At 41.5% G+C, this 102,416-nt stretch overlaps 1 protein-coding gene across 1 annotated transcript; it reads left to right on the top strand.

The window, feature by feature from the left end:
* Positions 1–7,159: 7,159 nt before the first annotated feature.
* Positions 7,160–80,993, top strand: LRRC9 (leucine rich repeat containing 9). Its single transcript, XM_040975721.1, has 31 exons — positions 7,160–7,207; positions 7,473–7,691; positions 8,849–8,989; positions 9,470–9,533; positions 9,855–9,925; positions 11,571–11,753; positions 14,466–14,621; positions 18,096–18,292; positions 18,977–19,108; positions 24,462–24,638; positions 24,942–25,059; positions 33,191–33,323; positions 35,434–35,556; positions 36,158–36,273; positions 38,833–39,045; positions 45,177–45,296; positions 50,237–50,428; positions 51,629–51,754; positions 53,799–53,933; positions 55,293–55,470; positions 58,394–58,614; positions 60,253–60,375; positions 60,839–60,969; positions 64,086–64,194; positions 64,838–64,977; positions 66,781–66,917; positions 72,272–72,489; positions 76,415–76,483; positions 77,165–77,305; positions 79,361–79,505; positions 80,836–80,993. Exons 1-31 carry the CDS (start codon positions 7,160–7,162, stop codon positions 80,991–80,993), a joined length of 4,434 nt encoding a protein of 1,477 aa, XP_040831655.1.
* The last annotated feature ends 21,423 nt before the right edge of the window (positions 80,994–102,416 follow it).

The following is a 102,416-nucleotide window of genomic DNA, read 5'->3' as shown; positions in this document are numbered from 1 at the left end:
GCTAGCTCTTTCCCAGTCTTTACTAGTTACAAAGATCCTAGCATATTTCTACTAGCGTAATTTGCCAATTTCTATTTTGCGAACAGCAAAAGCAGCCACAACCCCAAAAAGTAATTTGAGGTAGGTAAGTTGCAAGTAACCAACTAGTTTACCTAGAAGCTTACAAACCTAGCCTGTTATTATTTTCTAATCAAAAAATTTTCCCAAAGACAGGCCATCCTGAATTCAACCATATTTTCAGAGAAGATACCAGTAAAAGTCAAAATATGAATTTTTTTTTTCTGGTACTAATTCAAACCCATGAAGCCACAAATATTTTAAACAGCTTATCTTAGCCCATTGATAACAAGTGGGAAAATCTGTGAATTCAACACCTAGCAAAGAAATTAGTCTACCCTTTTCTGGATGATTACGTATGCCAACAAAGAAATTTACAGAAGATAAAATAGGTGGCATTGACGGCCATCAGGCAAACGGAAAATTTTCTAAAATCTGACCCGTTCTGTAAGCGGTTTATCACGACGACGGAGGCAGGTGGCCACCTGGTGCTGGCAAAGGGCAATACAGACTGTCCGGCTTCAACTCCGCATGGCCAATGCTGTACCTGACCAAAGGAAATCTAAACGTCTCCATAACAGAAACTACACTTTTAATAATTATAACCGTGCATATCAAACTCCTTCCTTCCACGTGTAACTGATTTTAAAAATTCCGCCTAATAATTAATTCTCTTTTTTGGATGGACTTGGGACTGTTGCGCTACACCACTGTAATAGCACAGAGTGTGGGGGAGGAATGGGAAGGCTGGAAGAGGAAATCCCTTCAGCGAGGGCAGTGTATCATTAAAAACAAAACAACAAAAACCCAGCTCCGGTTCCTCACACCAAGCCTCCGAACGAGGCTGTCTCCACTGGCACTGCCAACCAGAGCCTGCAGGGCACGCGGCCCGGCGCTCGGCTGACCGCGGCCAGCGGCTCCGAGTGGCCCCGATCCTGGAGTGGCCAGCGGCTCCGAGTGGCCCCGATCCCGGAGTGGCCAGCGGCTCCGAGTGGCCCCGATCCCGGAGTGGCCAGCGGCTCCGAGTGGCCCCGATCCCGGAGTGGCCAGCGGCTCCGAGTGGCCCCGATCCGGCGACGCCGAGGGCCGCGGGCCTCGGAGGAGGGACCACCTTGTGACCTCACAGCTTTGGGGGCCAGGGCCAGCGAGGCTTGGGCTTCCACACACACACAGCTTCGCAGAGTCACAGACTGTCCGTGTGACATGACGACACTGCCAGAAGAAACCACCACGAACGCCCACCGCCTGTCCCACAACCCGCTGCTTCCGGCCGCGTCCTCCCGGAGCGCGAGCGCAGGAGCGAAGGTTCGCGGAGGCTCCAGAACCCCGTCGTTTCCCACGGGAGTACCGGTGGGGGACTTCCGGGTGCGGACCTCTGCCTCTGCCGATTGGTTGGAGGGTGCCGTCACGTGATGCAGACACCAGGGGTTGGCCACTCCGTGCCCCGCCCCTCGGCCCTGCCCCGCCCCTCGGCCCTGCCCCAGCCGGGAGCGGGTTTCCCAGGCAACCGCAGCAAGCGGCGTGTCCACGGCCGGCGTGGGGCTCGAGCGGGTGTCGTGTCCGCCGCCAAGACAGGGCCAGGCGGGTCAGAGTGGAGTTGCCCCGTCTTGGATTGCCCCGGAACTCATCCTTCCTCTGGAATAAGGTGAATGTCCGGAGGCCGAAGGCCGGGGAGGGGCTTGCAGAAGGCGTTCGCGCCCCCTCAGCCCTCCTCTGCCGCTCCCCGAGGAAGGGCAGGCGAAGCCCCGCTCGGGTCCGGGGAGCTGGGTGAGGGTGCGGTGGACGGGGCGGCAGTGATGAGGCGGAGGCCGTGGACACGGGGCTCCAGGCGCCTGTGCGGCCCCGCAGCCGGCCGGCCGTTAGGCGCTGGGCAGGGAGGACCACCGAGTGCGCGAAGTCCATCGGGGCCATGGGGGGGACTGATGGGTCCTGAGTTCTTTCTACCCAAGCCTTGCACGCTGTCCAGGCCTTCTGCTTGATTTTCTCCGAATGACATCGCCTCCCCTTCCTCTTCATGGCGGCAGACGCAGCTATGCCGGTATTCTCAGTTAGGTTCTAGTTTGTCAAGTAGGACAACCGTTCATGTAAGTTCTGCCTCATAGGAGTCTGGTGTGACTGACTGCAGCCACTCAGCAACCTTCTGAAACGGTTGGAAAGTGCCAGGCACTGCCCTAGGTCCCTGCTTCCTGCCCTCTAGCAGGGCAGACCAGATCTGTAAACATCACAATACCGCGGGCAGTCACATGGAGGCAGTGCTTACAACGCCACCGGGGCGGATTTAGTCTCCAAGAGCCTGTCAAGGGGGAAAGACCTTTTGGGAAAACAGAATATGGCCGAGCACAGGAACATTGGGAGGACTGGAGTTGTGGCCAGAGCCTGCGGTGCTCTGAGGAGGCTGTGGCCGAGGAGGAGCCCAAGGCGCGGGCAGCAGAAGAGAGGGGAGCACTTCCTGCGGGAATAACAGAGATTCCCTCTCAGGGAGGCCACTGTGACGTCAGTGCAGACGACAGGATGGAGGGAAGTCAGGTCATGGCGAGAGCGTCCAGTTAAGGGCAGGTGATGAAGGCGTGAAGTAAGACAGAGGCAACTGGAAGGGAGAGGTTAAAAATAATAATAATAATAATCAAGATGATAGGCGTTTAAGGGGCATGCTTCCCAGATCTGTATCTCTCTCATCCTACTCTCCAAAAAAAATAAAGGAAGTTGATGAGGAATGTACAAAAGATTGATGAAGATCAGACTGAAACTAGAATCCTGTCCATTTGTAGTGACCTCAACTCTATACTGGGGTTTTTTTTTTTCATACTGGAAATTTCCAGCAGCAAATAAGGTGAAGAGGTGGGGAGACCTAAGCAGACCCTGGAAAGAACTTTCCCAGAGGGCAGGAGTGTACGTAGACGCTGGCCACAGGACATTCGCCTCCTGACACAATCCCAAGTTTCCTGCTGTAGGCTTCAGCCATTTGTGACTTACGAACACGAGACTCATCAGTACCAGTAGGATCCAGAGCCGTCGGAATTCAAGGGAGGCAAAGCATAGGGTTTGGGGTTTCCATAATTAACTGCTGGGTTACAATGGGACAAGAACATTGATGAGAATATCAAATATAGAACTTGATATTCCGAATGTGCAGTTCTGTCTACCAAGAAAAGGTAGTGCCCTCGATCAGTGAACAATGATGCCTTGTTCTTGCAGGAGACTCCATACTGTAAAGATAAATTTCTCCCTCAGTCTTTGCTACACAATCTCAACCCAAACCTTAACTGATCATTTTAAAACTAAATGCAAGAGAGCCATAAATCTTGTTTGAAAAAAAAAATATGAAAGAATAGGTTGGAATTTTCCCTCCAAAATACCCTGGGGATTTACAGTATAGATCACAGTCATCGCAGTGGGATGACAGGTGCAGGAATAGATGGAGCTAAAGGGAGCGCAGATTAGAGTCCAAATTGAAGTGCGAGTGTGTATGACCAAGCAGTACATGACAAAGGCACGAGCCTAACTCCTTGTGCCGGAGACATCTTGGGCTCAGATTACCTGGCACACCGCCTGGTGGCTCTGCAGGTGCTAAGTGCAGCTTTTGCCCCTTGCTACTGGCATGCGAGGTGGCCAGGCTTTCTTTTGGAGCTCGCAGACATTAAGCCAGGATATGGCGACAACTTTTTCTTCCCCCCCGAATTGAAAGGCTGCAGACCCTCCTTTACTTGGTACAGCATCCGAATAAACCTGAGGAGGGAAGACTGGCCTGCCTTGACAAGGTCACTTCTACATGTTTGTGGAAACCAGAATTAATTAAAATGGTTTGGATACATTTCTTGAGATCCACCCTTTTCTTTCACACACTGTCCCTGAGTTTTTATGAATTTTAGGAAGCACCTTGTATACAGGGGCCTGTGGGGGAGCATCTGGTGTCCCGTCGCCTGGTCGCTGCTGCTGCTGCCACCCGTGCTGTTCTGTCTCTGGGTCTTCCACGGATGGGGCAGAGGTGGGGGCAGGGCAGGAATGAGTAGCATCTCCTTCAGCGCAGATCCATCGTGTTAACCACTGTCACCATCTGCACTACCACTGCCCTGCACCTACGCCAGCCCCTGCCTCTCTCTCTCCTTACTGCAACTGCCCCTTACCCAGCTTCCGTGCTTTTGCCTTGGACCTCCGGAGTCTGTTTTCAATAGGGTAGCAAAAGTGATCTTGTTCCGTACTTAACTCTTTTTTATTGTTTTATCAAAATCCTAGTATAATTTTTAACCTCATTCATAATAAAATTCAAAATGCTACAAGGGCCTGCAAGATGCCCAGCGACTGGGCCCCATCACACACTCTAACTTCACATCCTGCCTCTGTTTGCCTTACTAGTCTAGACGTGCCAACACGCTGGCACCACGTTACTGTGTCTTGGTTGTCCCCTCCACTGGGGTACTCTTCCCCAGATCCCTCAGGGCCCACACTGCCCACTTCCTTCCGTCTTTGTCCTTTACACGTGCAGTAAGATAACTGACATGGTGATGCTCGCTGGCTTCCTGCCCCTCCCGCTGAGTGTGTTAGTCGGCTGCGTGCTGCAGTAACATGGGTACTTTCAAGACACCGGAAATGTAATTCTCATGATTTCCGGAGGCAGGGATGTCCCAGTCAAAGGCCTGTGGAGGGTTACCCTGTGAGAACAGAGGTCCCAGAGGCCTAAGCTTACCTTTCAAGCCTCTAGGCTGGAATGCAAGCATGGACCGTGTGTTGTCTTGTGCCACAGACCTCCGAGTCCATGTTGGATGGCTCCTGATGGCCCTGAAGGGCCGGGCCACCCTTGGCCCAGCTTCTGCTTCTCTGCCAGGAAGGATTTTTGGGTCCTGAATTTTTATCCAGTTCGTACTAATGGGCTTTTCTCGCAGTGTGACCCCATCAGTGTCAGTTTGTTTGACACTGCCTTTGTATTTTTATTTATTTGAGAGAAGAGACCGAGAAAGGGATGGAGAGAGATGCGTTATGCACTGATCGACTCCCGAAATGTCCACAACAGCTGGATCTGGGCTAGGTCAGTCAGGAACCCCCAAATCCCTCTGGTCCTCCCACACAGGTGGCAGGGACCCAAATCCTTGGCAAATCACCTGTTGCCTCTGGGAGTTGTGCATTGCAAGGAGCCAACGTGGAGGGGACTGTACCCGTGCGCTCGGGTACGACACGCAACTGCCCCAAGTGATGTTCCTTTCGTGGCACCAAAATACCCATCTCCCTCGGCGTCATTTTAAAAAAGCCTTTCTGGTAATCTCTGCTCATCTCTCCTTGCTACCCACTTCTTTCTAATTTCCAGAAATCCCTCATCATCCTAATTTATTCATTCCAATGGGATATCGGGAGAGAAGACGGGCAACACTTGGGCTAAAGTAAACCTCTTTTCTCTTGAGATTCCATCTTATGTATAGACCTTCGTATGTTATATAATCTTGGGTAATTAAGTAAACTTGAACGTAGAAATGCTTTTGAAGAAAAGGCTTAGGTAGAATTTTATTGACATATCCACATAGAGAAATCACATAAATGATAGCAATATGATTCTGTTTTCTTACAGTGGACATATCCTTCTAAGCAGCACAAAATATGTGTATCTTTTCCAGCGCTACGAAGCCCGTTTTTTGCTGCCCCCCTCGTTACTCACTCCCCTTGCTTCTGATACCGTAGATTGGGGTTTTGTCAAGCTTTGCGTGAGTGAAAGCATCCAGTATGTATCACTGTACGCGTGTCTGCTGCTGTCCTTCTGTTTTGTGACAATCTCTTGAATTGTATAATAATTGCAGTTCTATCCACTCCGACTTTTGTCTCTCTTTCCCTTCCTATTTATAAATCCAAAGGACAGATGTTGCTATGGCCAGCAGGAAAAAAACATTTAGCGAATCAGTGTTCAGCCCCAGCCGGAACTAGTACTCAAGGCAGTGTAAGTAAGTATATAGTTACACTTTCATATGCTACTGTACCGCATGTGTGGTTTCTGGAAAAGCTGTAGCTACTTTATCCCCTTACGGTTTTTATGTAGGTCTGTCCTCATCCAGCTTTTCATTCCTGTTTAACCAAACCAGCTTTCTCCTGCCTCCTGGGTAACTTATTAACAACTTAGTAGCTGTGTTTTCATATTTTCTCCTTATGTCATCATGCACATGCATATGGGTACACACACACACTTCTATGAAGAATGTTATTGGCTTTATTCCCCACATGGCCAAAGCCAAGAGTCCAGGATCCTATCATGGTATCCTCGTGGGTGTCAGGAGCTCAAATCCTTCAAACGCCTGCTGTCCTACCAGGAACATTAGCAGGAAGCTGGACTGGAAGCAGAGCAGCGGGTACTCTGACCCGGGCTACTGGCACGGCAAAGCAAGTGGCACTTAACCCAGTGAACTACAATGCTGGCTCCTCAGACATATTTGCACCAAAATTAGTCTATATTCTAATTTCTTCCATTTTCGATGCATTTGTAAAGCACCTTGTATAGATTTTAATTGAAGCTATGTAGGAATCAATCGGTTTGTAGCATCCAGACTGAAGGAGACATTGGCTGATTCTTTTCATAAACATTTATCACTAGGCTGGATATGTTACTAGGCCTCACAGAGCTCCCCTTTGCGATATGAGTACACTTGGAGAACTGTACTGGTTTGGATTCCACAGTCTAATGTGGATTACTGAACCTTTCAAAAGAGAGAACGGGAGTCTAGGAAGAGGACTCAGAGACCGGAGAAGGAGTGAAGTCAGGGTGCGGATGTAAGCGACTGCTTTCCCTGAGCGTTGGAGGTTCACTCTGCAAGAAAACTCACTTCTTGAAATTAGAACCCAGAAGGTAGGAGGATGAGAAAAAGGAAGATTCATGGAGAGACATAATTAAAGCCAGAATAAACAATCAACTTTCTACCAGAAACCTTCAGAAATAGGATAAAATGTCTTGGGGTTCAGACAGACACTTGGAAGTGTGCCATGAAGGTTTCAAACCAGGAGCCGGTGACTCAGCCTCAACCACTTCAAGGTCCCTTTCCGCCCGGACTGCTGTGACTGCCCTGTTGAGTTCAATCTTTCATTTTTCTTACTAGACAGATCTTATTATGACCATCATTGTTCATGGAAGATGATTGAAAGTGAAACCCTAAACCAAGAAGAAATAATTAAAGAACTGGTGAGTCCAAGTCAGATTTCTTTTTAACATTTGTAACCCTCTTTGGGGAAGGTCTTTTTTCATCCTCCTCTATGGAGCTGGGGGGGGGGAGGTAACCAATGATTTCATCTACAACTTTTGGAAGTAGAGAAAAAACTCGTGTGTGTGCTGTGACTGTCTGCCTTGTCGGGAGTACGCAGCGACATCAGTGCACTTGGTACTTTATAATGTCTGTTGGCCAAGGTCGGTTTAAACTATTTAGCCCCATGTCTTTCTTTCAAAACAGTGTCTGTGCAATGGTTTATCATATGAGGTGGTTGGAAAACAAGGATCAGATACTTCGAAACTGGAGATGTTTTTTTCAGGGTATCCCCGAATAGTCGGATTATCATTATTTTCTGATTTAACAAGTCTTACGATTGTCGCCCAAGATATAAAAGAAATCTCAGGTTTGGAGACTTGCTTTCACCTTAAGGAAGTCTGGATTGCTGAGTGCTTCATAGAGGTAAGTTGTGAGATACAACACACAGGAATTTTGTATCCTGAATTTTGGGATTTGGAAAAGTAATTCGTTTTAATACATATGTGAAATATATGTGTGGGTCAAGATAGATAACAGCTGATCTCTACCAAAAAACATAAATAAGAAATCAAAACACACACATAGGCTATTCCTCAGTTACCGAATCATGGTATTGGTTCGTAGAAAAACTTGTTCACTTAGATGCTACTAGTTACATTGAAGTTCCAGCATCTACTTTGAAAAGCCTTCTTGCAAAATAATTCAGAAGTCACAGAAATATTTAGACATTTTGATTCAAAAAAATTCCTATTCTAAGATTTTGTCCCATGGAATTAATTCAACAGCAAAAATCAACTTGTATGTATGCAGCTGTTGATTACAGTATTATTTGTAATAACTAAAAATTGGAAACAAGCATATACCACATAGGGTAATTTGAAGAAATGAATGTAAACAGGGCCTGGCGCGATAACCTAGTGGCTAAAGTCCTCACCTTGCACACGCTGGGGTCCAATATAGGCACCGGTTCTAATCCAGGCTGCCCCACTTCGCATCCAGCTCCCTGCTTGTGGCTTGGGAAAGCAGTCGAGGATGATCCAAAACCTTGGGACCCTGTACAAATAAATATAGGAGACCCAGAAGAGGCCCTGGGCTCCTGGCTTCGGATTGACCCAGCTCCAGCCATTGTGGCCACTTAGGGAGTGACTCATTGGATGGAAGATCTTCCTTTTTCCTCCTCTCTGTATATCTGACTTTCCAATAAAAATAAATAAATCTTTAAAAAAATTAATGTAAACATAAAATACTTTTAAATTATCAGAGATTATAACCTTAAAACCATAAAACATTTTAGGTAGACTGGGAGTGGAAAACAAAAACAAACATATTAGCGTTATGATTGCAACCATATAAAATATTTGTAATTAAAATAAAAGGAAACATGCAAAATTGAAAATAGCTGTATTTATATGGCAAGATTATATGTTTTTTTCTTTTCAAGATTTTAGTTTATTTTTTCAGGATATTGATTTTGTAATAAAATGTGTTCACATGAAAATATGCTTAGAAACATACTTTATTAGAAGAATTAAAGATGAAATCTAAACTAACAGTATTCAATCTCCTTTTTTTTTTAACAGAAAATTGGAGGTCTTCAGAAATGTAGCAAATTGGAAAAATTGTATTTATATTATAATAAAATTTCCAAAATAGAAAATTTAGAGAAATTAACCAGATTGGAAGTTCTTTGGCTGAACAACAATGCAATTAAAACTATTGAGGTAAAACCATCCCTGTGCTTTGTGTAGGAGGCAAGCTATTATTGCAGTGTTTAAATCATACTTTCCAAGATCATGTGTGACTAAGGGTCAGAATATTCACAACCAGCGAAATTACTGTTAAAATAACAAACCTTTTGTGTCACTTGGAAGAGGATCCATAGGCTTCAATGTCTCTACCCTTTACAAATGCCAAGGAATTTACTGTCCCTTAAGAGTGAAACGGGAAGTTTGGAGAAGTGACGTTGTAAACCCACTCTGCGTGTTCCTTCTCTTCCCTCTCTGCTCCTGCCCTGGTTCCCTCCCCCACTGATTCTAAAGTCAGCAAGCCGGTCTGATGGAGACAGCACCTTCCCTTGGCACCCAGCCAGCACCCAGCACCCAGTCCTGACAGCACAGGAGAACTAACCAGAGTGATTAGCCATGATTTGTAAATGTGAGTTTTAATGATATTTTCACAATCATTTGTTGTATAAATTTTAGGGCTTGCAGACTTTGAAGAATTTAAATGATCTTAACCTTGCTGGCAATCTAATAAGCAGCATAGGTACGTAAACTTTCTTTTTGTAATCTGACATGATGCTATTATTTATAATTTCCCGTCAGTACAAAATAATTTGATTTCTTTTAGACTTATACATAATGTCTTTGCATAGCGTTATAAAGTCTGTGATTATATGCAATATGTAATTAGTAACCATTAACCAGTAATTAGTAACTATTAACCATTAACCGCTGGGTTGCTAACTAATGCAATGCCCTGCTAATATTATTTATATGTAAGAAATGATGGCCATATGCAACACAGTTAATGGCATATATGGAAAAGTAATGTAATTTCTGTTTCATCTTGTTTTTTAAATTAAAGGTAAATGTCTTGACCCTAATGAACGCTTGGAAAGATTAAACCTCTCTGGAAACCAAATATGTTATTTCAAGGTATGTTTTAAATGGAATAATTCATTTTTATTTATTAACCTTGGCTTTGAGTCTTTCTCCTTATAAGGAATAATTTCATTTTTTGGGCTATCTGACACTTATAGGTAATTAGAGCCAACTAACTAAATTATCCTTAATGAAATGATACTATTAAAGTCAAACAAATAACTGGTTATTTGGTTCATAGGATGTCATTTTCTTTAGCTTGCTTTCAGTGTTCCTGTCTGAATCTCCGAAATGAGTTCTTTTTAAATTTTTTTTTTACTTCTTTTTATTATTATGAATCTCCTAAGTGACTTCTTATCCTCTTTTGGCACCTCAGTGATGGATTACACCCTGTCAGTTCTGTGGTCTTTTCTCATTTTTGTCTGCGTTCATTCTCTAAATAACCTTGTGACGCCCTTCTGACCTTACATAGCATCTATCTGCCGATGAAATTAGTGACTCAACTTTCCTTGACTTCTCCTTAGAACTGTAGACATCTACTCCAACTCAAATTGTTTCCACGCCACCACACTCCTACAGGTGCCTCCCTTCCTTCTCAATGGCTTAAGCGCTGGAGCCAGGAACCCGAAACCTAGGGCCAGCAGTCTGGGGTGCAGGTGTTCCCGTCTCTAGGCAGTCACTGACCCCCAACAGGCAGTTGACAAGATTTTTCTGCAAAGGTTTGATTTATTTAGACCCCATGACACATTGCTCTTTATTTTTTTCTCATACTTAAAAAGTGTGAATACTGTTCTTGGTTTGTAAACTGAGGCCAAAACCCATATGAACCCCTGGCTTATAGGCTTCTGAGTGAGCAGCTGGCCACAGGGTTGATACATTCAACAAGTGAGCTCCATGGGGAACGGCTCCTAGGAGGAGCATCGCCTCACCTCTTGAAAAGGAAGCTAGCTCCCAGTTGGCACTGCTACATGAAAAGAATTAGAATACACAATAGGATAACGCTCAGTGTACTGACAGGGGACAGAGTGAGTAAAGGGTAAACATGAGGCAAGGTCTGGTGCATTTCACAGTTTCAAATGATTCAGAGTAACTGAACCATACACTATTAAGTCCAGCCCAGAAAAGAACAGGCTGAAGAGCCAAGGCAGGGCCAGGTGGCAAGTCCAGAAAAGTGTAACCCAGGACAAGCACCAGGAAGTACACTGGTCTTGAAGTACAGTAAGCAAGAACAGGAGCCTCCATGAATAGTGGTGAGAATCAGAAATCCCGTGGTGACTGCTTGTGATGGAATGGGAAGATGATGAGCTGTATTTCTAGGTGGCAACTGTAGAGAATGGGGTGAAGGAACCAGAGAACTGCGGAGGCTCAGGAGCAATTATCAGCAAGAGTGGCCGTGCAAGGGATTATCCTAGCAAAGAAATACCCTCTCATGCTGCTCCAAAGTTCCCGCTGCAACACGGGGGTTAGCGAGTAGCTAACATGCACAATTGTGTGGTCTAACGCTTCATCGCTGTTGAGCTGCTTCTCAAGATTTAGCTTGTTATCCCCTACAGACAAACATTTTAGCCAAGTCATTTTAATATGGTTAAGCACATAATCAGAATGCTTTTTATTAGATTATGGGTACTCTGAAATCAGCCATTGCCGCCTCTAGAAATAACAGCTGCAATTAATTAATTAAAGATTTCTGTTGTTTTAGGATATTACCAATTTAGCCAGGCTGTCTTGCTTAAAGGATTTATGTCTGAATGACCCTCAGTATAAAACCAATCCAGTGTGTCTGCTGTATAATTACTCCACACATGTGTTGTTTCACTTGCCTTTCCTTCAAAGACTTGACACCCTCGATGTATCAGCGAAGCAGATCAAGGAGCTGGCAGACGTAAGTGCATCTCTAACCAGGTATCCGTGACTCAAGTTTGCTAACTAACTGCTTCTTTCTGGTTGTGCTTATAGAGCAGCATGGAAGGTAAGATGATCAGGTTGGTTTTTATTAGCAATTCTACTTCTGTCCAAGTGGGCTGGGTAATCCACATAAAAATATACAAATAACCACATTACTCCTAGAATTTGAATTTTTGATGATAGCACTGGAAATGGAAGTGGTCGAAAGATATTGTAAGCTAAAAATATATATATGAGGAAAGGGAATTTGAAAAAGTACCACCAGTAGGAAAAACATTTGTGCTGTAAATATATAATTATAGATTAACTAAAACCGGAAGTGTAGCCTTTTGTATGTAGTATTATATAACAAAATTACAGCAAAAAAAAAAATGTCCTTAGTTAATGATGGTAAGGCATTGCTAGAGTTTCAACTAATTAAAGCAGGCTGGGGATTCCTGGAAATGGCAGTGAATCTCCATACCCATGACATCTGAAATCCTGAAGACAGTCTGGGTTGCCACAGTGAGCCTCCGATGCGGGGGTCACTTTGATATGCCACTGAGGGATTTCTCACTTCACAAGGAGTTCCTGGGAGTTTCAGTACTTGCTAGTAGTCTTTCCACATTACACTTCTACTGCTCCTTCCAGTGCCGGTTACCTTTGCTCAGTTTGTTCATCCGACTAATCATCCAGTCATTGTTTTGAGCAGCTAGGTGCATCAAGTTCATGGATGCTCCCACACAAGACCCTCTTGTTTTTCCTTGTGGGTCATGCATCATCTCAACATAGGTAGGAAATGTCTTTTTGAAAGATCGTATTTAGCTTTTGCTGCTATCCTTGAAGGTTCATTCTCATATCCTAGTCTTATTTTTTTCCCCGTTCAGACTGAGATGCTTTCTTTTCCATGCTCAATCCAAGAAACAGAGTAGATAGCATTGCTGAGCGAAATGCTAGCATTCCTGTCTACATGTTTGGAGGACCAGGGAGGAACAACTCCAAATAACACATCAAAGCAGGTGGGGAGTTTGGCATATCTGTTACGGCAGTGCTTGGGGTGCACAAATTCCATCTTGGGATGCTTTGGTTCAGGTCCCAGTGGAGTTTCCGATGGCCGTTTGCTGCTGGTGTACTCCCCGGGCGGCAGCCGGTGATGGCTCAAACGCTGGGTTCCTCTGCCCTTTGTGAGACACCTGGCTCGAGTTCCCAGGCCCAGTGGGTAGGAGGTTCTGTGCCCTGCCTTTCATGTCACTGGGATCTTGATTGCTTACACTAAATGCATCACAAAGGAGTTTACATCTATAGAAAACTGCACAGACCCTCCAGCTTACCCGGGAGAAGAGATATCCTGGTTAAAAGAGTGCCTTGGGGGTGCGTGCTTCATTGGCACAGCACGGAAAATGCTGTTTGGTGTCCGTGTCCCCTGCCAGACACAGCCCTTGAGGCTACCTGGCAGCTTTGTCTTCGGGGGTACCCTGGAAGGCGCAGGTGATAACGGCCAACGCGGAAGGCATGGCTTGCACTCCAGGCTCCTGGCTCTGACTTGGTCCAGCCTCAGCTCTTGTAAGCATTTTCAGAGTGAACCACAGAGCTCTTGTCCCACCTTCTCCTCACCCCTGCTGGTTCTCTTTTTGTTTCCCTTTCAAGTAAATACATATAGCTTTGAATTTTAAAACTTTTGAAAAAGAGAAATACCTTCATTATTTTATATGCATTAAATCTGTGTCATTTTGGATAGTTTACGTGATTTATGTTTTCCTCGGTTCTTTTTGACTAATATTATTCTTAAAAACCACTTAGCTGATATGTCTCTATTGCTGAGTCTGAAACAGTTTATCACACTGAACTTAGTTATAGCTAAAGGATGAACTGTTGGTTTTGAGGAGTTCGAGATCATTAGGTTAGATTGACAATGTAATTTCATCAGTCGAAAACCAGTTCACTTAAAACATCATTTAGATTTGAAAACAAACAAAAAATCTTAAAACTTATTTCTTAGCCACACTTTAAAAAACGTCAATTTGGGCCTGGCGCAGTAGCCTAGTGGCTAAAGTCCACGCCTTGAATGTGCCAGGATCCCATATGAGTACTGGTTTGTATCCCGGCTAATCCACTTTCCTTCCGGCTCCCTGCTTGTGTCTTGGGAAAGCAGTAGAGGATGGCCCAAAGTCCTGGGACCCTGCACCCATGTGGGAGACCCAGAAGTCCTGGCTCCTGGCTTCGGATTGGCTCAGCTCCGGCCGTTGTACCACTTGTGGAGTGAACCAGTGGATGGAAGATCTTTCTGTCTCTCCTCTCCTCTGTAAAATCTCACTTTCCAATAAAAATAAAGAAATCTGAAGAAATATACATTTTCTAATGTCATAGCTGCTGCTCCTTCTTCTTAATGTTTAGTGAATTAACAGGAACACTGTGTCACCCATTGCTTTAGTCATACCACCCCATTAGCTAAATGAGATCAATTCTTTCTGTAGTCCTTGGATGTTCTCAGCCCAAAGCTACTGTGTCTGATCCTCTCACTTCAACATTCTCCACCAACAAAATCTCTGGAATTTTCTGTTTGCTTAGTAAGTGTGGAGTATAGAACTCTGTGTGGCCATGGTCAACTCACCAACGAGATGAGCACGCCAGACTTTCCCGCCGTTGTGTTTTCACCAATAATTCATCAGTAATCGTTTTAGCTAATCTCTCGTTGCTTGCTTTCTTTCAGACCACAGCAATGAAAAAAATAATGTATTACAATATGCGTATCAAAACTATTCAGAGACATCTTAATGAAGATATTGAGAAACTAAATGAGAGAAAATGTAAATTACAAAAGTTGCCCGAAGAACGGATAAAATTATTTAGCTTTGTGGAAAAAAATGTAAGATTAAATAATGTAAAATATCAATGACAATGTCTTAAGAAGATGGCCAGATCGGAAAAACCTTTGAATTTTCATTATGTGTGTGACTAATACTGCAATTCGAGTCAAGTTTGACTCTAAATCTTTGGCGCCAGGCTTACTGTACTCTGCTCGCAGAAACCTGTCATTTAAAAAATAGATAGTTGAATTGTGAGATTTTAAAAAGTTGCATCTTTTAACATGATTCAGAGGTTGAGATCTGTTAGACTGATTTCAGCTGCATTTTTGTGAAACACCAGCAGGCTGTGCTCAAAATTAATTTTTTGTTTAAAGTACAAATATTCAGTCACTAACACCACTAAATTATATGGTAAATAAAACTATCTCTAGTAGTATATTAAGCATACTCTTAAATTTGGAATAAATGGGATTTCTTTTTTAACAGTAGACTGAAACATTAAGGATTATTTATCTCCAAATAGAACCTGTAGAAATATAATTTAGTTTGTTCTGTAAAGTTTGAGGAAATAATGGATGATCCAATAAATTACGTTAGAAAAATGAAATATTGGGAATAAAACAGTTGGATCTTCAGTTTATACTTTCCCCCAAAAAAATACCAGTGGGAAGAAAAGATGTAATTGTAGAAGTAAAAACATAAAAGCTTCAAGAATAAATATGTAGGGGAGTATGTTTAATTTCAACCTGCGAAATAAAACACGAGAAAGTACAGGGAGTGAATGTTGACTTAATCATATTCATCACAATCAAATGTGATTGTACCAAAAAGTGCCATTAATAAAAGCGGAAACCAATGACTATTGGAGAAAATGTTCAACAAATACGATGGATAAAGTGGGAAAGCAAGTTGAAAGTACATTTTTCTTGCTTTATCTTTTAAAAAATATCACCTGGCTCCTGGCTCCTGGCTTCCGATCAGCTCAGCTCTAGCCATTGTGGCCATTTGGGGAGCAAGCTAGTGGATTGAGGATCTCTCTTTCTTGTCTTTCTCTCCGTGTCTCTCTCTCTCTCTCTTTCACTTCTCCTCTCTGTAACTTTCCCTTTCAAGTAAAAAGAATGTAATTTTTTTTTAAATAAGAAAACTTTTTTTTGGGTAAAGTGCTTGTGAGTAAAACCAGATAAAAATAAATATTCAAATAGAGAAGAGGAAAGTGCATAAACTAGGATTATGCAAAGGAATAAATAAAGATAATGATAATCATTGGAAAGAAGAGGTTGGTCTGATTATTAGTCAAGAAACTGCACATGTAAGCGTGTCAGAGCTGGCATCTGACACACCTGGTGTGCGGTGAAGGGAAGGTGGAGCGCTGTGCCAGCTGTGCCACCCGAGGGGAGCACAGCTGGTGATACGTGAGAGCTGCCCGGGAGGATTGGCAGCCCAGTAAATCTACTTCTGGCACTCTATTTTTACACACGCCCACATGTGTCAGTATTCATCACTGTGCTATTCAAAACAGCAAAATGTTGGGAAGTGTGAATGTTTAACAAGCGAAGTAGAGTTACTCATTCTTAAGATGCAATAGTATATCGCCATTAAAAAAAAAAAACAACAAGGCTTTAAAAAAAACACATTAAGTTTTGTTCTAGAATAAGCAGGGTTTAATTATTACAATGTGGGCTTTTTTCCAATAAAGTAAGAATTTACCGAAATTTAAAGTATTTATTTGAATAAAAATCTCAAGAGACCACTCTACAGAAATCATTTTATTTTTTTCCATTTTAATATACAAATGGATGTAGTAAGTAAAACCTGCAAGCATGAAAAATAATAGCAATAGTTATATAAACTATAGATAGGCATAAAGTTTAAATTTGTTCTACGGCAGATTTATTTGATTATGGAGAGAGTATTAAGAATATCTATTTACATCTAGTTCCCTCTAATTTATCTTGAAATGCTCAAGACTTGGATTAAAATTATGCAAATGAGCTTTTCACAGTGGACTCAACATTTAAGAATCTCAGTAATTAAGATAAATAATATTCTAATTAAGTATTTACTAATAATATTTAATTAAAATAAATATTTAATTAAGTATCTTTAAAAATCCAAAATAATGCAAGTCCATTATTAACAAAAATTCCAAAACTTAAAATTAAAATCAATGCTATTTTGAGCTATGTAGGAGAATGAATTAGAAGGAAAAATGTGCACCAGATATTTATATTTTTGGTTAACTTTTCCCAGAACACCAAAGCATTGGGGCAAAAAATGAAAAGTAAAAAAATCAGCATGCTAAAAAAAAATCACATGATTTGAAATTTAAGCATTTATTATCAAAGCAAGCTCTTATTATAATTGTGCGTTTGGTTTTAGTAGAAGCAAACATCAAGGATACTTAAAACATATTGCCTTTTTTTTCAATTGAGAAACTTCCATGTTTGAAGCATTTAAGGCTCTCTCTTGCCTGAAGTTGAAGTCATGATTTTGAAAGACTCTTAGGAAGCTTGTGTTAATCACCTAGATTTCTTCTTTGTGCACTTGAATTAACTATGCGCTAGAGCTACCGCCTGATCCAGCTATTTCACTACTGAGTGTAGCCAAGAGAAATACAACATGTGAAAGGGACGTCGGCACCCCATGTTTATTGCAGCACTGTTCATAGTAGTCCAGACAGGATGTAAGAAAAACGTGGCGTATACCAGTGGAATGCCATTCACCCGTAAACAGGACAGAATCTTGTTGTTTGCAGCATCATCGGTGGAACTGGGGGTCATTAGGTTAGGTGAAATAAGCTGAGCACAGAAAGACAAGTACCACATGGTCTCACTCGTATTTGGAATCCAGAAGAGTTGAGCACGTTGACATTGGGAATAGCATGGAGGCAACCGTCGGAGAAGGCGGTAGGAAAGATTTGGAAAATGGAATTTCATGGGTACGAAATTAAAGGTAAGTGGGAATAAAAAGTGCTAGCGTGTTTTCAGAGTAGGGTAACTATAAATACTGTATTACGTAGGTAATTTATTTTGAGAAGCAGAGAGAGCGACAGCAGTCCCTTCTCCTGGTTCTTTCCTCCAAATGCATGCAGTGAGCGGTGCCAGGCCAGTGCCAAAAAGTCAGCAGTGGCAAGGCCATCTGGGTTTCCCACGTAGGTGACAGGAACCTAATCACGCGAGTGTCCAACGTTTATGTTAGCAGGAAGCTAGGATGGGGAGCCGGAGCTGGGAATTGAACCCACTCGCCCCCGTATTGTATATTTTTAAAAGAAAGGATTTTGAATGTTTTCACCATAAAGAAATGGTGAACATTCGGATAGATATGTGTACCCTTATTGGAAGCTACACATTGTATGCACTGTAGAACCATATAATATGTACAATTTCTAGGTGTCACTTCAAAATTTTAAAAATTATTAGAAAAAAAAATAACATTTGCTTAATAGAACTCACGTGAAAATGATTTATGGACTCAGATTTTGCCTTTGTCGTGTTTTATCTCGTTTTTGCTGTCTGGCTCCTTGTTTTCAAAAGTTGGAACGGGAACTAGCCGAACTAAAAGGATCTTGCAAAGGGCACAGTGATCGATCCATTAACAATAAATTAAATGAACTTGAGAAATCAAAGAATTCAGAAACTATTACAGAAGAGCCAACTCTTCAACAGAAGATACTGACCAAACTCAATGCCTTGAATGAAAGGGTCACATTCTGGAACAAAAGGATTGATGAGTATGTTTAATGAGTTATCTTATTCAGATCTGAAACATGAGTAAACATATTTTGGGTCACCCTTGGAGCTCAGTTCCCTTCCTCAGCAATGAAAAAAAAAATGACAGTCTGGAAAAAAAAAAATGTTCTTAGTTTATGCACCTCTCATTGGTGCCAAGCTGACCAACAGTTTTTTGTAGAGGTGGAGTAGTGAGCCTCCTGTAACGGACATCCTGCCGGGGTGACTGTAAGCCAAAAATCGGAGAGCTGCGTGTACCGGGGCTGAGACCCTGCAGAGGAGGAACGTAGCCACCTGGAATTGTGTATAAACAAGTTCAGGTTTAATTGTCAAGCAAATATATACAGAAAGCAAGAAGAGTTAGCAGAGTGTGTGAATTATTTTATCTACTAAGATATCAAGTTGATTAAATAATTTAAGATCTGAGAGTCACAAATGATAGAACCAAGATAGTCTTCTAACCTTCACAGATTCTGAGCTTAACAACCACCTGAAGTAATTTTATTTGCCAAATATCAAGTGTCTTTTTGCCTGATTGGTTTAGATGTCAACAGCAAGATTTCCACATTTTTAAGAGAAGTCCTAAAATTTTTGTATCAGTTTTAAAAGATTACCTTGTTTTTACATATTATAATTTCTAGGTGATTCTAATACCTATATATATATATATTTTTTTTCTTCGATAGAATTGAAGCGACATATCGTGCTGAGGTAAAACAAAAGAAGAAAAGCCATGGCTTGCTGATCCCCTTTTTGTTAACTGAGCTGGAGACTGTGGGGAACATCCACTTCGAGGAAGGCTCGGAATCGGACGACTGGTAATCTATTTGTTAGGGATAACTTTATTTTTTTTGAATTTTACTTCCTTTTATTATTATTATTTTATGATACAGTTCCATAGGCCCTGGGATTTCCCTTATCCCCCGCAATTCCCTCCCTCCTCACTGAGTCCCCCTGTATCATTACTACAGTAGAATTCTTCATACACAGTCATATGTCCATCATTGTGGGCATGGACAATGGCAGAGAGCCCAGCATCCTATTGTCATGATATATTGAACAATTTCATTGGGAGTCCATCTTTGTCTGGAGGTAGAGATGCATACTGCATTGTATCCTCACATCTGGATATGATAGTCTCCATTACGCAGTTACTATACATCCCCTTAAATGAAAAGCCACAAAACAAACAGCAGGAAAAAAAAAAAGAAATTAACAACACCATGAAGTTAAATAACATGCTACTGAATAACTAATGTGTCACTGAAGAAATGAAAAAGAAAATCAAGAACCTTCTTTAAGAAAATGATGCTACTGTATGATGCATGAGTCAGTGATGAATTTAATGAGAAGAAAGTGTTTTGAAGAAATGATACTAAAAAAAGAAGGTCGAAATCCATGAGATACAGTTTCTGCTGATCTTTGTTGGTGAGATATGTCTCCGGTAGGCAACAAATAGATGGGTTTTGTTTCTTAATCCAGCCTACTAATCTATGATGTTTGATTGAGGAGTTAAAGCCATTTACATTCAGGGTTAATACAAATAGGTGGTAATTTGGTCCTGTTGTTTTAGCAATGAGTTGTTCATTGATTAAATCTTCTGTTATTTTATTGGGATATTCTTCACATTTGCCTTTGTTATTGGTGGGTGCTATTCCTCTTCTCTGTCAAGAGAACATCTTGAAGTATCATTTGTAGGGCAGGTTTGGAAGAGGCATATTCTTTTAACTTTTCTTTACTGTGGAAGAATTTTATTTCATTTTCAAAGACAAAGGAAAGCTTTGCTGGGTACAATATCCTAGACCGACAATTTTTTTTTTTTCTTTTAGAATCTGGAACATGTCGCTGCATTCTCTTCTTGCCTGTAGAGTTTCCTGTGAGAGATCTCCTGTGAGTTTAATTGGCATTCCTTTGTATGTCAGTTGATTTTTTTTCATGGGCACATCTAAGGATCTTAATGTTCGGTTGACAAGAGCTTGATTATCATGTGTCGTGGTGAAGATCACTTTTGGTCATCCCTGCTTGGAGTTCTGAGCCCCTTCTGTATTCTGTTTTCTGATTCTTTCTCTAGATCAGTGACATTTTCCTTTATTATTTCATTAAATACATTTTTTAAACCCAGCTTCTCTTTCTGCAACTTCTGGGACTCCAATAACTCTTAATTTTGATCTTTTGATAGTGTCTTTCAATTCTTGAATACTTTTTTTTGCCTGATCCAGCTCTGCTTCCAGCTTTTTCATTGTTTTCCCCTGGTGCCAGGAAATATCTTCTAATTTTGAGATTCTTTCTTCTGCTTCCTTCCTTCTATTTTAGAGACTCCCCACTGTACTTTTAATGTGCTCCACTGTATTCTTCATTTCTGATACATCAGCTTTCGTTTGATTCATTTCCTGTGTGACATATTCCTTAAATTCCTTGAGTGCCTGCTTTACGTGCTTCTTGTTGTTGAAAAGAAGTTTTATAAGAAGTGTTTTGAAATCTGTATCCCCCATTTTCTCAATGCATTCTTGAGTTAACTCTGAGGTTGGCAAATACTTTTGCTCCTTTGCAGGGGAGTCTTCAGTAATCTTCATTGTGTCTCTGTCTCTCTTTTGCTCTTGGTCATTGTGCTTCTGGTTATCAGATTCTTCTTGGGGCATGTTTCTAAGCTGTGTCATCCACAGGTCTACAGTTCAATTTTACTTATTGCAGGGAAAAGGGGTGGACGATGAGAAGAGAGAGGTCACCCATGCAGCCCATCCAGCTGTGGTCCATAGCAGAAGAGAATGTCTTTCAGTTGTTGACTTATTTTATGTGGTAAGAGATGTGTGATAGTCGCTGAGAATTTTATGATCCCCCAGAGATTCCATCTGGAGCACTAGTAGAAATTTGTTGTTAAAGATTTACTTTTATTGGAAAGGCAGATCAGATTTATGGAGAGAAGGAGAGACAGAGAGAAAGGTCTTTCATCCTCTGGTTTATCCCCCCCCCGCCAAGTGGCCGCATCAGCCAGAGCTGAGCCAACCGGAAGCCAGGAGCCAGGAGCTTCTTCAAGGTCTCCCACGTGGAATGTGGGCCGTCCTCGACTGCTTTCCCAGGCCACCAGCAGGGAGCTGGATGGGAAGTGGAGTAGCCACGACACAAAACGGCACCCGTATAGGATCCTGGCACTTGCAAGGTGAGGATTAAACCACTGAACCATCATGCCAGGCCTAAGTGAATGTATTTTTATGACATCCCCCTGTATTAACCCAGATGAAGCAGGTGTTAACTAGGGAAATGGTGTTTTGACTGACATGTGGAAGGATGGCATGACAATGGCGGGTCTACAGAAATGTTCTGCTCACACAGACCTACCTAACTGCCTGCCTGTTCATCCCACATTATTTCCTTGGTTGTCCAGGATCAACAAAAACAAGTTACTCTTGAGTCCGTTCTCTCCTTCACTATCCACATCCAATCAGGAGCCAAGACCCGTAGGGTCATCTACATAATGTCATTCCTGTCCTTTGTGATCAGACAGGTCTCTGTAAGGTCCCACCACTGCTACAGTGCCTGTACGTGCGGTAGGCACCCATTGTTAATAAGTAGGCGAAGATGTGTAGATGGTCTCAGGGTCCCTTCGGGCATACTGCTTGCACAGAAGACACTCTGTGAAGAGCAAATCCCAACAACAAACCTTTATACCCATGCAGTTCCTTCTGAATTACTTCCATCCTTCCGCCCCGTGATGATTCAGTGTCCTCCACTGTAAGCTGTATACAGCCATAACTCTTTTTCAAATCTGTCAGAACTGAACTGTGTGTGTTACTGTTCTGGGGAATACCCGCTACTCCACCTGCCACCTGGTTTTATTTGCTAGCATCCGTCATCCAGGACACCTCAGCATCCTTTACTTCTTTCTTACTCGGTTGCTGCACTGCAGGTAGGGAGGTAGTTCTGTAAAGGGATCTTCATTCAGGGCATTTCTTGTGACCATTGCAGTTTCCTGCATTTCTGTGGGCCCGACTAGAAACTCAGCAGGGTTTGTTTGTTTGAGACTCCTGGAACCCTACAGAGGTATCTACTGTATAACAAAAACCTTGTCTAAAATGCCTTCATCTGCAGTTTTAAGGCAGTAATAATGAAAGTTTTGGTCTTTCCAGGACATGTTATTTAGAGGAGAGTTTATTTATTAATTTAGGCCCAGCATAATATCCCAATGTGGAGATGCAATAGGTTTCCCAATACCCACCCACCACACACACCCTCTCGGGCAGGCGGTAATGTAGCCGTTCAACAAGATCCTGAATTGATCAGCAGGATGCAGGGTGCTTGTAATACTAAGCAAATGTTTGCAGCTCCTCTGGAAATACTTTGCTTTCACAAACAAGCTTTTCAACTTCAAGGGAGGAGCGATTGACTAGATTCTGGCTCTACTCATTTTCCTAGTGAGAAAGGCAGACACTCTAAATTTGGAGTTTAAATATCACACTGAGGGAGAGACTTCTTGCCAGGAAGTTAACCCCGTAATCTTCGCTCACCTCTTGTTTGGGCTCAGGTGGGATTATCTAGGTATGGCATCAAAAGCCAATTAGAATCACTTCCTTCATTCTAACATTAGGACAGGTTGGAATTAGGACAGGTTGGAATTTTCTAAGTGTGGCCAGGTGGGAGCAGCAGAGAGCTACAAAACCCATCAGTCTGGCTTGGTTCTCTCCACTTGTTTTCCCCTTGGCCTTCAGTTCTCTGATCAGATACCCTCTTAGAAAAGTCTTCCCCAAACCCCCACCCAAGTAGCCCTCGCTCCACATTCCTGTCACAAGCCTCTCTTTGAAGCCCTTATGATTTTAGAAATCTGTTATATCTCTGCTTCTTTGATTTGTGCCGCTACCACCACCACCAGCACGCCAGGCAGGCTGCACGAGAGCAGAGATGTGCCGCTGCCTGCGTAGCCTCAGTTAGGAAGTTATTGGAGTATTCCAACCGATGCTGGCTCTTTGCACAGATGATGGCAGTGATCATGATAAAGCATGGCCACCTTAGGTTATATTTTAGCCATAGAGCCCAACAGACATGCTGAAGTCATAGATACTGGTGAGGAAGTAAGAGGGGAGTTGTTCCTGCAGTTTAACCTAGACTGTCACAGTCGGACAGTGGTGCCATGTAACGACGAAGAATGTCCAAGAGGAGGAAGTTGGGAGCAAGTCTTAAGTTCAAGAGGCCTATTACGTGTGCAGGTGAACACAACAAGCAGATAACTCAACCTTTAAGTCTGGGCATATCCAGTTAAGCTGGGTGGAGGTAAAGGTTATAAGTAAATTGCCACGTGTCCACGTCTACACATGAAACCAAGGAGCCAGAGGAATCAACTTTAGAGAGCATTCATGGAAAACAGACAAGGGACAGACTGACGCCTGGAGAAATCCAACATTTAGAGGGCTGTCGGAAGTCGATGAAGAAACCTGGGAAGGAGCCATCTGGAAAAGGAAAGCCAGAACTCTGTAACTTACTGAGATGAACAAAGTCTTTCAGAGCAGAAGAATTGCTCAATCCACATATCCTTTGGACAGAAGAAATATGTATTAAACAGTTAATGAAAAAGATAAAAGTTTGTGGAAAACATGTTTTAAAAATCTGTGTATGAATATCAGTTTTTTTTTTACATCAAAAGAAACTCATTCCCTTCCCCCTCCCCCAATTTTTTTTCAGCAAATTTTTGTATTTCAAAATTTAGCCCTTCTTGTATTTATTTCATATTTATGACTGGGTATCTTTAGAAAAGATACCCAACATATGAGTTCTAAATTTTAGCATATGTAGTTTTGTATCCTAAACATTTTTAAAAATTTATATGTTTTTGAAAGTTAGAGTTACAAAGAGATATATATAGAGAGAAGTGTACCATCTGCTGTTTCACTCCTCAAATGGCCACACTGGCCAATACTGGGCCAAGCCAAAACCAGGAGCCGGAAGCTTCTTCCAGGTCTCCCACTTGGTGTAGGGGCCCAAGAACCCAGACTGTCTTCTGTTGTTTTCTTAGACACATTAGCAGAGAGCTGCATTAGAAGTGGAGCAGCCAGGATTTAAGTGGTGCCCCATATGGGATGCCAGCTTTACAGGTGGTGGCTGAACTCAGCTAACACCAGCCTCCTTATTCTTGAACATTGTAATAAAAATCTTACTTTAAGTATACTCTGTTTTCTCATATAGGTTTACTTCATGCTACGAATTAATACAGTCACGCTTTTGTTCCCGAGACTTCAGGGCATATGGCATTACAGGATTAAAAGTAAAACGTGTTATTAAAGTTAACAACCGTATTCTGAGACTAAAATTTGAAGAAAAGTTTCAGAAGTTTATGGATTGTGAAGATACGCACGGTTCAGAGTAAGAAGTTGAATTGTCTAGTGAATACTTTTATGAAAAATGTATTTTGTGAGATATCTTTCTAGTCAAAAAGTAAACTGTGTTGAAAATATCCCATGATTCCTTTCCTGCATCCTCCGTGGCTAGGGTGGTCTCAGAATTCACATTGGGTAGAAAGGGGGTGCTTGTGGAGGTATTTTGAATAACCATGGAGCATCCGATGTAAGCAGGAACTATCCGTGGCAGAATGTAGGTTTATTGGAGCTCCTGCTGAGCTTCTGTGAAACCAGTTCTCAACCTCTCTCTGTTTCACTTGTTCCTCAGGGACCATCGGAAAATGATGGAATGCCTTTTTTACATGTTTGATCCTGAAGTGACCGTGAAGAAAAAGCAGCTGCTGCAGATACTTGAAAAAGGATTCCAAGGCAGTGAGGCAAGCAAGGTAGCATCCAGTGTCACTTAGAGTAACGCTTTCTTCCTGGTGACTGGGTTCTGCCACTGGTAAAGCACAAATTCTCATTCTTTTGTTCCACATTTACCATAGAGAAAATAGTTTCCCTTTCTCTGGTTTATACCACATCAAGTTCATTCATCGCTGTCTCTGCCTGACTCGATTTACTCCATCCAGACGTTTTAGTTGTATTTCGGGATCCTGTAATGGATGGTATTAAAGTCTTCTTTAATTGTGTTTGAATCTACAAACGTGTTTGAATCTCTCTGATACATTTTCTGGGCTCTTCTGTTGAAAATCTCCCTCTGCTTAACTCTGTTGTACTACACGGTGACTGTCGCCATATCTTTATGCCTCACTTTGTTGCTGGTGTCATTTTATCGCTAGTCCAAAATACCCAGCCACCCTTTCCCAGTGCTCACCTCACCCCACCCAGCCCCGCTTGATGACTGGGTGTTATGCCAGCACCCTGCCTCCAGGTAGTGGTTCTGTATCCTTTCCATGTCCTGGCATGCATCACACACTACTGCAGTTGAGTCCTGACTTCCTCTCGCTGCCTGTGTGACATCCCCCTGCTGTGGCTGTTTGCTACCGTCTAGAAAACGAAAATAGCAACTGTGGCTACTTGGCAGAGTAGTTAGGATTTACTGAGATAATGCAATACCGTTTTTTAGATTTCTTAGGTATTGTACACCCGTGTTCATGGTATCACTCTTCAAATACCCAAAAAGTGGAAATAACCCAAATGTTCATTGACAGATGACTTCATAAACAATTATGGCATATGTATACAATGGAATATCATTCAGCCATGAAAAAAATAATACTCTAAGATGTGTTACAGCAAGCAGAGAGTGGTGAACATACACTAAATGATTCAGGCCAGACACAGATGGCAAAAATAATATGTGGTGCTATATGATCAAGCTTTGAAGCTGCCGATGCTATTTTGTTAGCTATTTCATAGCTGCATATATATTTTAGTATGTGTTCTCTGATATGTGCTTAAACTAGTGGGTAAGGAGGTTTTTGTGGATATATTCTTGCATATAATTAAAGTCTGCATGTGTGTGCATATGTGTTTATATGTATACATGCATGTGCACACATGTTTATGTCCATCAAACAGGTCAGTAGCACAAAGCATGATAACTATGAGGTTGATGAATCTTCAGTTACAATTCAGCTGCAGTCAAGTCACAGGGTCAATATCCTTGACAGCCATGTTGGATCATAGCCACCCCCAAAATTACAAAACAGCAAATGTGCGATACCACAATGTGATTTTTACACAGTGATGTGTGATCATGGGTTTATTGGTCATTAGTCTATGCGTTATCTGAGGGGACTGTGTGGGTGATTTTTAGTTTCCATGGCTCTGAACCAGATGGCAGTTACTGTTGAGTTGTAGGGTCATGGACTTGGAGATTGAAGGGGAGTGCTTCCTGAGTAGTTTGATGAGTTAACAGAGGATGGTAGATTATGAAACCACCACTGGAAAGCGACAACCTTGTTGACTGGGACTGATTCGTCTTAATGGCCTCTGTTCGAATATTGTGTGTGTACCTTGTATCAACTTAATCATAGTTTAAGTTGTACTTGTCAGTACTCATGTTGTAGATGATTGAATTTTGATTTGGGTTTAATGTCTTATGTACCATTATGGAGTTTTTATTTATATAGATGAACAATTTCCACATTTTGCAATACAGATTCAGGAGCGAAGTGACACTCCAGCTCACCCTCTCTCTGGCCTGCGCCCCCACCCACCTGTTCCTTCCCTCCTTGTGTTTTTGGTTTACAGTGCATACTTTCATTTTGTTTTGCAGCCACATGCTTAACACTCTATTAAGTAAAAATAGCAACACATAGCAGGTAGAAATTTCTTTTAAAAAGTTAGTATTTCTCGGGCCCGGCGCAGTGGCGCAAGTGGTTAAGGTCCTCACCTTGCACACCCGGGATCCCATATGGGCGCCGGTTCTATCCCAGCGGCCCCACTTCCCTCCAGCTCCCTTCCTGTGGCCCGGGAAAGCAGTTGAGGACGGCCCAAAGCTTTGGGATCCTGCACCCACGTGGGAGACGTGGAAGAAGCTCCTGGCTTTGGATCAGCTCAGCTCCAGCCTTTGTGGCCAGTTAGGGAATGAACCAGCAAATGGAAAATCTTTCTCTCTGTCTCTTCTTCTCTCTGTAAATCTTTCCAATGAAAATAAATAAATCTTATTTTTTAAAAAAATCACTGCTAAATCAAAGCCATAATGGGAAAGGACAAGACAATGCATCAACCTCACCAACAATTAGACATGTCGATTAGGGCAAGTCCACCACTACTGGCCAGCTGATCTATGAATGTGGTGAAGTCAACCAAAAAAAAAAAAAAAAGAAAAGCAATTGAAAAAATTTGATCAGGAGGCTGCTGAGATGGGAAGGGGTTTCTTCAGGTATGCCTGGGTCGGGTCTAGGATAAACTGAAAGCTGAGCTTGAGTGTGGCATTGCCATCAGCAGCTCTCTGGAAATTTGAGACCAGTAAGTATTATGGGACTAACACTGAAAGAAAGATTTTCCTTCTGCTGGTTCACTCTCCGAGTGGTCACAACAGCTGCTGAGCTGATCTGAAGCCAGGAATTTCTTCCAGGTCTCCTGCGTGGGTGCAGGATCCCAAGGCTTTGGGCCATTCTCGGCTGCCTTCCCAGGCTGTAGGCAGAAAGCTGGAAGGGAAATGGAGCAGCCAGGATACGAACACACAGCCATATGGGACCCTGCCACATGCAAGGCAGCCCGGTGCCGTTGATTTAGCCACTGAGCCATTGTGCTGGACGTGCATCCCCAGTCTTAATCAGCAGTGGAAAAGACTGAATAATGATGCAATGCTTCATAAAACCTTCAGAAAATAAATTAATTAGAGTTTCAAGTTGTAGGTTAAAATACTCATTTGGTAAGAAAGACATTGTAAAATATAAGGTATATTTACAACAACAACAAAAAAGTCTCCTGAGGGAAAGGAGAATGTTTTGTGGACCATTTGGGGGTTTTTGGTGGCAGTTTTAAGTTTTCAAGATCAGTGTTTTTTAATGGAAACTACTTGACCAAAACTCTGTGACAGCATCTTGAGACTCACTAAAACAAGGGAGAGAAAGAGAGAGAGAGAAAGAGAGAGAGAGAGAGAGATTGGAGGGACTAATGGCAGCAAAGTGCCACACCGTGGGCAAGTCAGCGACGGTGGTGGCCCTGGCAGCGTGGTGGTAGTGAGAGTGCCTTCCTCGTGCGTTCTGGAAGACCAACAGGAAGGAGGTGAGGTCTGAGGGGTTTTGAACGCTGAGTAAAGTGTTCACATTCATTTCAGACTACTATGATCTATCAGGAAAGGGAAGGGGCTTCCATTCTTGTGGGTTTTGTTTGCCTAGCAGACTGTCTGCTGGGTGCCTCCTCTCTTGTGTCTTCTGGAAGAAACAATCTCCTTTAGTCTTCCCAACAGCTCTCTGGATCCTGTCCACTAGGATAGCCAGCACCCACCTGTGGCTGCTGAGCACTCAAAGTGCGTCCAACCCAAATTGAGCGCGCTGGAAATTTACTGGAAAAAAAAAATTGTTCGTTTTTTAAGATTTATTTACTTACTTGTAGTCATTGCACACGGAGAGACAGAGACATCTTCTGTCTGCTAGTTCCAGGAATTCCACTCGAAGGTCTCCCACGTGGGTGGAGGAGCCATCATCCGCTGCCTTCCCAGGTACATCAGCAGAGATGCTCAACAGGAAGCAGCTGAGACTCCAGGCAGCACCCTGATGTGGTGCTGATGTGACTCCAAGCAGTTCAGCCTGCTGCGCTGTGACACTGGTGTCAGAAAAACCAGTTCCTAAAGACTTACTATTGGAAAAAATAGTGACATCACTTATATTGATTATATCTTTAAATGACAAGGTTTTGGATTATTAGATTAAAAATGCTTTGTTAATATCTACAAAAACGTTCTTGGACCAGTGCCTAATACTCAGTTTTCTGTTTGCTAGTAATAATGTGCCATTATTGTCTGAAACATTTGATGTTATTCATTGCTTTCTGCTTGTAGAAACTCTTTCCATGCTCCTTTGGCGTCATGGAGATCATGCTATTATTTTCTTCTAATTCTTCATATTGTCCTGTTTTCCTTTTGCTCCCCTTCTTGCCTCTAAACGTGAGGATAGCATAAAATTGAAGTTTACTTCTTTCTCCATATGCAGTCAAAGACTGTCATTGTTAAGGTCCAAGAACTCAGTCCAGGCCTTCCCAGAGGGTACCACCAGTTCAGGAACTTAACTGAGCCGTCTCTGCTGCCTCCTCGATACTTCCTAAGTATCTGTATTGTGCATTGTAAATGGATGGCCTATAATTTTGAACACAGCTGTGTAAATGGTTTAGAAGTTAGGCTTACGTTGGCAATGTGTTTGTAAGGCAGAGGACTGACTGAAGTAGGGAAAAGGAGATTAAATTTCGACCAGCCCATCGTTACCAAATGTCTCATATGAAGTGTGCCCCGTACTTGTGATTCTCCTAAACAATGCAATGCCGCGTCTCCCTTTGGTAAAATGTTGTGTTCTCTTTTTCTCTGTGCCAAACTTGCTTGTACTTTCTTCAAAAGGAATTATTTGCTTAGTCATTTGTTTTATTTGACGGTACAGCGACGGAGAGAGTGCTTCCATCATCCTGTTTGCTCTCAGAATGCCCACAGCAGCTGGGGCTGGGCCAGGGGGAGCTCGTTCAGGTCTCCCATGTGGCTGAAGGACTCAAGTCCTTGGGCCGTCCTCCCTGCCCTGCTGGGTGCGGTAGCAGGAAGCCGGGTGGAAGCAGAGCAATCAGGAGGAGGAATGTGTCCCTAACCCTGTGCCACAAGGCCCGCCCAAAACACACTCCTTCCTCAAGTCTCAGCTCAAGGGCTTCCTCCTCTGAGAAGCCTTTCCTGGATTCTCAAACTGTAGGAACCTTCTTATCTGGTTTGAAAGTTCATTTGAAAAGATCAGTTAGAGATCGGCAAATTATTAATATCCTTCATTATAGCTCAAAGCATGAACTTCTAATTCATTTGTCATGTTTTTACAGAGAGCCAAAGTCTAGGAAAGTGGCATGATTGATTTAGCCACATGTTTAGTAACTTTATTTCCTTGTTAAGCACTCACAAAAGAATTAATTTTTGTTTTGTTTTTAAAGATTTATTTTATTGTTATTGGAAAGTCAGATATACAGAGAGGAGGAGAGACAGAGAGGAAGATTGTCCATCTGTTGGTTCACTCCCCAAGCGGCTGTAACAACCTGAGCTGTGCCGATCCAAAGGCAGGAGCCTGGAGCCTCATGGGTCTCCCACGCATGGTTGCAGGGTCCCAAGGCTTTGGACCATCCTCAGTTGCCTTCCCAAGCCATAAGCAGGGAGCTGGATGGGAAGCGGAGACACTGTAATTAGATCCGATGCCCATATGGGATCCTGGTGCATGCAAGGCGAGCATTTTAGCCAATAGGCTACCACGCCAGGCCCTTACAGGGCACTTTAATGCAAAATGTGCTAGTACATATGATTCCCCCGTGTTACCACTGGACTAGCGCATTTGTCTTGCTTACATGTATTTTGGCAGAAGTTTTTTTTTTTTTTAAGTCTTATATGTACTTTATTTGCATACCTTATTTTTTAAATTTCATTTTATGACACAGTTTCATAGGCTCTGGGATTCCACCAACCCCTGCAAAAAGCCCTCCCCCCATATTGACTTCCTTCATATTGTTACAGTAGTACAGTTCATATCCAGTCATGATTCCTTCATTAAGGGCATGGACCATGCAGAAGTTTTTAATGATTGGCTTCTATTGAATTCCTCCCACTTTTCCACTAGTTTTCAAAGAAGCAATTCGTCTTTGTTTCTCTGTCTTGTATAATGTGCATGATTTCTGTAACAAGTGCCATATTCAAGTTTGAAAAGAGAGTTCAGTGACTCTTGGTGAGAGTACAGCATGATTGGATAGAAATACAGGAGTATTCTAGAAGCTGTTGTTCCGAGTTTACACCGTCACTAAGCTGAGGGTTGTAGAGACCACGGGGAGGACAGGTTAGTCCTGCAAATTGGTAAAATGTTAGTTGGTTAAGATGAAATCAGTTGAGAACTTTTATTGTTGCACACTTATTATACTGAAATATAATCCATTTTGTGCGTTTCTGTACTAGTTCTTAAAGGGCAAGAACTTTATTGAGACGGTTACTAGCAAGAATCTTAATGATTTCTATTTTCCATTTTACAGTTATTTTTCTTTTTAATTTTAATTTTATTTTTGATGACATTTACATAGTAGAGAAGGACGCTTGCCCATGTGGACCACTGGTTAGGCTGGAAAAGCTGGAGAGGAACAGGGGAAAGTGAATGAGACAATTGTTTCCAATTTTCTTTTTTGTTTTGCTTTGTTTTGTTTTTCCTTCCCGTATCTGTGGAAAGGAGCGGAGTGATGGGGACAAGGCTGCACTCAGCCAAGTTTTTTTTAATATAAATTTGTATTGTTTTCATGATACAGTTCCTTGGGCTTGGGAGTATGCCCTCCCACCCTCCCCATTGCCTTTCCCCCACTCTGTCCTCCCACATTGTAACAATAGTGTAGTCCTGCAACAACAGTCCAGATGCCATCGTTCTTCTGTTTACCTGTATCCTGACCTTGCAAGTATGGACCATGGCCGAGAATGCAGCAACCTATTGTCAAGATGTATTGAGGAGTTTCATTAGGAGTCCATCTTTGCTTTGAAAGTGGAGATGCCACTCCAGTGTGCCTCCGCAGTGTTGCAGGTCTATCCCTGCAGAAGGCTTTCCCCTTTCCCTCTTATTTCTCCCTTCCCTCTCTCCCCTCGCCACTGTCCCCTGTGTTTTACAATAATATAGTCCTTCAGCTACCGTTTCGACTCCAGTGTTCTAGAAGCAATCTTGTAAAGCAGCAGGTAGATAATTGGGTAGATGGGTGCGTGGCAATCACCGCTGTTTCTACTACATCTCTTGAGAATAATTCTTTGTAAATGTTGATTTTTCAAAATTGTATCTGACTTTCAAGGCTTAGCTCTAATTCCATTCCCTTTTCCTAATCGTTTAAGCTCTTAATCATGTCAATGAAGAAGGATATCTTTTTTGACACATTTTGGAATGTCTTGTATTTTTTTAAATTACTAAATATGGTTGATATCTTCTCTCCTCTTAATTCTGAGCCATGCCCATGCTATGGCCTCACAACGCCACACATACAGACTGTGTCTAATGAATTTTTAGTGATGGTCATTGGAAGTCTGAGATTGAACTAGACTGAAATTTTCAGGCATGTGTGCTACATTTAAGTATGTGTGTTTTGAGAACCACCTTGGGCTTCAATAAAGATGAAAGAAAATGCAACATTTATAGGACAAAAATAATTCTCAATAGTGTGCCTATCAGTATTCAACTAGTGGTGATTACAGAACTCTGAGATTGCCACAAGCACGAGGAGACCTGTTTGCAAACCCTGACTTTGCCAACCTGTCATTTTCTCCTCGGGCATGTGACAGACTGTTTCTTAGCTCTTGTTTTCTTACTACTGAATACATTTTTGTTTGCTTTTTAGAGCTGTTTTCAGAGCAATTCGTGTTATTAGTATAACTGTCCAGAAATAAGGATGGACACAACAGAAACTGCAATTTCCACGCACCAGCATGTAGTAAGAAGCGTCTGGGTTTTGGAAAACAATGTAGATTATATGACCAAAAAAGTCATGAAGAGGAAGCCTCACCGATGTCATATCCCACCCCAACAGGATTTTCTTTTTGGAGTTGGCAAGCTTACTGGTGGAGCACTTACTGGTGGAGCACTTGCTGAGAGCCTAGCTCCTGCACCATGCAGTGCTGTCAAGCTCAACTCCGACTTTTTTTTTAGACACAATTAATAAACTTGTTATAAACCAACCTAATGCATGTGAGGTTAAAGTACGAGTATGTAAATGGCTTTGCAGGATGAAATCACATCTGGGGATTAGCTACCTCCTCTCAGTGAGTTTGGCCTGCAGATTTCTTGGCCCAAACGTAAACTCACAAAATAATAAGCCATCTGGATTGAAGTGCTGTCCGTTATGTGCAAACACTCCGCCCGTCTTTCTTTGCAGCTGCCCCTCAGGACAGAAGCTGTCATTCTTTCCAACAGCCTCAGTATGTGCGAGGGTCCCAGAATCGATTTCCTGAAGCAGAAGTACCAGGACAAGAAGCAAGCCACTGCCGAGGGTGAACTCTTCAGACACGGTAACACGCACGCGCAGCCTTGGCTGCTCCAAACCCTCAGCCTCCAGATTCGTTGGTTATCTCTGTGCCATTTCTGATACTTGGTTTTAGCAACATGGAAGATTTTTTTATTTCCTATTTATGCATGTAGTAATGCATGTTTTTCTCATCTGCCAATTTGGCCCTACTGCCAATAAATAAAGATCATTATATGAACACTAATAGGAGGAAACTCCTTTTGTTAGTCATGTATTTAATCATATGTACAATACACTTTTCGCAGCCTGTTTTCAGTATTTTATGTCACAAAAATAAACTTCTGTGGCATGCGTTCTGGTACAGTGGGTTAAGCCACAGCAGATCCAGCCACCTCTTAATGTGTCCATGTCCAATCTCCGAGTTCCTGGTTTGTGTACTGACCGCTCCACTTGTGCTGCAGCTTCCTATCAGTGTGGTCCCTGGAGGCAGCAGGTGCTTGAGTTGCTGCCACCCGAGTGAGAGACCTGGTTCCTGGCTTTGGCCTGGCCCGCCTGCAGTTGTCGCAGGCATCTGGGAAGTGGACTGGCAAATGGAAGATCTCGCTCTTGTCCTCTCCCACCCTGTGTCTCTCACTGTATGACTCTGCCTTTCAGAAAATTTAAATCCATGTATATCCACACACATACATATATATAAGTAAACATAAAAGTAAACACACACATTATTGCAGAAACCTTAAATTCACATGAAAGAGAAACAAGTACCTGTACTATTATGCGAGATAATTACACAATGTGCTCTGGAAAGAAAGCAAACCTTATTTTGTGCTTAATCATAATGTCAGGTGATAGGAAAACCCAGTTACACTTTAAAATTAGCTAAAGACTAGTTATAAAGTACACGAACTGCCTTATAAATTGTTATCGGAGGCGGTTTTGATATTTTAACTCATAATTGTCACTATGTAAGTACCTGAACCGACTTGTAGGCCGACTGTAGGAGAGTCCATGGTTGAGGGAAAAGACCAGCTCGTGTCTTGTTCTGCATGATTCTCTTCCCTTGCTTGTCCTTAATAGTGCAAGGATTTTTTTGAATGCTAATTATGTGTTAGACACCTATAGATGACAAAGATACAACATATGCGGTCTAGACAATTTCTCCTTAGTGGTGCTTAAAATACTAATAGTCATGTAAATGTATATAAAACCCTTAGCATTGCAAGGGTCATAAATGTGAAGTATTAGAATGTATAATTGGAAGAGTGTAACTGATCAAAGAATAAGGGACACCTATTCTTTGATCTTAAGCATCCAGTTAGCCAGGGATTGAATAATCAGGAATTTGGTTAATTCTGTAAGAATGGCATTGTAGTTTCCAGACTAATGATGTTCTTATGTGATGATTCATACCGAACTTTCATTTAGTGAACAGCAATCAGAAATTAAACCTCAACTGATTAAGATCACTGGATCTTAGAAAATCTCCTTACTTGTAAATAATCATTTTCTTGTCTTTAATAACTCTCCCTGTTTCCCCTTTTAATAAGTACCTTATATTGTTTTGTGAGATCCTTCTGGAATGTGCCTTGAAGAGAAATTAGTTTTTTCCAACTTACATTTTCTATTTTATACATCAAGAAAACAACAATCAAAAAAAAAAAACCTACACAGATCATTTGAATATTTTATGCATGGCAATTAGAATTCATTTCTTTGATTCATTGGTGTCTAGGGACCCTCATGCTGGAGTGAATGTCAGTGATCCAATTGTTCATTCATTCACTGGACTTTGTAGAGAGCATCCAGCAACCTGAGCTGTTGAGGCTTAGATGCTGCCAACATAACAGCAAGCTGGTACCCAACCGTTAAAAACACTGACAACAGCAATGGCAATGTTTTCTTATTTTAAGCTACTTGATTTAAAAAGTTTGATATAATTACAGGACTTATCATTGCTAATCAATGAACTTATCTAACAAATAATCATTGAACTCCTGCTTTGCATCATGCAAGGGCTGTGTGCTACCCAGTGGTATACAATCCAGCCAGAATCTTTGCCATGATTTATCAAGCCCAGGGACAATAAAGGAGGTTATTTGGTGAGATCTTAAATGAGTAATCACTAACACTGCTTTCTGTTTTTCTGTGTGCAGGCATCCTCCTGCTTACGAAGGTTTTTCTTGGCCACAGCGTTCAGGCTCCTGAACAAGAATCCGTCAGTCAAGCCAACTATCCAATGGCCAATTCAGTGTTTATTCCTCAGAAACATTTCCTAAGTATGTCTGCCAGAAAGAGAAATGGGCTTTCGTCTCTCTGAACACAAAATGTTTGTATTTCATACAGATACTTACAGTTCACTCTCTATGTAGCAAAGTTTGTATGTTTTTCTACAGAAACCTGTAACTGACTGCCAATTTTTTTTCTGTTTTTATCCCAATGACATTAGTATTTATGCAATTCATTCTTCAAATTTGATTACCTATTTACTTATGAATGTAAATACAGACACACGTGTGTGTATGGATATTCAAAAAAATGTTTAAAACACCAAACCTTTACCAGCAGATGTTTTAGAGTTCAGGTTCCTAAACGTGCATTGTTAGACTGTTAACATCGACTTATCAGAGACACTGGATAGGACAAGCAAGAAAGATGAAAAGGAGACTGAATAAAATTAAACTCCACTAGTCTATATATTTAAAGTTTGATTAGTATTTCCAGGACTAAGAAGCTATTAGAGAAAGGAGTATAAAAGAAAAAGTAACCCTCAGCAATAGAACTGTTGGACGTTATTGAGTTTATTTGTTAATCTATGTAAGGTTGAAAAAAATACGTTTCATTCTGAAGAATGCTGTGCCTGTTTTGCTTTTGCTCTAGATTCTATCATGGAACCGAGGAACTGTGACTGTGGCTTCCGCCAGTGCAAGTGGTTTGTCTTTGATCATGACCTTGTTTTGCCAGAATATGTTGTTGAATTTGAATTTATTACAGTGGTATGAATTTTTACTTCATAAGTGGGAGTTTCTTAAATAGGAAAATAGCTGTTTTAAGTCTGATCGCATTGTGCCATGTATATACGCTTCTGCACACACACATGTATGTAGAGATGGCTCGCTGTGTGAACTCACGCAATGGCGCTTCTGTGACTTAATTTTCAAAACAAGCCATGATGACATCTCAGTATTTTTATTATGCCACTGTGTTACAGGAGTAACATGATTGTAGTCTCACTGGAAAAGCTGTATTGTTGAACTGAAGGCTATAGCATAAATATGTCTGTTTTCATTTAGCATTCGGTGATCTGTCTAGGCACCTGCTGTTTAGTGTTGTGGGTTTACTCCCAATCCTTTATCATTTTACAGAGTGCCATAACATGTTAGTGCTCTGTGACCTCTTCATGTTTCAGCTCTTCATAATGTGTTGGACACTCTCGCACTGAAGTCCATGTGGGTGAATGCTTCGTACTTCTGTTGGCTGTGTATTATTCAGTGTTACTCTGATAAGACCAGCCCCTTATTCGATTCCCTGTCTGATACTTAAAGATATTATGACACAGCAAATCAATGAAAAGGGAAAAAAAATAAAATTATGCATATTAAATGTGAACTAAAATAAATTGGAAATATTACTGTTACTCAGGAATGTAGACACTTGCTGTACACAGCAGTTAATTCCCAGTATGCTAATCAGGGACTTTTTTTTTGCACTCTGGGTATTAATTGTTATACATCACAGAGAACATATGATATTTATCTTTTTGGAAATGGCTTATTTCATTAAGCATAATGATTTCCATTTGGGTCCATTTTGCTGCAAACAATAAGATCTCTCTCTCTTTTTTTTTTTAATGGCTGAGTAGCATGGTGGGATTTATCCCTGAATGTGATATGCCACATTAACAAGCTGAAAAACAAAGGCCATATAGTTACCTTAACAGATGCAGAGAGATTGATTGAAAAAATACAACAACATTCTTTCATGTTAAAAACCTTAAGCAAATTGAGTATTGAAGGGCTGTTCCTCCAGACCATCAGGGCATAAATGAAAAACTCAATGTCAGCATCATATTGAACAGGGTCAAGTTGGAGGCATTTCCACTAATATCTGGAATCAAAGATGCACACCCTTGCCACTGCTGCTCAGTATAGTCCTGGAAGTTTTAATCAGAGTCATTAGTCAAGACAGAGACACCAAAGGGATATAAATTGAAAAGAAGGAAGTCAAGCTATCCCTGTTTGCCGATGACATGAGACAGGAAAACCAAAGGCTCTACTGAGAGACTATTGGAACTCATAGGAGAGCTTGACAGGGTTGCAAGACACAAAATCAACACACAAAAATCAATACCTTTTGCATATGCAAATAATTCCATGGCTGAAAAGAGCCTGTAAGATCAGTTCGATTCACAGTAGCAGCAAGGAAACTCAGATACCTTGTAATAAATGTCTTGACTATTCTTGAACATTTTTCATTCCAAACAAAATTTAGAATCAGCTTATTCTATTAAAAATATTACTCAGATTTGGGACAGAACTGTGTTAGACAGCAGTGCTTTTAGCAAAGACATAAATTCAAAATGTGTACAAACACCTGTTTATTTCACTTGCATCCAAGGAAGCTGAGAGGTGGGCAGCTGTGCTGTCAGTGAAGCCCTTAGCCCCATGCTCCCCTGCTGGCCCTTCACGGGCTTGCTGCACTCGGATGAGTCAGTTCTGGCTTTACTCTGGGAAGGTTTCTTAGTTCCTTAATTATTCTCTTTCTTCCATTTGCTGCTAAGCCCTTTGGAGTCTCTATTAGGTCAGATGTCAGATATTCCGAATTGTTTTCCCACGCCTTCTGATATTTTGGGGGTCATATTTTCATCTTATTTTCCGAACATTTTTGTTCATAGAGCTTTCCTCAGGTCTTGATCTGCTGCAGATCTGTTTGGCTTCTCAGAGCGCTGATTAGATACTACTTTCATTTTTTTTTTTTTTAGATTGGCTTTGAAGTTTCTATCCTCTTTCCTATAGCAGCTTATTCTTTCATTACACTCATAGCTCATTTACTCTCCTACATTTAAAAAGTCTCTGGTTAAGTACTTTGGTTTCTTCTGGAGCCATTTCTGTTTGTGCGTGTAACTGTTGATCACTAATTCACATTTCCTGGCTGTGGTCCTTTAATCCCGCGTCTCTTCAAGATGAATATCACGTTTTTGTAGATCTTCAAGTGCTGAGCTTTGTTGTATGTTCTGACTAGCAAACACCTTTCTACTACTATTTGCAAGTTCATCCTCTTCTATGTGTTATCTTTAGTCATCTTTTCTTGGTAATTTCATTAGTGTTATGCAATATTTGAAAAATTGCCTTTGCCACGTTCAAGATCTTGTCATTGGCTAAAAATAGACCATACCGAGTTCACAATCTTAGGATACTCTCATAAGTTTCCTGTTACTCTCTCTTCATCGTAGATATTGCTACGTAGCTGGAAAAAGTCAGTTCATCTTTTTCTGTAAAGCTTATTTGTTTTTCAAAGAAGCAACTGAATTTTCAATACTTTTCATAAATTTTCAGGTCATGCCTCACTCTTTATTTTCTTCGGTCAACAATGTCATTCTAGAAGAAAGCAAAAGAATTTCAGAAGGATCATTATTGTCCCTGGATTTAAAATCCGATGATGAAGTTATGAACATGGAACCCAAGATCAAGCCACGACCAAAACTCATTAGTTTGGATAGCAAGACAATATTCTCCCTTGCCAAGACTAACATTTATGGTCACATTGTGGTAAGTAGTATGACAAATCAAATTTGGGGTCAGGAATCTTGAATTCGGGATCATCACCTGGCATGCAAAGTTTATCTGATGATAAGTCATACCGCCTGTGCTGCTCAGGGAGCAAATCGCATGCACTGAATTTGTGTAATTTTAAGTTTTTCAGTGACTACATGGAAAAAGAAGTGTTTTAAGTGTCATAATGATTTTTAAGATTGTATTTTATTTCTCCCAGTGAATCCAAGCTATGATATCAGCGTGCAGTCAATATCTCACAGTGTGGTTTCGTGTTAAGTCTTTGTACTCTGAATCTATTTTGCACCCAAAGCTCATCCCAATTCATTGTAGCCACATTTCAAGTGTTCAGAGGCTGCGTAAGATGGCTTCCTACTTAGCAAATGATTGTACTCCTGAATAAATAATGTTATCTTAAAATGATTAAAATGAAGACGCATAACTTCCAATTGGTTTCTAGAATCAATCAACCTAGCACATGGAAGCTCTTTACAAAAATTGATAAGAATTTGAGCTCCTAAAAGCAGCTTGCTTTACAGTATGGTAATTCTGTTGAGATGTTAAATCTACACTTACCTCTGGCTTTCAAATCTATAAATTTCAAATCTGTGTCGTCAGTGGATCCATACTAACATTCTCTCATACCACAGCGATAGCTCTCTAACTGGCTCTCTTGTATTCTGCCATTGCAATATTGGACAACACAAGGAAGCTGGCAGCATTCATATCTGTTGCTGTGCCTTTTGGATGCCATTCACTAGGTACCAAGATAAAAACAAGGTGGGGGGTGGATATGCTTCCCAAAGCTGACAGAGCCCCTGACCAGTTTCTGCTTTGAGCTCATAATTCATTCTCCACATTGAAACTTCTATAATCTTTTCAAAATGCAAACCTGGTAACATTATCTCACTTACCCTTCAGTCCTTCGACATAACACCATCCAATTGTTTTCCATTCTTTGAAATGAACCCAAAGTTTTAAATATGCTTTCTGAGATTTGTGGTGATATGAGCCTTGTCCTGCCTTTGCAGGTACTTTCACATGGCCATTCCTTTAGCGCACGCTCTCTGATATTTTCCACAATAAAATCTTATAGATGTAAAGGTTCTCCCTTCCTCATTTTCCCCTTCCAACAATTTCCCTGAGTTATCATGGTAGTACAGAACCTTAGCATCAGTTGCAAGTTTAACTTCCTGCTGTTTAAATGTATTATGACATGGTAGCTATTGAAAAGAGTCAAAAATCTAGTGTTGTGCTGTAAAGGTACGTTTACATGTTTTGTTGGGACAGTCTGTGTGTGAGGATAAAAATGCGATATAGATAACAATTTAGAAATCCTTGAAAGTCAATTAGCAAACATGTTTTGCCATGCCTTATCACTTCTAGTGATATTATAAACCAAAAAGAGAATGCAAAAATACTTTTTGAAATGAGTAAGGCTAGCAGCTAGTAGAGTAAGAGAACAAGACATTAAAATACTTTGGCCTGTTTAGAAATCTTACTTGACTATATTAATTCAGTCAAGTCATAACTGATGCATAAAGACTTTTTCATTATGAATTTGCTGTTACTGAAAAATCAGTGACATTTCAAGGGCTGCTAGTAAACATATACAATATCACAACAAAAATGTTTAAACACTCCCTTTGTGCTTTTATTGTCAGAGAGATCAAACACACATTATTTTTATTTTCTTTTCTGTCTTTCCACTAAATTGAATTTTTTAAGACTTCTATACAGAAAAATAAAATATATAAAAACAAAATATAAAAATCTCTAGATAATGTAACATTTTTAAGCCTGTATTTTATAATTATTTATTTATGTAGAATTTATTGAAAATTTGCAATGTCTTAGGCAATGAGGTATTAAGAGTTCAAAAAGAGGGAGAATCAAGATGGCAGAGTAGGTTAAGAACTTATTTAAACAGATGGAGAAACATTAGCCAGGGTGAAGCAGAGAGGACACATCCCAGGAAACAGGAGAGGACAGAATGGAGCCAGAGGGGCACAGGACACTGACAGACATGGGAAAGCAGCGGACACAACAGTGTGGTGTTGCAGTGACCAGACATCCCAGAGTCATTCTGCCAGCAGCAATCTGAAATGCACCATCGGCCAGAACTCCATCAGCAACCAGGTGGGAAGGGGCGTTCACCAGGAGCTCAGGAGGTGAAACCAAAGAACATTCTGCTGCTTTGTTTGATTTGAGACAGAGCAACAGATTCCAAAGAGGTGGTGAGGGAACAGGGTGGATTTCACAGCCTAGATACCCACCAAAGCTGCTTGGGCAAAGTCTGTGGGACAGGTTGCATATGCACTAAGCTGGGAGCAAACTCATTTATGGCTCAATGTATTGCAATGATGTGGCATCTTACTGGTTCCACCTAAAATAGGTCTCGGTGGCCCTCAGACCTAATGGCCAGCAGATCAAAAACTCCACAAGTGACACGTCAGGAGCCATTTTATACAGTGTGGCGAGCGCTTTGAGACTGCAGGGACAACACTGAGCTGCACCTGCACTAAGCTGGGAGCAAACTCACTGAGTTCAGTGCATTGTACTGGTCGCCACTCACTGGAGAGAGTGGCACAAGTGACTGCAAACAACTGTGTACCAACCACAATAAGTCAAATCAAACTAGACCTGTGGGTGACACAGCTTAGAAACATGCCCCAAGAAGAATCTGATAAACAGAAGTACAATGACCAAGAGCTAAAGAAGAGGAAAAGGCACAATGAATATTACTGAAGACTTCCCTGCAGTGGATCAAAAGCCTTTGCTAACCTGAGAGTTAACTGAGGAATACATCAAGAAAATGGAGGATAAAAAAATTTTTTTTTTAAACTTGTAATTCTTATCAACAATGAGAAGTACATAAACCAGGAGTCAAAGAAATTTAAGGAATATGTCAAACAGGAAATAGCAACACCGAAACAAAATCAAGCAGAATCATTAGAAACGAAGGACACAATGGTACAAAATAATTCAGTAGAAAATGTCAATAATAGAATGAATGAGGAAAAGAAGAATCTCAGAATTGGAAGACGTTTCTTGTCACAATGGGGAAGCAATCAGAAAGCTGGAAACAGAGCTGGGTCAAGCTAAAAATGTATTCAAGAACTAAGAGACACTAAAAAGGCCAGATATAAGAGTTATGGGAGTTCCAGAAGATGCAGAAAGACAAGCTGGGTGTAAAAATGTATTCAATGAAATAATAAAGGAAAATTTCCCAAAAACGGAGAAAGAATTAGGAAACAAAATACAAGAAGGGCACAGAATTCCCAACAAGGTTGACCAAAAGTGATCTTCACCACAACACAAGATAATTGAGCTTTCTTCAGTCAAAATAAGGAAAAGATCCTTAAATGTGTTCATGAAAAAAATCAGCTGACATATAGAAGAATGGCAATTAAATTCACAGCTGATCTCTCAGAGGAAACTCTACAGGCCAGAAGGAAATGGAATGACATATTTCAAATTCTAAAAGCAAAAATTGTCAGCCCAAGAAAGCGTACGCAGCACTTTCCCTTTGTCTTTGAAAGTGAAATAAAATTCTTCCACAGTAAAGAAAGGTTAAAAGAATATGCCTCTTCCAAACTATAAGTAACAAATGATAATTAAAGATGTTCTTTTGAATTAGAAAAGGAATAGTGCCCATCAAAACCAAAGGCAAATGTGAACAACATGCCGGTAAAATAACAACAGTAGACTAAATCAATGAATAACCCATTTTAAAATGACAAGACTGAATTACCACCCATTCATATTAACCCTGAATGTAAATGGCTTAAACTTATCAATCAACAGTCGTAGATTAACAGACTGGATTTAAACAACAAAGCCTATTTGTTGCCTGCAGGAGACACAACTCATCAACAAAGAGCAGTGGAAACTATACCATGGATTTTGCTATTTTTGTTTTTAGTTTCATTTCTTCAAAACTGTTTTTTTTCTCATATTAAGTTTTTCACTGACTCATAGATTATACAGTAGCATCCTCTTCTTCGAGAAGGTTGTTGATTTTGTTTTTCATTTCTTCAAGGAGACATTAATCATTCAGTAGCATATTATTTAACTTCGTGGCATTGTAGATTTTCTTTCTTCCTGTTGTTGATTTTGTATTGTGGCTTCTCATTTAAGGGAATGCACAATACCTGTGTAATTGAAACTATCATATCCAGATGTGAGGACACAATGCAGTATGCATCTCTACTTCCAGATCAAAGATGAACTCCCAATAAAACTGTTAAATATATCTTTTTAAAAAACAGATTTATTTATTTTTATTGGAAAGGCAGATGCACAGAGAGGAAAAGAGAGAGGAAGGTCTTCCCTCTGATGGTTCACTCCCTAAGTGGCTGCAACAGCTGGATCTGAGCCAGTCCAAAGCCAGGAGCCAGGAGCTTCCTCCAGATCTCCCATACGGGTACAGGGTCCCAAAGCTTTGGACCGTCCTTGACTGCTTTCCCAGGCCATAAGCAGGGACCTGGATGGGAAGCTGGGCAGCCAGGATTAGACCCGTTGCTCATATGGGATCCTGGCGCGTTCAAGGTGAGGACTTTAACCGCCGTGCTATCGTGCCGGGCCCCAAATGTATCTTGATAATGGAATGTGGAACTTTCTGCCATTGTCCATGCCCACAATGATGGACATATGACTGTTATGAAGAACAATCAGTAGGGCGGGGGCAAAGAAATTGAACAGGAGAAAAGGAAATCCCAGGGCCTATGGAACTGTATCATAAAATGATAATAAAAATTGTTTAAATTTCAAAAATAATTATTTTCCTTAGCAACAGTATGAATTTATTAGAAAAGATAGGTATATAATATGTGTAGAACTCTTGAAAGGAGCTTCTCAGCTATGGGAGATTAGTGGTGGTCACGTCTTGCAGGTGAGAAAAATCCCCTGTCTGTAGGGACATGGTTTTGAAAGATGGACCATTTTGAGTGAAAATCAGTGTAATTGGGACATAAGGATGCTTGGGAAGGAGAAGAAGCATAGCTTAGAATTCAAGGAAGGAAACCAAGGAGGGTTTTGGTTGGGTTTTAGGCAGCAAATCTGTGTGTGCTCCTTGACTGAGGAGCAGACTTTTGTTAAAGGCCCTGCAGAAAAACATTGCTATGGTACAAAGGAGAGGCAGTCTTCCGCCGTGGGAGATTGCGAATCGTGTCACAGTGGAGCAGCGGTCTCGAGGGACAGTGCTGGGGTCATATGTCCATGGGAAAGAGGGAAATGGGGTGACCAACAGATGTTAGACAGTGGGAACATGTCACGTCCAGCGTAAGGCATCTGCAGAATCTATCACAGGTGTGACTTGGAAAATGGCCTATCTACATAAACCAATGTTTTAAAGCAATGTTTAGATAATTTCGATAGCAGCTAGAACCTTGTTTTTCCATTGCAAGTTTTGGTTGTGTCCCCAGTGTGATGTATAAAGATGGTGGTGGGGAGTGAAAGAGACTGAGATAGACACCTGATTTTATTATAATAATTCTCCTTGGTTGTCAATGCTATACTCAATGTTTTAATACATTATCATGCTGTAGGTTATATACAAATACTCTTGGCTTAATACCATTTACAGCAGTGGTCTAAAGACAGAATAATTATGTGTACAACAGGACTACAGGATTACCCCTAAATATAAAAATACTTATATTTTTATGTAGTCTGGGCTGCGAGGGAAAGGGAGAATCATTTCTCAGTTTCTTCTGATCAAGGAACACCCTTCAGTCTCTCTCCCACCGGGTACCCCACTTGATACCTAAAGGGTTTAGGGCCTTCTTTATTCATTTGCTGGCCTGAAAAAAACACTTATTCTAATAAATGCCTAAAGACATATACTTAACTATTTTCTAAGAAGAATTTCATGCCAATTTCTGAATAAACTTAGATCAAGTGAGAAATATTAAGAACCAGACCTAGTTATAAACTATGTTTGCCTTTTAGCATCCTACGTGAGATTTATTTTCTTTTTGGCGTTGTGAATGTTACCTAAATAATTGCTTTCTTAGTTTGTATTATACTGGCTCAAGTAATCATTCTAAATGTTTTAGATATCAAAGCTTCAGAAGAATATAGGATGTAATCTGTGTTGTCTTTAATTTTTATTTTATTTACTACAGAATCTGAATTTACATGGAAACAGCTTGACCAAATTGAGAGATCTCTCCAAGTTGACAGGACTCCGAAGGCTGAATATTAGCTTTAATGAGTTTACTTGTTTAGATGACATATACCATTTGGTAAGACTGTTTGAAATCTTAAAGACGAGCTCTTAGAAACTAAGGGTACGATGGTGGCCGCCGAGCTTAATGGGGTGGGGAGATGGTGGCAGTGTGGCCAAAGGGCACAGGCTTTAGTTAGAAGATAAATAGACGTGCAGCATAGCATAAGTAGTGGTTTATGTCTTAATTAAATTGATTGCTGTCATCATTATAATGTGTTTGAAATCATGACAGCCTGTATCTTGACTGTATTCAATCTGTCAATGTATCTTGAAAAACTTTGGTGCAGCAAAAACAAAGGGAGACCCAAGGATAAATGCTAAATTGGAATAGTTGAGAAAAAAAACTTTTGAAAGCTTTAAAAAATATTTAAATGATATAATTAACTGATGAAAAATCACTGTTATGCTTACTGCTTCATATCTACAATGTGTAAGATTATACATCCTAAATCAGGAATAAAACATACGTACATGCACTATTTAATGCTATTAACAGGCTTTAGCTTCAGATTTCATTTGCAGATCAAGTAATAAGTATAATCACATTTTATTTCCACCCATTCCAAAATAATTCCCAGACTTATTTTAAACTGTCCTTTCATAAGTGTATTTTCTCACAATAGTATTTTTCTTCATTTTCTAACTTACCACTTTATATTCAACATTGAATTAACATTAATTAGTCCTAGTTCTCATCATCCAAGTTGGCATGTATCTTTCTTTGATTTATATTTTCTTTTTTTAATGTGCTGATTTTTAAAATACATTTTTAATTGTTTTATGATACTGTTGCATAGGCTCTGGGGTTTCCATTACTCCCTCCACAAATCCCCTCTGCCGCTCTGATCCCCCCAGGTATTTAGACGTAGACAGTGGCAAAGAGTCTAGCATCCTGTGTTGACACACATTTAACAGTTTCACAGGGAGTCCATCTTTGATCTGGAAGTAGAGATGCATACTGCATTGTGTCCTCACATCTGGATATGATAGTTTTAATTACACAGGTACTGTGCATCCCCTTAAGTGAAAAGCCACAATACAAAATCAACAACAGGAAGAAAGAAAATTTGTAATGCATAAAGTTAAGAAACATGCTACTGAATGATTAATGTGTCCTTGAAGAAATGCAAAAGAAAGTCAATAACCTTCTTGAAGAAAAATGATGCTACTATACAATCTATGACTCAGTGAAGAATTTAATATGAGAAAAAAACACTTTTGAAGAAATGAAAACAAAAATAGCAAAGCCTGTGAGATGTAGCAAAAAACAGTATTGAAAGAGCTACTCATCTTGCATTTTGCAAGCAGGCTGCCTTATATCAAAGATAACATATTTGTCATTTATATTTGTCATTTCACTGAGCATGATGGTCTCTCATTAGGACCATTGCTTTCCAAATGGTGGAATTCCACTCTTTTTTAAAAATGGCTGAGTAATATTCCGTGCAGTAGCTGTACCACAGTTTATCCATCCATCTGTGGACGGACATCTGAGTTGTTTCCATGTGTATGCTATTATTGACTGTGCTGCTGTAAGTATAGGGTTGCAGGTCACTCTCTCATATTGCAGATTTCACTTCCTGTGGATGTATTCCCAGCAGTAACATAACTGGGTCATATGATAGGTCGATTTTCTGAACATTTCCCGTACTGACTCCAGAGTGGCTGCACTAACCTAACTTCTCACCAGCAGTGGAGCAGGGTACCTTTTCCCCCATATCCATACCAGCAGGTGTTAGTAGATTTTGAAATGTAGCCCATTTCTTCATTTAGGTCATATTTTTTAAATTGCCCCCTTTATTTGCATATTCCTTTCAAGCACTCTTGTGCAGCTCATGCACTCATCTGGCATTAAAGAGAGCAAAACTCCTCCCCGTTGCACCTGCTGTGCTGAAGTTGCTCCTCAGACACACCAGTGAATGTTGGCTGGCTGGGGCTCTCCTCACCTGTTCTCAGGTTGGTTAGGTGATGCTCCAGTGCCCCCTTTTCTGCCCCATTTCAACATGGAGACCAAGTAGGGTTTATAATCGATGACAGTTTGTCTCGACCAACTTTTTATTTTATATTTTAGCAACATTTTATAAATTAACAAAATTTTAACATGTTAAAATGATTTAATATATTTTCTACATATAATTCTAAAATAATCGTAGTTCTCTTCCTCTTCCACTTTTTCCTTTAACTTTTGTAATAACACAACTTCAGTTTACTTTATAAGCTCAGGTATAGTGCATCTCTAACCATAATGTTCATCAAGTACAAGGAAAAAAGACCATTGTCCCACAGTAGGATAGACAAGGGCTAAAATTAATCACCAAATCACAAAATGTCATCTCATTGTTATACTGTCTTGTGTGTTTTGTACTGTCTGCCACATATCAGAGAAAATACGGCATTTGTCTTTGGGGACCAGTGTATTTCATTAACATAATGGTCTCCAGGTACATACATTTTGTTGCAAAAAGAGGGCTTCATTTTTTTATGGTTAGTATTTCATTTTGCATATATACCATATTTTATTATTTGAAATTTATTTGTAATTCATAATAAGGGGTGGAGAGGAGCAGAGGGAGGAGGGACAGATCTTTGATCCACCAGTTTACTCTCTCCAGTGGCAGCAGCAGCTGGAGCTGGGTCTGGAGCCAGGAGTTTCATCCAGGTCTCCCACGAGGATGCAGGGCCTCAGGCACTTGGTCTGTCTGCTGCTTCTTTCCGGAACACGTTAGCAGGAGCTGCATCAGAAGCAGAGCAGCCAGGACTTGAGCCGGCATCCATACGGGATGCTGTCTTTGCACGCACTAGTTTCATCTAATACACCACAGTGCCAGCTCCCCAACTTTCTTTATCTTTGTCTCTATCTGTATATAATTTACTCCTCAGTTGATGGACATAGCAGTTGATTCCATTTTTTAGTTATTGTGAGCTAAACTACTATAAATGTAAGGGTGCAGATAACTCCTGTATATCCAAATTTCATTTCTTTTGGGTGAACTTGCAGGAGGGGGATGCATGGGTCATGGATCTAGTTTCAGATTCTGGAGAAATTTCCAGACTTTCTTCCATATTGATTATGCTAGCTTACATTTCTACCTACTAAGGCACCTATTAAGTATCTAAAAAGTGCCTATTAAGTATCTTTTTAATCACATGCTCACCAGTAACAGCCATTCTAAGTGGGATGAGGTGAAACCTCACTTTGGCTGTTATTGGCATTTGTTTGATGGTTAGCACTTTTTCATAGTCTGTCCGTCATTTGTATTCACCCTTTGAAAAGTGCCTGTTCATATTCTTTACCCGTTTCTTAAGGAGCTTGTTTTAAATTTCTAGAGCTCTTCTTAGATCCTGGATATTAAATCTGTATCACTTCGCAAATATTTTCTCCTGTTGCTTCAGTTGCCTTTTAACTTTGTTGAGTGTTTCCTACTAACTTCTTTTGGAGTTCCTGGGGATCCCCTGGTCATGCAGTTTTATTATATAGTTTGTTGTGGATTTCTGTCTTATCTGTTCTGTTTTATATGAGAGCCTCTGCTGCCACTGACGTTGGCTTTGTATGTGTACTTAATGTTAATTGTGTCTATCCCAATATTATAAAAGATAACATCCCAATAGAATCACTCATTTGTAACTTCTAATTTTTTTGTTTGCGATTTGCCATAGAGTCTCATTTTCCTTAAGTGTGTACCTAACATGGACAGTTTGCATGCTTCTCATACAAGTTTGAAGCTGGTTCTGCTAGGTTGCAGAAAGTAGCCATATTGTGCTAACCGTGTTCTTCATCCTGGTCTGGCCTGCGTGTGGGTATATCCAACCCAAGCTTTGAATGTCTGTCATTCACTCACCTGAACTATAGGGAAATGTTTCTAATATAGCTGATTTTTTTTTTCCTCTGGAAATAAATCTACAATAGTCTGAATTGACAATGGAAAGACAAATATGTATGGCTATCTGCAAACCTAATCTAGATTACAACTCTAATGTTTTTTATTGAATCAATGCAGTCTTACCTTTTCAAATGTGAAACTTGTTTTTAAGGTGGTTTTGGTGTCTGGAGACAGCCAGTCAGTGTTTAGAGAACGAAAAAGTATTTCTAAAAAAAATTAAAATATGTGGTGTGGGCATTCATCATTGTAATTTGGAGTGTACTATATTGTAATTTAAATACATTTTTTTATTGAAACACAAAAAATGTTAGATTAGAAACCCCATGCAAAACTAAAAGCTGTTCCATGTTTACTGAGTACCTAGAGTCCATTTTATATCCCAAAGATAAAAATGAAAGTGTCTTCCATGTTTTCAAGGGGAAAAGGAAGTTATCTGCGGTGTGTACTTGCTAATATCGGTTCAGGCAGGTGCCACAGCGTGGGGTAAATGTCCATCATTTTATGATGAGAACTGCATGGGGTTGGGTGGACAGAGGTAAGTGTTCACAAACCTAATCGATTTCACATAGAAGAATATACCTTTCAGGCTTACTGTCTTCATACTGTTTTTACCGCCTGATATCGCTTTCCTTAAGATATCTTGAGGACAATAAGTGACAGTTTATGTTTTGTTTCACCCTACTTAATTAGGAGAATAAAATGTCAATCAACATATTTGGTTTCCAGAAATATTTTCTAAGTTTTGATCACCCCTGCTTTCAACTCTTAAAATCTGATCCATTATAATTAATGCTATTCCAACAGTACATACCTTGCATTATACATAAGTTGCTAATTCCATGCTGAACTCAGAGGTTTTTTTTTTTTTTCAATTAGCCTGTGGAGATGCCAAGTTCAGTTTTCATCTATAACAGTATTGTTTATATTTTTTAAATGCTTTACAAAAAATGTCTTAGAGTTATCACTGTCTCTTCCTTGGTCTGAATCTGACTAGCATGGAAGGTATTTAAGGAACCATAATAGAGAAAAGAACTTGTGGTTGCCTTAGCGTCACTTGTATTTGTGTGTTTTGCAGTACAACCTTGAGTACTTGGATGCAAGCCATAACCACGTGATAACCCTGGAGGGATTTAGAGGTCTGATGAAACTGAAGCACTTAGACTTGAGCTGGAACCAACTGAAAAAATCAGGGGATGAAATAAATATGTTATGTAAACACACCACAAGCCTTCTCACTCTTAATATTCAACATAACCCATGGCAAAAGGTATGCAACTGGCACGTTGATGCAGAAGCAAGCATTTCTATTTTAGAATCCTTTTCTGACTGCTTTCCAATTCTTATGCTCTCTCTGGACTCCTTAACACTATTGAAAGTTGAATTTTTGTCGTCATCGCAGGAACCCAATGTTTCTGTGAGAGAAGATAATCATTTCATGTTGTTTTATAAACAACTTATAATAGTTCAAGAGCTTAGTAAGGCTTACTAAAGCTCTTAAGCAATAGTTTTTAAGGGGGGATTGATGTCATTGTTCATTTACAAGCCTGCAAGATCTTACTGTTCTGAGGTGCAGGAACAAGAATGCTATAATATGGTGAGTGAAGCATGCTGGCAGGAAGGAACACAACTTACATACATCCGCATCCGTGGATGAAAACTGTGTCTCACAGTTACGCTTTACATTGTTTATTATTTGCATTATTGTACATGGTAAATTAAAAAATCATGTCTCCCAGATCCTGCTTTATAAAATCTTACAATCTGTTAGGAAAGGAAATGTGGTGAAATGTTTTTAGCACAAATATATAATTCATGCTAAGTTATCTTAATATTCAGTTAATGTGATTTTCTGCAAATATTTAAATTAAGCCCCAAATTTCATCATTTCAAGTATCTTGCTTATTTTGTTAAAGGTATATAATGCTGTGGTCAATATTTTAAGAGTCCAAAGAATGACTATTTTGCATTACAGTGACCACATCACTAAAATTATATGTTGCATTCCTCTTCTTTTGTTCAGTAAAATTGAAGAACGCTTTCCTTTGCCAAAGCAGACTTTCTGGGTGATCCCAGTACAACTGTATCCCTGTTGCCAACCTGGACACTAAAGGCTAAAGAGCTGTGTTGGATCCATTTGGGGTCTACTGGCTTCCTGCTGATCTAGATAAACAGGATTGCTGTAGCTGGTGTCCTAACACTTCTCACCACCATCGCTTGTCAACAGCTCATGGGATTATTTGCCCCTCTCTTAAGGGTGGAATCATCCCCCTGCAAACAAAACAACTCTTCCACATAATTTTATTTCAGCTGTGATTTCAAGAATTAAGTCAAACCTCTTTAGATCCATATCGCAAGCTGGGAGATACATGATGTTGAATCTTATGGAAAGGAACAAATAAGCACTCCTGTCTATGCCACAATATACAGAATATTCTGCAGAAATTAACATTTCACTATTTTTCCCAAGCGAAACACATTGAGACTGAGTGTTATTGGCAGATTGAAGACTCTTACGCATTTAGATGGAGTCCTCATCACTCAAGAAGAAGCCAGAGCTGCTATGAGGTTTATTGCCAGAACCAAGATTACTCAGGTTGGATTTTCCTGTTTCGTATTTATTCAGCTATTTAGACATACAGACAATACTTCTTATATTCATTTTCTATATCCTTAAAGTTTTTATTCCCTCTTAGGATGTTAATAAAAATTAAATGATAGCAGTGATTCCATGCGGTGTTCTCTTCTGTTTAGCTATAGCCCTTTAGTGTATGAATTCCCTTGATAGATTCTTGAACACTATGCCAAAACTACCTCCAAGGTAACTTTTTTGCTTAGTCACCCAAACTCACCAGAAGCCCAGATGAAAATAAATAGCTTTCTGAGGCAAAGGTAAGCTTTAAGGCTATGAGAAATCATTTAGTGAATTATTAACTTAGTGTTAACATTATGTGTCTAATTGAAAGGAACAAATATTAAGACTAGGTGAAGAAAATGCCTGTGTTATCTAAGTGGGAAATACCACACTATGTTCAAAGTAGCTTCAACATCCTAAACATCACCATTCGGGCTATTTAGTTACCACTTTTTGGTAGGATTTTTGAGTATTGATTCCTTAAAGGATGTATTATTTGAATTTGGATCTATTTAAACTGAAGACAAGTAAACTTTGTTGATGAAATTGTAGCATTTTCCAAAAAAAAAAAAAAACCCAACAAAAACAGGATTTTATCCTGCCAGAAATCAAAGTCTGCTAAAATCCTTATAGTCATAGTAATAATGAAAAAAAAGTGAAAAGATGGGGCCAGTGTTGCAGCTTAGTAGACTAAGCCCCTAGAATCCCGTATGAGCACTGGTTTGAGTCCTGGCTGCTCCATTTCTGATCTAACTTGTTGCTAATGCACTGGAAAAGCAGCAGAAGAGGACCTGAATGCGTGGGGTCCTACCACCCATGGGGGAGATGTGGATGGAGTTCCAGGCTCCTACTGTCCACTTGACTCATCCCTGGCCATTGTGGACATTGAAGAAATGAATCAACATATAGAATATTATCTCTCTCTCTCTCTCTTTCTTTGGAAAAGAAAAAATTTAAAAGGTATGTGTTGAAAAGGGAAATTTTCAGGCAGACAAAAAATACATGTTATATATCAAGAATGTATAAGAAATAGGGCCGCTGGCCCAGAATGATGGCCTAATGATTAAATGCTCACAACCGCCAGGATCCACATGGGCACTAGTTCGTGTCCTGGATGCTCCACTTCCCATCCAGCTCCCTGCTTGTCGCCTGGGAAAGCAGTCAAGGATGACCCAAAGCCTTGGGACCCTGCCCTGTGTAGGAAACCCAGAGGAGGCTCCCGGCTCTTGGCTTTGGATTGACTCAGCAGCAGCCATTGTGACCACTTGGGGAGTGAACCAGCAGATGGAAGATCTTTCTTTATCTCTTTCTCTAAATCTGTCTTCCGAATAAAAAATGAATAAATCTTTCAAAAAAAATAGAAGAAATAAAGCCACCAATCCGTCAGAAAAACAAGGAAAAGATTTTGAAGAAATCAAGTCCCTTAACTTAGGAAAAGATACTTTGCCACTTTAGTATTCAAGAAAATGAACATTAATAGTGACAGTGACATATGAATTTTTGACAGTTTTATGGATTTGAAAACACTTTCTTGCCTGTCATTGAATAGAAAAATGTGTACAGATTATTCAATGTGTGTAAAGTCCACGCAGGCAACAGTGTGACACGTTGTTTATGCGTGCAATGTCAGACTATGAGGAAAGCATGCTCACTTCCAAAGGGAAAGGAGATGAAAAGGCCCCCAGAGAGCTTGGAGGGTGTTACTGATATTCCGGCCTCTTAGCTGGTTTCATGAGTGTATTATATAGGTGTTTGTGTTATAGCCTTACAAACATTTTCTAGTAATGGTTCAGTATTTGCTAAAAACAAAACAAAACAAAACAAAAAGAATAATTAAAGCTATATTCAGATATTATAGATAGAAGATAAAGGATATACTAAATACTAAGATAATTTGTTGGGTCAGTCATCTCCCCTAGGAAACAATACCTTCTAACTATATATATAAAATAAATCTCTGAATGCAATTTCATTTACTCGTCCTGTCTTTTTCAAATTTTATTAGTTATCTATTTTGCGACATTGTAGTACTAAAGAAGAGAGACCACGAGTACTTACCATATGGCCTTTTGCAAAAATTCTGACACAAATTTCCAAGCTGGGACCCCACGCACATCTGAGTGGAAACTGGTACCTAAAGGTAAAGGCTAATTCCTAAACCTAATACAAAAATTTAAGTGCAATTGATTTCTCAAGTCCCCCTCCCTCTGTATATCATGAAGTATAAATGGAAGAAACCTGAAATAGGTTCAAATAAAAGGAGGAGACAACAAAGATCTGCCATCGTAGCAAGTAGTGGAAGCTTTAGTTATGATGTTGGGCATTAGATGTCCGGGACTTATCTGCAAGACTGGAACTTCACGCCCCTTGGCCAACAGCTCCCCGTTTCTCCCTATTCCTAACCAATGGAAAAGCACCAGTCTACTTTTTGCTTCTGTAAGTTTGTTTTAAATTCCACATAGACTTAAGACCATGCAGTAGTTGATTAACAGTGTATGCTTGTATGTGTGTGTGTTTATATATGTGGGTATATACCTTAAATATGAGCAATTTAAGAGTGTCAATCATTCCTTAGTAAATTTGGGAAAAGAAATGATAGTGTCATTATTAGAAAAATTGTGATAAATTGATCACATTCCAAACAATAAAAATCAAGTAGTAAGGTCAAGTTATGGATAGGTATGTGGTGAGAATTAAGCCTCAGTTTAGATTTAGAATAAAGGCACAATTGTAAGCTGAAGAGCAGATTCTGATGCTAGATCACCGGTGCAAACAAACAGTAAAGAATTAGAAACAAAACATGGATGATAAGGAGTAAGAAAGCTTGGCAAGGAATAGAGCAAGAGGTAATTTAGTCAACGAAGAAAGCCACCCAGTACCAGCAACTCCCTGCTGCCAAGGTTGCCTTCCACATCTTGCCAGAGATAGAAAGTAGACTGAGAGGAGAGTCCTTGAAGGTGGACGATATTAGAGGCATTATGTTTACTATGGAATATATTGCTGTTCACTGTGCTGAAGTTCCAGTAACAGCCTTGGATGAACTCACAGGGAGCTCCAGAATTAGAATGGCCCTATAAACTTGCTCCAAATTGGGCCTTAGATTCTATCTCTCCATCACTGGCTGTTGGCCAAGCTTGGAAGGAGTGTGACCTTGATCGAAGCAGCTCTCTGCAGCCGAGGCCATCCCCAAAGGGGCTGACAGCTGACAGATTACTGCTAAGCAGCCTCAGCAGCTGGGACAAGCACTTTGCTACAGTGGAATCTGCTTGGCACATCACGGGAGTCTGTAACGCCATAAACCCCCTCTTGGAATTACAGCCTGATCAAATTTTTACTTTTTTTATAAACGAAGAGCTATGTGATAACTTTAATGCCTCAAGGAATTCTTTGATATTTACTTGCCACATTTGAATTCTCACTAGCCTTTTTTTTAAAAAAAATCTCATAACACTGAATTTACAGGATTTAGAAGTAACACAGAATGTAAATTATTCTTTAGATAACTGCCTTAAACTTAGATGGACAGCATCTGTTTGAAATCACAAATTTAGAAAAATTAGAGAATTTGAAGTGGGCATCATTCAGCAACAATAATCTCACTAAAATGGAGGGACTGGAGTCCTGTATTAACCTGGAAGAGCTTATATTAGATGGAAACTGCATCTCTAAAATAGAAGGTAAGATACTAAAGATTTGTCAAGTCTCAAAATATGCATGTCTACACAAGAAAAGCATTAACTTATAACACTGAGGACATAAGGTTTCCTCATGTATTTGAGTGAGGTAAGGGAGAGTTCACACCTGCTGGTGCACCCCTCAGATGCCTGCTGTAGCTGCCTTGCCCCAACCCAGGGTCGGAGACAGGAACTCAATCTAGATACCCCACTGTCTAGATTGCAGGAACACAAGTATTCGGTCACGTACCACTGTCCCAACAGGATCTGCATATAGGCAGAAAGTTAGAACCAGGAGCAGCTGCCATGAGCTGTGCAACGTGGGCCTCTTAAAACCAATTGGCAGGTGTCCACCTTGAGAACAGCAGAGAACAATGTCCAGAGAAGGTAAAAAAAAAAAAAAAAAGTTTGGAGCAGAATATTCTATTCTAATTACCCATTATTGAAACCCAGCAAGCCTTCTCTCTTCTCTATGCTGGTGTCTCCCATCTGTTACCAAGCCAGAACATACAAACTCGTGTCTGTAAAGTTTAATACAGGAATGAATGCGATATTCTTTTGCTAAAGCTTATTTTTGATATTAATTGGTGCTCAAATAACTGTAACTATCAGGAATAGGTGAAGGCTGGCAGCAGGAGCTGAGCTGGGAGCCTGATCCAGGCCCTTTGCATCGGTTTTAGGAACCCAGTTACTTGAGTCATCACCACTGCTTCCTGTAATCTGTACTTTAGGAAGCTAGAGACAGGAACTAGAGCTGGGAGTCGAGCCCAGGTGCTTCCAAGTGGGACAGGGGTGTCCAACAGCTAGGCTGACTGCCTGCTCGTGGGACATGCTTTCAGAAAATGGTAAAGCAGCCCAATTCATTGGCCAACACAGAATTAGGATTATATTTGAAAATCTGAATACTTTACCAGTAAGTCATATTCCTTGGAGTTTGGAAAGCAAACGTGCCATATGTAGTTACAGTTTCAGCTGTCTCGTGTCTATTTTAATTTTTGTATTTAGCAGTTTATAGTACTGAAGCATGATTTTTACTGAATTTGGCGAATTTAGGATAGTCCAAACTGGCTTATAACTCTAACAAGGCATTTGTTAACAATTGAGGAACAGAACAGTTTTAGGAGGGGTGTGCAGAGAAATCTTCAATACCTTAGAGAGGAGTAACTAATCTTTGTGTCCTACCTTGTAAGGTATATGTGAGTCCAAGCTGACTGTTTCCTATCTGTTCTAAGCTTCCCTTATTGGTCTCTGTCTATCTAATTTAATTTGGGGCGGGGCGTGGTCTCCGGAGCGACCCTGATGGTCATTGCAGGAGAGGGTGAGGATCCGAGGTAGGAACTAAGTAAGGATCAGAGAAAGCTCCTCTCCCAAGTCCCGAAGGAAGTTTACTATTCTGTTTTTTGAGAGCCTCTCAGGGCTCCCAGCTGTTGTTCTGATGACATTAGATTCTGTGAGGAAGTATCTTGGGCTTCTTCCATCCCTTGTGGGAGTTCTGAAAGGGAGTGGATGACCTCAGAGTTCTTGACCTACGGGGACAGGAGGCTTGTACCCAACCCTAGAGACTCCTGGATCCTCACCTGGGACTATCAGCACGGCACCAAGGGCTATATCCCAACTGCCAAGGAGACTACTGGGAAATGGAATGCCCTTGTAGGCCAAGTTAAATGCTTTCTAACTCATTCTCAGCTGTACTACGTTCTTGCTGTCCCCTCAGTTAAGGCTTTGAACCTGAAAGAAATTGAAAGAAACCTTCCATGATTTACCAGCAACTTCCTCTGTTCTCTATTTCCATCTATTCACAGGAATAAATACTCCTGCAAATAATTAAAAAAAAGAATATCCACAAGTGTGCCCCACTTAAAAAGGATTAACAGACTGATGAACTTAATGACTGTTTATGAAGGACTATACTATTGTAATAATATGGGGAAAATAAGTCAGGGAGTGGAAATTTAGGGAGGGGGGTAGGGAGATCCCAAGCCCTATGGAGTTGTACCATAAAATTCAAAATGTAAAAATATAAATAAAGAAAACATTGATCTCAATGCAAAAACTACCAATGTTTTGGATAGGAGCTATTATAAAACTATTAGAAATTCAATCATCAAAATATAACACAACATTGAGACCACTAAAATCAGGTTCAAAATTTCCAGGAAAAACAAAGTTATTTTGTAATTTTGTAGAATATAGTTACTGCAACATAACACCAAAAATTGTCACGCAATCAACTGGGTTGTTGATATCTTACTCCGTAAGGTTAGAACTTCAAATTTTTAAGGCTTTGCTTTCTCAAAATTACTTGCTTTAAGGATGTTGCTACACTAATTCAATTTGGTCAGTATTGTCTGGTTCCTTTATTCAGAGCACTGGAAACTAGAACATTTAATAAAATATCTGTCCAAAGCAAGGATTTATTTGTTATTTATTTGAAAGGCAGAATTAAAGACAGAATGAGAAAAAGAGATCTTCCGTCTACTGGTTCACTCCCTTAAATGGCCACAAAGACTAGAAATGGGCCAGGCTGAAACCAGAGAATCTGAACCTCCATCCAATCTCCCATGTGGGTTGCAGGAGCCCAAGTCCTCTGCCGTCCTCTGCTGCCTTCCCAGGCACATTAGCAGGGAGCCGGATCAGCAGTGGAGCAGACAAGTGTTGGACCAGACTTCCTGTGGAATGATGTGCGTACAGGAGGCAGCTTAACCACTGTGCCACAAGACAACCCTTAGTGTGCACCATTTAATTGGTAAGAGGGCTATGTATGTGTTCCTAAAACAAAAGGAAAAGCAGTGATGTCTAGTATTCTAGAATCCCTACAGGCAGTTGATCCTAGAGAAAGAGTAATTATGAAATGTTCAGCGAGCTATTTTTAAACTAACTTTTCAGTACTTTTTGAATCTTTTCCTGAATTTGCTTGTTTTTCTAGGCATTTCCAAGCTGACTAAATTAACCCGCCTCAGCATAAACAATAATCTCCTGACATGTTTGGAAAAGCATGCTTTCGATAACATGCTCCATCTTCACTCCCTCTCTCTTGAGAACAACAGAATCACATCTCTGAGTGGCTTACAAAAAACTTACACTCTGATTGAATTATATATCAGCAATAACTATATTGCTCTCAATCATGAAATCCACAATTTAAAGGTGATTGGGGTGGTAACGTCTTCATTTTATCATTTTTATTGTTTATAAGGTGCGAAGAATACATGCTCAGCGTACGGAATTTGGACAACGTAGCGTAGGAAAACATAAAGAAGATTAAAATAAGACCAAGGGTTGTTACAGTGCGTTTTAATTTGTATATGTCTGCAGCCATATGTATGTGTAATCGTGTTACTCTCAATAGGAAGGCCCCTTAGAGAGGCATTTTAATACTCAGCCTAAACCCATTCCTCCTGACTAGGGTCTACTTCAGCATTGCCAGGCATTCACCAGCCCAGTTACGGGGTGGAATTCTTTAAATTTCTCCTGTTATCAGTACCATACTTGATTACCTCTCAGTGTTTGACCGGTGCCTCCCCGCCTTTCTTGCTACTCTTGCTTGCATTTTGTCTCTTTAACTCCCCAAGGAAACCTCTGCCTCAAGGCTGCGGTGCAGTACACTTTTACTAAAGGTCTGAACACAGTGGAGACTTTCTGGAGCACAGACTAGGAGCTTACTTCAGATGTCATGTGTGACTTCATGGTTTCTGAAGTTAGGTGGCCACTTGCTAATGCTGTCTCTCTTACACTGGCCCTTTTTTTTCTTCTTTTTGCTGATTCAGTATTGTTAGGATGATCTACACACACACAGAGACTTTTTAAAAAAGAAGGAAGAGAGATAGGAAAAAATGTCCCGTCCAGCAGGACAGTCAACGGGGGTCGCAACCACCTAGGAGAGAATGAAGGGGACAAGAGACACGAAGAATGGACAGCAAGACAGGATGTCTGATCAAGCTGTCAGTTTATTGATTTTAATTGAGGGTTTTTATATTCTTCAGTAACCAAGGCTCAGGGAGGAAAGGAGAAACTGGGACACAAGCCATGGTCTCCAGACCGATTGTTCTTGAGCAGCTACCATATCCACAATAGTAACCACCATATCAACAATAGCATAGGTAATCAGCAACAAGATGTCGGCAGGTACAGCATAAATCACATTCTGAAACAGTTGCTACAAACGATTGAAGCTAAGCGTGTGATTAGTTTCATAACATCTTTCCCAAGCACCTAGCCAGCCGGGGATTTTCCACTGGCCCATAGTTCTATATTCGAAATGGTTGATTTCCCAAACAGGGTTACTGCTTCTAAAGCCACAGAGACGTTTCACGCTCAGTTATCTAATTCTGTCTAGAATTTCCTTCAAAACAGATACACCACAGTGTTTGGTTTTAAGAAGAAAGCACATATTCTATTAACACAGGTTCAGCTCCCTTGCTAGAAGGCAAAGTGAGCACTTGAGTTTGACGCCTTTTCTAATGGCGGTGTCCCTCATTGCTGTTGCATGCGTGTACATATGTATGTACTGTTGCTAAGCCCTTATCCCGCAATCAAGGCAGATTGTGTACACCAGATCGAAGTTCCCAGTAAGACTTCACTGCTGGTGCCCGTCCACTGGGGTGTTCCGTCTGAATGTGTCATCTGAAAGGACAGCCCTTGTAGCTAAGACTGAGCGTTACCACACTCAGATCCTGTGACACGATAGATAAATATTACAGCCTAAGGTGTTTACCTCTTACGGGAAAGGAAAGCTTGCTGGAGTGTGATAGATGTGTAAATTACAGTATGAATTGTGTTACGTAGGGTTTATACAACTTGGTCATTCTGGACATATACGGAAACATTATTGTATGGAGTCAGGAAAACTACCGGTTGTTTGTAGTGTTTCACCTTCCGGAGCTGAAAGCCTTGGACGGAATCTCAATCGTGAGTTATTTTATGCCCTCGTAGCATTCAGTCTTGGTTGCATTGCGGAGTATTGCTTTATCATTTACCGATGGCCACACTTGCTGTTATTCATGCGCGTTTTAGATCTTGCCTGGCCAAGTTTTACTGGTCTCAATTGAGATGTAATGAGAAAGAGGGAAGGTGTGCCTTACTTCTGTACCCACTGAATCCAGTGTCTAGCCAGTGAAGAGCATCAGCAGCCAGCTGGACTAGAAGTAGAACAACCAGAACTAAGGTTAAATATAAATATAGTGTTTGTGTGTATATGAGAGAGAGAGAGAGAGACAGAGAGAGAGAGAAAGAGTGTGTGTATAGCAAGAGGTTAAGCTGTACTTGGGAGAATTAACTAGAGAGAAATGAGTCCACTCCATTTTTATGGAGCAGTTAACGTGATTCTGTCGTCTTTAAGAAAGGACGTCACTTATTAACTCTCATCATATAGGATCAACTAGAGACCGAGTGTGCGAAAGATTTGTTTGGTGGCAGACTGACTTCTGACATGATTTCAGAAAGACAAGGACATTCCAACTTCGTCCAAATGCAAGAATTAAACTGGACTTCCTCATCCATCAGGTACAATAATTCTGTTCTCATTTATTTTCCATGTTTTAAACTAACGTATCGATGGTACGTATTTTATGAGGTTCCATGTAATTTTTCCATACATGTATAAGTTGTATAATATTCAAATTAAGGTAAGCATATCTCAAACACAATCATGTTATGTGCTTTTAACATTATAATTAAATATGTAATTATGGTTGTCTTTCTGAAGTTTCTACATTTGGACATCCTTTTTTAAAACTTATTTTATTTGAAAGACAAACACATGGTGATCTCCCACCCACCTGTTCATTCCACAGTAGTCAAGTCTGAACTGGACTAGAAGCAGAGAATTCCATTGGGGGCTTCCCCATGGGTGGCAGGGATCCAAGGACTCGAACCATCTCCCGCTGCTCCTTAGGGTAGCCATAAGCAGAGAGTCTCAAGCAGGAGCCGAGCTGGGATACAGCACGCGGCATCAGGCACAGTGCCGGACACCTGTCGCCACCTAAATATAACAACTTACAATACAATCCAAGATCTTGTGATATCGCTAACATAATTTGAAATGCAGTAATAATTCTTATTGTCAGAGAGTCATTTAAAATGTCAGGAAGTATGCATTTATCCTTGCTCTTCATTTGCTCACAGCTCATGTTGGAGTGCCTGTGCTTGATTTTAAACCCTGGGTCCTGACTCACACCTCCCACTAGGCAGATCCTGGGAGGCAATAATGATGGCCTCCTGCCATGTGTGTGAAAGCCTTGGGTGCTGTCCCCAGACCTTTGCTTTGTACCTGGCCTGGCACTGCCCAGCTCTGGCCTTCACGGGCAGCTGGGGGGTGAACCAGCCAACAGCTCTGCCTGTATGTGCGTCTCTGTATTTTTCTGCTTCTCAGGCAATAGATACTTTGTGTAATTATCAACTTATTTCTCAGATTCTGTGTTTCTCTTTTACTTTACAATCAAATGTTTAACGTCAGAACATACTTGGTGGCTCTTCCTATGCTACCACAGAAATCCAGCCAATGCTATCTTATTTCACGGCTGCTGTCACTTCGCCTCCTGGTCAATTTCTGAGGATCCTGTTTAGTTCTGGGACTTGTCCTCTCTGACACATATGAAAATGTTGACTTCCCTTTTCATGTACTTCTGGTCTCCACCCGTACCCCAGCCCCCCCGTACTTTCATATTACTGATTTTTCTATGAACTTGTCATGCTTCTTTTGAGTTCTTACTTTGTGAGTTTTAGCCTGTCCTCTCCTCTTCTTTTCCCCTTCTCTGCTGTTCTCTTATAATTCCTTCCCCATGTCTCTCATGTTATTAAAATTCAATACTCTTTGTGGATAGCCCTACCTTTAATTTATGTCCATCTCCGTATTCATCATTTTTAGCCTTCCTCTAAATTGTTCTCTGGGAGGTAACACCTACCTGGAGTTGCCCAAGCTAACAATCTAAGGAAAATCTGAATGATTGCTCTCTAACCTTTGTCCTTCATTTTCAATTCATCATCGAGTTCTGTAGACTATATGGTGGCGTATGTCTCACAATTCCTTTATCTTTTCACTGTCACTGCTGTTGGCTTAGGTTCGGCAGTGAGTCCATTTTAGAAACTCTGTTAGTGGTCTGTTGGTTGTTTATCTTATAAAAGCCTCTAAAAATGTGATTAGACTCATACTGCTCTATAAAATGCAAGTTTCATCCAATTACTTACTTCTCAACATTGTCCGGTGGCTTTCCATTGTCTACAACAGAATAAAATTTACAACTCCTCTCTGTGGCCTAGAGTAATTTCCACTTGATAAAACCCTGGCCTTACTGCCCATGAGTCATCATAACTTAGAAATTCCAAAATACCTTAGTTCCTGAATTTCAGTATAAAATAAAGTTTCACCTCAAGTTCTTTCTCCTCTGTGATGTCATCCTCTACCAAATCAATTTCTTCAAATGTGGGAATGTTTTCTTTCCCTAAAATGCCATTACACCTAGCTATAATCACAACTCCCCTTCTTATTTTAATCTTCGGAGCTCCGACTTGAAATTCCTAAAAACAAATTTCTCCCTTCTTTGTTATAATTTTTTTGAAAGATTTATTTATTTTTATTGGAAAGGCAGATATACAGAGAGGAGGAGAAACAGAGAGGAAGATCTTCCGTCCACTGGTTTACTCCCCAAGTGAGCACAACGGCCGGTGCTATGCTGATCCAAAGCCAGGAGCCAGGAACTTCCTCCAGGTCTCCCACACGCGGGTGCAGGGTCCCAAGGTTTTGGCCATCCTCCACTGCTTTCCCAGGCCACAAGCAGGGAGCTGGATGGGAAGCGGAGCTGCCGGGATTAGAACCAGCACCCATATGGGATCCTGGCACGTTTAAGGCGAGGACTTTAGCCGCTAGGCCACGCCACCAGGGCCCTGTTATAATTTTTCTAAACATACCATCTGCACTTAGAAAATACATAATGGAATGGTTATTTTCAATATCTTCATAAAATCATGTCCTCATGTAAACTTCAGGTTCAGGAGTTGTTTTAAGAAACAATTCAAGAGAAATTATTTAGCTGTCTGATCCTCTTTTCAAGGCAAGATGAAGGCAAAACAGTTGGAATCCAACATTCTGTTTAATTATTGAAACATCGTACAAATGGAATGCCATTGACTTTCCGGGTCATCCCCCAGAGAAGTCAGTTTTTAAAGAGACTAGCTGCTTCTCCTTGTCTTTTCCCATTCCCAATTTCTGGCATTTTAGAAATCACAGACTTCACATTTATCCTCTGGAATTTATCGTCTCAATTTATGACTTACCACATCAACGTCACAATAATTTCATGAACTTGTATGTGGATTTATATTAAAAAGGATGTTTGTTTTTGTAAATTTCTCTTATAATAGTGTCATGTTTGTGCGGTAATAATATTTTTTTGAAGGCAATGAAAGTCATTCCTTTTCTTAAACATGAGCCCAACAAAAATATGGACTTGCCTCATCACCTGACACACGTTTTACACTGAGGGGTATAGTGCTTCCCATATTTGTCACGTGAGATTCTTAAAGCGTGCCTTTGGAGATTCTTCACGGAGAAACTCAATGTTTTTATACTTGCATGGCCTATGTTATTTTCAATATCTAATATTTGCTTTGTCTGAATTCAGGACCGTGGATTTAATTCCCATTGACCAGTTTAGGAATGTGTGTACCGTGAATCTACAGAACAACAATCTGACATCCTTCAGCGGATTGATCTATCTGCCCAACGTGAAGGTGAGTCATTCCGGAATTTCACTTTGGGTTGAATATGCATTTTCATACGATTAAAGTCGGTAAGTACAGGTTTTGATTCGAGTTGGTTTCTGTGGAGTAGGAGATGGGCTAGAAGGGAAGGAAGAGGGGGACTGATTCCGGAAGCAGCCTCATTGTCTCCCTTTGTGCTGCCTACACTCGACCGTCACCTAAGGCTTTTTCAACACAGGAAAGCAGCCATACCTAAGGAGTTATAAATGTATTAAAAACTAAATCCAAAGGCGGGCACTTGGCACAGTGGTTAAGACACCTGTTGGCATGCCAGCATAACCATGTGCCAGTTGCAGCTTATGCTTCTGGTTCCATCCTAACGTGTGTAATTGGAGACTGCAATGATAACTCAGGGAACTGAGTCCTTGCCACCCACGTGGGTAAAGCAGATCAAGTGCCCAGCACTAGCTCAGTGGTTGCAGGCATTCATGAACAAGCAGAAGGGAGATGTCTTGTTTCTTTTCTTTCTCTTTCACATAAATAAAAATTACAACAATACAAATAACTTGTGATATGAAATTTTATCATTTCTAGTACTAGTGCGCATGTTTAAGTTTTATCCACTCCATTTTAGGTATTTCCTATGATGTCTGATTAAGATTTTTTCCTAAAGGTTTTATGCCTCAACTATAATCATATTGAATCAATCATGCCCAGACTCAAGCCTCCGACTCACTTAAGCAGTAGACAACTACTCCACCAGAAAGTGGCTTCAAGTGGCTATGGGCAGCACGGAACTTCTAAAATCAACAGGTACTTTTTTGTTTTAACTATAAACAACTTTAGTTGGGAATTTAAACAATTAGCCCTATTAATAAGAGTAGTGACACATAGCGAACACAGCTTCTTAAATGATTATTGCATAGTTACATGTCAGAAACTAAGCTTCATAAATCAACCCAAAATATTTCCTTGTCATTGTTTTTCCATATCTTCTATTTCATAGCTATATTGTAAGTAGGGAAAGAAGTAAAAATATAAAAATTCTTGTATGTTTATGACCCTGTGTTTCTTTTTAAGACAGGTATATAATTCACATGCCGTGGGTACCATTTAATGAATTTTAGTGTATTTACAAAATTGCACAGCCATTACTACTGTATAATTGCAGAACATGTTCGTCAACTCACAGAGGAGTCCTCTACTTTGGCTTCTTTCAGCATTTATTTCTTTTTTTTTTATTATTATTATTATTTATTGGAAAGGCGGATATACAGAGAGGAGAGACAGAGAGGAAGATCTTCCGTCCGATGATTCACTCCCCAAGTGAGCGCAACGGGCCGATACTATGCCGATCCGAAGCCAGGAGCCTCTTCCGGGTCTCCCACGCGGGTGCAGGTTCCCAAAGCTTTGGGCTGTCCTCGACTGCTTTCCCAGGCCACAGGCAGGGAGCTGGAAAGGAAGCGGGGCTGCCGGGATTAGAACCGGCGCCCATATGGGATCCCGGGCGTGCAAGGCGAGGACCTTTAACCACTTGCGCCACCGCGCCGGGCCCTCAGCATTTATTTCTAAATGACTTGTTTGGTCACTTGAAGTCATAGCACCAATAGAAATTATTTTTTTTAAAGATTTATTTATTTTTATTGGAAAGACGGATATACAGAGAGGAGAGACAGAGAGGAAGATCTTCCGTCCGATGATTCACTCCCCAAGTGAGCGCAACAGCCGATGCTATGCCGATCCAAAGCCAGGAGCCTCTTCTGAGTCTCCCACGCGGGTGCAGGGTCCCAAAGCATTGGGCCATCCTCCACTGCTTTCCCGGGCCACAGGCAGGGAGCTGGATGGGAAGCAGGACCACCGGGATTAGAACCAGTACCCATATGGGATCCTGGGCGTTCAAGGCAAGGACTTTAACCACTGCACCATTGCGCCGGGCCCTAGAAATGATTTTTTAAAAATCAAATGACAAAAACAAAAAGAGAGAGCAAGAAAGAAGTGCCTGTTTGTGTCAGTACTGTTGGAAATACATCTCTATCAAGCTTTGTTTTGTATCTTTGTGAAGTCAGTGGTTGAGACTGCTGTAGTACTAGAGTTTTAATAATCTGCTATTATTTGAAGATTCACTATATATGGCTGAAAAGGTCACTTTCCAATTGATTATTGTTTATAGCTCTTGTGTATGTTACAGCTGAATTAAGACCTCTTTGCTTTTTACCTACTGGTCTCTTTATTTAATAAACCATAAACTCTTGACTGTAATGTTCCATTATCTCAAAAACTAAAAAGGAAGGAAGGAAAGAGATAGAGGGAAAAAAATGAAAGAAAAAAACGGAGGAAAGGGGTGGGAGTGAAAGCAGACACTACTACATTCTCAGACTTGCACCTGTGAACTACACTGAATCTGTTTTCTCTGTATTAATATCACATTAGCATGAAAAAAATAAATTATCAGAGAAAGGAAAAAGATTTATTTCTAAGGAGGAGATGAGAACACCCCCCCCCATCTCTCTCTATGCATTTCCTTTATCTTTATTGTTCTTGGAATGACTGGGAGTAGGCCAGGTTGTACATCACATACGAAGACTGCTACTCCCCAAACTTATCTCTGTGTTTCAGAGACGCAGTAGGCGGGGAACATCTGCCTCCAATGATGCACAGTTTAGAAGTTCTTCATTTGGGCTACAATGGAATTTGTAATTTAATCCAGCTACAAGTGAACAGACTAAGAAACTTAAAATACCTCTTTCTACAGGGTAAGTAGAAACGTTGTCAAAACCTAAGTTTTTAAAATTAAAACTGACTTGATTATCATCCCATTTTTATACGCAACTGCAAGTCTCATTGTATAAACATTCAAACAGATTCAGACAAAATCATTGATAAAACTATTTTAATCATCACAAATGAGTTTTTCCTGAGCTATTTACACGCTTGCAAAGAAAAAAAAAAAATCATGGGGTGATATTAAAGGCCAAATTCAGAATATGACAAAGTGGCCGGGCTGCCGCTTGGGATCATCACAGAAACCCAGTGTTTGCTGGCAAAGTAAAATCAGATGAGCGCAAGGCCACTGTTCTCATGTGGTCATTGCTGCCCCCAGGAGTCCCCTTTGGAGGGAGGGGCTGTAAACTATTCCTTCCAGAAGAATACCCAATAGCAGCTCTGAAAGTATGCTTCATGATCAAAATTTATCATTTTCATGTATTCAAGTTGGGAAGAATATGTTTAGATATTTTGAAACACCATGAGGGAAGTCAGCTTCCTGGCTCCAATCCTGGATCAGCCTTAGCCACTGAGGGCACTGGGAAGTGAACCAGCCGATCAAAAGGGTGTGTGTGTCAGGGTGTGTGTGTCAGGGTGTGTGTGTGTCAGGGTGTGTGTGTCAGGGTGTGTGTGTCAGAGTGTGTGTGTGTCAGGGTGTGTGTGTCAGGGTGTGTGTGTCAGGGTGTGTCAGGGTGTGTCAGGGTGTGTGAGGGTGTGTGTGTGTGTCAGGGTGTGTGTGTGTCAGGGTGTGTGTGTCAGGGTGTGTGTGTCAGGGTGTGTGCGTGTCAGGGTGTGTGTGTCAGGGTGTGTCAGGGTGTGTCAGGGTGTGTGTGTGTCAGGGTGTGTGTGTCAGAGTGTGTGTGTCGGTGTGTGTGTCAGAGTGTGTGTGTCAGGGTGTGTGCGTGTCAGGGTGTGTGTGTCAGGGTGTGTCAGGGTGTGTGTGTGTCAGGGTGTGTGTGTGTCAGGGTGTGTGTGTCAGGGTGTGTGTGTCAGGGTGTGTGCGTGTCAGGGTGTGTGTGTCAGGGTGTGTCAGGGTGTGTGTGTGTCAGGGTGTGTGTGTCAGGGTGTGTGTGTCAGGGTGTGTGTGTGTCAGGGTGTGTGTGTCAGGGTGTGTGTGTGTCAGGGTGTGTGTGTGTCAGGGTGTGTGTGTCAGGGTGTGTGTGTCAGGGTGTGTGCGTGTCAGGGTGTGTGTGTCAGGGTATGTGCGTGTCAGGGTGTGTGCGTGTCAGGGTGTGTGTGTCAGGGTGTGTGTGTCAGGGTGTGTGTGTGTCAGGGTGTGTGTGTCATGGTGTGTGCGTGTCAGGGTGTGTGTGTCAGGGTGTGTGTGTGTCAGGGTGTGTGTGTGTCAGGGTGTGTGTGTCAGGGTGTGTGTGTCAGAGTGTGTGTGTCAGGGTGTGTGTGTGTCAGGGTGTGTGTGTGTCAGCGGGGACGTTGAGTCTGTCTGTCTTTCTCTCTCTCTCCCCTCCCTAACTCTCTCCCCCCTCTCTCCAAAGCTTTAAAAAAAAAGTTTTAGTATGTCTGATATAGAGATATATGAAATTCTGGAAAGCCATGCAAAGAAATTTAGACTGGCTATAGTTGATAAAAGGGATTGTACATTTTTATTTATTTTTTAAAAGATTTATTTATTTATTGGAAAGTCAGGTATACAGAGAGGAGGAGAGACAGAGAGGAAGATCTTCCATCCGATGACTCACTCCCCAAGTGAGCGCAACAGTCGATGCTATGCTGATCCGAAGCCAGAGCCAGGAACTTCTTCCTGGTCTCCCACACAGGTGCAGGGTCCCAAAGCATTGGGCCATCCTCCACTGCTTTCCCAGGCCACAAGCAAGGAGCTGGATGGGAAGTGGAGCTACTGGGATTAGAACCAGCGCCCATATGGGATCCCGGGCGTTCAAGGCGAGGACTTTAGCTGCTAGGCCATGCTGCCGGGCCCGTGGAATTGTACATTTTTGTTAAATATGGCATTGACATACTAAAAAAGAAAAGCAACTGCCTATACCTAAGAGGTTGTATCTAATCAGATAAAGGAAATCTTTCCTTCCTTCCTCTAGATATAGGAAGGGAAAAAGGTTGGGAACAACGTCTCATCCACTTTGCCCCATTCCTGGAGCCTTCCCACCTTGATCGTTGATTCACTTGGGCATCCTTCTCAACTATTAAACATCATGGAAAAAAAAAATAAAATAAACTCAGTTGTCTCAGCAAATCAGAATTAAGCAAACAAATACACAAGCTGAGAATGTTCTGTTGGCAAAGCAGAGTGGATAGCCATATGTAGAGAGTAAGGACTTTTACCCTGACAGCAATAATTGCCATTTCTGGAGTCATTGGGTGTAGTGTTAGTCTATACAAAATATTTCATTTATTTAAAAAATTTTAAGAAATCAATTATTTTTATTGAAAAATAGGCTTATAAAGAAGAGAGACGGAAAGATCTTTTATCTGCTGTTTCATTTCCCAAATGGCCACAATGACCAGAGCTGAGCAGATCTGAAGTCAGGAGCAAGGAGCCTGTGCTGGCATCTCAGACCAACACAGTTGCAGGGTCCCAAGCACTTGAGTCATCCTCTGCTGTTTCCCGGGCCAATAGCAGAGATGCCAGAACTTAGAGATGGAGAATTAGCTAGCTGAGCCATCACACCAGTCCCAGAATATTTCATTTATTAACAACAGCCATACATGATGAATATTTCACAAAAAAAGAGAAATTGAGGCTCAGTGTGGTAAAATAATTGGAAGTTTTCACCAATATGTGTTAAAGAAATAGAGTCCAAATAAAGTCTGTTGGACTGGAAAGCGCAGAATTTTCCATCTAGTATGAATGACATAATACAAGACTGGACTAGAGTGGGAATGGTGAGAAAGAGTTGAATCTACAAGGCAGTTTAAGAGGATTAGTTAGTGACTTGTTGAATGTATAAAAAGAGAGACAACTCAACAGAGATGTTTTCCTGAATTCATCATAAGATAGCCAATGGGTAGTACTAAAATTACACAAAGTCACCGGAACGTTGCCCATATGAGGAAGGAAAAAATAATAGTTTGTGTTGTAACAATTTTTGAGACATTAACAATGAAAACTTTTCAAGTTAGAGCTGGAGATTTGTGTGCTAGAGTGCTTTAGTGAACTTGAACAAGTAAAGGCCTTAAAAGTGTGTGCACACCGAAGAAGTAAATGTGAAGGAAGGACTTTGGAGACACGCACACCCTGCCACGTTAAGAAGGTGAGAAAACCCGATGCAGGAGTACGGCTGCACCAGAGCAATAAACATTTGCCAACTGCGATAATAGATACATATAAAAAGCATTTTATGAATTCAAGAGCCTTCTAATGTAGGTTATTCTTGATATGAATAAAGCTACTGATTGTTTCAGTGGAGAGAACTCAAGTTTAGAGTTTTAAAGAAGGAAAAAACTCAAGTTTGCCGTGTAAAAATACACTAAGAAAGAACAGTATCATTAACAAATATTCTTCCAACTGAATACATTAACCCTCACCATCCTCATATGTAAGGAACAGTGCAACATGTTCAAAGGTCCCAGCGCATGCTTCAAGCAGTAGCTACTATCAAACCCTGTTTATACTTTTTCTGTACATACGTAAATATAAAGTCTAACTTCAAATTAGACACAAACTCATCATAAAATAGAAAAATTTTAATAATATACCACAATTTCTGTAGTAAAATTGTCAGCATTACCTCTCATGCACTTTAGGGCCATTATTTGGTAAAATAAGGATGCTTGACTTGTAAGTGCTACTATAGTTAATCCGATAACTGACACAGCTACCAAATGAGTACTGGGTGGGTAGTATATACAGGGTAGATACACTGCACAGGGGGATGGTTCACATCCCAGCACAGAAGGATTGAAATGTCACCACACTACCCAAAATCGCATGCAATTCTAAGTGTATGAATAGCTTCTGGGATTCTTTTGGAATTTGACTAAAAGTAATTGAAACCACAAAAAATAAAAATGAAACCTTGGTAAAGGGAGGACAGCAATATAACAATTTAAGCTAACCTGCAGTGTTGGCATCCCATGCGGGCGCTGGCTCGTGTCCCTGTGGGCTCCACTTCGGATCCATCTCACTGCTTATGGTCTGGGAAGCAGCAGAGGATGGCTCACCCCCATGAGAGACCAGAGGAGGCACCTGGCTTTAGATAGGCTCAGGTCCAACCATGGTGCTCATCTGGGGAGTGAACCAGTGGAAGAAAGATATCACTCCTCTCTATGTAGCTCTGCCTTTCAAGTCAGAATAAATAAAATCTTGAAGAAAAAGAAAGAGATATCCGTGTTAGAATACTGTGTTAAGGTTTTCCAGAGAGGCAGAGATAATACAGTGTATCTATCTATATCTATATAAATAGAGATGGGATCTGTGAGAGGAATTGGTCCATCTGCTTCTGTGAAGACCTATAATAGGACATCCATGGCTGTAAACCCTGGAGTTCTAGCAGTGGAGCTCTGTCCCAGTCCTTAGAAACAGGGAAACCAATTGTGTATTCTCAAGCTGACGTCAAAAGCTTAGAACCTAGGAGGTCACTGGCAACAGAAAAAGCATCCATCCTATCTCTCCAAGAAGAGGTCCGTCCAGGAGCCAGTTTCATAGTGCAGGATGTTAAGCCACTACATCCCAGCATCCCATGTGAACACCTGTTCAAGTCCCAGCTGCTTCACATTCCAAACCAGCTCCCCATGAATATGCATGAGAAAACAGTAGAACAAACAAACTTTGACCCCCTGCTATCCATGTAGGCGATCCAGATGGTATTTCAGGTTCTGTCTTGGTCTGGCCTAGACGTGGCCCTTGCAGTCATTTGGGAAGATCTCTTTCTCTTCCTGTTTTTCTCCCCCTTCCTCTTTTGTGTGTGTGTCTGTCTCTGTCTGTAACTCAAATAAAAGTGGGAGGAAGATTTGTGTTTATGGTGTTTGCCTCAGCGGGCTGGGTGGTATTCACCTACTCTGAAGGCAGTCTATCGCGTGGTTCATTCAACTCATCTGTTAATACATGGAAACACTTGGATGGGCACACCTTGTAAATAACGACAGCTGAAATTAACCATCTCAAGCACCATTACAATATTTAGATACACATAAGCTACATATCTTTTGCAAAACTTTTATACAATGCCAATACCATTTTAGTACTTAGCTACTGATTGAATAGACAGGGGAGCAATATTAACAAATGCTACCTGATCTTGATGCTACCTTCCTGTAAATTTAAAATCACCTTGCTTTAAAAAAAATGATTTGATAACAAATATTTAAGTAAAGACAGATAAGCTTTCACTCAGACTCAGTTGAATGTATCACAACTTTTCTTTCTTAGGAAATGAGATCAGTCAAGTCGAAGGGCTTGACAACTTAGCAGTGCTCCAGGAGCTGGTGGTGGACCATAACCGCATCCGCTCATTCAACGACAGTGCCTTCGCCAAACCAAGTTCCCTGTTGGCACTTCATCTGGAGGAGAACAGACTACGGGAGCTGAACAAACTACAGCATTTGGTAAAACTGGAGAAACTCTACCTGGGATATAATAAAATACAGGTACCGTTCTTTTGGCTTACTTTTTATGATATGTACAAGCCTAAGTTCTCAGCACTCGTACAAGTTTCACCGCTGTACTGATTTTTCATGTGTACTTAAGGCATGTAAGTGCCCTGCAATGCAAAGATGTCCACCCTACATCTGGCCTGAAGAGGCAACTTCAAAGAAGTTTGTGGAAAATAGAACTAAAAGACTTAAATTTGGCTGCAAAACTTTTGAAACCCATTCATAGCTTTTCATAATACGCATTTTCCCCTGAAGTTTTGCAGACCGTTTCTATAAACTGGAACAAACTTGCATGTACCCACCCACTAATAAAGCTCACTTCTAGGTATTCTAGAATGCTTGTCATCAGTCCTCTCTGGGGGATGTCACTTTCCTTTGATACCTCATGGTCCTAGCAGCTTCTGAACTCCAATTCCAGACTTCTGATCCATCTGAACTTGATATACTTACCTAGTGAAATCTATTCTTGATAACAGATTTTTATCTTGGCTCTCATTTACACGTCTCTTCCCACTCAGGTTATCCCGAGTTAGGATCCGGCCCTAGCTTAACCTGCAGGATTCAGCCTGTTACTCACAAGCCATTGCTCCCCCGGGGCTGCCTGGACTCTCCTGAGATGGTAAAGCCCTCTTGTCTCAGTGGCTTTGCAATGGACGTTAGCCCCTTTTACCAGCTTGCCTATTTGCCCGTGCGTCCAAGGCAGCCTTGAAGACAGATGAACTGGAGCCTACACCGTAAGAACAGAGGCTGAAAAGCGTCTGATCCCACTCGTCTCAATCAATATACCTGGGTCGCATGCTTACCGTTTGCTTGTGGCTATCTGCTGGACGTCAGGAAACATTTTTGGGGCATAATATAAAAGCCTTGTTCAAAGTTAGAAGAAAATCATACATAACATTTCATTCAAGTGGGATCAATTTCCCAAGCCTTTACTCAGGAGAACTCTAACTTTGGACAGTGCTATTCTGTAAGAGGTTCTTCCCAGTGATACAGATGAGCCGATACAAATGACAATGGAATCAGACTTACACTCGCTGGAGATCCTACTGACACCAAGCTGTGCCGATAATTTCAGTCCAGTGGATCATCCTGCCTGCATTGCACACTGGCTAGCTTCGTGTAAAAGTTGAGATCTCCAGCAAGATTTTTCAGGCTGATCTCGGCAGGAGAGTGATTTATCTGTGGAGCATTTACGTTCTACACCCGAGCTGATATAACATTATATAGGGAGCTATGTTTTATAATTCTGTACAATTTTAGGTTTATTCGTCATAAGCAATCCTTACCCAGGAAGACCTGCTAAAAGAATGCCAGAAGGAAGGAGCTTCTTTCTAGGCAACAGTTGCTTTAAGTGACAAGATGTCCAGTCACTATTATGCTTACAGAGAGATTAGGTCAGGTAACCTGTTTTATGCAGAAATACCCTTGTTCTATCTCCCTACCCACTTTTCCTCCTTAGAGATTAAACAGATGCCAGATCACCTGATATGTAATTTCCTCCCTAACAACTTAAACAGACTAATGTTTAGTCATGCCTGCATATTATCAAATCTAATATCACTAAGTGACAATGTGTAGGACAGATCACGGGAGATCATACGCGCATCCTTAAACCTAGAGGTGACCGCCATTTGTTAGTTAATGATGTGCCCTTTTTCATTTTTATTGTTGGGGTACTCTTGCTAATCGAGATTGGTTTTCCTTCAAGTAGTCTAGTAATACCAGAGAGGTTTACAATGTCATATATGTAACTGCACAAAGCTTGAACACAGGGGCAGGTGGTTGGTGCTCTCATTGAGACACCGCTTGGGATCCTAACATCCCGTGTTGAGATGCTTGAACCGGAGTCTCAGCTCCAGTACCGATTCAGACTTCCAGCTTCCTTCTACTGTGTGTCCTGGGAGGCAGCAGTATGGGCTCAGGTGTTTGGGTTCTGGCCATCCAAGTGAAAAATCCAGCTTGAACACTGGATCCTGGCTTTGCCTTGACCCAACCCTGGCTGTCTCAGGCCCTTGGGAAGTACAGCAGCAGGCGGGAAATTAATTCTCTCTCTCTCTCCCTTTTTTCCTCACTCCATTTCGCCCTCTCTTGCTGTCTCTCTCTCCTTCACTATGCCTTTAAGTTGGATAAATAAATAATTTTTAAAGAAACAATGTTAAAATATGCAAAAGAACCTGGGGTAAAAGGGTACCCTGGAGTTTTTAAGGTTTCTATATATACTATTAAATATATATGTATATTAAGTTTATGTATATATTTAATATTTATGTAATATAAGCATATATATTTTTTATCATAGCCACTTCCGAGCTTAAGCTTCCTATCACATAATTCCTGAAAACTTACCAGTTAATTTTTGTAAGTCAGAAAGAGGTAAATCCATCAGCCCACTGTAATAACTGGCATCCATCTGGTGATGGATATGTCAATTTGCTTGATGTCTCTTTACAAGTTTGTACAAGTATTATCCTCTACAACTTTAATACTATTTCCATATTATCCTTTTCCATGGAAAGGAATGTTTTGATTAGGAATATTTCACTAGAGATCAGTATTGTAGTTCTTTTTTTTTTTTTTAAGATTTGTTAGTTTTATTGAAAAGACAGATTTATAGAGAGAAGGAGAGACAGAGAGAAAGATCTTCCATCTGCTGGTTCACTCCCCAAGTGGCTGCTGTGGCCGGAGTTGAGCCGATCCGCAGCCAAGAGCCTGGAGCTTCGTCTGGGATTCCCACATGGGTGCAGGGTCCAAGGCTTTGGGTCATCCTCTACTGCTTTCCCAGGCCACAAAGGGAGCTGGATGAAAAGTGGGACAGCTGAGACATGAACCAGCACCCATGTGGGACTCTGACATGTGCAAGGTGAAGATTTAGCCACTAAGCTACCACACCGGGCCGACAGATGAACAATATCTTTACATATAACTAAATGCTCGAGCTTTATCTAATTACTCTTTTGTCTAAAATAACATCAGTCATTAAAAAAATCAGTTACCACTTCCAAATGATGTGAAACAGGTCTCAATATTTTTACATTTGGTAGATGAACTTACTAAATATTCACTGACAATTTCAAAGAGGAATATGGGCATATAAATAACTTTGTTATATGACTATAAACGAGACTTGCAAATCCCGGGAAGCAGGTGTAAAGGCTCCAGTTACTTGGGTTCTTGCCACCCACAAAGGAAAACTGGACTGAATTCTTAGGCTGCCGGCCTCAATCCAGCACAGCCCCAGGCCGCCGTAGGCATTTGGGGAGTAAGCCAACAAATGGAAGCTTTCTGTCTCTGAAAAAAAAAAAAAAGAAGAAGAAGTTAACAATGAAACCAGAACAATTTTAAGCTGAGTTTATGTTGACTAAATTTTGTCAGAAATGATGTCTTTAAAAATTTTGCAAATACTAAAATGTTAATGGGGAATAGTAACTCCATGCAGCAGGACAGGCGAATCTCTGAGCAAGAGAAACCGTCTCGGATACACGTTCCCCCTGCAAGGGCCTGGCCTGATGTCCCACCCGGCACCGCCTGCCGTCCGGCCCAGGGACCTGTCTCACTGTGTCCCTTGGAACTAGTTTAGATCAGGTTCACCTTTTCCGGACTTCCGGGAAAATACTCCGGAGAAATTAAGCGAGTGTAGCCTGGGCTCCATCGTGGGTCGTAACTCTTCTGAGCAAATGGTCTTTTCTTGCAAGACCTGTTTCCCATGTTAGACTGTCATCTTTGCAGTCACATATTTGGAACCTACGGGACACATAAATGTCCTTATTCAACAGCACAGAATATTGTCACTCAAAATTATTTCAGAGCTTCCAATTATGACATAACTGCAGTCCAACACTTCCACGCAATTATTTCAAATTGTGTATGTCTGAAGATGTTGGATCTAACCAAATATTGACTCTGATTGCCTTTTGACTAGGATATCACAGAGTTGGAAAAGCTTGATGTTATCTCTTCTCTTAAAGAGCTTACGATTTATGGCAATCCAGTGAGTATGTCATCTCTTTAACTTACTAATTATAGCAATTACATATACCTTGTGTGTGTGTGTGTGTGTGTGGAGAGAGAGAGAAAGGGGTTTGATTTTTATAATTTTTCAGTTTTATCGTTTATAAATTGTGTCAATGCTAACCAAGTTGCTGACTAGTTTCTTGCCAGCTGAACGCAGTGTGAACTGCTGTCGTATGTGCAAGGTCCGTTTCAGGATTCCAATGCATTCATTGGTGCATCAGTCTGTCCCTGAACCAACCTGCTATTATGATAGTTACCAGGATTTTGCATTTATCTTCATGTTTGTCAGAATAGGGCTTCTAATTCTTTTCTCCTGCATCTTTCTCTCTCTCTCTCTCTTTTTTTTTTTTTTCTTTACTGTCTTGACTGTTCTTGGTCCTTAACACTTTCCAGTGAGTTTTAGGAAACAGATGCCCATAGATCCTTCCAGTTGTCTTATGTCTGTCTATAAAGATATTGCAGCTGTGTCCATTAAGATTTTAACCTTCGTTGGCTAGATTCTTTGTGTTGTTTTAACAGATATTTTAAATGTAGACTTTTATGTTTTCTAATTGTTGCCTGTCATCTTTGGGTCTGCAGTTCCCTCTTATAAAAGCTAATATTTAAAATAAAGGGAGGTGTTTTTAAGGAATAACTAATGCTGTTAAACTTGATCTAGATTTGTAGAAAAGCACTACACCGCCCTGTGCTCATATTCCGACTGCCGAACTTGCAGAAGTTGGATGGAATTCCCGTGACTCCGGACGATAGGGCAAAGGCTGAGGTGCAACTTTCTGAGCCACAAGCAAAGAAAAATTTGGTAACAATTATATTATTTGCATTTTTCTCTAGAAAGTAGAAATTAACTAGTAAATGAGCAATGTATCAAGTACGTTTTGACTTAAATACTGCACCATTAAAAAGAATGATACTCCATTTCCAACTAAGTGATCTCAACTGGAGACCATTACACTTAGCGGAATAAGCCAATCCCAAGAGACAAATGTCCTATGTTCTCTCTGATATACGGCCACCTTCAATCAAAATACAAAACAAAAGGATGTACAAGTAAACAGGTATACACTGATATTCTCATAAACAAATGGTTTCATGGAGACTGGAGTACCGAGAAACAAACTACTACAGGATGCATCTCTGTTCCAGAATAAAAGAAGGACCCCTAAGGAAGCAATTCTCATGTACAGTGCATTTTCAAATTAGCTTAATTTAGAAGAAATACATAAATTTTGGCTAAAGGGATTTTACTAGAGTTTGTTGGGCATTCTTTTCTATTTCTCCTATGATCAACCCAGTTTTTTCCATTATTTTGCCATTATGTCCTTTTGAGTTATTCCAGATACATCCTCTTGCATTTGAATCAGTGTCATTTGCAAGAATTTGTATTTCCTCTTAGTTGTGTAAACATTGATTTGAAAATTGTTTTGGGGGACCTTCATTGTAGCATATCTGGTTAAACTGCTGCCTGTGATGCCAGCATTTGCTAAGGATGCTGGTTCAAGTCCCGGTCTCTCCACTTCCAATCCTGCTCCCTGCGAAGGCCTGGGAAAAGTAGCAGGCCCCAGCACCCACGAAGGAGAGCCAGCGGAAAGTCCTGGCCCACTCCCCGCCAGTGTAGCCATCTGGGGAGCAAACCAATGGTCGTGGAATCTCTCCCTCTCTGTCTTACCTTCTGCCTCTGTCATCTTCCAAATAAATCAATCTTTTTAAAAAATTAAACTTAAAATAGAAGAAAAAATTTCTGGATCATCATTCATGGAGATATTTAAAATTTATATTTGAAAAATAAATATTTTTTTAAAGATTTTTTTATTGGAAAGTCATTTACAAAAAGAAGAAGATACAGATAAAAGATATCCCATCCACGTGGTTCACTCCCCAAGTGACCACAACAGCCAGAGCTGAGCTGATCTAAAGCCAGGAGCCAGGAGCTCCTTCTGGGTCTCCCACGTGGGTACAGGGTCCCAAGGCTTTGGGCTGTTCTTTACTCAGGGAACTAGTTGGGAAGTGGAACAGCCAGGACATGAACCGGCACCCATGTGGATCCCCAGTGGATGCAAGGCGAGGATTTAGCCACTGAACTTTCATGCCAAGCCCTGAGCAAACAGATATTGATTCAACAATAATTCTTATTTTCATAGCTATCACAAAATTGAGTGATTATTTCTTTTATCTGTTCAGGTGAAATAAGAACAGAGAACTTTCCAGATCTGTCAGTTTAGTCTGTGCGGTAGTTGCTGTCTTTCTTTTTATGGCGGCAGATGAAGATGAAATAAATAGCATCCAAAGTTGTCTTTTAAACCTACATATGTTGGAGGATAGGATTCACAAGAAATTTTGACAGCATTATAGATGAATGATATGAATGATGGGACACGTGTTTTGCCATGTGAATCAAAACTGTTAGAAAATGCTTTTTCTTAGTCCTCACCTTCCTTGCTTGTTTATGGAGAGCCAGTTAACTACTGACCTAAATCAGGTCATCTGAGAAACACAAAGGCAGGGAAGAAACAGCTCTTACCTTCCGGAAGTTCCTGCTAGTAAGGGGGGGGAAGAAAAGAAAGAAAGAGATGCTAGGAGGGGAATCGTGGTTCTTCCTGCCTGCGTCTTCACTTGCCTGTGTCTGGATCCTTCGGACCATGTGCTACACAGCGGGGGTGAGTGAGACCATGCAGCAGAGGGTTCTGAGGCAGCTAGAAGGTTCTGTGGGTTGGCAGTGCTGTGCCCAACACCCACTAGGAGCTTAGGAACGCCCTTTACTGTACTCGGTGAGTCACGTGGTGACGGGGCCCGAGCAAGCCTGTTGCTCTAACTGTTGGAGGCGAGGTGTTCTGAACCGCTGCGTTTTACCCTTCAGGCTGTTCCTGCCAACAGCTGCCCTGCGGATGGCTCAGCGTTCAGCCATCTCAAGGCTCCTCCCGTGAAGATGGCCAACGTGACCCTGCCTGGAGGATTTAGCCATTACTTGGGCCCCGACTTCATTTTAACTCCTGAACTTGAAGGTATTTCGACAAAGAGCTCCAGAGAGAATGGAAAAGAAACATTTTGTTTCAAACAAACAAAAATCTCACTTCGACTTCTAAGGTTACTTAAAGTTGTGTTATATTAGTTTACGCTTCCGCAGATTGTTCATGCTTCCTGTGGCCGTTCTGACTTGAGAGACTGCAGTGGTTCCGGGCTCGGCTGCTAACATGTTGTAACTAAATATTTGCTTGTCTGCACTGTGGACTCTGTGGCGCTGGTACAGTTAGTTCCTAACTTACTGCTTTCCAAAGCTTCCATTGCACGATGTATGTGTCACAGCAAACAGCTGCTAAAACCACTTGGTCAGTGAATCCTCCCAGACTTAGAAATGAGACATTCCACAAGGTAGCAGCCCTGAGGAGAAGGAGACTTGACGTGACACCATTTCCCGCACACCACAGCCCCTTGAGAAGGTGCCGCTGGGAGAGAGTCAAGGGATGGGGCGGCACCGAGGAGGGAGCGAATGACAGGTTGATCCTCCTACAAGTCACAGTTCAGTTCGGCTGTACACACATCTGTTTCCTAATGTGGGTCCTCAGAACAGCTGCGCCTCTGAAGGCTGGTCCCCGATTCCTTCCGACCTCCCTGTTCGTCCTCAAGTCCTTGCTGGGCGGTAACCAGACATCTCACTAACCGTTATCCGAGCGCCGACTGCAGGTAGTGAGCACTCCGTCCAGGGTAATTCAGCCTCGTGGTGTCCGTCACAGTGACCCTCACGTTTAACTTGCTTCGCACACTTGGTCCCCTCGGCTTCAAGAGTTGCATAGTAACGGAGTTTGATATGCATTTCTCCAGTAGATACAACTGTCAACAAAATTGAATGTACCAAATTGCTATTGGCATTTCCAATTGCTCCTTAATATGACAGTGTCATCTTCCAGAATATTCTTTCTTTCTCCCCGTTAACTGAGCACTGAATTCCCCTCCGTAGCGTTCTTTATGGACACCTGTCTTCAAAAGTCTTGTGAAGCCACTTCTTAGGGTGTTCTGGGAAAGTCCCGTAATTTCCTTTCTATTTTCTGACTATGCTTTCCCAATTATTATTTTGAAAAGTCTTTATTACAGCGTGTGTATATCAGTATTTTCATGTTCTTAAATCGGACTGGAAAACATCAGATTGATCCACTATCCCACAGAAATTTAAGCTGCATTAAATTCTAGCACTCGATTCCAATTCTAAGATTCGATTTGTACATTGTATTTCCTAGATTGAAACACACAGCCCACATTCAGCGGAAGGAGAAGCAAAGCCTTGTGACTCGATGCTTCTTGCGTCACAATTTTAACTATCTGATCTTCTAATTCCAGACAAAAAAAGCAAGAATGCCGGCATTTTGACCAACAATCCTAGGAGCATCCATGCCGAAATCGCTTTTCGGCAACTCAGGGGGATCGTCATGCCACACCAGAGCCTTGCATCGCCAGCAGCACAGATGTACCAGAGCGGCCACGAGGGGGCGAGGTAGAGCCTTTTCAGCGTTAAAGGATGCTCTGCTGCCTGGGGATGCCTAACAAATAGAAAAAGGTTATGCTTGGTTGAACATGAAATTACAAGATATGTTTATTTGGGTGCAGAATGTTTCTGAAATCCCTGCATATGAGAGAGATCTTCAAAAAGCTCACCAAAAAAAAAAAGTGTATTGTGATAGGGTAGGTGTTAGTGCCAGTTGAGATGCCAGCCGGGATGCCCACTTCCGGGGGCCTGGGCTGGAGTCCACCTCCACTTCTGATTCAGTGCCCCCACTGCGTCCTCAGACCCCTGGCTTTTAAAGAGCCCCAAACAGCGTCATGTTCCCTGTCTTAAAAACTGTCTTTTTGAAACCTCACTCATACCAAATTGCTTACTGAAGAGTTATTTTACAATTACCTTAAGCTAACTGATCTGTTAAGAAATTGTCTGTGTCATCTCCCATCCTAGCACGTTAAGTACAAAATAATATTTAAAACCAAGGCAGCACTATTGGACTCACGCATTGTGCTTCTTACAGGATCGCTGGAGGCGGCTTTTCAAGAACCAATCAACTGTGAGTGCCTCGAGAGACCTGAGCGGACGCCAGAAACTCAGATCTGCTCCGAGGTCCTGCAGAAGCTACCCAGGGGTCAACGGAAAAAACAAAAACAAACAACGATGAAAACATGCTCCTGTTCCTTCTGTTATCACAGCTCGTCAGTTCCACATGAAGAGAATCTGTCACCTTTGATGAGTTTAATATCACCTCTCTTAAACTTTCCTTATGGTCATCCTAATCATTTGTGCGAACGTCTGTATTATCAAATCACGAGCTATCATATCATGCAACCTAAAAACACCGGAAGGACGTGAAACGCAGCCCAGGGGATCACATGCTTAGTTCCAGAGTTAGAAGCTCTTGGCTAGACCGTTTGTAGACAGGAGAAAGCCACACTCCCGCTCGCCTGGGGTTACGTTACACGAAATGAAAGCGTTTGTTTTTCACCAACCACAGCTAGCGCTGAAGCAAGATGGGTTTCGCTGGCAGAACTGCAGGATGGTTTCTGGGGCCGTGCTTTGTAAAGTTAACTTCACACTGCTTTTATCCTCTAAGTTAGAGATGGCAAGCCGGGGGCGTGGATGTGCGGGAACCCGGGAGGGCCCAGATGCCGTTCCTGCGGGACTGCAGTGTTGCCAGGAGCTCCGGCCGGGGAGGCACACATGTTCACACTGAGCGGACACATTTAAAATCCTCTTCTTCAATTCCGTTTCTCACTGGAAACGGTGCTAGGACGTGCCACAAATCGGTCATGCATGGTTTAGGATTGGTTTGTTAAACACAGCTCTCTCAATTGGTGACTAAATTGCCAACCCCATTTGGATATAAACAGACTCCATGACTCGAGACGTGATCTATTTGGATTTAAAAGCGTTATTTCAACACTACATATAATTTTCAAAAGATTTTACATGTTCCTTGCATGATTATACTCCGTGATCTATCTAGAAATAATTTGAAAGGTAGCTTTGCAAACAAATTCCAATCAATGTATATACAACCATCTTTTTATCCTTTAAGAACTATGACTTAATCATGTAATGTTTAAAATTTCAGATCTAATTAAATATCGATTTTACACTCCTCAGTGTGCGATTTCTGAGCAATCATTACATTAGCACAACAGGTGGGAATGAAATCCTTTGTCTACAAAGCGGCTGCGCAGGGGCCAGCGCGGTGCTGCAGCCGGCCCAGGGGCTGAACTGCCACTCAGAGCGCTCCGGTCCCACCTGCAGCGTCGGTTCCAGCCTGGCGGCTCCACTCTTCCTGTCCAGTCCCCTGTTAAAGTGCCAGGAAAGGTAACAGGCTCAAGTCCTTGAGTGCCTGCTACCCACAAGGAAATCCTAAAGTTCCTGGCTGTTGGCTTTGGCGGGGCACATCTCTGGCTGTGTTTGGGGAGTGAACCAGCAGATGGAAGAGGGCTCCCCTCTACTTTCACTCTACCTTTCAGATAAATCTCAAACAGAAAAACCCCAACCGCGCAATTCTTACGGTTTCCAGAAGGGGGCGCTGTTGCGCTTTGGTTGTGACAGGTGCATAAGCGGTGTCGGTTTCTCCTTTAAGAAATGGGCTTCACAGTAAATGAAATGCCATTTTACTTCCATAAAAGTGTCTTTTCAAATAGTGACCTAATTTGTAAACATAACGCAATAAGCTTTCACTGGAAACAATGTTCAGGAATACAAAAGTATTGAGCAGGAAAAAAGGAAAAAAGTCCTATGCCACATTCCCATATTCCTAGTCTTTTTCCTATGAGTTTTAATACAAGATTTTTCCATTTAATTTTATGTATGAATTACTTAATTTTGAGGTTTAATTAAAATTTAAGTGCATCTGAATTGCTTCCTGGAAGAAACAAATTCAATATAGAATTTGAGCGTGACATGAATAATAATAAAAGTACACAGAGCCTCACGTGTACCTTTGAGCAGAGACACGGATCCAGCCCGCAGGAATCTCCCAATGGAAATACACAATAAGGGATTTTAAATAAAACCACGTGGGGCTGGGCACTGGCTTTAGTGCTGCAGCAAGCCAGTTGGATTGCCCACATTTTTCATTGGAATACCCGGACAGAGTCCCAGCTTGGCTCTGCATCCTGGCGCCCTGGGAGGAAGCAGCCCCCTGGGAGCCCTGGTGGGCACGGTGGCTGTGCCCTTGCCACGCACCAGGGAAGCCTGGATTATCAGAGATCTGGCTGCCAGCTTCCGCCCAGCGGCCCTGCTCCTTGGCACGTCTGGGGAGTGAGCTAACAGAGGGGAGCTGTCTGTCTCTGATTCTCTGATTCAATGATGTAAAAACAGAGTCACGAGACTCACATAAATTAAAAAATAGCTGAGGATTTTTTTTAATTTACATGATTTAACATAGAAATTGTGCATTTTTTTCCTGTTATAACAGCGGATGCCTCTTGCATGATGTATTCCCCTGGACTGCTTATATACTTTCAGCTTTAGGAATATCTGTCACCCCCTTCCTGTCCCAGTCAACAAAACAAACAAAAATCTAAACACAGATGATGTGTAACAGATCTGATCACCATGATATTAACTATAATTATTCAGCATATAAATCTGAACATCAGTATCTTACCGTCGACATTCTGGGCTTTTCTATTGACACAAAATGAACTTTGGTCATTACCATGTAGTCGCCTCGATTATTCAGCATACGACGCTGTCCCGGTGTGTTTGTGAACAATCCCGACTACTTGATAACAGTCGCCATTAACTGGGCGTGGTGTCACTATCCACAAGCCGCTGATATGATGAGAAGTGCTTGATATTTAAAAACATGAGCCTTTAAGCCATGCTGTAGGTTCCTGGCTTCAATTACATCTGACTTACGGAACGAGCGTGTTTGTGGTTGTGTAGGAATGGCGCCTTCGGCCGCGTCTTGGTCATTGATGACGGAACAGCCAGATCGGCGTGTCCGTGGGCTGGAAGCTGGTGTTTCTAACGCCTTCACTAGGAAGCCGAGCTCGTAGGCAACCTGCAACTGCTTCTTCCTCTGTATCTCGCTACATGTTTCTCCATGACAGGTTTTTTTAAAAATAAAAATGTCTACTAAATCGCAGGTTAAGCCCACAATTTGCTTTTCTAGCTAGATTGGCAGAAATACGCCGTTACCTTAATCAGAAACATTCTGTATCTACAAATTTATTTTACAAAAAATCATACCTTTTCACTGCAATTGTTCTTTGCCATTTTGCTTTTCCCTTTTTAAAGATTTATTTTTATTGGAAATGCAGATATACAGAGAGGAGGAGAGACAGAGAGGAAGATCTTCCGCCTGATGACTTAGTCCCCAAGTGAGCTCAATGGCCAGAGCTGTGCTGATCTGAAGCCAGGAGCCAGGAGCCTCTGTCAGGTCTCCCACCCAAGTGCAGGGTCCCAAGGGCTCGGGCCATCCTCAACTGCTTTCCCAGGCCACAATCAGAGAGCTGGATGGGAAGCGGGGCCACCGGGACTCAAACCAGTGCCTATATGGGATCCCGGTGTGTGCAAGATAAGGACCTTAACCACTAGGCTACCATGCCAGGCCCTCTTTCCATTTTGTTTTGCCAACTACTCAAAATATATTTCTCAGACTTCATTCATGAATTTCTTTATTTCAAAATTTTGTTTTGATAATGTCTTTTTTGTGTGATAAAATGACTTGCTAACATGTACTTTGGAAATTAAAAATAGAACAGCATATTCAAATAAACATAAAGGTATATTTAAAAGCATTTATTCTGCCAAAAACCACTTGAACTGTACTCTCAGAACATGCTGCTCATCAGGGACCCAGGATGACATCGGGTGGCTGTTCCCATCCCTGGGTGCCGGGACAGTGGGAGGCTGGGTGTGACTTCTCCCCATCCCTCCCCGCAGGGACAGGAAGAAGAGAAGGGACAAGGAGACAGTGGTCTCAGCCGCTTTCCCTGGTCCCGACCCCTCCCCACCAATCAACTGTGTAAACATCGTCAAAAATTAAAAAAAAAAAAAAATTAAAGGCATTCACTGAAATAACTATCTTTCATATTTTATTTGACCTTTAATGTGTGCTCTTCTGAAGAAAATTTAAGAGATTTGTCTAATAAGGTTTTCCATAAAAAAATATCGGTGCTTATGGATAATACTTTTTTTCCTTTTATTGTATCACTTAATGTAATAGAATTTCTATATGCTCTGGATAAAAAATTCATCAGGATAATTCATTTTGGTGAGCTTCTTTTTAATTACAATTTGACCAAAGTTTAACATTACGTAAAGGACTTTTTTTTACAAAATGAATACTATGCTTTCATCACTGTGTGATTATACATTTTGTATTAGGGATATTCTAGACATTGCAAATAGAAAAAAAAAAGGTGAGCTTCTTACTATTTCTGTAAACCATAAAGATAACAATTTTAAGTGGACGTACGGTCATGTGACTTAACAACTACAAACTTTAATCGTAATCGACATGTTTCGTGTGGGTTTTTTTAAAATAAGGTTTATTTCCTGAAAAAAAAAATTTGGTAATTTTAGTTGTTTGTCCCTCTTGCTTCCCTCCCATAATGTTTAAAAGTGTGTGTCTCTCAAAGAAAAATCAAAAAGAGACTAATTTGTAATTTATACACACACACACACATATATATATCACTAACATTTTTAAGTCTCCAATCATTTCTTATTCCTTCCTGCCAATTTGGCTGAAAATGGATATTTACAAACACTGGTAGGCTGCTTTCTTACAGCCTTTCGTTTTCTATGGAATGCTTTTAAAGAGTTCAATCAACCTGAATGGTGCATTTGTAGTTAAGGAAATAGAACGGAGAGAAGTCAATTTGAGCTCGCAAACAAGTGTCCTCCAAAAGAATAGGCATAAATGGGTTTAGCAAACAGAGGGGGAGTGAAGCGAGCTGAGCAGAGCGCTCCGCGAAGCCAGCTACAACGGAAGGGCTAAAGACCGCAGACAATGGACTGGATGCATCAGCTCCGTGGAAGTGCTGAAGCATAGGTGAAAAGCAGGCTGGGAGTCCGTGAAGAGTGCTGGGAGCAGGAGAACGAAGGCCTTTACAGAAAATGAACGCAGTCATTCATAAAATGAAATGAAATCAGGATTGGCATAGTTCCTCGGTTAATTGCCTTGGGAAGGCTCTGCTCCGTTTTATGGATTCAATTATTATTAGCAATGAAATTACTCCTGGTGTTTCAACCGTCAGCACTGACGTTTCAATCTCCATCTGTGAATTTGGTAATATATACACATATTTACATGCAAGTAAGAATGTCTCCTAAGTATAACAATTATAATTATAGCATATATATAACGCTACGTTATACAATATAGCTATGGTACAAGTGGTTACAGTCATAACAATCGGTGTACTAGATTATCTTCCCCCATTCAAAAAAAGACAGGAAGCTAATTCAAAATAGAAATAGAAAGCTCAACTAAGTAATGGAATAAAACACTTCAAAATGATTGGATGGTTTAATTTTTTAATTAGTGGAACATCTTTCCGAGAACTTGTACATTTTGCAGAATTTTTTCCTGGATGTGTTGATATGCTTTTCCTGCCTTCATAAATACAGTGAATAATTTTCAATGGAACTGGTTCTCAGGGTCATAACGACGAATAGTTTACAATTTTAGGGAAGCATAGCCTTAAACGTGTGTACAATGTATCCTGAACACAGGCTGTGACCTTGGAAGTTGCTCCAGGCTCAGAGCCCCGCTTCCTCTGGCTGCTTTGTGTGAGTGCTCTTTTACTCATTATGATGCTGGAGAAATCATTTCTCTAGTAAGTTGAAGATTCTGGCATTAGCTGAGCCCTTCCCACTTGTTAAATTGGGTTTTGAGTCCAAGTGCACCTGCTGAGGTAAATGCTAGAAGCTAAAGTGAAAGCATCTGTCCACATTAGCAAGTTGGGCCATTGTTCCCTCGCAGGAAGCGTTGTCTGTCGGGCAATGAGGCGCCATGGTCCTCTCCTGGTTATTAGATATTTCAGAGCCTGTTGATTCTTTATTAGACTTGGCACCAGCTGATTAAGCTCGGCTTCATCAAACTTATAAGAAAGTTATTTTTTAGCCATTGGGAATTTCTTTAGAATAATAGTATCTACAAACTTTTTTCCCTTGCATTGTGAGAAAACAAAAATAGAAATTTGTACTTACAACGTAAATATTTCAAACACTTCAGTTTTGAGAGGAGAAAAACATTAAAAAATATATTAGGAATATATATATATTAAAAGAGCATTATTTTTATGGAGCAAATTAGTTTTTGCTTGGGAACCTCTTACACAACTCAAAATAATATTGAAAAGTCAAGTCTGTCTCTAAAGTTGGCGCCTTCAACATTTTTTGACCAGGTACTTTCAATTACATTCAGAGAATCAATTGGGAATAGTATCAAAATCTATGTAGGAAAAAAATCGAAACAGAGCAGAAATAATCTTGTAGAGTAATTTTATTTGTAGTTTAGTATAAATGATCTTGACTCCCCTACTGGATCATAAGCATTTATTTTATACTTAATTTAAACATCTATTTTATCCTGAATTCAATTATTAATACATTCTTTTGTCTCCCTTGCATTTTGTAATGTTAATCAGCATGTTTGCTTACATTTAAACTCAATCGTTTCTATGTGCAACCAACTTGCCACAGCTAAATATTCTATAAAATTATAATTACATTAAAATCAAGGATACACAACTAACAAAAAAATGGTAGAAGAGCTGTTTACTACAAACCAAATCACTTCCACAACTTGATAGTATTGTTACTGTCTTTTATATTTTATTAAATGGATATGTCACCAGAGAAGAAACTAAAAAAAAAAAAAAAAAAAAAAAGCTATTGGAATCCTTTATCAGGTGTTCAACTGAGCATGCCATGAATATAGCAGAGTAAGAGAGAAACAATACAAGGTTCAACATTCAAAATAAACTTTTTCCTTTCTGGGGTTATAAACTTAGAAGTCCATTGTGACTTCTGCAAAACCTTCATGAAGGAGGCCAGGATGAGGTAAAATTAACAGCCTGTCATACGATCAAGAGCCTCGAAGCACCGTGTGCTCCACTTCCAGCTCACTTGTAGCCTGCACCTGTCTCCCTCTGAGCTGTGGCTCTGTGCCCTGTTACGGATAACGGATAACGGATAGCATCCATTACAGATAACGGATAACGGATAGCATCCATTACAGATAACGGATAGCTGAGGTCTGCCATAGCAAGGCCCTGCAAGCAGATCAGACGAACTCTTCTGGCTTTGGCAGCACCTGCGTCCTCTCACAGAGCCAGTTTATACTGGACTCCTGCACACTGGGTTCTATGAGCTCTCTTCCCCTCACCTCTTCTTGCCAATGCGTCTCAAGTTCAGATGATTCACCAGTCCTGATCCCCTTCCTCTCGTCTCACAGATACTTTCACAATGATCTAATCTGTCGAATCCATCTGTGTCAACTGCTCCTTCCAAAACCCCAATATACAATCTATAACTCTCCGCGTTTGTAACTAAATGGCTGGCACCTTCCTGTTCTACTGGAAGAAGTTAATGTTGGATAAAGCTGGAATGTTCAACTCAGAATGTGGTCTCAAGTTCTGAAAGCTATATAAAAATAGCTTTGTTCCAAAACAGTTGGGATTGAAGGAGGTTAGTTCCTTGTTGTTTATATAGCATTTCCCATCACTTCTGATGCATCAAGAAAATTTATTCTGAACAAAGAAAAAAATTGGAATTCGAGCTCAGAATCACTCCAAAATTTCTTGGTTTCATCCCATGTGGGCACCAGTTCACGTTACAGCTGCTCCATTTCGGATTTAGCTCCTGGCTTATGGCCAGGGAAAACAGTGAATGGTGGCTCCAGTTCTTGAGCCCTTGGAGCCGTGAGAGAGACCAGGAAGAAGCCACTGGCTCCTGGCATTGAATTGGGTCAGCTCAACTCTGGCCATTGTGGACATTTGAGGAGTAAACCACCAGATGGAAAATCTCTCTCTATTTCTCCTGCTTTCTGTAACTCTGCCTTTCGAATAAAAAATAAGACAGGTTTTTAAAAACATTTCATTATCGTGAAATATAAGGAACATAAAATTTAAATGAATCCTGTAAAAATTTGCAACATCGTGAAATACATACACACAAAACTTCCCAACCTCGCCATTGAAAAGGTATGGTTGAGTTGCATTCAGTGAATTTGTTTTGTGGTACAAGCACTACCACCATCCAGATCTCATCTTGCCACTGGGTCACCCTTCATATAACCTGTTGAACAATGAATTCCCATTACTCCGCCCCTAGGTCTCATGACTTTCTGTCTCAATGCCGCTGACCAGGAACCTCAAGTGAGTGGACGTGAACTTTTGTCTAAGTTTGTGAATGACTTATTTAGCATGTCATCAGAGTTCATCCCCTTGGATGAACTGTCAGAATTCCCTTTCTCAAAGCCAAATACTATCCCACTGTGTTTATATACATACATTTTGCTTGTCCACTCGTCTGTTGAGCAACTAGTTTACTTCTGGCTTCCAACTACTGTGAACATGGGCGTCCAAACACCTGAGAACCTGCTTTTTATACCCACAACTGGAATCGCTGGGTTGCACAGTAATTCTATGCTTAATTTTTGTTGAAGAGCTGCCATATCGTTTTCCAAGACATCGGCACCACTTTGTATTTCCATAAGCAGTGCACAAAGATTCCAATTCAGAACATATAAATATTTCTGATTTGTAATGTACTTTGTTTAGAAAGTAGACATCGAGAGATCTCTACAATGCTAGCTACAAATATTTCCAAGTTTCCTCGTTTGCCTGTTTTCACAGAATTACAATACATTCTTTCTTGAGAGGCAGAGAGGGAGAGACCGATGGACAGAGAAGAGCTCTCCTACACGGCTTCATTCCCTGGATGTCCACAACGTGGCCAAGGCCATGCAGCAGGAACTCCATCCAGGCCTCCGTGTAGGTAACAGGGCCCCAGGCACCTGTGCCGTCACTGCTACCTAACAGCGTCATTGAGAGGAAGCAGAGCCGGAAACACGGCTGAGCACTCCGATGGGTGCCTCTGTGTCGGTGCTCTGAACGGGCGAACACATAACGAGGTCAACAGCCACCCCAGAATGACAGTGCTTCACGTGGCATTCCCTTTATCTCACACATTGTAAAGCTAGTGTTAACTCTAATTTTATTGTTGGCTATAATACTATGATATTGAGAAATACTGTGATTTCCTCAACCATCTAAACTTGGAATATTTAAGTTATTTAGCCTAGTAGCTAAAGTCCTCGCCTTGCATGTGCTGAGATCCCATATGGTAACTCATTCGTGTCCCGGCTGCTCCGATTCCCATCCAGCTCCCTGCTCGTGGCCTGGAAAAGCAATAGAGGACGGCCCAAAGACTCAGGACCCTGCACCTGCGTGGGAGACCCGGAAGCTCCTGGGTCCTGGCTTTGGATTGACTCAGCTCTGGTATTTGCAGCCACCTGGGGAGTGAACCAGTGGATGAAAGATCTTTCTGTATCTCCTTCTCTCTATAAATCTGTCTTTTTAATAAAAGTAAATAAAACTTGAAAAAAAAATGGAGAAAGTTCCCCTATCTGTAGTCAGCTGCACGGATTGCACAGTGTTACACTGCTGGAAAAAAGCAAGCAGGAGCTGGCAGGCATCTGGACCTGGCTATTGTCAAATTTGTGTTAGCTATACCAGTATGCCAACATAGTTGTGCATTCATTGTATTCATTTTTCTTTTTTGTTATGTCAAGATTACGTGGGGAAGGGAAGGAATGTCTGGCTGGGACACACTACCCAGTCCCAAAGCAAGGGGGCCTTCAGAGTGCCCAGGGAAGCGGGTAGAAGCAGCTGAGGACATGTTTGACAAGGGAGGAATGGCTTCTGGAGTCTTCCATGAACTGGGTCAAGCCAAGGCACCTGTCCATGTGGGAGATCTGGGATGGGACGTCCAACACCCACTGGTACACGCAAAAGCTGGGGCTAGGGGACACACCTGGTTAGACCAGGCCATAGTACCTGCTCACGCGTATTGGAGAAAGAGGTGGGTCATGTCAGACTGGGCTGCAGCACCCACCAAAATGCAAGAGAACCAGTTCCGGGGATTGATTCTGTAGGGGGGTTGTGGGTTCACTTCCGTTGGACTGCAACACCCCCAGCTTTACACAGAGAGTTGGAGGTGGTGATGGACACGAGCCAGGCTGGACTGTAGAACTCATCTGACACTTCTAAGAACTGGGTTGGGAGGAAGCCAGGTGGGACGAGGCTGCAGCAGCTGCCAATACGTGCCAGGGTGGTACTGAGGGCGGACCATGCCTAGCAAGGCCAATGCTCCCCCAATGGCACTCATGCGATCTGAAGCCAAGAGGCCTGGTAGGGGAGCTTGGGGAACTCCCCTGCTAGGCCACAACTCCCTTTGGGGAGCGCAAGAAGCCAGGGCTGGGGGCAGGCCAGTCCAGGTCATACACGGATATAGCACTTAGCATGTGTGTGGGCCAGGCCTGAGAACAGGGTGCGCTGGGCCAAACCGCAGCAACCACTGGCAGGCAGGACAGCTAGGACAGGGTGTGGCCCATTTCTGTCAGGGCTAGACTGCAACATCGACCAGCAAGGCCTGAGACTGCAGGCAGGTCATGCCAGACTGGGTTGAAGCACCCACCAGCACACACAAAACCCAGGCCTGGAAACAGGCTTGGTAGGAGAGCTCTGGGGACTCCCCAGCTGGGCGATAGCTTCCACTGGTGAGTGCAAGAGCAGGGACTGTGGGAAGATGAGGCTGGGCAAAGCTGCAGTATCCATTGGCATGCCTGTGGACTGGCAGCTCTGGGAATGGGCCTGACTGGACTCGGATTCAGCACCCATTGGTGCTAACAAAGTTAGACTTGTGCAGGCTAAGCAGGGCTAGGCTGTAGCACACATTACATTAGATCATATAAAAATTGGGTTTAGGAGGCCCAGCACAACAGCCTACTGGCTAAAGTCCTCGCCTTGCATGTGCTAGGATCCCATATGGGTGCCGGTTCTAATCCCATCAGTCCAGTTTCCCATCCAGCTCCTTGCTTTGTGGCCTGGGAAAGTAGCTGAAGATGACCCAAAGTCTTGGGATCCTGCACCCATATGGGAGAATTGGAAGAGCTCCTTGCTCCTGGTTTCAGATCGGCTTAGCTTCAGTCATTACGGCCACTTGGGGGGGGTGAGACAGGAGATCTTCCCCTCTGTCTCTCTTCCTGTCATATGACTTTACAATAAAAATAAATAAATAAATCTTAAACCAAACAAACAAAAAGTTAGCCAGGTTGGGTTAGCACCCATCAGTGCCATCAGTGAGAGCTGGAGTAAGTGTGGCCAGCTGGGCTAGGCTACAGTACCCGCTGGTAAGTGCCAGCAATGTCGGGCTGGGCAGTAGCACTTCCTAGCACACATCAGATCTTGGAGGAGACCTGGTAGGGGAACTTGGGGAACTTCCCTGTTAGGCTGTAACTCCCACTGGTGAGTGTGAGAGCTGGGGCTTGGAGCAGCCACACCAGGTTGGGCTTCAGCACCCATTAGCATGTGTGTGAGCTGGGTCTGGAGCTAGCCAGTCAGTCCACAGCACACACTGGCACAAATGCGAGCCAATGCAAGCCAGGCTAGTTGGATCATAGCACCTGCTGGTTCACATGAGGGCTGGCACTCAGAGTGGGCCAGGCATGGGTAAGTTACTGCACTCACTGGCAAGAGTTGGACTTGGGGCATGCTGTGCTAAGCCAGGATGCAGCACCTGCTGCTAAATGCTAAGTCCAGTGTGATATGACTTACCCCCAATCCTGGCAATTGCCAGCTGATGGTGCACCTAGCCAACTGGCCCACACCCATTCTGGTTCTTTCTCAGGCCAGTGGATATGGCAAGCAAGCACACAGGAGGAAAAAATAAAAAAAACCAGCTAAGTGTTTGTCCCACCCACTGGATACCTGGCCCTCCCTAACTGAGGCCCACATGGACATACGTCCCTCTCAACTATGTCAACAACACTTAAACAGAAAAAAGTTTAAATATTTAGCAAAAATGCATGTGCACAAATCCCTTTTCTTTTTTCTTTGTGGAAAGTAACACTCAGTTAAAATATATATGCCTTGAAAGTCGCTGATCTCATTAAATTTCTATCCAAAGCATCATAGAAATTGACATTACTCTATCTAGAGAGACCCATGTCAGGAAGTGCTGTTATTCTTCTATATATCAGCATTTTTGTAACAAAATGCACATCACTAAGCAAATACAAAGTATATGTTTGCCAGTCGAACTCGGGAGTAAGTGAAAACGGGGTGACTTAGAGTATTAGGGAGACAAGACTTCTATTTAGCACTTAAGCATAAACAAATGAAATAGCATCAGTCATGCAAACCATCGTAACAGATATGTCATTGGTCGTAAATTTCTCTCATTTTGTTTATGGATTATAAATTTTCCACCCTTTAACTGTCAACTCTTTGAAATTAAAAGTTTCTTTTTCATCTCTGGTATCGAGCCGTGTTTTTAGCACGAGATCTTTCATTTCGGGTATGAATAACTATTTCAGTTTTTATGTTCATTTCATCTAATCTAATAGAGAACAAAGAATTGCAGTCTTAAAATGTATAAATTAAGAAGCTACAAAGAGCGACTCCTTACGTTATAGTAGAATCGAATGAGCAGTTAAGACAAAACCTTAAACCAGCCCGATACGGATGGATACTTCTTCATAGATTGTAAATTAAATCGGAACATTACCACAACTGTCAAAATTTTCCCAGAGCAATCTTCAAGGCTAATCAACATAGACAATCACTCTTTTCACTTTTAAAGCAATAAGAAAATTTCAAGCAATATCTTTTGATTGGAGTCGCCTTGAAAATTGCTTAGTTGGAGGCCTTATTTGAAAATGCAACAAGGCTGAAATAGTACATGTAATTTGCCATGCAGCCTGGAGAAAGAAAGAGGCATTTGGGATGTTTTTCCTAATTGTTTCTGATTGCTGCCTGGGTTGTTCCAGCCCATTTCCGTCTTCAAAATCACCTTCGCAGGCTGCAACACCTTCGGCCGGGACTTTTCATCACAAGGAGGCTCAACATGAAAGAATTTGACTATTCACGGCAGAAATCTTCTCTGTAATGACTTTAACGTTCTTAATCAATTGACCTTAACGAGTCCTCGGAAGGTAAACTGTTGGTGCTTAATGAGAACTGACTGATATGACACATCACCTTATTTTAATAATGACATCACTCTCCTGGGAAAATGGACAATACCTAAGTGAACAGAGTTCAGTTTTTCAACAATAATTATGCTTTGTTTGGGTATACTTAGGAATAAAAAACAGCTCTTTTGTGTAGACTCATGGTGTAAGTTTGATAGAAAAAAAGATTAATACAATGGCAGAAATTGGAAATTACATGGAAATTTTAGGGTTGACTCCAATCTCCTGCTGTTACTGAGAAGGATCCTGCGGTCTGGGAGCCAAAGCATCACATTTCTCTTAGGAATTGTCATTCAAACTTATTTATCCTGATGGCTATCAGAAAATCATTAACTCTTTCAACAGTAAAAGCAGTTTTCTTAAATTTCCGTTCCTGGAAATTTGAAGTCCAGTTCTCATATCTATTTTTTTTTTTTTTCAATTTTCCGTCTGTTGACTCACTCTCCAAGCGGCCACTTTGGCTGGAGCTGAGCCAATCTGAAGCCAGGAGCCCGAAGCCTCTTCAGGGTCTCCCACATGTGCAGGATGCCAAGGGCTTGGGCCATCCTCGACTGCCTTCCCAGGCCACAAACAGGGAGCTGGATAGGAAGTGGAGCAGCTAGGATTAGAATCGGAGCCCACATGGGCTCCTGGTGCTTGCAAGGCGAGGACTTTAGCCACTAGGCTACCCCCATATCCATTTATTCACCAAGGAAGAGCTCAATTGAACCTATGCTTTAAAAGGAGGCATGAGGAACGCAGAAAAGGGCCAACTGTTTCCTGGAGTGCTCAGGTAGTTCAGCTTTGGTTTCTGCACAGAGGGAGTCATTCTCCTGAGCAGGTGGGTCTGTGGACCCGCTGCTGCTGCTGCTGAGTGATCAGACAAGGGGACCTGACTCCAGCTTATGTATTATCACATACACACTAAAATTGACTTTATATGCAACATTGAACCATACCTAATAATCTTGAAAATGTTTATATATTACATATGTATGTAAATATGTAAATGAAGATATATTTCTGCTCTCAGGGAAAGTTAAGATAATTTTAAGCAGTTAATACATTTGCAGAGAACTTGGCAGGAAAGCCAGGAGAGAGGAATCCGCTTGAGGTTATCAGCTTCACTTTTAGCTTTTCAAGTTGATACTAAAATCTGGTGTCATATCCTTGGTAATACTCTCAGTATAAGCTAATCAAAATTCTAACTTTAGTATTGGATATTGGAACAAAGACTATAAAATCTATATAATCGACTGTATTTATGTCAAAATAATCACTGTATTTAGTTCAGAGATAAATAGCAATTCCCCTGCAGTCCAACTTTGAATATGCCTGTTGATATTTAGTTTTGTTATTCTTAAAGTCTAATTTTTTTGTGATGATCAAATCTTTATAAATGTAAAAAAAAATTTAATAAAACGTAACATAATTTTTTGGTTTTAGATAAAAATGTAACATAATTTTAAAGTGAAACTCTACTGTTTTATTCTAATTTACTTTCAGCCTACCAAAATTCTGTTCATGTTTTTAAACACCTGTGTCTTCGGTAACTAGCTCGTGTCTGGTAGTGATAGCATTCTGAAGTATTAATTGGAACATCCCTAAGATTAAAGACGTAATCTGTGAAGTTACTGATGTGAGATGAGAGTGAAATTTAAGAGCTTTACAGAAAATTCACAATCCTAATCATAAAATCTAAGAAACTACCTTTTACCTTCTATTCCTTACCAGAATTACTACTCAGTTTTTAGAATTGATTTAAAGCAAAGATGTTGTGCTTTACCATAAAGCTTAAAACCAACTCATGGCAAAAGTATGATTAATTTGAATTTATTTGATGATTCTAGTTATGAACGTTTAGAAAATGTTTTCTATGTTGAAGCTTCAATATGAAACTTTATGATTAACTGTTGACCATTCCTTGTCCTTTGCTCTCATTACTTCGTCTGCCCAGCCATATGCCTGTGGCCTTATCGTCCCCATCTTTTTTTTATTATTATTATTTTTTCATTGGAAAGGCGGATATACAGAGAGGAGAGACAGAGAGGAAGATCTTCCGTCCGATGATTCACTCCCCAAGTGAGCGCAACGGCCGATACTATGCCGATCCAAAGCCAGGAGCCTCTTCCGGGTCTCCCACGCGGGTGCAGGGTCCCAAAGCCTTGGGCCGTCCTTGACTGCTTTCCCAGGCCACAGGCAGGGAGCTGGAAGGGAAGCGGGGCTCGCCGGGATTAGAACCTGCGCCCATATGGGATCCCGGGCGTGCAAGGCGAGGACCTTAACCACTTGCGCCACTGCGCCGGGCCCCCATCTTTATTTTTATAGGCATTATCTCATTCTTTGCTATAAAGCCATGAGATGATCTCATTTAAGACAGGTAAGAAAACAATCATGTTTTATGATCCCTCTCTTCCCTTTTCTTGTAGTTTTCTTGTTTTTTTGTGTGATGTGGACAGGGCTTGAGCGTGACCATTGTAATATTCCTGGAAACCTAGAAGTCTGGTCCCTAGTGCAGGTGCTTTAAGCGGTAGAGCCAAGTGCAGCATGCTTGGCTACATCATCTCGGATGCAGTCACCTCAGAAGGGACCAACACGCATACCGTGGATTCCTCATAAGGGAAAGAGCCACCTGCTACTGAGCACATGGAAGGGCAGCTGGCCCTTCCAATCCAGGCTGGCTGGATGGTCCGCAGGGATGCTGTCCAGCGGTCCTTGCCAGGCACCAGAATCAAGAGCCAAATACCCTTCTTTCCATACAAAGTATCCCCTCTCAAATACTTTGTTACAGAAACAGAAAATGGACAGCCACAGGTTTCTTTCCATCCCCTAAAATTTAAACACTGGCATATTTTCCTATCACATGATTTCAACTGTCGTTTTGTTTAAAACAAAAACGGTGGGCTGCTCAGCTCTTGGTCTGTCTCCTGAGGTCGACTTTGCATTGCCAACTGCACTGCGCAGCCAGGGACCTCACAGTCCTCAGACGCATCACACATCCTCGCCTTCCTCCCGGGCTCATCATTCGACATCTCACATTTTGTCTCCATCTCCATCCTTTCTTCGTGGTCCTCCTTACCCCTGCTCTTCTCCCACATCCAGTCAGTCGTTTCTCAAAGCGTAGCACTCCTACCCCTCTGCCTTACGAGCTCAGCTTTCTAATCTCCTGAGCCCCTGGGACCCATTTTACCCAGCGCTGCAATTCCTCGTGACTTTGAGCCCTCCGGCCAATGCATCCTAGGTAACAGGGCAGTGAGATCCTTGGGTATTTTTAAAGAGGACTAATTAGGTATGAACTGAAATCGGGCATAAATATCACACACACAGAGAGCATCGTTGTCAATGGATGGCTAAACACTCCCTCTTGCTACACCTGCAGTTCCAGATTTTCCCTGATTTGCTTCATTTTATTGAAGCACCAGGTAGCAGATACTAAATGAATCTTCAAGACATAGATAGAAGTTCAACTCCAGATCTCATTTTGCTGAAGCTCATTTGGAATGAGAGTAATAATAAGGGTCTTCATCATTTTAAGATTAAATAACACATATGAATCCTATGTATGCTCAATCAGTCCTGCGTATGCTCTAAATAGTTGTTAAATGAATTAATGCCTCACTACCTGGAGTACTTCCTTCCCACATTTTCATTCAGTGGACTTCAACAGGATGCCTCAAAAACGTTGTGGAAAATGAAAAAAAAAAAAAAAAAGCCATGTGTCCTTTTTTTACACATTTTCCATGACCTTTTTGAAGGCTGCTTGAATACATTTAGAAAAAAAAATCTACACCAAAATAAATTTATTTCTTAATTCCATTTTCCAGGAACTTCTTAAAAAAATGTATTTATTTGAAAGGCTGAGTCACACAGAGATAATTTACATTACGTGGTTCACCCCTCAGATGCCTGCATCAGCGGAGGCAGGACGCAGCCAAAGGCAGGAGCCTGGGGCCTGAATGTGGCCCCGCCGGGGGAGGCAGGGACCCAGGGATCTGCCACCTCTCTGGGCGTGCTTCAGCAAGCCTGCACTGGAAGCAGGTCGAACCCAGCACTCCAGTACGGACACACACATCATGAGCTTACAGCTGCTCCACAAAGCCAGCCCCGATTTTCCTGGCAATTGCTGGAATAATTTCCCCCAAATTCTTTGCATGACACTTCTGTGAGTTTATAGCTCTGAGCCATTATCTGTTTATCACACATTCTGTAATTTCCTATGTCCTTCTTGTTCGCCCACGTGATATTTTACTAAACACTGTAAGGATCCTGTTTGACATTATCTACAGCTCACCATGGTTTTTAGCAACAGGAATCACTATTTCATTTGCCGTTTCAACAGATGTTGAGTCAACACTTTACACATCCATTAGCCAGAGGCTTATGAACTTTACTGATTTGTTTTTCTTAAGGAAGTACAGTGTTGGAATATAGTTATAAAACAAACAAGAACAGTAAACACGTCCAAAAAAAAGGCTGGAATAAATGGATAAATGGCTGGGTCATATGTAAATCCCAGGAGAACAATGATTAGAAATACAGTTTCTCCACAAGAGTGGCTCATCCTGCGAGCCTACTGTGCTAAGCAATTTACAATTATCTAATTCAATTTCCCGAAGTCTCTGGTGTTTAAGTTCTCCTATTAGCTCCATCTTCCAGGCATGAAAACACCAGGACAACGAAGTAATTCCCAAATCACAACATAATGAGAGGTGGTGTTCAGGTTTGCACCCAAGCTTCTGACTCTGCAACTTTAGTCTTAACCACACTACTCTCAAATATTCGAAGAGCAGCTGATGCTTCGAAGATGAGCAGTGTGCTACTTGACACAGCGTGAGTGAGCAAATCTTCCCAGTGGATTAGGGTGCGTTACGGATGGGGCAAGGACACATCTTCCCATACTTTATAAAGCTGTTGACTATGAACTACACAAAGTTCTAGCTGCAAACTCTATCTTTGAAAATAAGAATATGTGCACCACTGACACGGCATGGGGTATTGTTCCATATGCTTTTTTTTTTTTTAAAGATTTATTTTTTATTATTTTTTCATTGGAAAGGCGGATGTACAGAGAGAGGAGAGAGAGAGAGGAAGATCTTCCGTCCGATGATTCACTCCCCAAGTGAGCGCAACGGGTCGATACTATGCCGATCCGAAGCCAGGAGCCTCTTCCGGGTCTCCCGCACGCGGGTGCAGGGTCCCAAAGCTTTGGGCCGTCCTCCACTGCTTTCCCAGGCCACAAGCAGGGAGCTGGAAGGGAAGCGGGGCTGCCGGGATTAGAACCGGCGCCCATATGGGATCCCGGGGTTGCAAGGCGAGGACTTAACCACTTGTGCCACCGCGCCGGGCCCTCCATATGCTTTTCCTCCTTCCAAAAGTGTATCTAAAGAAAAATTAAAAGTCTATCTTCTGGGACTTGCAGCAGGTAAAGCCACAACCGACAATACTCGCATCCCACATGGGCACCAGTTCGAGTCCTGGCTGCTCTGCTTCTGGCACAGCTTCTTGTTGACAGGCCTGGAAAAGCACTAGGAGGTGAACCAGGTGCTTGGGCCCTGGCTGCCCGTGTGGCCAACTGGGATGAAACTCCTGCCTTTGGCCTGGCCTATCCCCGGGCAGCTGTGACCATTTGGGAAGCAAGCCAGCCAATGCCAAGATCTCTCTCTTCCTCCCTCTTTAAATAATTATTTTTTTTCAAAAGTATATCTTCTCAAATATATAAAACCTTCGTTTTCTATGAATACAGACACAAGAACTTTATCCCAGGTTGACCTTTTCCATCTCCAGTATAGCTAGGGGCAAAAAAACCCAAACAAACAAACAAACAAACAAACAAACCAAAACGCTGCATTCAGATTTTAGAGGCAAGGACATCTTGAATCGAAAGTGCTCAAGTCGCCAGGAGCCACCCATGTGCACAGCACGGCCAGTGTCCGTGGGAAAGGACAGGGGCCTCCGTTCCGACACATGGAATCCCGGAACACCAGTCACAGAAACTCTCAGGCGCCCTGGGGTGGGATGAGGCGAGGCAAGGATCAAACTCCAGGGAGAAGGGGAAAGCGGGGCCTGGGGGTATGTATGCCTTCTTAACCAGCCTAACCAGCTCTGTGTGGCCACCTTGTGGATTTCCAGATCCCAGACAAGGGCTTTATGCATACGTCAATCTCTTTATTTGTCGGGCTATGGGAACAATGCCTTATTTTACCAATAAAAAGCTATCCGTAGCACAACAGCTACAATGAAAGGGTTGTAGACAGTACCTATATAAACTATGATATGTTGCAGGCTTGCAATGAAGTGAGTCACACAATTTCTTTGGCTCCCAGACGCATGTAAAATTGCCATTTACACTATATCACAGTCCACTAAGTGTACCATATCATCGAGTCTAAAAGAAACAAATGTACATACCTCCATTAAAAACTGTTTTATTGCTGGAAAAAAAAAAACTTACGGTCTGAACCTCCAGTGAATCCTAATGTCTTGCCTGACCATGGGTGGCTCATGTCTGACCAGGGCAGCTGTGGCAGTTTCTTAATCTGTGACAATAAGGTCAGCTTTCCTGAAAGATCTCTGGGTGGCATGCCATGCTGCCTGGTGGCATCTCAGCCACAGCACAACTTCTTTCAAAGGCAGAGTCCGTCACCTCAGAGTCTGCTGCTGCTTCCCTCACGACGTTTATGTAACAGTCTCCATCTCTCGTTGTCAGTTCATCATTGTCCGCTCAGCCTCTTTGCCAGTGAGTCTATCCTAAGGGACTGTTCGGTTATTTGAGGAAGTTACACATCCGTACAAATTTTATCACAAGGCTGTAGCCATCCAGTCCCATCTCCAAGCTCCAACTTTGCACGGAGAACCTCTGGGTTGGCAAGGAGCCACCTTCACCAATTCTCTTCTTTATCCTCTGGATCAGCACTGGACAGTGCACCTTGCGCTGTTGCTATGGAAACTGTGTCTTTAAACCTCCTAAGCAGACCTCCACCAGCGACAAGCTTTCCTTATGCAGTAGTCTCCCTTTAATTCCTTCATGGTTTAGATTTTGGCTCCAGAAGATGTTATGGGTGGTTTGGCCTGTTATTCAGATCGCTAAAGTTTCTTATTGGTGTGTTCCCTGGAACACATTTTCATCTCCCTAGAATTTTCCCCATGCATTCCAAACATGGCTCTTTGGTGCAGCACACTGTTTTCGACCTATTTCCGCTTTCCACATGCCTTCCTCGCTAAGCTTTATCATTTTTAGCTTTTGCTTTAGAGAGATGGAACTCCTCCGTTCACGTTGACATTTCGTTAACTGACCTAATTTCAATACTCTGCCTCAGGGGTCAGGGAGATCCGCCGAGGGGAGACTCAGCGGCGCAGGAGGAACACAGCCATTTGCATCTTAAGTCCACTGGCTTACATAAGCACCAACTGTGTGGTCCGCAGCCACAAGGTGAATCGCGCCGATCCCACCCCGCCACAGACGATACAATACGGAGAAAGTCTAACCTACTGCGAGTTACCCAACTGGGACCCAGAAACAGAGTCAGCACCGGCTTCGGGAAAACGGTGCTGACAGACTTGCAGGGTTGTCAGAAACCCTCCATTTGTTAAAAATGGCAGCGTGTGTAAAGCGATACAACGCGGGGCGCAGTCAAGGGAGGTAGGCCTAACGCAGCTGCACTTCTTCCAAGCCGAAGGCGAATGCAGCAGCACACATAAGCA

Source organism: Ochotona curzoniae, unplaced genomic scaffold (genome assembly GCF_017591425.1).
Source record: "Ochotona curzoniae isolate NIBS_2020 unplaced genomic scaffold, NIBS_Ocur_1.0 contig_2688, whole genome shotgun sequence".
NCBI classification, from domain to species: domain Eukaryota; kingdom Metazoa; phylum Chordata; class Mammalia; order Lagomorpha; family Ochotonidae; genus Ochotona; species Ochotona curzoniae.
This window is presented reverse-complemented; position numbering and strand designations above follow the sequence as displayed.

Excerpts from the sequence above, each read along its gene's own strand:
- LRRC9 (XM_040975721.1), top strand. The coding sequence starts at position 7,160 with ATGATTGAAAGTGAAACCCTAAACCAAGAAGAAATAATTAAAGAACTG. Across the intron at positions 64,978-66,780 it reads GGAACTTCTAAAATCAACAG|AGACGCAGTAGGCGGGGAAC; the intron begins GTACTTTTTTGT and ends TCTGTGTTTCAG. Across the intron at positions 77,306-79,360 it reads CACAAGCAAAGAAAAATTTG|GCTGTTCCTGCCAACAGCTG; the intron begins GTAACAATTATA and ends TTTACCCTTCAG.